The 144179-nt window shown below is 42.2% G+C and overlaps 4 protein-coding genes and 2 non-coding genes across 9 annotated transcripts; 3 read left to right on the top strand and 3 right to left on the bottom strand.

Annotated features, from left to right (window-relative positions):
* Nucleotides 1-2990: 2990 nt before the first annotated feature.
* On the top strand, nt 2991-17282 carry LOC100767061 (alcohol dehydrogenase 6). The gene is made up of 8 exons (XM_035450729.1): nt 2991-3008; nt 4675-4776; nt 6404-6545; nt 10297-10384; nt 10488-10704; nt 13277-13537; nt 14830-14965; nt 17140-17282. Exons 1-8 carry the CDS (start codon nt 2991-2993, stop codon nt 17280-17282), a joined length of 1107 nt encoding a protein of 368 aa, XP_035306620.1.
* A 20603-nt stretch (nt 17283-37885) lies between these two features.
* LOC100767633 (all-trans-retinol dehydrogenase [NAD(+)] ADH4) lies at nt 37886-51394 on the top strand. The gene is made up of 8 exons (XM_035450727.1): nt 37886-37903; nt 39203-39304; nt 40013-40151; nt 41609-41696; nt 43277-43508; nt 47380-47640; nt 50115-50244; nt 51192-51394. The coding sequence occupies exons 1-8, from the start codon at nt 37886-37888 to the stop codon at nt 51332-51334; spliced, it is 1113 nt and encodes a 370-aa protein (XP_035306618.1). The 3' UTR covers nt 51335-51394.
* A 15415-nt stretch (nt 51395-66809) lies between these two features.
* Adh5 (alcohol dehydrogenase 5 (class III), chi polypeptide) lies at nt 66810-82300 on the top strand. Its single transcript, XM_027395816.2, has 9 exons — nt 66810-66965; nt 69716-69817; nt 71598-71739; nt 72261-72348; nt 76602-76821; nt 76904-77164; nt 79802-79937; nt 81605-81743; nt 82045-82300. Exons 1-9 carry the CDS (start codon nt 66954-66956, stop codon nt 82067-82069), a joined length of 1125 nt encoding a protein of 374 aa, XP_027251617.1. The 5' UTR covers nt 66810-66953; the 3' UTR covers nt 82070-82300.
* Nucleotides 79682-121308, bottom strand: Metap1 (methionyl aminopeptidase 1). Of its 4 annotated transcripts, none has more exons than XM_027395818.2 (11): nt 121149-121307; nt 112588-112639; nt 109990-110099; nt 108849-108909; nt 104731-104822; nt 103034-103117; nt 101351-101489; nt 97993-98124; nt 94537-94680; nt 90864-90929; nt 87173-88728 (listed from the first exon to the last, which is right to left on the bottom strand). In XM_027395818.2, exons 1-11 carry the CDS (start codon nt 121260-121262, stop codon nt 88565-88567), a joined length of 1158 nt encoding a protein of 385 aa, XP_027251619.1. In that variant the 5' UTR covers nt 121263-121307; the 3' UTR covers nt 87173-88564. The 4 variants fall into 4 exon arrangements, with proteins under 4 accessions (XP_035307894.1, XP_027251619.1, XP_027251618.1 ...); XM_027395817.2 differs by having other exon boundaries at nt 109990-110102; nt 121149-121306; XM_035452003.1 differs by lacking the exons at nt 87173-88728; nt 90864-90929 and adding an exon at nt 79682-80134 and having other exon boundaries at nt 109990-110102; nt 121149-121308.
* LOC113831837 lies at nt 107019-107123 on the bottom strand. The gene has a single exon (XR_003481342.1). It is a non-coding gene; the product is annotated as a U6 spliceosomal RNA (small nuclear RNA).
* Nucleotides 114118-114248, bottom strand: LOC113831838. Its single transcript, XR_003481346.1, has one exon. It is a non-coding gene; the product is annotated as a small nucleolar RNA SNORA36 family (small nucleolar RNA).
* Nucleotides 121309-144179: the final 22871 nt, after the last annotated feature.

Here is a 144179-nt window from a genome sequence, read left to right as displayed (position 1 = left end):
AAAAAAAAAGATACTATGATTACCAGAGGGCTCAGTGGTACCAGGAAGTTTTATAGGTATAGCCACTTTGGTTTAGGCCATGTGGTTACATTAACCAAGATGGTAATGAAGTCACATAGCATTTGCCTTCTTATGGTAACATTAGCAAAGATGAGGTCAAGTTACATTGTTGCTTCTATCTGGATGAGGTCACCAGCCAAAATAGCAGCAAACAATGCTTGCTTTCTGATCAGATGACCTTTGAGTCTCTGGTATGAAGAACCCAACTCCCATCAGGCACAAGTCCCTGTGAGATCCACATATCTCACAAATGAACTGTGGGCTATGACTTTTCTTTTAAAAGGCATTTTAGTTAGGTTAGCATGGAAATGAGAAGAGATGGTACCTATGAGCTCCACAGTTAGACCCCAAATAGCAAAACAAAGAAATAGAGGATGGAATTGCATGGTCTCAGTGACTGGCAGCAGGGTCCTACATAGCTGCCAGAGTACATATAATCATATTAGATCTCTCTTATACAGTTACTAAAGACGGAGGCAAAGGAAATTTAACCATAATCTAGTATTAGTTCAAACAGTAGTTAGCAGGTCTCACAGTCGAGGCTGCAGAAGAGACAAGGATGGGAAATAAACCTGCTTTAAAAAGAAAAATTCTAGGCCCTATGTTAGTAGTGCAGTTTTAATATAAGTTCACAGGTCTCTGGTCACCAAACTGTTTAACTGGCTTCTTGGAGAACACAGAAACTAAGAGTCAAAAGACTGGAAGGGACACTTCTTGTTAGAGAGAAGGAGGTAAATTACCAGCCCCATTCCAGGATGGGGGGAAGGAACCAGCAACTAAACAGTCATACCTTCCTATCCTTTCAGGGTTTGGTCTGATTTATAATCACATTTATGAGTCAGTGGGTGTCCCAACCTGCAGGGTGTCAACCTGGGGCAAGAGAGTCAGGGATAGGGAATGGGGACAAGAGACGCAGAAAGAACGACCACAAGACAGGATTCTGATCAAGTGGCAAACTTTACTTTTCTCAGGCTAGCTTATATAGTCAGTAGAGCAGGATATGGGGAGGGGCAGAATGGGTTGTTTGTGTACCAGGTGTTACTGTAGGCAGGATATTAGAAAGCCACAAAGAGGATGTTTGGCAGGGTAAAGAATTCATGAGTAAGAGGTCCAGGAAGGGTTGGTTGCCTAGGTGACTGAGCCTGTGGGTGGAGGACTGGTTTGAGTTGTTTCTTTTCTTAAGCTGAGGTTCTAAGGAGCTGCTATGTAAAGTTTAATATACAACTATGTGGCCGGCCAAGAATGGCCTAGGATCTCATGCCAAGCCCTGAGATTTGACTCCCAACAAGTGGGCCTTAGGAAAAAAAGTCCCAGAAGAGCCTCCCAAAAAATGTTACTTTCTAGTGGTCTTGGATCAGGTATGTTGTGTCTGTCAGTTAAGAAAGACATCAATCAATTCTAGATTACAGTTTTTGTTTCAATGTTTAAAACTCAAGAGGTGGATATTAGCTATGTCCTCTTTTGTTTTTTCCCCATAGAATCAATATTACCAGGACACCAAAACCAAACACATAATAAAGCAAAAATGATAAAGACAAGCAACACAAGTATCTCTCATGACTGTAAACTCAAATCAAAAATGCTTAGCCAAATATGAGCAAAGTAGATTCAACAATATTATAGAGCTATTCATAGTCCTTTTTGTATAAAAGAAATTAATCCAAGTAGGTTTTGTTTTAAGCATGCAACAAATACAATTAAGTAATAATCAATATAACCTTCCGTATTAAAAACATAACTAAGGAAAATCATATAGTCACACAGTTAGGAGAGAAAAAAGACTGTGTAGCCTCTTATTGGCAATGTGTTCATCTCCAGGCTTCATGAAGATCCTTGGATCTCAATCAAAACTATCAGTGTACACAAAGATGTGCTTTTCACTACAAGACCCTAGTCTTTAGGCCCCTTACACAGGATGGTTTATTTCCTCTGAGGGTCCACCTAAAACTGCTAGAGAAACTGTCTAGTCATCCCAATACCCAACTGCAACTGTGTTCATAAATCCAAGGATGCTTGTCTTGAGGGAGGGTAACTGTCTCTACATTTGAAAACAAAAAGATGCAGAATTTCAAAACCTGAACATTTCAAAATGCAAGTTAAAAGCTCATCAGACTAGATACTAAAAAGAGACCATCCTTGTTAAGTGAGGGAGACTATTCAATTTCACCTTTTGTGCTCTTTGCCTGAGGGAACCTACCACATAGGTTCACAGGAATCTCCTTCAAGTAACAAGAAAGTACATATTTCCTGGGATTTGACAGGATATGGTTTAATAATTGAAAGATTTAAAAATTAGCAAGGAAACAGATTCGACTCTGCTACCTACCCACCTACCCCCCCCCCTTGCAGGAAGAATTGCTCCTGACCCAGAGACTTGCTGACCAAGGCCCCATGACTCAGTTCCTGGCATCTCCCTTACAAGGCCATAAGATAGCTAGAGCACCAAGAATTTCCAGATGGCTGCCCTCCCCAGAGGAGCCTATTAAGGGAACTAACCGACAATGAGTCAAAAAATGATAAATAAGTCCTTGAAAAACAAAGACCACTGTCTTAGGCATGGACCTGGAGAATCACAACCCCTCCCTAAAGCTTGTGGGTTTTGCCTTTAAAAAATGCCTGTGCCTGGGGAACGGGGCTTCTCTCTAGGCTGCATGCTGAGAGGGCCCATTTGTACAAATGCTTCCCGTTCATTAAAGCCTCTTGCTCATTGCATCAACTGGACTGGACATTGAGTTCTTGGGGGACCGGCTGGATTGGGGAGACTCCTCACCTCGAGGGTCTTTCAATAATTATCTGACTTGACTATACAGAAAGATCAGATCCCAGATCCTTTAGCTGCCACTCTCACTGTTTCCACAGTGAAAATATTGCCACTAGAACCTCCTGGCACCAGATAGTCCCATCTACAACCAGAACAGAGGAAAGCCACCATGAGCACTGCAGGCAAGGTAGGCGTCATCTCTCCCTGTGTGTCCTGCCATGGTTATGTCAGTTTCCTAGGTTCCTGCAGGACACGTGACCGTAACATCTTCCCCTTTCTCTTCCCTGTTGTCCCTTCTTGGTTTTTCATCACGACAGTAAGTAGCATACAAACTCTATTTCAGATTTTCCCATTCACAGACAGAGCCCTTCCTAAGGATTCCTCACAGGCACAGATAGTTGGCTAAAAGGGTTCAAGAAATGCAAAAGGAGATCTGGAAGATGGCAGCTCAAGAAAGTTCCAGCCCTACGCTGGCTTCCCAGAACAGGTGGCACTGGGGGAGAAATCTACCTGAGAAATAGAGACTCACCAGGTAATAGAGGACAAAACTTTGTCATCAAGTGAAACCATAGGGAAAGTATACAAGCTAAAAGACCTCCCATTTGATCCTCTCCAAGAAGACAGGCTTAGGCAGAAAGTGACAGGAAATAGCTCTGCAGAGAGACAGGAAGACTGATGTCAATGGATGCTGTAAGCAACTGGCAGAAGAATGACTTCTAAGGCATTAGCCTGGGAGATGATAGTGCAGTGATACGGAGGGTGCATCTGTGGATGATGACAGCAGCCAGTGGAGCAGAATGCTTTTCCAGTGGTTCCTATGAAAGGCAATGTCAGGGTCCAGACCACGCAGGGGTAGCAAGAAAGGAGGGGAGGGCACAGATTCCATTGTGGACAATAAAGGACAGAGAGAAATTAAGGCTACTTCCCAGATTTCTGTCTTAGATGAGTCGCTGGATTTCATGTTTGAAACAGGGAAAGCCAGTTGTGTACTCTGTCCTGTAGGGTACAGATGTGAGAAAGAATGGATTGTTTGTATATTAACCTGTTGTGTTTACAGTACATGGAAGACATTCAAACAGCATATAAATGATTGTCTAAATCTTTGGGAGAAATCTGCCCCATAGATACAGTTTGTACAAGTCGCCTACATCAGAGTAGTGGCTGAATACATAAAAATGGATAAGGATGATGGGCTAATAGCAGAACCCTTGGAACTGCCTTGGCATCGGCAATCTCTCCCAGCAATCTCCAATGATTACGTCACCATCTATTCACCACCACCACCAGATGGTCTCCACTCTTGCTCCAGAACTCACTGTTTCACTCCAAGATCCCCCGTGCCTGGGATCATAAGTAACTGTAATAGCATCACAAACCTGGGGTAACCAATGTGCAGTTTCACTCATAATAATTGCAAATGCATGGCATCTAACCAGGAGTGGTGGCATGTGCCTGTAATGGCAGCTCAGGGGGGTGGAGGCAGGAGGATCACAAGCTCAAGGACAGCCTGGGCCACATAGCAAGACTGTGTTTTAGAGAAATAGAGATAGATGATAGATAGATAGATAGATAGATAGATAGATAGATAGATAGATAGAACTATCCATCATTTTATGTGTGTGCCTTCCTATAAATGTGTGCTATTTGTTAGACAAACTTAAATATAGAGGCTAAAAGCATAAGAAAAACTATTTTTGTGTAAGAGCCACAATTTCAGTATATTTAGATTTTTCCCATTCTTCTTTTTTCTCGAGTATAGTCGAATTAAGTACTTTCTAGTGATGACTAATATAAGCATCTCCCACCTTTCAGACCTACTAAGTCCCCCTTTCTCCCCTCATCTGCTATACCAGGTGATCAGATGCAAAGCTGCTGTGCTCTGGAGGCCTGGGGCCCCAATGAACATTGAGGAGATAGAAGTGGCCCCACCAAAAGCAAAGGAAGTTCGAGTAAAGGTAAGACAAAATCCACATTTGTACATCAAAACCAAAGCTGTTCACTGCAGTTATATATCCTTTTCAGAATCTCCTACTCAAAAAGAATACATTTCCTTCTAGAAAAGATTAGGGAGGGTTAGTGTCTGTTCACCCTAAGTAGAATAAGAAAACTCATTCAATGGTGTTTTTCAGGCTTGGATACACGTTTGGAATTACTGAGGAGTTTGGAAAACACTAACTGCATCTCATTCCTGAGATTCTGAAGTTATGGACTGATGGCTTGGGTGGCACATATCCCCAGATGACTCTAACTGGCTCCCAGAGAGCTAGCATGCAGCTCATCTGACTTGTGGCTCAAGGTCATTAGATTAGTTCCATTAAGAGCATGTATTATTTATGGATGGGCTATGGAGAGATATTTCTAAGTTACCTTACCTACACAAACCATGCCCTCTTCTCAAGGAACCTTCTCTGGTATCTATTCTCTACTGAGTGAGGAGGGCGGTATTTACCAATCCCTACCGAGTATACTCCACCAAGGTTACAACTCATACAACTAGTTTTAGACTCAAGACACCCAACCATTGTCTGACAAGCTACAGTGTGACTCTCTCACCTGTGCATTTGAGTCAAAATATAGAGAAGGGAGGTGATGGCAAGCGGTGGAGGGGCTGAGTGGGGGTGGTGCTGCTAGCCATTATTATCCGGGTGATTATGATAAATAAATGGGAAAAACCTGTCTGCTGAAGATTAACAGGACAATGCCAGCTACGGTGTCAGAACCAGAACAAAACAATGAGCACAAAACCAGCTTGGTTGGTGCGGTTCTAGATCCATGAGATTTAAATGCACTTCCTACAGCTGAGTCACAAACACACGACAGTTGTGACTTACAAGAAAGTGGAATTGTTAACACAACTTTCAAGTGCGTTTTGCAAAATAAACTAAGATTATAGTTAAAATAGGTAACATTATTCTTTTCTGTCTTATGTCTCAACCTTTTAATTCTATGATTAGTTGTCGTCTCCCACACCTCCACCCTCAAGAAAGGGCCAGGCGGGATGTTCAGTATTGCACTGAGGTGATCTCAACTGGACTCCCGCCTTAGGCTCAAGTATGTGAATACTTGGCACTCAGTTGACAGTGCTGTTGGTGAAGGTTACAAAGAGAGGCAGCCTTGCCAGAGGAAGACACTGGGGACAGGTTTTGGGAGTTCATAGCCTTACCTTACATCTAGCATGCACTCTGATTCGTCTTTTGGTTAAAGATGTGTTTTTCCCAGTTTCCTGCTCTGACTGTGGGCTGCCATGTCTTCCCCCCACCACCTCCATTACTCGAATCTCCCTCTGGAGCCACAGCCCAGTATAAACTCTTCCTTTTGTAAGTTGTTTGGGCCATGATATTTTTTACTGCAGCAGTAATGCCCACAGTGTGCTTCCCAGCTTCTCTTCTGACTCCATTAAACTGTGACTCAGCATTTTATCTTGAAAATTAGTTAAAGAACACTGGTCCTTTACACAAATAATGGTTGACAGTTGTTAATGATGAGAGCTGAACAGAAGCGAAAGCACTGGAAACCTTCCCAGAGCAACAGATATGAGCTCCTTCAAGGCAGATATGCCTCAGTTCTCTGCTTTCCACACAGATGGTGGCCTCAGGAATCTGTGGTACGGATATAAAAAGTATGGAATCAGAAGAACTTGCCCAGTTTTGCCCCATCATTATGGGCCATGAGGGAACTGGAATAGTCGAGAGCGTGGGAGAAGGAGTAAGCACAGTGAAAGCCGGTAAGAAGCAGCAAAGAGCATGGAGAAATGGCTAGTTTTGGAACCGACAGCAGAAAACCAATTGAAGGGTGTCCCTTAAATGTTTCATAATAAAGCATACAAAAAGAAATGTGAGACCCTGCTCACTTCTGGGGGGGGATCATAACTGTCTCTAAATTACAGGACAGTTGTAACGAGGTTTCGTCTTCACATTTATATGTTGAAGTACAATGCACCAAATCTAGATTAATGAAGACACAAGCGAGGAGAAAAAATGACAAAAAAATGAGTAAACTGGGGTACACTACTGAATAATTATGTAAGTAACATGAGGACAATGGCCCATATTACATGGTTGGGTCTCTTGGATCCCCTGAACCAACAACTTGAAGGGAGGTATACATTCACTGGCATTGGGAGTTTGATAGTCTGTGGCTACTGGAGGGAGCACTGTCACCTGATGTTTGGAAACTCCATTTAAACTCATGTGTGCTCGAGTGTGTGTGTGTGTGTGTGTGTGTGTGTGTGTGTGTGTGTGTTTATATAGATATGTGTATATGTACATATAAATGTGTAGATATGAAAGTGTATGTAGATATACAGATGTGTATATAGTTATTATAAATTGTATATATGCATGTTCAGATGTGTGTATAGATATGCATACTTGTTCACATAGATATGCATTTGTATGTATATGCATATATATGTATGTATATATGTGCATATATACATATTTATTATACGTTTATTTTTAAGTTTATGAAATACTGTTTCACTGTGGCTTTTCAAATATTCCTAGTGTATTTATCTTTCCTCACTCTCCCTCTGTATTACCCTATTTTCCCCTCCCCAGTTTAGTCCTCACTCCTGTTTCTTCCCTTTCCTCCTTCATAGCATCTTTGTCCTGTGGCCTCCTCTCTAGAACTCCTCTCTGCCTTGCCCAGGGTTCCTTTTGCTTTCATGACTTCTGACGTTACTCCAGGACTTATATTCAAATACAAACTATAAATTCACAAGCATAAGAGAACATATGGCATTTGTCTCTCTGGGTTACCTTACCCAGGATATTCTCCAGCTCCATCCAGTGACCTGTAAATTTTATGAATTCATTTTCTTTGCAGCTGAAAACAATGCCATTGAGTATCAGGATGGTGACTTCATTATACTTTCATCACCTATAGAACATATAGACAGTTTCCATCTTGTCACTGTTTTCAATAAGTGGCAATGAATATGGCTGAACAAATATCAGTGGAGTAGAATATTGAGTCCTTGGGCTTATGATAAAGAAAAGATTAGCTGAGTCATACAGTAAATTTTGAGGGATAATATATATATATAAAATTCTGCGTTCGAACTTCAAGAATGTCTACAAATCCAGAGTAGATTCCAGTCTGCAATGCCAACAACAGTCACTAAGGGGTCCCCTCTCCCGACATCTTCACCAAAATTTGTTGCCAGTTGTTTTCTTGATTCTAAGGCATTCTGACTAGGATAAGATGAAATCTCAAAGTGGTTTTTAATTTGCATTTTCCTCATTTCTAAGATTGTTGAATAATCTTTTAGCTATTTCTTGGCAATTTTAACTTCTGAGAACTCTCTGTTCAGGTCATCCTGACAGGAATAAGATGGTATCCCAAGAGTGGTTTTGAGTTGCATTTCCCTGGTGGCTAAGGAAGTTGAGCACTTTCTCAAGTGTCTTTTAGCCATTTTTGGATTCCTCTATTGAGAATTGTCTATTTAGTTCTGCACTCCATCTTTTAATAGCGTTGTTTGGTGTTTTAGAGGCTAGCTTCTTGAGTTCTTTGTATATTTTGGTGATCATCCCTCTGTCAGATGTGGGGTTGGTGAATATCTTTTCCCATTCTGTGGGCTGGCATTTTGTCTTGTTGACTGTGTCCTTTGCCTTACAGAAGCATCTCAGTTTCAGGAGGCCCCATTTATTAATTGCCAATCTCAATGTTTGAGCTACTGGTGTTATGTTCAGAAAGCGGTCTCCTGCACCAATTTGTTCAAGGGTGCCACCTACCTTCTCTTCTAGGAGATTCAGTGAGGCTGAATTTATGTTGAGATCGTTTAAATCCATTTGGATTTAAGTTTAGTGCATGGCGATAGATATGGATCAATCTGCAATCTTCTACATTGAATCCAATTATGCCAGCATCATTTGTTGAAGATGTTTTCTTTTTTCCATTGTATAAATTTAGCTTCTTTGTCAAAAATCAGGTGTTCATAGGTGTGTGGGTTAATATCAGGGTTTTCTATTCAATTCCATTGGTATTTGTGCCAATACCAAGCTGGTTTTCAGGACGATGGCTCTATAATAGAGCTTGACGTCAGGGAAGGTGATGCCTCCGGAAGTTTCTCTATTGTTCAGAGTTGTTTTGACTATCCTGGGTTTTTTGTTTTTCCATATGAAGTTGAGTACTGTTCTTTCAAGCTCTGTGAAGAATTGTGTTGGGATTTTGATGGGAATTGCATTGAATCTGCAGATTACTTTAGGCAAGATTGCCATTTTTACTATGTTGATCCTATCTATCCAAGAGCATGGGAGATCTTTCCATTTTCTGGTATATCCTTTAATTTCTTTCTTTAAAGACTCAAAAGTTCTTACTATACAGGTCTTTCTCATTTTTGGTTAGTGTTACCCCAAGATATTTTATGTTGTTAGTTGCTATTGTAAAGGGTGATGTTTCTCTGATTTCTTTCTCAGCACATTTATCTTCTGTATATAATAGGTCTACTGATTTTTTTTTAGTTAATCTTGTATCCTGCCACATTGCTGAAGTTGTTTATCAGCTGTAGGAGTTCCCTGGTAGAGTTTTTTGGGTCACTTATGCGGACTATCATATCATCTGCAAATAAAAAGTTTGACTTCTTCCTTTCCAGTTTGTATCCCCTTGATCTCCTTTTGTTCTTATTGCTCTAGCTAGGACTTCAAGTACAATATTGAAGAGAGAGTGGACAGCCTTGCCTTGTTCCTGATTTTAGAGGAATCTCCTTGAGTTTCTCTCCATTTAGTTTGATGTTGGCTGTTGGTTTGGTGTATATTGGTTTTATCATGTTTAGGTATGGTCCTGTTATTCCTGATCTCTCCAAGACCTTTATCATGAAGGGATGTTGGATTTTGTCAAAGGCTTTTTCAGCATCTATCGAGATGATCATGTGGTTTTTCTTTTTCAGTTTGTTTATATGGTGGATTACATTGAAGGATTTTCATATGTTGAACCATCCCTGCATTCCTGGGATAACGCCAGCTTGATCATGGGGATTTCTCTGATGTGTTTTTGGATTCAATTTGCCAGTATTTTATTGAATATTTTTGTGTCAATGTTCATGAGGGATATTGGTCTGTTATTTTTTTTTCATTGTGTCTTTGTGTGGCTTAGGTACCAAGGTAATTGTAGCCTCATAAAAAAGAGCTTGGCAATGTCCCTTCTGCTGCTATTGTATGGAACAACTTACCTGGCTGGGGAGATACCGTGATCAAGTAGGTCATTTTCTTTCAAACCACCACAAAGCACACAACAAAACTTTTTGCCTAGGTATTCCAAAAGTACCTTACAAGGTGGGTTGATCTGTGGCCAAATTCTAGAGATTCAGCCATGGCCTGGGGCTGGACAGAGTGCTGAAAATATATTTGTGATCAAGCACAATTAAACATGGAAATAGCTCTTCATTATGACATCTTTTTGGTGCCTTGCTATGGACATCCTAAGAAATCAGACTTCTCAACACTAGCACCCCAATAAATTACTTTGCTTTTTAGGTGATAAAGTCATCATCTTATGCTTACCACAATGTGGAGAATGTAACACTTGCCTCAATTCCAAGAACAACATTTGTAAGGAAGTTAGGTAAGTCTTTATAACTATCTTTTTGAATGTCTAATTCAGTTTCACTTGGAGAAATTTAAGTTTTTTAATACAACATAAAGTTTGTTTCCTTTCATCTATAAAGACTGTCAGGGACACATCAGACATCTGAAGGCAACAGCAGAATTACCTGCAAAGGGAAGATAGTATATCAATATATTGCTACAGGCACCTTCTCTGAATACATAGTCATAAAGGAAATCTCAGTCGCCAAGATTGATGAAGGTGCCCTTCTGGAGAAGGTGTGCATAATCGGCTGTGGGTTTGCCACTGGCTTCGGGGCTGCAATCAACTCTGCCAAGGTGAGGGCCATTGACACCCATTTAAATAGAACTAGTGGGATAAGGAGGCGAAACACCTCTCACATTGGGTCATCCACCTGAAAAAGCAAACAAACTTACCTCTAAGCACTGCTAAGTTTATTAGATTATTTGATTGCCTCCCCATGTACCCCCTGCCATCTATGATTATAGGTATACCGACTTTAAATATACCACAATTATAATATGACTATATCTTTCCATATTCCAGTTTGTTTAGTTTAACAAGCACTGGTAAAAGTTTTCACTAACCTGCTGCTAAAAGCTCATCAAGTTTACATTCTAATAGTATATTACTTAGTAGTAAATGTTAAAAGAGAAAGGGGGAAAGACTGAAGATGTACTTCAAGGACAGAACATATACCTACCTAGTGTGCACAAGGCCCTGGATTCAATCTAAGTATACCAAATGTCTTAGTTATGGTTTCTATTGCTGTGAAGAGACACCATGACCGAGGCAACTCTTATATTTTTGGTTGTGAGCCTAGCTTTTAATGGCTGAGCCATCTTTCCAGCCCCCAAGGCAACTCTTATAAAGGAAATATTTAATTGGGATGGTTTGCTTATAGTTTAACAGGTTAGGTCCATTATCATCATGGTGGGAAGCAAGTCAGCATGCAGGAAGACATGGTGCTGAAGAAGAAGCTGAGAGTTCTTATATCTACACCCAAAAGCAACAGGAAATAGTCTGTCTCACTGGGCATGGCAGGAGCATATGTGAAACCTCAAAGCCTCGTAGCCCACCCCCGACAGTGACACACTTCCTCCAACAAGGCCATACCTCCTAATAGTGCCACTTCCTTTGGGAGTCATTTTCTTTCAAACCACTACTCCATGTAAAATTTTAATAGTATAAGAGAACCAATAGAGAAGTGATTACACTGACCAGGGAATTTCATTCTGAATGGGCTACTTTAATGGGAGATTCTTGGCCTAGCAGGCCCCGCCACCCTTGGGTCCCAAAGAAACACACAGATGCTATATTAATTATGAAACTGTTGGCTGATGACTAGGACTTCTTATTGACTAGTTCTGTCATAATTATTAACCCATTTATATTAATCTAAGTATTTACTTGTGGTCTTATCTTACCGAAGAAGGGTCTGGCATGTCCTACCTTCCTGGTCTCTCATGGCATCTGCTCTCTGCCTACACTTCCCAGAATTCTCTTCATCCCCTAGTCCCACCTATCCCTACCTCTATTGGCCACAGTGTTTGATTCATCAACCAATAAGAGAAACACAAAAGGACTTCCCCCATCAGTCTTTAGTTAAACTTCTCTTGGAATATCACGCTAACCATCCCATCTCAATTCTTTTGTTTTTGTTTTGCTTTTGTTTTTCGAGACAGGGTTTCACTGTGGCTTTGGAGCCTATTCTGGCACTCACTCTGTAGACCAGTCTGGCCTCGAACTCACAGAGATCTGCCTACCTCTGCCTCCTGAGTGCTAGGATTAAAGGTGTGCGCCACCAATGCCTGGCCCATCTCAATTCTTTAAGGGGCTTTTGATATTTAAGTCTTTGCATTGTCCACTGTTCTTTAGTCTCAGAGTTACACACAGAGATGGGATGTGTCTTAGTCAGCTTTGTGTTACTGTGACAAGATACCCATAATAATCACATTTCAAAGAAGGAAGGTTTGTTTTGGCTCACTACCTCAGATTTTGGTCTGTGAGGTGGTCTTGGGGGCTCCCTTGGGGCAGTAAGTCAGGTCAGGGAATTCAGAGTGGAACAAAACTTATCTCTTCATGGTACCCAGGATCAGAAAGATTATGAATGGGAGACAAAAAGAAAGGAGAGCTGGTGTCCTAAAATCCCTTAAGGCACAGATACGCCCATGATGTTTTCCCTCCACTGGGCCCCTTCTGCTACTTACTTACGATATCAAGGGCTGAGGAGTAGACCTTTGTCACATGTGTCTTTAGAGCATGTTCAATTCAAGATGCAAACTATATCAGGTTGGAAGGGGTTCAATTTAAAATGGTGTCACACTACATGCTGCAAGGAAGGGAGGGAAGGAGGGAGGGAGGGGGAGGGAGGGAGGGAGGAAGGGAGGGAGGGAGGGAGGAAGGAAAAATACCTCCATGAGCAGTGGCTCTGAAATGACTTGGAGTTTCCAGAGACCCCGAAGAAAGAGAAAGGGAAGTCTGCAAGAAGATGGAGGTATTTGAAAAAATTAAAAACTGTCTAGAACTAAAGAAATATTTTGTCCAAATGAATCTTAACATTCAGTGAAATTTCATTACATTACTTCCATTCATGCTAATTCCTTACTGGGATTTGAAACTCTGTCCTTGTAGGTAGGTTTTTGTTCCTGTGGTTAAACCTAGAAACAGCCTGAGAAACTAAAATTCTCTACAAGTATTTTACTTGAAAATGTCCTGTCCTTCTGTCTCATGAAAAGCAACTGTCTTGGCCTCCTCAAGCTAATGAGGACACAGAGGGCTGTGGAACAGCTCATTGGTAGAGGCTTTCTTGCTAGCATGAGACTTGGCATTGCTCTCTACCATAGAAGGGAAAGTTACTGTTCATGTTTCCTTTGCCTTTGTGTCCAGGTGACTCCTGGCTCCACCTGTGCTGTGTTTGGCCTTGGAGGTGTTGGCCTGTCTGTCATCATTGGTTGTAAAGCAGCAGGAGCAGCCAGGATCATTGCTGTGGACATCAACAAAGACAAGTTTGCAAAGGCCAAGACAGTGGGTGCAACTGAGTGCATAGACCCACGAGACTTTGAGAAACCCATTCAGAAAGTTTTATTTGATATGCTGAATGGTGGAGCAGACTTCTGCTTTGAGGTCACTGGAAACCCAGAAACAGTGGTACGTGATCTTTGGAAGTAAAAATTGACAGTATATTATACCATCTGTTGTTTAATATTTTAATTGAATGAACATCTTACAATTCCTTCTATTTAATTTTCCTTGTGGTTCACTACATACCCAGTAGAACATTCTGTCCATTTATTTCTCAACTGAATCTACAAGTCTGCTATTGAGTTTGTTTACCTCTCTGTTCCAAAATACTTTTCCTTCAATTAAGCATAAAGAACCTCCAATCAGAAATTACATAACCACAGGTAGCCTGTGATGACTATGATTTTCAAGCCAGAAAACATCAGTGAGATAAGGCTCCACTAAATTGTCCTATAAAACAATGAGATTTTTACTTTCAGTAAAATCTTTCGGGCTGGAGAGATGGCTCAGTGGTTAAGAGCACTGACTGTTCTTCCAGAGGTCCTGAGTTCAATTCCCAGAAACCACATGGTGGCTCACAACCGCCTTGAATGAGATCTGGTGCCCTCTGTTGGCACACAGGCAGAAGATATAATAAATAAATAAAATCTTAAAAAAGAAAAGTTAAAAATCTTTCATGTTAAGATGTGAGCTTCTGAACCAAGAAAAACATTTCCTCATTTTATTAAATGGGTCATTTCCAAAAAATGAAGAAAAAGAGTGGTGGTTTTTCTGCCTGACCATGGTTAACATATGGAGATAAACATGGAAGGCAGTCACACCAGACTCTGAGGAGAGCTTTCTTTGAAGGAATGATGCATTATTGCATTATTGCTGCATGGATCCATCTTCCAGGAAGTTACAGAGAAAGCCAAGAGGAGTCTCTTCCAACCTGGGTCTTTTTCCAAGAATTCAAAATTTCTTATAGACAGCAGAGCTTTTATCCCAGTCTTGTTCTGAGAAATAGCCTTTGAAAATGACTAGTGGGAAGATGGCAGTGGTCACTTTGTTAGCATGTCATAATTTACAAACATCTGACTGTCCATTTTGATATCTAAAAGAAAAACATCAACTCAAACCAACAGCCCACTTCACAGTCCTTATAAAAACTAATTCTATTTTTATTACCACAATGGTCTACAATGGTCTTCACCTTTACTCAATTTGTTGAATCCTAAAATAACAAGTACTATTCTAGGGAGAAACAATATCTTACCTATGCTGTAGAACATCTTCATAATATTGATGTTATTTCAAAAAGGACAGGGGAAATCAGAAAGGAAGCCACAGATCATGGAGCAGTCAAGCTGAATTAAGAGTGGGTCAAACTCTGAAGTAGGTGGTTTTATCTTTTTTTCTCTTACATTGCTTTACAACAGGCAACTGCCCTGGCCTCCTGCCACAAGGACCATGGGGTTTGCGTGATTGTTGGATCAATTGCATCTTGGGTTCAAATCAACATCAGTAGCCAGTTGTTCTTCTCAGGACGTATTCTGAAAGGGTCAGTTTTGGGAGGTATGTACAGAAGAAACTAAATACTAAAAATGAGGAGCTAGAAGGAAAAAATAGAAAAATGGCTCAGAGGTGCCTAAGAAAAGACATCAAAACTACCCAAACTTCAACAGTATAGAAACCAATAGCTGTACCCCAGCTTTAAGTCTTCTTAAGTCTTTATATTTTAAATAACGGAAAGTGAAGGACTCCATGAAGTGATTTATTTCTCTGGATAAAAGAATTTATATTTGCTTGTTACTAAAGCACCCCCTTTGGTAGTATTCCTTGAAAATTATGAATCCATCATTTTTCATACTTTCAAGTTGAAAACTCATTGGTCTGGGATAAGATATTATACTTCTTTGACAATGACTACTGATAGTTGAGCATACACCTGAAGAAATCCCAGTGGACATTTATATCATTTAGCTGGGGTACAGCTTTTTAATGGTCTCCCACTGAAATAATAAATTGCAATAAGTATTTTGACATACACACAAAAAATACTTCATTAGATCACCAATAAAAACAAAAATAAACAAGACTCATAGGATGCAACAAATAACAATAGTTAGAATTTGTGGTTACATATAGGATAATTAACTTCTAAAATAGATCAGCTGGAAGAGGTTGGCAGTTTTAAGAATAGGTAGAAAGGCTAGAGAACCCAACATTAGTTCCAATGAAGAAAAGCAAGCGCGTGGATTGCAAAGATGGCTCAGCAGATCTAAACATGTATGTTTTGCAAAGGACTCGAGTTCCTAGCATCCACATGATACAACACTAGCTTCAGGACATCCAGTATCTGTGGCCTCCTATGGCACCTGCATGAGCACACACACACACACACACACACACACACACACACACACACACACACACAAATAATAATGAAAATAATCTTTTTTTTCTCTTTTATAAGATAAGTTGTGCTATTGAGCACATCTTTAATTATTATTATTATGTGTGTGGGTGTTTTGCTGGCATATTTGTCTACACCACATATATGCCATGTGCCCATGGAGGCCAGAAGAGGGTGTCAGATATCCTGGAACTAGTTATAAACAGTTGTAAACTGTCATGTGGGTATAAGGAATGGCCCCCCATGTCCTCTGGAAGAGCATCCAGGATTCTTAACTACTGAGCCACCTCTAGTCATATCTTTTTTTTTCTTTAGGGAAAATCAAGCAGCTAGCAAAATCCCATCACAAAGTTATGAGCAGAGGGCACTAGGCAGGATACAGATCACACCCTGCAGCTACTCCATGCTTGCCTCTTCCATACAGGAGGCCAGAAAACTCTGGTTGTGACTCACTGACCAAGGTACTTAGCACAGTGTGAAATATATACACTCTTGCAAGCCCATGAGAATAGAGAAACTGCAATGTGAGGCTTATGTTGCTTTAGTTGACCCCATCTTTCTTTTGTCATCTTTACTCTCAGAGGGCACATTTTAGCAATTCATACAAATTAATTTCTGCTGCTCTGGGATTGCTGCCATGATGTTCTTCTCTTACTGTATATCATTTGACTTGTTTATGAAGCTGCATGTCAAAACACATTAATGCACGTGCACACACACACAGTGAGAGAGAGAGAGAGAGAGAGAGAGAGAGAGAGAGAGAGAATTCTTTGTTTTTAGAGAATGCAGTGCTAAAAATGAAAAGCAGAGCCTCCTGCACATAATCACGTGTTCTCCCAACTGAACTACTTCCCCAACCCCTATTTCTAGCTTTTCAATTCATTTATGCATCCCAAGACTGTGGCCTTTATTATACATTTGGTTGGAATTCACTAGTCTACAGAGATTAGAACCTAACACCAGGAACATTTCAAGATGTGATTTATTTTCTATTTGCTTTGATTATGTCCTCTATGTCGAAGGCACAGAGGTCCTCTGGAAGAGCACAACCCTGTATGTGGCCTATGTGGTTGGAAGAGCACTCGTCCTGATGGGACAAATTGATGGGGCAGCAAAACAACCAGCAGTTTAACATGGCCTTTCTTTCTTCCTGCCATTCTTCTACTTTCCTTCCTTCCCTTTTTCCTTAATCTCTTTTTTATGATTTGAGAATTTCAAATACGTGTTTATGGTATTGTCAAATCCACACCCCATCCCCATGTGGCCTTTCTTTTATACTGAAACCTCATGCGTAGAATCATTCATAAATCTGTGTTCTTTTGTGTATTCCCAGGCTGGAAAACCAAGGATGAAATCCCTAAGCTGGTTTCAGACTGTATGATGAAGAAGTTTAATCTAGATCCACTGATTACCCACACCCTGACTCTCGATAAGGTCAATGAAGCAATTCAGCTAATGAAAAATGGGCAATGGTAAAAGTCATTTTCAATCTGGTGTGGGTGTAGGGACAGAGGGCTGTCACTGCTACAGATGCTGCACAAAGGATCACTCAGGAACTCAAAGCCTCCCTTGCCCTCCGAATCTTGCTTTATTGCTGACTAATAAGATATGTGATCCTGAAAGTATTAAGGTAGTAAATATCTTTAGCATTATTTTTTAGACAACACACAACTAAAGACGCCATCCCATAGAGATGTGGTCCAAGTTTAGGAACACAGTTTATGGAGCTGAGAAATGGCTCTGCAGGCAAAAGCACATGTCACACGAGGAGCATCTAATCCTCAGTACCCAGTTAAAGATGGAAGGAGGGAACTGACCCCACAGCTGTCCTCTGACTTCCCTATGCTCACCTTAGCTCATGTCTATCCTCTACTCCCCCCCAGTGGAGACAGAATATGAAAAGAAATACTGAGCCCATTTTACAAAGAGGCCATTTTTGTCATTGCCACTGTTTTATTTCTGTGTGGGGACTGTCTATAAGATTCCTAATTCTGACTCCCCAGTAGAAACTAACCATAAATGACATCAGCATTTCTCACAGTTTAGAACTCCTCACCTGCTTTATTAGCCTGAGAACTGCATGTTATTTTGTTCAGTTTGCTCGGAGTTTGTTAATCTGGCCAATTTTTTGCCCAGTCTCAAGGAAAGAGACTCTAGCTTATAGATCTAAAATGTGAGAATTTGAATCCAAAGCATACATTGCTTCTGAAATTCACCAATGTTTTGTTTTTCTTCTTTTTCCTTTTTGTAGTATCCGCTGTGTCCTGTTACCTTAATTACAAGATCTGAGGTATTTCATCACTAACTTGTATTCTGCATTATTGTGATTTAGAAGAATCAACCACACAACGCTTTTCTACTTTCTTGCCTTTGACTGACTCAGCAACAATCTTGTGTTAGGCTTCTCACCTGACCATGCCCTCAAAATGATTCCCACCTGACCCAGTGCCATGCAGCACCGGCCTCCCTTTTACAGCTGTCAGGCTGATCTGAACCATCCAATAGCACATTCTGCAGATGAAGGCACACCAAGCTGCTCCACTGGCACAGCTGTCTCTATGTCTGGACCCACATTTCCTTCCTCACCCACTGGATCTTTCCCACACTGTATGGATCATACATGAAGCTCTGTGTATTGTCCACAAGAATCAGAATTCCCACCAGAGAAGCTGCTGGAACTGATAAACAACTGAGCAGACTTTTAGGTCACAAAACCAACACACAATAATCCATAGTGTGCTTATATGACAATAGCAAGTTGTCTGGTATGGAAATGAAGGAAGCAATCTCACAATCACTGAGAGATTGATCTCACAGATGAGTTAATAAGTAGGAACAAATTTAACCAAAGGTTAAAGATCTCTACAATAAAAACTATAAAATATTGCAGAGTATAGTGGTGTTCTTCTTTAATCCAAGCACCTTGGTGGCCAAGGAGGGCCAACCTATGTGAATTCAGGGCCAGACTGCTCACATAGCAAGTTCTATATAACTTGATCATGATAAGATCACGTCTCAAATATATGCATATTTAAACATATGCAAACAATGAAAACATTCTTTGTTCATGAATTCAGGAATTAGAAGAATATTGTTTAAATGTCTATACTACCCACAGGGGCCCATAAGAGTCATGGATGATGAAACCAGAGGGCCACACTGAACCAGTCCCACCCTTTGCTGGCCCTGGGAAAGCTGGCCCTGCCCCTCAATGGACACTGCAGCAAGAGAGCTGGCCCAGACCTTCACAGGAGAGCTGTTCCCCTTCCCCCCACACTGCACATGGGAGAAATGGTCCCACCCTCACCTCAGGCTAGGGAGAAGTGACCCTGATGGCATGGACCCAATGGAGCTGGTTCTGCTCCTCGCCTGAGGCAGGGTGGCCCCAGTGGCCTGGATTAACCAGTTCAACTATCACCCAGGCCCACAACCACCCCAGCCCACAGCTGGGCCTTGGGTTGGCCTACCTTAACATCTACCTCATCTGGGACCTGCTGGAGCTCGTGAAGGGACTGGTCCTGTGGAAAGATACCCACAGGATCTCCATGACTCGGGTGGCTTCAGGCTATCTGAGACAAGTTTAGGTGAGGATCCATCGATGATGCTGTACCAGAATCCAGAGGCCTTGAAATCAGTCATTTTGATGAACATTTGCAAGTAAAGCTGATTACACAAAAAGGTATATTGTGTACATACCACAGCTCCCAAAGTTACTAGGAGGAATGCAGAAGTGTTGGAGAGTCGGGAAAGACAGAGGAGTGAAGAGGGGATTGTTGTTTGTTTTTGGTTTTATTTTTGTTTTGGCTTGGTTTGGTTTGAATTTTTTTATTTTCATTTGTGGGGGACACTGCAGGAGTAAGAAGCAGATAAGTAGATACAAATCGGGTGCACAATGTGAAATTCCCAAGAATGAATAAAGAAATTATGTTAAATATTTTTTAATTTTTAAATATCCATACTACACAGAGATCTACAGATTCAATGCAATCTTGCCATAATTCCTATAATATTCCTCACAGTTAAAAATAGCCTTCACATCTGTATGAAACTCAGAAAAAACGTAAGTAGACAAAGTAGTCCTGAACAAAAAGTGTAAAACAGGAGCCATTATACTCCAAAATCCACTACTGAGTCCAAGTAACACAGCAGTATGGTTTGGCAGAAAAAAAAACCAGACCCACAGACCCACAGATCCAAACAGAGCACCCAGAAAAACAAAAGCACATGCAGTGAGCATGCTAAGAGGTGGCTGAGAAAGGAGGGTCCTTTCAACTGATGATCCTAGGGAGTTAAATGTCAAGTAAGTTATTTTACCCACAGGGAAAAAAATAAAGCTACACTGCCCCTTCTCTTGAGCCAGTTATGAAAATAAACTCTAAGCACACTGAAGTCTTCAATATCAGGACTAAAACTACTAAACTACTATAAGAAAACATAGGGCAACAGTTCTAGACCTTGAGATGCACAAGGCATTGTTGGACAACACCAGCCCCCCACCCCCAGACACAGGAAAGGAAAGCAATTAGACAAATGGGATTACAGCACAGCAAGGGAAGCTGTCCCCAAAGGGAAGAGCCAGTGTGCAGTTGCAGGATGGTTCTGGAGAACAGCACGGTGAGAAGTACTGGTGTGCCGTTAACAGCTGTAAGCTGAGGACAGATAACACATTGTGTGTCTCAAATAATACCAAAAGAAAGGGTTTTCGAGTGTTGTTCTCATAAAGAAACAACTTTTCAGGACAACGTTTACTGTGATGTAACATCCAAAAGTGTATACACATGCTGCTCCATAATTATGCATAACTTTATGCTGTTATGTATCATTTAAAAATCAATTGAAGATGCTTAAGAGATTGCTCAGTGGTTAGGAGCCACTGCTGCTCTTTCTGAGGACCAAGGTTCAGTTCCAAACACTTACATGACAGCTCACAACCATCTGTAACTCCAGTTCCAGGGGATCCAGTGCCCTCTTCTGGCCTCTGTGGACACTGAATGCACACAGTACTCAGACATACATGCAGGCAAAACACCCATGCACCAAAAACAAAACTAAATCTTTTTTTAAAATAATAGAAATAAAATACATTTATTTTAAAAATGAAATAAAGCTCCCTGTCTTAGTTACTTCTGTTGCTTTGGTAAGAAACCATGACCTTTGAGATGCTTGCTCCTTGCACATAGGGAGGGAGGTACCATCAGACCTATAGACTCTGAATGATGGACACATCTTCTCCATCTTCCCACGTATGAACTGGAAATCTATGCCCACTCTGCCCCTGCCTTCCATTTCAAACCAGCTTCCTGCCTACTCTGAACCTAAAACTAAGTAACAGTAAGAATTTGGAGGAACTTCATCATGTTGGAAAATCGGAATCTTCCAGAAAGGAGTTAATGAAGCCCGATTCTTCAAGCTACTTTAAATATCTCCTAACAACTTTCTCCTCCCCTTTTGAGTCAGACTTTCACTATGTAGCCCAGGCTGTCCTCAGCTTACAATTCTCCTGCCATAACCTTCACTGTACTGAAGTTACAGGTGTGAGCTATCCCACTGTTTCTTTATGCCTTCTTTAAGCACCTGTTCATGGTGGAGTTCACTGAAAACTTCTAAATTTATCACAAAAACAGCATCTCTGTATTCTTTCTGTTAACACCTGATCAAAAGTACTACACAAGTAATGGCTCTCTATGTCAGTACATAGCTATTCACCACTGTTGCTAGCTGAAGGCCACACTCAACTCCCAGGGTAGGGTCATATAAACCAGTGTCCTGCCTCTAAGCCCCAACACCTCAGCCACATTTAATGGCCTTGTCCCAACTACCAAGCAAAACATCTTTGCAATTTCTAGACACAGTTCTTCCCTGGACAGTGACTGCGTGGGGTCATTTATGAACCCTCCCAGGGCTTGCCTAGTCCCAGACCCTGGACAGTGACTGCATGGGGTGGTTTATGGCCTCTATCAAGGCTTACCTAATCCCAGACTTACACTATAAGCTGGTATCCAGGTTCTAGGTACATCTTGCCTAAATCATGCAAAGTTCTTAGTCTCTTCCACTTTTTTAATTTGAAAGAACAGATTAAATCCCTCAAATCATAATGAAGTATGTATAAAATATAGAGATCCTCCTCCGAAATACAGTGAGTAGGCAAATGCCGGGCTGTGGCATTGCATTTATGTTTTGGTAATGTTCCCTTATAACTTGGAAATGAAGCCATCAACCTCCTGCATATTCACAAGGAACCCTTTATATTGGTGTACTGCAAGCTGCTGGGAATACTATTTTCCTTTTATTGAATATAAATATATCCTGGCTATAGTTTCCCTCCCTCTACTCCTCCCAGTTCTTCCCCCACCTCCTCTCTCCTCTGGATCCCCAAAAGGGCTTCTAAGAGATAACAACCAAACATGATAAAATAAAACATAACACAATGAAAGAAAAATGATCACTTATCAGTTGGACATGGCAACCCAACAGGAGGAAAAGAGTCCCGAGAGCAGGCATGGGGTTGCAGACCCACACATTATCACATTCAGTTGTGCCATAAAAAGGCTGAGCTAATAGCTATAATGCATACACAAAGGACCTGAGGCAGACCTGTGCAAGCCCTGTGCTTGCTGCTTCAGTCTCTGTGAGCTCATATGAGCCTTGCTTAGTTTTCAGAGGGCCATGTTCTCCTGGTGTCCTCCATCCCCTCTGGCTCTTAAAATATTTCTGTCTCCTTTTCCGAAAATTCCCTGAGCTCAGAAGAAGGGATTTGATGGAGACCTAAAGTGGGAAATTACCAATATGGAGCCAAGTAGAAATACAAGGGTATTTAATAGGGAAAAGCCTTACTTACAGAGCGACCTAGCCAGCCAGCGTGGCAGCAGTCTGTACAGCAAGCCGAAAAGGAAACTGAAAGTGAAACCCAGCCACCTGAACCTCTCACTCTACGTCACCCTGACCACGCCCTCGCGTGGCTATAGCTTCCCCTACAATTCCCCTTTTAGTCTAAAAGAGAATTAAAACTTAACAGTGTAAAGCATCCAAAATTAACAATCATAAAGGTGAAATATAAGAAGATACAACAATCTGCTTATGTCACATCCTAACTATCTATTTTAACTAAACCCTAAAGTCATCTGAAAGAGGTGTCCAAGCCTGAACACCTCCTTCCAATCCCAACCATAAACAATAGGAAGCTATCCCTAACTAGGGATATACACTATCCTAAGTGACAACAATTGGGAAAGGGGGCATAGCATCCTCCAAGTTACTTCCTGCTGAAATGGGACATCGATAGCCTTGTGGGGTCCTGTAGGAAGAAAATATTATAGTGAAAGTCTTGAATGGATTGTATCCAGTCCATGTTATATGGGATTCACTTGATTGAAGATCTCGCTTGAAATCCTCAACTTGATTGAAGTCAGTACCCGAAGCTCTGGCGGGAGTGTCAGTTGAAATGGAGCAAGTTGGATCCAGTGCAGTCGAGGAGGTGTGGCCCATTTTCTTTCCGGGGTGTCCAGGGATTGCTGTCAGGAAGGTCTTCATTGGCTGTGTGGGACTCAAACATAAACAGTTAGCAGAGAAATGTTTGCTTGTGTATGTACACATGCTAGGGAATGTAACCATGGGAGCATAACAATTATGAGAGGATGCACACCTTGAAAGAAAGATCCAAAAAAAGACAAAGACAGTCCCCAAATTCTTCTTTTATTCTGTATTACATTAATTGGCTTCTTGATACAATACAGAAACTCTTAAGTTTAGTTAAACAACATGCTTGGATTTTTAGAAGAGGAAAGCCAAATCCACCTTTAAATCCAGCATTGGTTTAATTGAATAGGGACTAGGAAATAGGAAGAAATAGAGTTCTCTGAGAGACAGCTGTAAAGTTTACCATATGGCACGTTCCTTTTGTTTGATGATTATAGCTACCTTCTCTTCTAAAGCATCCACCCATTCAGTGTCCTTTGCCTTCTGGAGATGAGTTTTCCTGTGAAGATAAAAGCAAAACACTCCCTTTCCTTTGGGAGGTTTCTATTTAGTTTATAAGATATACCTTAGTAGAATACCTGCCATTTGTCCTCGTCGAGAGGTTCTTCCTTTTCAACGCGATCAACTTTGATCCAAAGTTTTTCTTCTCCTGTGGAAACCAATGCAAAACCCCTACCCCAACGTAACACATGTCCTGGTTTCCATACAGAGGTTAGTACATCTTTGAAGTATACAGGCTGATTCAGTTCAGCAGTTTTTTCCGTCGTCCAATGTCTTTCTGTAGCTGTTTGTCCTTTTTCATTGGCATTAAGAAAGTTTAGTGTTAATAAAGCATTATGCAACCTATGTTTGGGGTGTTTAGTCTTCCAAGCTTGTTTTTGAGCGTCTCCTTTAGTGCTCTATAAGATCTCTCAACCACTGCTTGTCCTGTAGGATTGTGTGGTATACCAGTGACATGCTTTATATTATAATATTTGAAAAACTGTTCCAATTTTGTGGAGACATATGCTGGAGCATTGTCAGTTTTTATTTGTGCAGGTATACCCATAACTGCCATTACCTCTAGCAGGTGTGTAATAACAGAATCAGCTTTTTCAGAGTTAAGAGCAGTAGCCCATTGGAACCCTGAGAATGTATCTATAGTATGATGTACATATTTCAAATTTCCAAATTCTGCAAAGTGAATCCATCTGCCAAACCTCATTTCTCTGAATGCCTTAGGATTACAGCCTGCTGGCAATGGAGTTTGGTTATAAAAGGAACAAGTAGGACAGTTTCTCACTATCTCCTTGGCTTGTTGCCAAGTGATAGAGAGGTTCTTTTTCAAACCTTTGTTATTTACATGATGTTTCTTATGAAATTCTGAGGCTTCTAGCACACTTCCAATTAATAAACGATCAATCTCATCATTGCCTTGTGCTAGTGGGACTGGCAGACCCGTATGGGATCTTATATGTGTAGGGGCTGGCTATAGCTTCCCCTACATAGACCTCCAACTTGGATTCTCTCCACACAATGCCTGGCTGCAGATCTCTGTATCCACTCCCTTCTGATGTCGAGGAAGCCTCTCTGGTGATGACTGGACAAGGCACTGGCCTATGAGTATAGCAGACTATCATTAGGAATCATTTTATTGTTCTTTCTTCCTTCCTATTTTTCAAGTAGTGTTTGTTTTTACCCTAGGTCTCTGGGCTATCTAGTCTCTGGTTCTTGGTTCCCATGCAGAGTTGGGTATGCGTTCCTTCTCACGGAGTGGGCCTTAGGTCAAATCAGACATTGGTTGTTTTACTCCCACAAATTCTGTGCCACCATTTCCCTAGCATATTTTGTAGGCAGAACATATTGTAGGTCAAAGTTTTGTGGCTGGGTTGGTGTCCACATTTCTCTTTCAGTAGCCTGCAGAGTACCTTCCTCACCAAAGAGTCTAGAATGTAGGGTAAGGGCTCCATTCAGGCAGCAGCTCAACTTCTCCAATGAGTTGTGTGGGTGTGCTGGACAATGGGGCCCCACTGCCAGTTTACAGAGAGCAACATTTCGTCTTGGCATACAGCCTGGGTTGTTTGGAGATTTCTATGGGAGCCCCTTGGCCAACAACTCAATTGAATGTAACCCAGTCCCTCTACTGGAAGCCTCTAAAAGAGGGGGGAAAGTCATTAAAAAATATTCAAAGTAGCTTGAAAATTTGGGCTTTATTAATGTCTTTCTGGGAAGTTCTGAATTTCCAACATGCTGAGATTCCTCTAAGTGTATGATGGTTTAATATTTTTGCCTTAACACATCCTCAATTTTCTATTAAATATTGTAAATTAATGCTAGGATTCCCTCTAGTGGTGGCATTTGTCATCAACCTACACTATAACTTCAAAACATGTTTACTATTCCCAACTATTTCTCTCTAACTTCCTCCAAAGGCCAGATAACCCACCGCCAGGTTCACTGACATGATGCTAAAGCAGTCCACTAGCTTTTCTTTGTCTTTTCCGTGAACTCTGATAGTTAACAATCACAGCACTACAATTGATTAGTCTATGTGCTATGAGAGACTGGGTCAGCCTGACAGCTAAGGAAAGACAGGCAAATAATTAAAGTTCAGTATAAAAAGCATTATATAGGGGGATACGCAGCCAGCAAGCCAGAAGTAAAATTCTTCCTGCCTATGAGATGACAGGAAACCCAGAGAAAAGTAGCAGAGCCTCAATGGATGTGATGCTTCTGCTAAGTGGGGAAACAGTTTGTGTGTCCAGTGACACTTCTCTATGATGCACCCTGGGTAGCAGCCCTGTGGAGAGAACCCAGTGAACCTGGAGCTGTGAGGGAACTTGGAAGCCAACTATGAAACTCTGGTCAGCATGTGTAAGCAGGGACCTCCTGACTGAAACTTGCGTGCTCCCAGACCTCCGAGCAACAGAAACTGAGAGCACATTTGTGTTTTAGTCTGTCAAGCAGTGAGTTGCTGCTACCGAGGCGTTAATGCAGGGGGTAGTAACCAGCCCAGCCCCCCAACACACACACATGCTGTTGTAGCACATTCCTGTAGAGTCCTCCTTGGGGTGACCTGAGATAGGGTATCGATCACAGGGTGTGGGTGTGCTGCCTTGTTCAATATCACTAACACTTAGGAGGTAAGACAGACAACCATGACAGCTACAAGGATGTGAGCTGAGGTAATTACCAGGTGTCTTGTGCTGAAGGCTTGAGGCAGCCACTCACTGGGAGCTCTCCTGGCGGAGCGCCATTATGACTCTGGCAGCACTTAAGCTCCCTTTATCTCCCACCATTGGGAGGAGATCTGGACTGACAATCAAGCTGAGGGTTTGGCCCTAAGACTATCCAAAGTGCACAGAAGTCTTAATCCATAGTCCCAGTAAATCTCTAAGACTAAAGTTAAAGCCTTAATGAAAAATACATGGCTCCTAAGACTGAAATGAGAATATCATGAGAACCTTGAACTCCAGATTGTCCTGAATCTTTCTAGCTTAAACTAGTGGCCCTTTGAGTACATGCCTAAAGGAGTCAGTATGCTATAGGGATCCCTGAGGCCCTTGTTTATTGCTGCATTGTCCTAGTTACTGTTCTACTGCTGAGAAAACACACCACGATTAAAGCAACTCTGACAAAGAAAGCATTTAATTGGGAGTTTGCTAAAAGTTTCAGGTTAGTCCATGATCATCATGGCAGGAAGCAGACAGGCATGGCGAAAAAGCATCAGCCTTACATCCTCATCTCCAGGCAGGAGACACGGAGAGCAACACTGGGCTGCTTGGGCTTTTGAAATTTCAAAGCCCACAATGACACACCTCCTCCAACAAGGCTACACCTCCTAATCCTTCCTAAACAGGTCCACTAACTGGTAACTAAGCAGTCAAATATACGAGGCTATGGAGGTCGTTACCATTCAAACCACCACCTGCACTATTCACAACTGAGCTACAGGATCAACCTATATATCCATCACTGGGTGGATGACTAAATAAAATATATACATATATCCAGTGACATTCATGGCAGCCATAAGAATGAAACTGTGTCATTTCAAGGAAAATGGATAAACTAGAAATCATCATACTAAGAAAAGTAAGCCTGGCACAGAAAAACCAATGCCATGTTTTCTCTCAAATGCAGATGACTTAAAAACATGATAGGGCTGGAGACATGGCTCAGATCTTGCAGAGAACCCAAGTTCTGTTCCCTGCATCCACAAAACATGGCTTATAACTGCCTGTAACTCCAGCTTCAGGGGATCAGCTGCCTCTGGCCTCTGTGGACAGATCTGCACACACCCACACAGAGATACACACATACACATAATTTACAATAATAAAAACAAACCTTTAAAAAGGACGTGAAAGTAGACTATTTGGGGGGGTGATCATCAGGAGACAGGGGACAAGAGACAGTGATGAGGGGAGGGAAATATGGTTAAGGTACTTTGCATACATGTGCATGAAAATGTCACAATAAAAGCATTATTTTGTGCAAACAATATATATCAATAAAAATATAATGAAATGGCTCATAGGACATGCTTGCTTTCCCTGTGAAATACCCCTGCATTCCCTCATGGTTCTAGGCCACTAAATAAAGACAAAGGTCAAGTCTTACGTCAAGGAAAAGAATTTGCAAAAGGAAATAACTACAGGCGTGGCTCATAAGACCTGGAAAAAATGAAGTCAGTGATGAGCACACTAGGCTAGGAGAGCAGAATATAAGGGGAGGTTGTTAAACTAGGAATGCTAACCTGTAACTGAGAACTTAATGCCCTAAGATCTATTGTCACTTCTGTCCTACTAAGATAGCTCCCTGAAGTTTGAGATAAAAACACAAGCCTGTGGGCAATGGGGCTGAAAGGTAGACACACTTTGACAGGACCAAGGAAGAGGTCAAGAAGCTCTGGGAAGCAGACATAGGGTAATAGTCTGTAAGAAGAACTAAAGCCTAGCACAAGTCTAAATTCCTTGGATGACTTGAATTGGAACAATAAGAAATATGTCATGACTTGAGGGCCACAAAGGCCACAAATGAGAGTACTGGCCTCACTGAGAAACTCACCTTTGTCTTTAGATTCCTAGACATGCTAGATTCCATGCTACAGTCTGAAATAACAGAGGCCAGGAAGCAACACTTCACCATCAGAAGCAAGATACGTCTATCTAAGTAGATAATGCAACTAGGGGAAAGGGTCTCCAGAAAAAGCATGTGTTGGAGGCTTGATCCCATGCCCATGACACTATCAGGAGGTGACAGAACATTCAAGAGATGAGACATGGGCTGGAGAGATGGCTCAGAGGTTAAGAGCACTGACTGCTCTTCCAGAGGTCCTGAGTTCAATTCCCAGCAACCACATGGTGGCTCACAACCATCTGTTATGAGATCTGGTTCCCTCTTCTGGTGTGCAGATATACATGGAAGCAACATGTTGTATACATAATAAATAAATAAAATCTTTAAAAAGAGAGAGATGAGAGAGATGAGACATACTGAAAGGGAGGGGTCTCAGGTCAGTAAGAGTATGGCCTTGAATGGACGGGAGTGTGTCTCACACTTCCTTTCTCTGAGTTTTTATTATGAAAGGTTTCTTCCACTGTTTACAACCATCATAGACCCAAAAGGATCAGAACAGTCAGCTTCCAATTATGAGCCAAATGAACCTTTCTGTCAACCCTCCCCACACCAAGGATATCATACACCACCAGGCAGCCTGGAATTCCCAGCCCTTCTTCCTCAACCTTCTGAGAACTTGCATTACTCACACCCTCTACCATGCCCACCAACCTTTCCTCGTTTTAAAAAGTTATTACCTTATCTGATTGTTATAGTTCTAATGGAAAACTGACTAGCAACTCACAAGCATAGTGAGTGAACAGCAACCAGCGCCCATGGAGCAAAGAGACCTCTAGTGAGGAGCAATCTCTAGGCATACAGTTATTTAGAAGGCATCTGACAGGCACAAAATGTCTACTTCACAAAACAGTAGGAGCTTCCCCAGTGGTAAATACAGTCACCAAAGCCACTGACTTTCAGCAGGTTTACTTTACATACCACACATGAGATCCCTCTTTTGGAGTAGGTGTCAGTCCAATCAGAAAGACTTGGCTACCTCATCACAGCCACTAATGCACACACAGGCACAGAAAGTAAGTAATGGAACACTCAGGGTCTCCCACTCAATATTGGAGATTTTTCTCCACCAGAGACATGTACAGCACTTCCAACATGAAAGCAAGTCAGCAAGGAAGAAACTTCCAGCCAAGTTCCAGCATGATTTTTCTGTGTCCTACAATCCAAGTGTATAGAGTCTTCAGCAATAAGGAAGAGACATTTTAAATACCATTCCCAGGCTTGCTACAGAGGCCAAATCTAGCCTCTCACTGAAGACAGTCCATCTGACCCCCCTCATTCAACATTCAGTAAACAAGTTCTACAAGTGAAGGCCAGGCCCTGTTGTTAGGCAGGCATGATGTACATGATATTAACAAAGCAGACATGTCCTTACCTTCATAAAGCTTTCGGTCTCATGAGAATAGCTGATAACAAATGCATACACACAAAAAGCAATAAACATTAGAAAAGCCAGAATTTAAAAGTGGACTTATTTTGGACTGAAAGACAGATTTTAAATATTGAAATGAATTTTGGATAACAATTAAGCACTGTATGGATGGAAGAGACTTGGACACAAGGCTCGCATCCACAGCCAGTCTTCTTTTTTTTTTTTTTTTCAGATGTTTTTATTTGAATTAGAAACAAGATTGTTTTACATGACAATCCCAGTTCCCTTCTCCTCCCTGCTCCCCTACCACCCCCCCCAACTAAAACCCTACCTATCACATATCCTTTCTGCTCCCCCTGGATGGGGAGGCCTTCCATAGGCACAGCCAGCCTTCTTATGCGTTCTGGGCTTTGTTCTTTAACATTCACAGCATGTAAAAAGTGTTCTAGATATCACTGCTTACTTTATATTTCATTGATGTTAACAACATGTGCATGATATTTAGTGCTTGTGTGTCTCTTTCTGTGGTCTCCCACACTACTATGGCTTTTTCCCTGGAAGAACAGCCCATGATGTTGGCCCTGCTTCCAGGCAACTCAGATGGGTCTGTTCATGTCTCTTGCTATGGCCTGCAATAAGCAAATAGTTTGTGTTGTTCGTCAGTGATACAGATTTCTTGTGGTTCCATATAAATGCTGCACACAACACAAGAGAAATCACTAGATAAAATAGGGGTACCACTGAGCATGTCAAATTTGAGACTGAGAGCTGAGGACTATGAAGGAAAGGCACAGGAGGCTTATAGCACAAAGAGCCTGGATCCAGCTTTCATTACCTCTTGAATTAGAAGAGATAATGAAAAATCTGAAATATGATTAGGAAAATTATATTTATTTGACATTTCAATATTAAAATAACTGTATATACTCATCTATAGATGATAAATTTTTCCATATTTTATTTAAATTAGAAACAAGATTGTTTTACATGTCAATCCCAGTTCTCTCTGCCTCCCCAATTTTTATTCCAGAGTTCTAAGCAACACCAGTATACTAACATCACCAGGCAATTATTAACTTAAATAATAAAAGTGACCTGAACAATGTCCCAGAGTTCAGAAATCATTTCACCAGTAATAAAAAAGAGGAAAATTACAGAGTCCAATTTTTATCAAATACCTAAAGCTGCCAAAGCAGTAGCTTGATAATAGATATGAACTTTGTAATCAAACAGACTTCAAATCTAGCCCTTGCTCCAATGAACAAACATGTCACCCTCATTGCTGAATTTTATATATGAAATGCCTCATACTCTAGAGAGATAGGTAAGTCTAACTAAACAAAAGCAAGCAACAATTTTATATCAGTTAATAATCTAAACAGAATAAAAACTTATAATAGGCACTAATCCCATTATAAAACTGACACATGAGAGAGATAGGCTTTTCTTTTCCCTTGAGACTGAGACAGGAGAAACCAAGGTCCACAGCTAGGCATTCTAAATAGAGTCCTTGCCAGAATGGGTACTTCAAAGACTATTTTCTGGAAATCAGAGACCTGCAACTGAAGAGTCCATAGTTCCATTTTCAACATTCTGGCACAAGGGAGAAAAATCATTTAAGCTGAATAGAATGGCTTATAGAATTATGGAAGCCACATAGTGGCTTCATGCTACTTACATAGCAAACTGACCTCTTTTCTTCCATGTAGTTTTATATCATACATTCTCTAAGAATTAATTACCCTTGTTAATCATTAAGTGCATATACATACTATGTATGTATGACAAGTGACAAAATTAGCCTATGGATAAAAACCAAAAGAGAGAGAGAGAGAATTAGTCTTCAAATTGGGAGAAATATTACCCATTACCCAGAGAACCAACATAGAAGACACAATCCTAGAACTTTTGTACCAAGACCATAGAGCTACCACTCCACAAACTGTACTGTGCTAGATAGATACTAGTTAAGTAGATGATAGATATAGATAGATAGATAGATAGATAGATAGATAGATAGATAGATTATAGATAGATGATAGATAGATAGATAAATAGATAGATGATAGGCTAATAGGTAGGATTTAATATTAGACTCATAATCTTACCCTGAAATTCTACTGCTGTTTTGGCTGGAGCTTTGGGGAAGTCACCAGAACTGCAAGCCAGGCAACATGGACTTAGAAGAATGATCTTTAAGGAACAGGTAGATCCAGTGAGTGACACTTCTAAGCTTGGGTTTCTCAAGGGCACCAGCAAATTGCTGCAAAGGATGACTGGGACCAGTACAGAAAAGTCAGATACAGATGTGTGACTTCAGAAAAGAAGGCAAGAACTAAAGCACATCCATGGAGACATTCTCTGAAGAGCTTGCCTATTGGCTCTTCAAAATGGTTTCCATCCCTTCACATTTTCTTAGCCCTTCTACACATCTATTGATTTAAGAAATGAAATAATATTGACAAGTAACAGAATCTTGATAAACCACAAAACTCATGTGTTGATAGTGTTTAAATGCAGCAAAGGGTTTGCTTTTCCCCTGGCCCCAGCCCTTCACAGAATTGCTCCTTTCCTTTTCCCCAGCGAAGCTCACTCAGGCCTATTCTAGAGTTTCCCTGTGCTCTTCTCTATGTCCTGCTACTACTGCTATGCACCGCTCCCAAGCCAGAGGCCAAATATTCACCCTTCTTTGTTATGAACAATGGTATCATTATTTTAATGCATGTGTGAATGTGTGTGTGTGTGTGTGTGTGTGTGTGTGTGTGTGTGTGTGTGTGTGTGCCTGGTGAGGGAAGTAGTGTGGGCACAAGTGTGTACAGCTGGAGAATAGAGGACAACCTCAAAGGTCATCTTCTGGAATACTATTCTCCTTGACCTTGAAACAGGGTCTCCCATTGGGATAGACTCACCAGGTAGACCAGGCAAGCTGGCCAGTGAACCCCAGGGATCCTTCTGGCTCTGCTGCTCCAGTGCTGAGATCACAAGCAAATGCTACCATGACCGGCATGGGTTCTAGGAGTCAAACCCTTGTCCTCACATTTGAAGACCCTATATCACACTAGTGGCTTTGTTCTGGGAACTTCAGTTTACACTTATTTTCACAGAAGCTGTTGAAAACCTGGCATAGCTGTGCATACCTTTAATCTCAGCATTCAGGAGGAAGAGACAGGCAAATAGAGCTCTGTGAGTTCAAGGAAATTCTAGTCTACATAGTGAGTTCCAGGACAGCCAGGGCTACATAGTGAGACCTGTCTCAAAATTAAGAAAAAGGGAGGAATGAAGAGAGGAGAGGGAGGGAGGGAGGGAGGAGGGAGGGAGGGAGGGAGGGAGGGAGAGGAAAAAAGAAGTCAAAGTCACTGGTGGAAATGTAGCTCAACTGCAAACACTCGGGAAGCTGCACTGATGCTCATCCATGTTACTACTGCTGTGAGCCCGAGGCAGACGCGTAACTTGACCAGCATTTACAGAATGGCTGCTGTTTTCCAGGACTCTGAAATTCTCTAGGAAGGACGTAACATGTAAATGAAATGCCTTCTGAATCCTAATGATATGTTGCTATACTCACAGATCATGCCTTCCTCACCCCACACCTGAGAAGCTGCTTCTTGTAGATGGGAATTTGGGTTACATATGCGTAGTGCCTCAACAGAAGATGAAATCGCTTGGGGCTCATGTGGCGATCTCAGTGTGCCTGAAGAGCAGGCCAGGATGGAGGGGGAAGACAAAGCCTATACGCCTGAAGGATAGCTCAGAGTTTAGTAGGAGAAGACAGCTGTGGGCAGCTCCACTCAGGACAGCACAGGAGCACGAGGGTCAGGGGAGGGCAGAGAACACTGGGGAGCACAACACAAATCAGGAGCCTGAAGGAACGGTCGATGTAGTTTAGTGTGTGGAGAAGTCCTCTTGATCACCTGAGTGAGCTTTGTCATTGGTTTGGGAAGATTTAGAGAGCTCTTGATGCTTTTCCACCAGAAAAGGTATCTGACTTTTTAAAAACTAGAAAAAGACAGAGAAAAGTTTTTTTTAAGAAAATAATAGGAATATGGATCTAGTGTTGAAACAGGACTGCAGACAGAGCTGCACCAACAGGAGACTCTGTATCAAGATTACTACAGCAGTGTAAACAAGAAATAACGAGAAGCCTATCTGCAGATTAGTAACGGTGGGAAGGAGGAAATGAAAGGGGTGCACAGAGCTTGTCAGTGCTGTAGAGTATAGCCAAGGGAGCTTTTTCCCTCAGGGGAAAAAATAATAGAGACACTCATGTCAAAGCGGAAGTAAAAGAGAGCCAGCTTCAAGTTTGAAAGAAGAGATGGTTTGCTTTGTGCACATAAACACTTAAAATAGAGTTGTCTACAAGCAATGAGCATGTCCAGCCTAAAGCACCAAGTAAGTTAGGAAAGAAAGAAGGAAGATGGAAGAAAGGGGGAGGGTGGAGGATTGGATAGAGAGGGAGGGAGGGAGGGAGGGAGGGAGGGAGGGAGGGAGGAGGGTGGTGATATAATGTTGATGATTTAATAAAGCTTGCCTGAGTATTCAGAAGGCAAAGTCAGCCACAAGTTACAAAGGTCAGGCAGTGGTAACACACACCTTTAATCCCAGCAGCCACAAAGCAAGGCAGTTGTGGCACACACTTTTAATCCCAGGTCTCAGGATTGAGAGATTGACAGATCTGTTAGTTCAAGGCCACACTGACTACACAAAATTGAACCAGTCCTAAAAGAAACAGATGAAACAAAGGTGACCGTAGCATCTGGGGTCACACACCTTTAACCAGCACTAAGGGAGGTGGAAACAGGCGTGGTATAGCTGGATTTAAAAAGGAATGTAAGGAGGAGGAGACAGGAACTGAGAGCTTTTTGCCTCTGGGGATTCGTGGAGACGGGACTGCCATTTCAGCTGGGTAGAGTAAGATCCACTGGCTTAGCTGCTTTGCTTCTCTGATCTTCACCTTGAAGCTTGAGCCTGATATCTGTCTCTGGGCCTTTTATTTATCGTGCTACAAAGAGAGGAAAAAAGGAAGGGCAGGAGGAAGGAAAGGAAGGAAGAAGAGAAAGAGGAAGTGAGGGAGGGGAGGAGAGAGGGGAGGAGGGAGAGAGGGAGGGGAGGAGGAGGAGAGAGAGAGGAGGAGGAGGAGGGAGGAGGAGGAGGGAGGGGAAGGGAGGGAGGAGGAGGGAGAGAGGGGAGGGAGGGGAGAGGAAGAGGTAGGAGAGGAGGAGGGAGGAGGAGAGGGAGGAGGGGGAGGGGAGGGGAGAGAGGGAGAGAGGGGAGGAGGAGGGAAGAGAGGAAGGGGAGAGAGGGGAGGAGAGAGGGAGAGAGGGGAGGGGAGGAGGGAGAGAGGGGAGGAGGGAGGGAGGACTGTAGTATAATGAACATGAAAACAGATGATTAAGACTAGAAAACCTGACTGCTACAAAGAAATTTATAAAAAGATAGGTGTTTGGAAGGTTTGGTTTGTTTGATTTTAAAGGAGACTTCGAATAACCCTTTTATAAAATGTTAAAAATAAAAAGATAAAGATGGGAAAAAAAGATAAAGATGGAACCCAGTGAATTACAAAATGAAGGATGGCTAGTGAAAAAGTAGAATAGGCCAGGCATGGTAGAATTCCAAATAAAACAGCACTTAGAAGGCAGAGGCAGGCAGATCTCTGAGTTTGAAACCAGCCTGGTCTACATAATGAATTCCGGGACAGTCATGGCTATGTAGAGAGACCCTGTCTCAAAAAAAAAAAAAAAAAAAAAAAAAAGCATGTGGACGAGAATACGTGCACTAGTGACTTGGGAAAGCTGAATACAACACATTTATTCAATATGGAACTACTGATGTCAAGAGGAGCTAATGAGTACTATGGGAACACGAAATAGATGGGTGTAGATAAGAGAACCAAGCCAACAAGGAAAGATGGCAAAATTATATGAAAGTTACAATACACACAATACAGAACTTGTCACGATCCCAGTGTAAATTTGTAAAGCAGGTCAGCAAGATGGTTCAGCAGACGAAGGCAAAGGCCTCCCAGCCCAGCCTCGGAGTGCAATTCCCAGAGCTCATTACAGATAAGGGAGAATTAAGACCTTCAGCTTCTCCTAACCTACGCACGTGCACACACACTGACACACACACTCAAACACACACATGTACACACGTACACACACACACTAAATATAATAAACCATTTTAAATATGTAAAGCAAAAGGTACTATGAGAAATGAAAATGGCATAACAATAATCTTTACAAATTTCTCATTAATTAATTAGTAAGCAATGTGAGCTGACTCCAGAACACCAGACTGCCTATCCTCAACAATCATACAGAATTACAAATCCTTATGTACCACCACAGTATCAAATTAAGTCTGCTGACTCTAAGCATGAGTTTCCACATCCTGTCACTCAAGGTCCAGTCAGTTGTAACATGAGTCTCTTTGACCATCACAGTTGCACATCCAAAAAAGCTGTCAATCAGGATGAAGTTAGAAGATGACAGCAAGACAACTACAGAGGGACAACTAGTCAGCTGTAGAGCAGAACTTCAAAGATGATACAGCAGGAGGCACTTGGGAGACAGTGAACTCTTCCACTCACCGTCTGGAGTGATGGATACATGATTTTTTTACATTGGTCTAAGGTTGTAAATTTAGACATAAAATATAATTTTTTTAAAATTTGAGTTGTTAGTCAGTTGGAGACATTCCTTTTCTCCAACAGCCATCATGTGTGGCTCTGGCCCATGGCACCGGTGGTCACAGCCCCAGGGCAGGTAGGCACTAGGCACTGGTCCTCAGCGGTTGCAACACTGCTGTGTGTGGAGGACACTGTGAGACCCACAGCCCTGGGACTGTTTGCCAGGCCCCTACATCCAGAAGGACAGTGAGGGTTGTTCCCCAGCAGTGACTACATGGCTCCCTGACTGCAGCAGTTGAAAGGGACTTCAGCAGCTTTTGAGCCAGTGGCTTCTTAGCACCCATGAGTGTTTCAGTGTTCCAACCATCAGTGTTGCCTTCTTAGTATGTCCTGGATATCCCTAAGGAAATTTGAGCACGTGTGCAGCAGGGCTCATGAAGAGAACTTTCATGTAGCCACTGACTCACCATGAGCAAAAAGAAAAAAGCAAAACAGCAGGAAAAAAGGAAGAATGCATAAAATATGGTGATACAGTGTAATATTCAACAGTAAGAAAAATAAACTACAACTAAGGACACTGTGAATGACTGCAAAGATTGCTCAGCAATTAAGAGCACTGGTCACTCTTCTAGAGGGCCTGGATTCAATTCCTAGAACCTAAGTGGCAGCTCACAACTGTCTATAACTCCAATCCTAGGAGCTCTGACAATCTCTCTGGCTTCCATGGACACCAAGCACACATGCGGAACACAGACACAAACACAGTCAAAATGTCCACACACATAAAATAAATAAATAAAGGCACTGTGAACAGTGAACAAACAAAATTAAAGGTGAAACAAATGTAAGGGTATACACTATGAGTCTATTCACACAAACGTATTAATAAACAAATCTAAACTATTAGGTAGGAAAACAAAATACTTGGTAAAATCACAAATCACAAGCAAATTATTATGAGGGTGTAAAAGAAAAGAATGGGTGAAAGGGAAGTTTCAGAGCAATTGAAATACCTCTACTTAGTAGTAATTTGTAACTCAGCCTTAGACAAGTAATGCACTTTCTCTATTTGATAAATTGTAATAAAAGATAAGAAAAGAGCTAATTAAAAAAAAAAAAAGTCTTGGGCTGGGCATTGGTGACACACACACCTTTAATCCCAGCACTCGGGAGGCAGAAGCAGGCGGATCTCTGTGAGTTCGAGACCACCCTGGTCTACAAGAGCTAGTTCCAGGACAGCCTCCAAAGCCACAGAGAAACCCTATCTCGGGGGGAAAAAAAGTCTTGGTGCAACTGGGAGCGATAGGTTTGTGGATGAACTATGACAGTACAAATGTCACAGGAGGAGTCAGGCAGGGCTGTGATAGGAGAGGCAGCCAGCAGGAATGCTATTTACTCAGAGTTCTCAGCACAGGACACAGAGCATCTGGGTAGACGTGAAAGGCCAGTCAGAAAGACACTTCCAAAGCAAGCTTCCCAAGGAAAATGGGCACCAAGGGGAAAGTAAGTAATTAGCCTACATCTGCATTTAGCTTCTGCTTCTCTTATGTCTTTGCACAGTTGCTGAAGATGCTTCCTTCCGGGTTACACTCAAAGCACAGTGATTTAAAGTCAGCTAAAGAGACTGACTGGAGCAGTGCATAAGCTAGAAATGTGTTCTAAGGAAAACACATTTGCTAAAGTGTCTTCTACGGTACTCACATGTTATTTAAATGGGGGGTGGGTGGCGGGGAGAAAATCAAGTTTCCTATGCTATAACCATCAGTGCAGAGAAATTTAAAGCATAGGAACAGATGGGACAAAGTAGATTGCAAAATGCTGTGTATATGGCCCCATGGAGGACACCCAGTGGCTTTTCAACATAAGGGGAAGGAAAGTGACAAAAGTATAGATGGATTTTTTCTTACTTGTATTTTGAAATTTCTTGTAATGAATATACATTGTGTTTGCAATTTAAGAAATAACAATTTAAATCATAATTAAATATTGCAAAGAACAATTGAGAAGCAGGTTTTCAAATGGTCAAAAATGTATGCCAACAGTACAGGTAGTAGTAAGAACAAAAGATGACAGACTTCACATTTTCTTTCATTTTTACATATATTTGAAATTAAAAATGAAATTTTAGACTAAAAAACTTAATGTAGGAATTAATTGTAAAACTTTAGGTGCTTTGTTTCTTTTCATGCACTTGAGCTCAATTCTCAGAAAGAGAACAATTTTTATTTAACTTACATTCTACTGATTGTGTAATTGACTGTGTAAGTCTCAGTTGCCAGGTTTTTTATCATCTGGAGACCCTAGTCAATTCCAAGTTAGTGGATTTAGAATGGGACTTTCTCCTCTAACAGTTCCAGAGTGACAGAAATACCTGTTTGTCCAATGACTACACTCTAGTAGCAAATCACACCTATGCTAATGAGCTGGACTCAGATACTTTAGAGCTGGCTACAAATGCCTATTGACAATCCACCAAAACTTTAAGCCTTATAATTACATCTTCTTTGCTTAGAGATAAATATGTAGGCATGGTATTAGAGTAAATTTTTATATATTTGTTTCCTCAAGATATAAAAATTACAATGGCTCTAACATAGAAATTAATTTATGTGAAGACATCTTCTCCTGAAAATAATGTAAGTATACATGCATCTAGTCACAAACTCCTTTTTCATGTAATTATACATGTCCATAAAAGGCATTGGCCTTTATGGACAAAAACCACCTTATTCTATCTTTCCCTCCCTTCTCTCACCACTATTCTGTCTCTCACCTCTCTCCTGTCCTTCCTCTCTCCTTCAGGTTATTACATGCAAGGCAGCCATTGCCTGGGAAACAGGCAGTCCCCTTTGCATTGAAGAAGTTGAAGTGTCTCCTCCTAGGGCTCATGAAGTTCGAATTCAGGTGAGTAGAGACTTTAGCTGGACAATACAGACATGGCCCTGAACTGAATGTTGACTTTCCCCTGTGGACAAATCTATTTTTAGAATCAGACTTAAAAAGAGGCATTGTCATGTGTCTTAGTTGGGGTACCTATTGCTATGAAGAGACACCATGACCACAGCAACTCTTATAAAGGAAAACATTTAATTGGGTGGCTTGCTTATAGTTCAGAGGTTTAGTCCATTATTGTCATGACAGGAAGCAAGGCAGCATGCAGATAGACATGATGCTAGAGAAGGAGCTGAGAGTTCTTACATCTTGACTCACAGGCAACAGGAAGTGATCTGAGACACTGTATGTGGCTTGAGCATATATGAGACTCAAACCCCACCTCTTCAGTGACATACTTCCTCCTAACAAGGCCATGTAGACCTATGTTGTTACAACTGCATGGTGTACATTCTCTCATCTCTTTTTCCTTTGATGTTTCCTCTCCTAGAAATAGTATCACTAACACAGTGTGTTTTTTTCAAGCAACAAAAAAATTTAGAAAATTAAACTGGATTCCAGGAATAAAAGAATATAGCATAGTAAATTATTTATGTCCCTTTTTTTCAAAATATAATTCTTTTACTAAATACTGGGATTGCTATAATGCTTCATGATACTGTTGGGCCTAAGAACATAGCTACAGAACCACAACTCAAGTCTGCCTTGCTTCCTTTGTAGGTAATCGCCATGTGTGTGTGCCCTACTGACATCAACGCTACCAATCCTAAGAAGAAAGCTCTCTTTCCTGTAGTCCTTGGCCATGAGTGTGCAGGAATTGTAGAAAGCGTTGGGCCAGGAGTGACCAACTTCAAACCAGGTATTTCACTTCTGATTTCAATGAACTAGGAATTCTCAGCCTTCCCTGTGATGGCTCCTCACAACTGCCTTTGCTTTTTGTGCTGCCTGGGCTTTGCTAAGAATTCATCTTTCCTAAAGGAAAACTGACACAAACAATCTGTCATGGCATAACAAGGAAACAGACTATTTGAAACCAGAGTAGCCTAATAAAATTCTGGAAATACAGTCATGTTATTTACATAAACAGAGAAGTTGTCCTATAAAGCAAAGCTATAGGGTTAGTGCAAACTGAAGCTTGTATGGTTCACAAATGCTTCCTCCATGTGAAATGGAAATTTACTTTATGGTTATGTAAAAAGTGACGGTTTGCTGAAGGCTTAAGGGAAAGGCATCATACACATATCAATTTTAGTTTAAGTGTCATTTTGGGAGTTCATAAGATAAAACACAATACTCTGAAGCAAGCCAGTGAGTGAACCACATCACCCCTCATCCAAACTCGAAAGCATATTAGTATTTTCCACTCCAAGTATGAGCACAGATTTGCTCCCTCAAACCCTGCATTGTTGAAGGTGTGACCAGTGTCTACCTTTAGTCCTGACTCTGCCATTTACTAGCTGTATGACTAGGCCAGTTACAACGATTTTTGTGATTAGACTTGGGTTTCTCTTTTCTAAAATGCGGCGGTGAGAAGTAAAACACGAGCAAACACACTAGCTGCTGATCTCATGTGCATTATCATCGAATCGGTCATCAAAGAACCAAACAGGAACTGGTTAAGGAGCTAATAAACGTGGGATTGGAAAATGAACAGAATGGTCGGGCGTTGGTGGCGCACGCCTTTAATCCCAGCACTCGGGAGGCAGAGGCAGGTGGATCTCTGCAAGTTCGAGGGCAGCCTGGTCTCCAGAGCAAGTGCCAGGATAGGCTCCAAAGCTACACAGAGAAACCCTGTCTCGAAAAAATAAAAAAAAAAAAAAACTGAACAGAATGGTACAACGTGGGCAGTAATACAAAGTCTATGCTCTACCTCTCGCCTACATGGCACACCTCCTCTGTCCCACAGGGCACAGGGACTTTCTATTCCATACAAGTGTTTGGGAAGGCAGTAAGCAACAGTCATACACAGAGACTTCGGTGAGCATATTCCCAGCCACAACCCTGCACCTCTTAATACCAGTGCAGGCTGTCACGTGGCTGACAAGCAGACTAAGAAAGACAAAAGTGCAGTGTGTGAAAGAACCCACGGTCTTGTACTCTTCTGAAGTACTATATTTCAGTTGAATATAAAATGTATACTACAAAAATGGTGTTTTCTACTGATTTATCTGAGAGAAAGTTTTTTTAGGGCTGGGAATCAAGTCTGAGACCTTGCATAAACAGGCAAGTTCTCTACCGACAGTTCACATCCTAGCCACACTTCAGAAACTGTAACTACATCTTAGGTACCATCTAACACATGGCCTTTCTTTCTAGGTGACAAAGTAATTCCATTCTTTGCACCTCAGTGTAAAAAGTGCAAGTTCTGTCTGAGTCCTCTTACAAACCTCTGTGGGAAACTCCGGTAAGCCCCATCACTGTTAATAAGAGTATAAGTAGTCTTGTAAGTCATGTGGCTAAGAAGAACAATAGGAAACCATAGGGGTGCCGCTCAATAAAAGAGTAAGAATAACAGGTTTATCCACTGCTACATAGTAACACAATGAACAACTATATAATGAAAATAGCTAGACTTAAAATATACATACTAACCTAATTTTACACACGTTAGCAAGATGCTAAAGGACATCCTATATGTGTGTCACAGAAAGACAGTACCAGAATTTATGGTTACATGTGTATATAACAAAAGTATAAACACATCACTGGAATGATAAATTCCAAGTTAAAATTGTATCTACTTCTAGGGGAGTGAGAATGAATTCATAGAGGTGCATTAATTTATTCCAGGGCTATACAGCTTCAGTACTGAACCCAGGTTTTTCACAGACACTGTAGCTCAACAGTTGTGACTCTTAGTCACCTCAAACTGATGTATTTGTCCTGAATGCTGATTGAAGCTTGTTATTTAGGAAATTAAAACTTGGGCTAGAGAATGGCTCAGCTGTTAAAAGTAGTCACTAGTATTGCACAGGACTTGAGTTCAGTTACCAGCATCTACATAGTGGCTCATTAACCACCTATAACTCCAGTTCCAGGAGATCCAATGCCCTCTCCTGGCCTCTGTGCCACCTACACACATGTGGCACATATACACTCACACACATACACACACATAATAAGCAAATAGTTTTAAAAGGTAACTTAAAACCCTATTACTCATATCCATGCCTCTGTTCCTCTATCTACAAGAAGATACTGTCAGTTTGCAAGGTTGAATTAAAACTATACTTTTTTGCTAACTGTTAATGAAATTATGGATTTAGACAATGGCCATGGATTCTAATATTATAAAAAGAGAAATAATAAGATGCAATGACCCCTCTAGGTGTATCACACTACCTTTGAAGTACCCCCCCAAAAAAAAAAACCATGAAATCTGAATCAGACATTTCAATAAAAACTTCTAATTAAGAGGCAATGCTGACACAGAGAGACATGTTAAACCAGCTTTCAGTAGAATGACCAGCAACACTGATAAGGAGGGAAACTCTATGGGACCAACAACTCTAGTTTTCCACAAGGAAATTACAATATGGGAGTTATAAATTTAAAAGACGTCTTAGTAAAATGCAATGTGCCAACTTAACAGAATCCTTTAGAAATATGAATATCTCAAAACAGATGAGACAATGTGATGCCGGAGAACAAGTGTGTACTTCGGAGGGTGATGGGTGAAACTTGACTGGACAGGACTTAGCAGTTAATTAAGCCAGAAGGTCATTGGAGTACATTGAGGGTCATTGTACTATTCTATTTTTAGTTTTGCTTCAATTTACTGGCAGGAAAAAAAAATGAGTTAACAGAGAAAGAACCCAATAAAAGTTTGTTGGTATTAACACTAAAATTGCTCAAAAATACTATGTGTGGATGTGAAAAGTAACAAATTATTTTCCCAGCTTTTCCATTCGATTCCACAAAGCATTCATGACAAACATATGATATTCAATATCTCTTCTTCACTGTGTCCATTTCTTTTTCTAGGAACTTTAAATGCCCCACAATTGATCAAGAGCTCATGGAAGACAGAACAAGTAGATTTACCTGCAAAGGAAAACCAATTTACCATTTCATGGGAGTCAGTTCGTTCTCTCAGTACACTGTAGTTTCAGAAGCCAATCTTGCCAGAGTCGATGACGAGGCAAACTTAGAGAGAGTTTGTCTGATTGGATGTGGGTTCTCATCAGGCTATGGGGCTGCTATCAACACTGCCAAGGTACATCATTAAATGTTATGCTGTCTGCAAACAAAGGTTACTGGGAGTCAATGTTGTATAAAGGAGTTAGGACTGTCTTCACAATCTGGTTATACTGCTTATTGCCACTGTAATTAGCTGTACCATTTACTGCCTCTGTAATTTTCTGTTTTCACAGCCTGGGGATTGAACCCAAGGCATTGCACCTGCTAGGAAAACGCTATACCAAAGAGCTACACCTCCAGTTCAGCCTCTGTGATTTTATGCAGGCTATTAGATGTCTCTAAATAATAGCATCAATCGTTGTGAGCACATTAAGTTATATTGCATATACAAAACATTGGTTTAGTAAGCTACATATGGATGTGCCCTGATTTAAATAAAGCTCATCTAAGTATGACCTCTAAATGGAGAAACCCCACCTATTTCCATTTAGCCACCAGTTTTCCCCCTGATTCTGTTGATTATTCTCCCTCAGTTAATAAGAATTTACCCATTTCCCATCCCTTTGTGGTTTCAAGAGATTATGTTCTTGAAAGATGTGTTCCTGAAATCCTATTAGAATTTGAACACTCTTGCAAGGCTTAACTGGGTTACAAAGAGACAAGATAGCTTTAAAAAAAGAAGAAGTCTGAGATGGCAGGAATGCCATCTCATTGATGCTTTGGGCATCCCTGAAGCAGTGCCGCAAAGAAGCCCCATCTGTCCCCACTGGCTCCACTAGACACATTAGATATAAGTCAGTCTACTGCTAACTATATAGTTGGATTTTTCTTTGGGCTGCCAGCTCACAAATTAATGACAGAGACTTATTATTAATTCTGAAAGCTTAGCCTTAGCTTAGGCTTGTCCCACTAGCTCTTATAACTTAAGTTAACCCATTTATTTTAATCTATGTTCTGCCGTGTGGCTCATTACCTCTTCTCTCCATACTGCCTATGCTGGTGGCGACTCCACCTTTCTTCTTCCCAGAGTCCTCTCTGTCCCCGGAAGTCCCACCTAACCTCTTTCTGCCTAGCTATTGGCCATTCAGCTCTTTATTAAAACAATCAGAAGGTGCCTTGGCAAAAAAAAAAAAAAAAAAGCATCTTCACAGTCTAAACAAATATTCCTTAACATTTCTTTCTTTCTTTCTTTCTATCAATCTACGTATACCTATCATCTATCTGTAGCTTACTCATTCACTACCACCACCACCACCACTATATCTACCAGGCTTCCCTCAAACCCATGGTCCTCCTGACTCTACCTTCCAAGTGCCAGAATTACAGGCATGAGCCACACCATGCTGGACTTCCACTTTGAATTTAGATTTTGATTGGTTGGGGTATTTTTTAATCTTTTATAAAATATATTTACTTTATGTGTTTGAGTGTTTTGCCTACATGTATATGTACATGAAATATATGTACCTGTGGAAGAGGGGATCCAATCCCCTGTAACTAGAGTTACAGATGGTTGTGAGCTCGCATATGAGGGCTGGGAATCAAACCTGGGTCCTCTGCTAGAACAGGTGCTCTTAACTGCTAAGCCCTCTCTTTCCTGTCCCTTGAAGCATTTTAATCAATTAAAATTATACATGGAGTACAATGTGATGTTTACATAGATAGATAGATAGATAGATAGATAGATAGATAGTGTGTTAAGTGATAAAATAATATACCTATTTCCACACAAAATTACCTTTTGTAATAAAAACCCTCAACTTGTATCCCCGGCAATATTTAAGTATAGATTAGCTGCTGGTGATAGTCACCATTCTGTGCAGATTTCCTCAGATGTTTTGGTATTAGCACTGGGTTGGATATATGGTTTGCAAATATATTCTCCCATTTCTTAGGTTTTATAAATTCTGTTGGCTGTCTCCTTGGTTATGCAGAAGATTTTAGACTAATATAATCCCATTCATGTATTTTTCTTTTGTTTGTATGCTTCATTTTTTGTTTGTTTTCTTCTGTTTTTGGAGACAGGGCCTCACTAGGCTTGTCCACAATGGCCTTGTTTGATCTTGTGATCTTTGCCCCAGCTCCTATGGTCTTTAGAATGAGACCCAGGAAATCACTGTGCAGATTGTGGTCATGAATACTTTCCATTATGTTTTGTCTAGTGGATTTATAGCTTTATCTGTTGCGTTTGTCTTTAACCCACTGTGAGCATTGCTTGTGAGCACTGTGAATTTGCATATGGTATGAGAGTCAATTTGGCATGGTGGCACACGTCTTTGATCACACTGGAAGGCAAAGGCAGTTGGATCTCTGTGGATTTGAGGCTACCTTGATCTAGAAAGTGAATTTCAAGACAGCCAGAACTACATACAGAGACCCTTGTCTCAGGAAGGAAGGAACAAGGAAGGAGGGAGGGAGGGAGGGAGGGAGGGAGGGAGGGAGGGAGGGAGGGAGTCAGTCAGTCAGTCAGTCAGTCAGTCAGTCAGTCAGTCAGTCTGTGTTTTCTGCATGTTGTTATCAGTTTTCTCAGCACAGTTTACTCAACAGCCTGACTTTCCCCATTGCATAAACTAATAGATGTGTAACACCTGTGCTCCTTACTAATTAAGTTTCCAAATTAGACGACATCAATATGTCTTTTGGACAGATTTTATCTTCTCTTTTTGCTTATTCTTTAATTTAAGAAGTTCCTAATACGCATCAGAAAATACTAATTAAGCTTTTCTATCTGTCGTATTTTCTGCCACTCTTCTAAGAATTTGTGCCAACTACATGATTTCTCTTACCATACTGTACATTGCTTCTAATTAAGTCTGTGTAAGACGCTCCTCATCAAAGACTTGGTAGACATGAGTCCTCAATAATGCAAGGGACGCAACAAGCCCTGCCTTTAAAATACTGGCCAGCATGATGGCTCATGCCTGGATCCCCAGCATTTGAGAGACTAAGGCCAGAGGATCCCCATGAGGCCAACATAAGCTATATAGTGAGTTCCAGGTCAGCCTGCTCTACAATGTGATACCCCATTTCAAAACCAAACTAAGAGAAAGAGGGGAGTATAAATTATTGTGCATGGTATAAGAAAAGCAAAACAGCACTGATTTCTGACTGAAGAATCAAGAACAGGTTCATGGAGATAATGCTGTGTAAGCCAGGGCTAGAAGGTTAGAATATAGTTTAATTTAAGGGAATTAGATGCAAAATACACTGGCTGGACCCAGGAAGAGGAGGTTAAGACACCAGAGAGAAAAGTGCCACCATATACAGCTGTTGTGGAAAATCATGGGAATGGAACAGAAAGGTAAAAAAGGAGTCATCAAAACTTCACCCAGTGTGGTACCACATGCCTGTCCTATAGAGCACTGTAGAGGCCGGAGCAAGATGATCTCAAGTTCAAGAGCACTGTGGCCTAATAGTGGGAACGTGTCTACAACCAGCAAATGAGCATCCTTCAGTTCCATTAGAAGATATTTGGTCATCATCCCACCTAAATAGTGACAATCTGGAATAATCAAGTGCATCCACTAACATTTATAGAAATGTCAATGGTCATTCAAAAACAACTGCACATCAAAATAAGGTCCATTAGAACCTTATTTACCTCTGACCCAGTCTCAATGGGAAAAAAAAAAAAAAACAAACAAACTCCTTTAGAATGTGTGAGCTTTTTATTTGTTTTCTGACATCACTGATAGGCAAGGTGAAAGAATTCTTTCCACTTGGGTTTGCTCCTTAAGAACTGGTACCTTAATGGCCCTTAAATAATTTGACAAATTTTGATAGGAATGCATTTGTCTTCACAGTGGTGGCGTCTTCACCACTGGATACGCCATAGCTTTATAGCAGGCATTTTTTAATTGGTGTGTCTGAGTCACCTCTCCCTCCCCTATGAAAGAAATGGCTGAGAGCAGCAGCTTTAAGTCACTCTGTACTTTACTTGCCTGCAGGTCACCCCTGGTTCCACCTGTGCTGTCTTTGGCCTGGGCTGTGTAGGTCTTTCTGCTGTGATGGGATGTAAAGCAGCAGGTGCTTCCAGAATCATAGCTATTGATGTCAACAGTGACAAGTTTCCAAAAGCCAAGGCCCTGGGAGCCACTGACTGCCTTAATCCCAAAGACCTAGATAAACCGGTCCAGGATGTCATCACTGAACTGACCAACGGAGGTGTGGATTTCTCCCTCGACTGTGCAGGCACAGCTCAGACCTTGGTATGTGGATTTCTCTCTCCATCCTCAGCCCACACATCTTACTTCCAAAATGCTCTTTAATCACCAAATAATAAGGGAAAGCGAGCCACATTTATAACAGTGGGTGGCTTTCATTATATTAATATTTTCAAAGGCCAGAAAGAAGAAAATTGTCAGCTATAACTCATCAACTACTTGTTCCCTTAGCCACACTTTGGGTCAAAGCTCACTGCTGTGGCTTCTCTGTTAGGACGTTTCATGTCACTATAATGAGCCACCTGTGGTTTGGTGCTTACTAAGATAAAGAGTTTATTTTGCTTATATTTTGGAAGCTGAAAAAATATAAACAGCACAGGGCCAACTCGAATGAGACTCTCCTCTTTGCATCACCCCACATGAACGGGATTATGGTGGGAGCACACGTGTCCATCAGGCCTATTAAAGATCAACCTTGCCACACAGAAGACCAATGCATGGATCCTTCAAGGACACGGTCAGACCAAGTCTAAGTTGGAGCACTCCCCAAATGCCAGTGTGGTTTCTGAGCTCAGGCCTCCAAGATGAGCAGCGTGGCACTTATTTCCACGTGTTTGTTCTTTTGAGATCTCAAGAAGAAAATAATATTTTCCAATTTTGTTTTCCACTATGATTCCAATTATTTCTCATCGGTAACTTGTGGTTTCCTTTATTTTTACTTAGCTAGGGAAGTTCCCCCACCCACCCCACCCCACCCCACCCCCATCTATCAAGTCAAATAAAAAAGGTGATGAGCCACCCATCACAGACAGTCATCTCTGTAGTTTTCAATTGTGGTAGTGCCCAGCTTTATTCTTCAGTAGGTAATCACTTAGTTTGTACTTCCTCAAGATACTAATTTTATTTTCATTTGTTCGGGGATGAAATGACCAAAGAACTTATCACCTAAGTTATTCATCTTTTCTCTTCCTGTTTCCCTTATGTGGGTAAAGCAGTTGTGATGTTTTTCCATGTGAGTGACACTGTCATGCAGCCTGGTTACTAAACCTCCTCTTAGAGGTGGTTAAAACACTGCCTGCCAGAATCTAGCAGGTGGTAAAAGCTGGTACACATTGACTCTACTGAGGATAGCACACACTCAGTGCTTCTTCCCTGTGCTGCGCCCTGCATCCTGCATGGCCAAGCCCACCGCCTGCAGTGCTCCACATCCATTCTGCACTTCCCACAGCTCAGCTCTTACGGCAAAGGCCGCCTACCCACCCCAGTTTTTTAATTTATTATGATAGCTAGCATTAGACTTTTTCATAGGGTTTCTATTGCTGTGATGAAACACTACAACCAAACACCATGGGGAGGAGAGGGTTTATCTGACTTACATTTCCACATTGTGGTCCATCATTGAACAAAGCCAGGAAAACCTCACACAAGGGCAGGAACCTGGAGGCAGGAGCTGATGCAGTGTTCAGTTACAAAGATTTTTGTAAAGTAGTATCACCCCAAAGGTTCAAAATCAAGTTGGCCACAAAGGATGTGAACAATTTTACACTTGTCTTCTATATGAGTCTCAAAAGATTTAAACTGTTTATCTGTTTGCCTATGGCTTCTACATGGAATGGCCTTCTACACTGAAACTTACATTTTCAATTCTTCGAATTTTTACATCAACCCCAGATTTACAATGTTCTCAGTCTCAACGATTAGCATATGTCTAAATCTCTTGGGCTGCTCCTCCATGTGGAGACTCGGCAATCAAGGAAGTTAAATCAATGGCCTCACAATCTCAACAAGACAGACACCATAGGCTAAAATGTAGAGAAACAAAGAGTTATTTTCTAGTATTTTTGCTCAGCATTTCTCCATATTTATCCTACTTTTAAATCTAAGTATTCAATGTGTTCTCAGGCTCTACAGAATCAGTTATTAGCTCTCTCCTCATACTTTTCAATATTTTGGTCCCAGGCCCCAGGAATTTCTCATGTTTTAGTAAATGTTTGTGGTAGATTACCTAACCATTACTGACTAAAGTCCATGTTCTGTGGATTCTTCATAGTTCTATGTTCATGTTTCTCAGTATACATGTTATACTTTGTAGGTTCAGCTAAACAGTGGTATTTGTACAGGGTAAAATATGTCCCATTTCCTTTTAATATCTTTTGGATGGTATTAAGATTACCTTTTTTTAGGCAGGTGTCATGGCATATGCCTTTAATCCCAGCACTTGGGAGACAGAGGCAGGTAGATCTCTGAGTTTGACACTAGTCTGGTTTACAGAGCAAGTTTCAGGACAACCAGGACTACACAGAGAAACAAAACAAAAATGAATTATTTTTGTAGGTTTTACATATAATAGAACACTAGAGTCCCAAATTTCAATCAGATACTGTGATGACTTCCTTAACTTGAGCCGATTATGTAAATGTAACATTGAACAAATTTTCCCTGGAGCATTGTACACAGCCATACTAGAGCTCATGTTGATTTCTCCACATGCCCAGGTAATCTTTTGTTTGACATTTCAGAAAGCAGCAGTGGACTGCACAATATTTGGCTGGGGATCGTGTACTGTGGTTGCAGCAAAGGTTGACGAAATGAATATAGCCACTGTGGACGTTATAATGGGCCGTTCTATAAATGGAACATTCTTTGGAGGTCAGTTTTTTTCTTCATAGTTTTTCATTTTCCTCGCTATTATATGAAATTATTAAGGATTATAGAATTTTACAAAGAAGAATAATTTGTATAAACATTAAGCATATAAAAACTACTCTAGTATTTGAAGTTTGCATGGAAATAGGACTACAATGTACGAACTGAAATTCGGTTTAAGCAGCTGGGTTTAGTGATACAAGCCTGTAATCCCAGCACTCAAGAGGATGAAGTAGATGGATCGTAAGTTTGAGGCAAGCTTTGATATACTGAGTTCAAGGCCTACCCAACCTTCATAACATGGACCTATCTCAAAAGAAAAGGGAAAAAATTCAAGTGGTATTGAAACAAAACAATCAGTTGAGAGGAGCAAAAGGGACATTTTGGTCTAAGTAAGATAACTATTAGCTAGAGTGGACAGCAATCTTGAATTTTTCTTATGAAGAAAAACTTTATTATTTATTTATTTACTTATTTTAGTTTGTCAAGACAGGGTTTCTCTTTGTAGCCCTGGCTGTCACTCTGTAGACCACAGGCTGGCCTTGTACTCTGAGATCTGCCTGCCTCTGCCACCCAAGTGCTGGGATTAAAGATGTGTGCCACCACTTCCTGGCAAAGAAGAACTTTTAAATATAATAAATGCATAAAATTAAAGATGGAGTAAAACTTAAGCTTAATGTATTTAAAGTGACCAAAATCTGACCTAGTGATTTCACCTCTTCAACAAACACACTTATCTAGATTTAAATAAAAAGATATTCAACTAGAAGGGAGCCAGCAGGAGGTGGGACAGGTAACAAGAGAGAAAGCTCAGGGAGAGGAGATATTAGCAAAGCGTATCATGTACATGTATGAATTCCATAGAGATGCCTTTAAAGGAGAAAACTTAAACTACTTCTGTACATCACGTGGCATGCCTTTCTTTATATGACATTGTGGCCAAATTACAGGTTGGAAAAGTGTAGATTCTGTCCCAAACCTGGTTACTGACTACAAGAATAAAAAATTCGATCTGGACATACTGGTGACCCACAGCCTACCTTTTGACAAAATAAATGAGGCAATCGACCTGATGAACCAAGGAAAAAGGTAAACTACCAAGTCTATGACTGAGTAGTTTAGAAATTCTTCATCATTTTTTATTTGTGATATTTTAGTGTGTGTGTGTGTGTGTGTGTGTGTGTGTGTGTGTGTGTGTGTGTGTGTGTGTGTGTGTGTGTGTGTGTGTGTGTGTGTGTGTGTGTGTGTGTGTGTGTGTGTGTGTGTGTGTGTGTGTGTGTGTGTGTGTGTGTGTGTGTGTGTGTGTGTGGTGTGTGTGTGTGTGTGTGTGTGTGTGTGTGTGTGTGTGTGTGTGTGTGTGTGTGTGTGTGTGTGTGTGTGTGTGTGTGTGTGTGTGTGTGTGTGTGTGTGTGTGTGTGTGTGTGTGTGTGTGTGTATGTGTGTAATGTGCATATGGGTGTCCAAGGAAGCCAAGATAGGATGTCAGATCCCCTGGACCTAGAATTACAGGTGTTTGTGAGCCATCTGATGTGGGTGCTGGGAATTGAACCTTGCTCCACTGCAAAAATAGCAAATGCTATTATATAGCAGTAAGCCATCTTTCTAACTCCAACCCTTATGGTTCTTATGTAACCTAACAACTAAACAGATGTCTCTTTGGACTCTCTACATCAAAATATGCTTACCAGATCAAATATCCGTTTGGAAGAAAAAGAAAGGGTTCTGTTTCTGCAATACACAGTGTTATATATGCTATGCAGCACACAATAGTGGCATAAACTGATAGGTATTTTCCATCTCACAAATAATTGTTAACTCAAGCCAGTTGTTCCCTAGAAGGAAGGACTTCTACAGTACAACAGTGTGTTCCTCTGGTCCAGTGGGCCTACGTCTAGAATTGTTTTCTGTGATTTGACAAGGGGCCTTCAGGGCCAGAGCCCTGTGCAACCAGTGAAATATGAGCAGAGGGTGGCAGGCTATCAGGTATATGCAGGGTTTCAGCTCGCTCTCTGCCTTGCCTTATCCTGGGGCTCCCATAAGATCCCTTTGCCCAACAATTTTAGCTGCACGGTGTCTCAGTATTGGTTCCAAGTATTAATCTATAGCAATGCTCCAAATGAGGGATTCCTAGAGGCTGGGGACTGTGTAAGACTGGGATTAATTATTTCAGTTAATTTTCAGCCTTCATTAATAGAAGCAAAGAGTGACCACCAAGAATAATGATATTTAGAAGACAAATAGGGCAAAGAACTTAAAAGACATAGCAAAGAAAAGGAGGGATAATTAAAATGGAGGGGCCTAAACTAAAGTGATGGGAGATGGAAGCAGAGAATAAACACTGCAGGAAGAGGAAATGGGTCCATGGGGTAAGGACCGAGGTTATTTCGTGGGAAAGAAACGGGAGAAAATATTCCACTGATATTACTTTCCCAATTTGCAAACGCATTAGCCACAGCATATCAAAAAGTTGAAGAAAAAGAGAAAAATTGGTTATTTTTAAAGCTACATTATATAAACATGGTAGACAAACCCTGCAATATCTTGTAAACCTCAACATGGCCACAGTATTTCTCTCAAGTTAGGAGATGGGCTGGGAGGCCTAAGAACCTGGGATTCATAGCTCCTGTACCACAACCTTTTCGCCTGAAGTTCTCAGTCACAGAATATATCCACAAGAAATGCTAAGTGGTGGTGGCCAAGCAAAAAATGTCACCTTGCACTGTTAGCAGATGGGCAAATCTCCCATATCCCACAAGGAATTCCTAAGCAGTTAGTGGTTGAGCAGAAGCTTATGGGCAGGTCTACCTGAGGTGAGTGTCATACTCCCTCACTCACCCTGAAGGAACCACCTAACTATCTACAGATGGACAAGTGGCCACCACCACACAAGTTCAGGAATCACATGAGAGGGAAAGTCTCCTGCCTTCCTAACCACATAGATGAAAAGGAGTGAAGGGAAAGCAAGGGGACATAATGTCTCACTCCACAGTACATGTAACTTCCATTGCCAGAGTACAGGACATTTTTAGGCATGGCACCTGCATACGCCAACATTCTTCAGCTCCTCCTGTGGGTGTCTGAGATAGGGTTTCTGTCCTTGTTTATACACATCGGGATGACTCAGGATTGCCATCGTTGGAGTTTTCAGAAAGCAGCATCGGAGCATATCAAGCTCTCTCTCCTTTGATGCTCTACTTTGCTAAGAGTGGTGACTTCCCAACACTAACACCTCATTTCCCCAGCTGGTATGCCTTAATTTTAGGCAGCGCCACCAGCAACAAGAGCCTCACTCTGTCATGTGCAGTCTATTAACCCTGTCACAAATATTATTAATGCCACGAATGGAGGAAGATGACAAAATAGAAGAAATGATTCTTAACGGTGTGGGCATCTACTGAAGGGACGAGTGAAACAAGAAAGGAGAATGAGGGTGAATATGATCAAAGACATGCCTTAAATGTCACAATGAACCCCATTATTCATATAAGTAGTATATGATAGCAGTACGTGTTTCTCTGAAGAAAGATTAGCTCAAACTCTGACGTGAAAAGAAAAACAACCTTGTGGACTTTGGATAAATGTTCATATAAATAGTATTTATTGTTGTTTATTATTATTATCAGCATCCGAATAATCCTGACCTTTTGAAGATGCATGACCTTTGGAATATGATGTGATTGGATCTGAGCCTGCCTGGTGGACTTATTACTTCATACAATGTAATGAGCCAAAGAAAGCTGCGAGTTTAAGCACAAGTTTACACTTTGTTTCTCGACATAAATTAACTACAAATTGTATATCCAGTGTGCCTATAAAATATGTCCAGATTTCCTATTTGAAATAACTGATGCTGGGTCTGTGGCTCAGGGGCACATCCCTTTCTCAGCACATGCAAAGAAATAAGTGGATGAAGAAATGAAAAGGACATCTGAAGTTTGTATAAATAGAATCATATGTTTAAGAATTGTTTAAAACTATTTTTCAGCAGTAGGGTGGGAAATAAAAAAAATAAATAAGACCAGCTGTTTTTGTAATTTAAGCTGGGGGATGAATACACAGAATTTCATTATACTGTTCTTTCCACTTTCATCTATGTTAACAGTTTTCCACAATAAAATGATTTTCTTTTACTGGAAAAACCTGTAATATATATTATATATGTGTGCATATAAAATATTATTATATGGTTTCTGTGTTCTAATAAACTATAAGCTATTCTTAATACAGATGCTAATTTATATTTATATGTGTTAATTTCTTTTCTCTTAGCCCCATTTTATAAGCATTCACTACAATCATAAGCAGTAGGATATCAAAATCTACATAAAAATGTTTTTAAAAACATCTATTCTCTGAATTTCTCTCTATAAAATAACTGTCCTTTTGTCTGAGAATTGTAATACACTGTGTTTTGTGCTTTGCTGGACAATAAACAGTAGCTGGCATGAACTGATGCTATATTCTAAAGTCAACTAAATGCAACAAAGAACAAGCAGGGCAGTGGTGGGCACACACTAATCCCAGCTCTCAGAAGGCAGAGGCAGGTGAACCTCTAAATTTGAGGCCAGCCTGTTCTACACAGCTAGTTCTAGGACAGTCAGGGCTACACAGAGAAATTCCTGTTTCAACAAAAGAGGAAAAAAGAACAAAGAACAATGTACCAATGTACTTATAATAAAGTAGATGGGTCTGAAGAGTTGGCTCAGCAGTTAAGAGCACTGGCTGCTCTTCCAGAAGACCCATGCTTAATTCCTAGCAACCACATGGTGGCTCACAAATGTGTAACTTCAGTGCCAGGGGATCCGATGCCCTCTTCTGGCCTCTGTAGGCACCAAGCAGACATGCAGTACCCTTACATACATGCAGGCAAAACATTCAAACACAGAAAATAAAAATAAATAAATCTTGCCAGGTATGCTAGTTCATACCCCTAAACCCAACACTTAAGACAGAGACTGGCTCTCACGTGGGCTTTTGAAATCTCAAAGCCCATTCCCAGGGACACACTTCCTCCAACAAGGTCATACCTACTTCAACAAGGCCACATCCCCTAATCCTTCTCAAAGTTTCACTCCCTGGTAACTAATCATTCAAATATGAGACTATGGGACCATTCTTATTTAAATAGTTACACCTGTAAACCATGTTTGAACTCTGAGAGAAAAACACCTCTGAAGCTTGACTGGGGAAAGGAGGGCTCATATTCCTGGTTGGTGGGTTTGAAACAGGGTTTACAGTCTGTAGCCCTCATTGGTCTCAAAACCACACATCAGGCTGGTCTCAAGTGAACAGATCATACTCCTCCCTGTGCCAAGCCCTGAGATCAGGCATGTGTCATCTGCCCCTGCTTCTGGAAGATCGTTTCTTAGAAACAGAAGAAAGTTGGTCTGGGAATGTTTCCTTTCTCATTGTTGTGAAGACCAATCATGCTATCCCCGTAGGTTTTGCCCTCTCCTTACTCCCTCTCCTCTCCTTTGCTTCCTTGACCCCTAGATTGCTTCATACCCATCTCGTTTAAGACCTACCCACCACAAAATGCATCATTTCCCATTGCCTTTGGCACTCAGTGACTTTACACCTGCTGCCACTGCTGTTTCTCAAATCTATGCTTGCAACATCTTTGAAGGAAGAACAATCTTTAAATTTATTAGACAGAAAACATGTTTGGTAGTAAGTTTGTTCTCATGTGCATCCAAATAATCTATATTCACTCTTTAGGTGCTGTGATTTGGGATTTGGTAGGACTTTTGTTTTGAGAATTTCATATATGAGTACCGTATTTACAGCGTTTCTATCTCACTGTCTTCCCTTCCCCTATTCCTTCTCAAATTCATGACCTCTTCTTCAACTGTGGCACATGCAATGTGTGTGTGCGCGCACACACACACACACACACACACACACACACACTCACACACACACACACACACTCACACACACACACTCACACACACACACACACACACTCACACACACACACACTCACACACACACACACACACACACTCACACACACACACACACACACACACACAGAACCTTCTGAGTCCATTTAGTATCACTAATATTCTATTGTGTTTAGGGCCAATCAATTGGGATTGGATAACCTATTGGGGAATCCCTTCCTGGAGAACACTGGTTCTTCCTCACCTAGTAGCCATTAGTTGCCTGTAGGTCTTTGTCTAGGGCTGTGCCTTGTAAAATAACCCCTGTCCACGTTGGAATCTCAACTAGCATTATCACTTGTGCAGGTCTTGTATAGGAGACCAAGTGATAAAGATTTCATGGGTGTAGCTCTCTGTCATATTAGAAGACACTATCTGGAAGCAGACTTCCTGTTTTGAATGGAATTTTTCAAAAACATTTTCTGCATTCCTCTTCTTTTCCCTAACCGAGGCCAACCTTGACAACAGATTGAGATCTTATTTAAAAAAAAAGAATCACAGACAAGGAATGCAGTTTGCAGTGAGTAGTATACATGAAAGTCTACATTCTGACAGCTGGCTCCTTTTCCAGCAAGCTCTCACTAACTAATGAGTGCCGTTTCTTGAAAGGCTACCTGCAACACATACTACAACATGTCTAGAGTGCCAGGCCACTGTAACAGACTGGAAATTGATTCCCTCCAAAGGGAAAAAAAAAATATTACAATAATGGCTTGCTGGGCAATGTACTTTCTGTTGTTGTAAAGAACTGTCCTGTTCTTTATTTGCCAGTGTTTCAGACTAAAGATTAAAATTTTAAGGAACATATATCACTGACCTTCTGTGGGATATTAAATCTGCATCTCAAAATGTGTTTTCCCCAACATAACAAGCACACGTCTATTTATGAAAGCTATTTTGTGGATCTAACATTATTGAAAATATTTATGTGTTCCTGTAATAGTGTACAACATTTTTGTTTAGAAGACAATCCAATCACACCCTATTATGTATTTGTCTGAAAAGGACAAAGGTTTTAACATAATCACCATGACTTTTGGCACCTTAGTTTTCAAAATGCTACCATAGCACCCTCTGGTGTTCCTTTTAATTTTCCATCTTCTAGATGCCATTTTCACTGAGAGAAACAAATCAGGAAGAATAGCAATTTCTATTGACATCAAAGCTATCATTTTAAAGGGTCACATCCTATGCATTATCTAATGTGATTCTCAAACACTTTCTGCTATAAGGCCCCTGAAGGTAGAGCCACATTCCTAACCCTGGTGCCTTACAGAACAGCTTCCAGCCACTCACCCCGTGCAGTGGGCAAGGCAGACTTTCTTGTCTGCAGCAAAGGAATCTATTACAGGAACACACACACTACTTTTCCAACTGGCTTATGAGAATGGTGTCTCTGCAAGCTAAACATTCTTTATTGGTTTTGGTTTGGTGATGATTGATGTTTGGTTGGTTTGGTTTGTTTGAGAGACCATGTCTCAAACGTATACAAGGCTAGTCTGGAACTCACTCAGAAACCCACCTGCCTCTGCCTCCTGAGTGCTACAATTAAATGCATGTGTTGCTAAACCCAGCCACGGTAAACACTTTCTTGAGGCTGGATGGGGAAACATGAATGTTCTTGTTCTTGTTCTTAGGTGACACTTGCTGAAGAAGAGAGAGGTGATTTCACAAGGTTTGGGAGTTCCGACGGAGGCAGAAAGTAAATGTGGCCAGAGTAGTCATTGGAACACCTAAGTGACACCTAGAGGTGTTCATTCTCTTCTTTTTCAAATTGTGAAACATTTCAAAATAAAAACTTGTGAAGACATTTTGAAGATAAAAATTTTGAAGATAAAAACTTGAGTGAAGGGCTGGAGAGATGGCCTAGAGGTTAAGAGCACTGACTGCTCTTCCAGAGGTCCTGAGTTCAATTCCCAGCAACCACATGGTGGCTCACAACCATCTGTTATGAAATCTGGTGCCCTCTTCTGGTGTGCAGATATACATGGAAGCAGAATGTTGTATACATAATAAATAAATAAAGTATTTAAAAAAAAACTTGAGTGAAGGCTCAAATATAATGAATAAATCACTTTTAAAAACACACCTCTCCAAGAAGTCAACAGCCTTGGGTTAAATACCTAGAAGGGCAATTTCCTCCTTCTGGCTGAAGCTGATGTCTGCCCGAAGCACAGCAGAGGATGCCCAGGGCCTTTCCTAGTGAAAAGGCTGACACGCCTTTCCTTCCACTGCATCCTCTAACACACCAGTGAATTTGGTCTGTATATGTGCGTTATTTTGTTGCTCTCTCTCTCTCTCTCTCTCTCTCTCTCTCTCTCTCTCTCTCTCTCTCTCTCTCTCTCTCTCTCTCTCTCTCACTACTGACAGATACTGGGCTCCGTAAAAGGCCCAAATGTGTCCTTTCTAAAGTGCTACTGAACCAGGTTGCTTTTATTCTAGACCACAAAGCCAAGGATAGATCATTTCTGTCACTGAAGTTTCAAGGTCTATTTTGGAAGGAAACTATAAACAAGACACTTAGCAGTATAGAAAGAAAACTACCTCTTTCTCTTGTGGCTATCAGGTTAAAAGTGATCCCTCTTGTGTAACTATTTCTTCGGGGCGTATCATGACCATTGCTGTTCATAAAGCCAGGAGCACTGTGTGACTTACAGAATGCCCTGGCCTCACAGTCACCGCAACAAAATAAGCAAGACACTACAGAGATAGCTAAGAGTGTATTAATTATACAGAGGTGAGGGAGGTCACTAGAACCTTACCTGCCATTCCTTCCTGCCTCCCAGCCAGCCGCATGTGGTCCTGAAGATGCCGAAGTACAGAGGAAGTGGAAAATTGACACTCTTCTGATGTCATCATCTGTTCTAGCTTGCTTCTGTGTCGCTTTGATAAACACTATGACTAAAAGCAATGCATGTGGGAGAGGGTATTCCAGCTTATACTACCAGAGAACATCAGAACTGAGGCAAGTCAGGACAGCAACTCAAGGCAGGTAATGAAGCAGAAACCCTGGAGGAACACTGCTTATTGGTTTGGTTCAGGCTCATACTAAGCTACCTTTCTTATACCACCCAAAACCACCTGCCCAAAAGTAGCACTGCCCACGGTAGGCTGGCTCCTCCTACATCAATCAAGAAAATGCCCACAGCGGCTGGAGGGATGGTTCAGCAGGTACAGAGCACCTGCTGCTCTCGCACAGGAGCTGGGTCTGGTCTCCAGCACCCACATCAGGAGGCACAACTGCCCGTTACTCTAGGTCCAGGGAATATAACGGCCTCTTCTGACTTCTGCAGGCGCCACTCACATGGTACACTTACATACAGGCAGGCAAAATATTCATACATATACAATAAAAATACATAAATCTTTTAAAAAAGAAAATATCACACAGACATGCCCAAAATCCAATCTGATGGAGGCATTTCCCCAACTGAGGCTCCCTATTCCCAAGTATGCCAAGTTGACAACCAAGATCAGCGATCATATTATCCATCCTGAGATGGGGTTTTCTATGACACAGCTGCCTTTGAGTCAACCATGTACCTGTAACAGACTCCTGTACGTAACCCCAATAAACACACTGGTTCATCTCATTGCCACTTGGGCTAACTCATTTATTTGGTCTGTTAATGTTCTATCTGGGGTAAATTTGTATTGCTCAGGAAAAGTCATGCAGCAATCCCTCTGTGCATTTCTGTCCATCAAAAGCAATCTACAGATTCAATGCAAGAATTCCAACATATTCTTTCTTTTTTAAGAGTTGCTTTGGAGGCGGGTGTTGGTGGTACACGCCTTTAATCCCAGCACTTGGGAAGCAGAGGCAAGCAGATCTCTGTGAGTTCGAGGCCAGCCTGTTCTCCCAGAGCGAGTGCCAGGATAGGCTCCAAAGCTACACAGAGAAACCCTGTCTCAAAAAAAAAAAAAAAAAAAAAAAAAAAAAAAAAAAAAAAAAGAGTTGCTTTGGTCATGGAGCCCCTCCATAGCAATAGAACAGTGACTAACCACCATGCTTGTCAAAGAAGAAATCAGAGGTCCTACTGGGTTTTTGGATGTTGTTGGTTGTTGGTTTAAGAAGAGAAGTTGAAACAAAAATACAAAGTTTAAATAATAAAGCTGTAATAGGGGAAGAAAAAAACACTCTCACCAAAATTTGAATTTTATCCCTATCTTTGCCCTTAAATATTTTTTGTGTAACAATATTAGATTGCTACCCATCTGGCTCAAAAAACAAAACTCTAAGAGGAGGAAAGGAAATGCATTGATCAATACATGTTTTAGGAAGACTACAAAGCAGGGGCATTCATTTAGAAATGTGCTAGGGATTTGGGTATCTGGCATCAAGGAAATCAGGTAAAAGGCTTTCTAAAGAGTGAAAACCATTGAGAGCCTGAACTGGAAGAGCAGCAGCAAGGAGAAAAGAGCTACAAGATGTGAGAGAGATTCAAGGGTTGGTGACAATGAGTGCAGAGGTCGAGAGAAAGGGAGACGCTGTGTGGAGGGATCAGGGCCAGTTTTTTTTTTTTTTTTTTTTTTTTTAAGGGGCCAGTTTGCTAAGACATCTGCCCCACATTACCCTACAATCCTATGTTGACTCAAGTGTGACCTCAACTAGACCCTCAGGAAGTATGCCCAGCCAATTAGGGTCCTACCCAACCACAGCTGTTGTTGCTATCTACAATCAAATAGATGATCCCTGACACAATCACCACAGTTGCTGACCAGATGTCATGAGCCAATCACTAAGTGACTCCTGTACCACTCAGGGTCTATACCCAATCCCTTCAAGGAACACCTAACCACAGCTGGAATTCCCCTAAGCAAGCTTAAAAGGGACTCCCTGACTCTTCGCCAGGGTCAACACCATTTTTTTGGTGGACCCCAGCATGCTGCTTTTTCTGTCCCAAGAATAAAGCTGCTTTCTGCAATTACATATTGAGTGTGTTCTGGTCATTTGGGATGATCCCAAATAATCACTCAGAAGCTTAATATTACTTAGAAATGCTTGGCCAATAGCCCACTCTTCTTACTAGCTAGCTCTTATACTTAAATTAACCAACCCATGACATTTAATCTATGCTTAGTCACGTGGCCTGGGACCATTTCTCAGTATGGCATTCTCATGTTGCTTCCCTGCATTTCTTTGACTCCACCCTTCCTCATCCCATCATTCTCAGTTTGGCTTTCCTGCCTAACTGTATCCTGTTCATCTATTGGACAGTCAGCTTGTTTATTAAACCAACCACAGTCCTCATAGGACTGAGGAGTCCTTCCTCTGGACTGAGACCTAAGAAGGGGCCTTTAGAATCATAAAAGAAGCTCTACTAAAGGCCTCTGCCCTAGCTTTACCAGACATAAACCAGTGCTTTCAATTGTTCCTACATGAAAGGGGGAAGTAGCTAAAGGGATCCTAACTCAAAATCTTGGACCCTGGAAGCAGCTGGCTGGATCCTAAGGCCTCTGGATAGCCTGGCTATCTCCATATTATCACAGCCACAGCCCTCGTGGCCAAGGATACTAACAAATTAACTCTGGGTCAGCCTCCTATCATAACCATCCCCTACTCGATAGAGGGGGTTCTCAAAAATCCCCGATCAGTGGATGACCAATGCCCAATTGACACACTACTAGGCCTTGCTCCTCAGTCACCCTCATGTTAGGTTCTTCTAAGGACCTTTCTCAACCCAGCATCCTTGCTGCCTAGTCCAGATTCAGACATCATCCATGACTATACAGAGATCCTGCAGCAAGTGCATGGGATCTGACCAGACTTAAATGGCATCCCTTGGACAGACCCAGACCTCATATACTCCATAGATGGCAGCAGTTCCATGCTAGGAACTAGGTATGCAGAGGTGGTATCATTACCCCCTCAGAGACTGTCCCGGCCACCACCTTGCCCTCTGGGACCTCAGCACAAACGGCTGAACTAACTGCCCTGACCAAACCCTACAAGTAGGGGGGAGAAAAGACTATCAGTGTTTATACAGACAGCCATTATGCTTTTGCAATGGTACATGTTCATGGGGCCATCTACAGGAAAGGGGGCTTACTAACTGCTGAAGGAAAACTATTAAAAATAAACAAGAAGTCTTAGATTTACTGTCTGCCCTACGGCTTCCAAAGAGACTGGCCATCATCCATTGCTCAGGACATCAAAAAGGAAATTCTTATGAAGCCCAGGGCAATAGAAAAGCAGATTAGGCAGCCAAGGAGGCTGCCTGGCCGCCACCGACTTACTTGTAACAATACTAGCCCCTATGTTGCATGAGATGCCAGATTATTCTAAGATGATAAAGACTTTGCCTCTTTACCTAACCCCTGAGTTAAAAACAAATGGAGGTATGCTTCAGATGGAAGACTCATCCTACCAAGTGAGCTGGCCCAGCCACCAGTTAGTCCTTGAGCTAACAAATCCACAGGGGAACATATTTAGGCCAAAGAAAATTAAAGGAACTCCTGGGGCACTCAAGGTTCAAAGTTTCCAACATAAATCAATTGGTGGAGGACTGTGTGACTCAATGCCCCCCTTGCCAGGTTACTAACCCACATAAGAAGGTGCTCTAAGTAGGAGGAAACTCAGAGGGGGACTACACTGAGGTAAGACCTGGCAAATATGGGTATAAATACAGCCTAGTTTTGTAGACACTTTCTCAGGTTGCATAGAAGCCTTTCCCATTAAAAAAGAGACAGCATCCATAGTGATCAAGAAAATCATTGACAAACTCATCCCAAGGGATGGACTTCCTTCCATAATAGGGTCAGACAATGGGCCAGCTTTCATCTTAAGTAACATAAGACTTAATTAAAATATTGGGAACTAACTGGAAATTACATTGTGCATACCACCCCCAGAATCAGACCCTAAGAGACCTTAGCTAAATTAACCCTAGAAACTAGTGATGACTGGACACCCCTCCTATCCTTTGCCCTTTTCCATGTATGGAACACTCCCTACTATGTGGGTTAACACCCTGTGAAATCATGTTTGGCTGATGCCCTCCCTTGGTTCCCAGGCTCCCCTCGGAGGCCATGGCTAAAATATCTAAATATAAGTTTCTTAACTCCAGGCTTTCCAGACAGTCCAGGACAAGATTTTCCTGCTCCTGACACACATCTACAAGCTGCCACCTGCCAAGCCACATAACTCTAAACCATTAGACCTCATCTGGGTCCAGAGCCATCACAAGGAGGCCCTTGAACTGCACTAGAAGGGACCATACACAATCCTCCTAATAACCCCAACTGCTATTAAAGTCAACAGGATCAAGATCTGAATTCACCACTCTCATGTGAAGCCTGTCCCTGACATCGAATGGAAAATCTCCTGACACTCAACAGACCCCTTAAAGCTATGACTAAAAGGGATCCAGGACTTACTTTGATTTGCTTCTGGCTTGCTTTTCCACTGGCAAAATTAATTCCCAACCCCCACCAACCAGACTATTAGCTGGGTTCTTTCTGATACTGGGGATGGATGTATCATCTCCAACCCTATACCCCATGCATCTCTGGGCACTTATTTCCCCACATTCTCAGGAGATCTCTGTGATCTTGCCAGGACAGCCTGGGACACTGGTCTAGACAGAAAGACCCTATCTTATGATGACTGCTCTACAGGCTACGGATGTCACAGATAACGCCTGAAGGCCCACTTAAAGGCTACCAAATTCTGTGTTTGTCCTGGTCTGGCCACCTCGAGATTCCAGGGGACCAGGATAATTCTTTAGTGCCACTTCAGGATGCAAAACTAGAACTTCTTGGTATACCAACAAGCCAGACCTTATTTCAGCTACTAGGAATTCTAATCCCCACCCTTGGTAAAAAGACCTCTAAGACTGTGGAACCCCATTCTGATCTCTATTACAGTGGCTGGGAGACAAGCTAACTGGGTAACTGGAAAAACTTGGGGGCTAAGACTATGATTTAATGGTTATAATGAAGGAGTCTTATTTACCATACAACAATTCATAGTCCCTTTACATGGGCCCATCCCAGTTGGCTCAAATCCAGTTATGAACTCCTTGGTTCAACTCACAGGACCACCCCTTCCCAGGACAATCATCCCCCTTAATAATGTCAGTCCCACTAGAAAACTCTCCCAGCCCCAAGGACCAATAAATCATGCTTTTCTCTCCTACTGGCTATAGATGTTTACTATAAATAATTATAAATAATTCTCAGTCAAACTGGACCAGACCTGTTGGTTATGTTTAGACCCCTCTCCTCCCTACTATGAGGGCATAACAGTCATTTCTTCATACAAAGAAAATTCTTCCCGCATAACCTGCCCATAGGGAACCCACCCCAAGCTTACATTAGGATCAGCCCACTGGCCTTTGTATCCTGCCATCTAACAAACCCATTCTGGAGGCTTATCTGCCCCTCTGAGATTCCACCTACTTATTACAGCACTTGCACCGCCTGTTACCTCACAGCACCTGAAGGCACCTAGTGGGCATGCTCCATGTGTACACACCCAGATACTACAACAAAACTCAGAATTCTGTGTCTTCATTCAGATTTTCCCCCAAGTCCTTTATTATTTTGATGAGACCATGACAACCCACCTAGCCACCTTCCCTCCACTTGACAAAGGTAGTCTCCGGCACTCCACGTTCCAACTTTGGCAGGTCTGGGAATAGTTGGGGTTACCCGAATAGGCACTACTGCCCTTGTGTTACAATATGAAAATTACAAGACGTTAGGTGCCTTGAGTGATCAAGATCCGGCCAAGTTAGAAAAAAATCTATTTCCCACCTAGAATCATCCCTTAGTTCTTTAGCATCCTCAGTGCTACAGCACCACCCAGGATTAGACCTCCTCTTCCAACAGGGAAAACATGCCTGGAGCTGGGAGCACAATATCGCTTCTAATCACTCAGGGGTGATAAAAGAATCTGTGCCTGGTATGTAAAAGGTTACAATATCGAGAAAAACAATGGAGGAACAGTTCTGATTGGCACGAACCCTTGTTCTCATGGTCATCATGGGCCACGACCTTAATAACCGCACTGGTAGGACCCCTATTGATCCTGTTGCTAGTTCTGATTTGGAGCGATGTATAGTCAACACTCTCCTCCTTATTATAAAAGAATTCACTGGAGCAATTAAATGAATGGTCCTTTGCAGCCAATATAGGCCTCTGCCTACAAATGACACAGAACTCACATTAAGTTCAAACATTTGACTTTTGTTTTAACTCAAGGGGGGAATGAAGGAACTAGGGCCAGTTGTTTTTTAAGGGGCCAGTTTGCTAAGACCTCTGCCCCATATTACCCCATAATCCTATGACTCATGTCGGACTTCAATCAGACCCTCAGGAAGTATGCCGGGCCCGGTGGCCAATCGGGTCCTACCTGACCACACGTAGGAACTGTTCTTGCTATCTTCAAACAGAATCTTGGCACAGCAGACTGAACCCTGACACAGCCACCACAGCTGCTGACCAGATGTCATTGGCCAATCACTAAAGTCTCTCCTGACCAGTCAGGGTCTCCACCCAAATCACTTCATGCCTAACCACAGCTGGAATTGCCCTAAGCAAGCTTAAAAGGGACCACCTCACTCCTCCCTGTAGTTGGTGCCACTTTGGGTGGACCCCAGCATGCGAATTTTTCTGTCTTGAGAACAAAGCTGCTTTCTGCAATTGCATGTCTGTGGTCTTCTGGTCATTAGGGGCGACCTAAGGGCCCTACACTGTGATTCTCGGGTTTCTGGCTGGAGCAAGTAGATGGACACACCTGCCATCAACACGGAGATGTAAAGAAAGGTCCCTTTAAGAAGAAAATACAAGACTGGTTTTAAGTGAGTTGAGTTTTAAGCACTATGAGCTACCCTAACACACACGGGTATCTAGCAGGCACTTTGCACTTCAAGCCTGGAGTTTAGGAAAGCCACCCTGACTGGAGACAGAATCCGGTAGTCACCCTATAATCATTTTATAAGTTAAAAGTCGGAGTGTGAGTTAGTGTGAAAAGAGGGAAGGACTTCAAAGAGTTTTGTGGAAAACGTCAACCCTTAAGGTCTTGTGTTGAAGAAATAAGCCTTGGAAAATACAAAGAGAATGCGGTGTCTTTGCAGGCACATTTCAACAAAACCTCCGTGTGTCCTGGCAGCGTTTAGGATTACGTAAGAACGCAGCATCCTCCGGCTATACACAGACGCTCTACTCTGAAAACGCACCCATTCTGTCCCTCGTTCCGTGTCCTATGGCCCCGGGAAGCTGCTGGACCCGGAGCCAGGGCAGGTGCTTCTAGGACGGCCCCTCTCGCCCCAGAGTCCCGCGTTACCACGACTCGCCGCTGGGGGCAGTGTTGACGCATCCCGTACCCGGAAGCGCCAAGCGGGGGGAGGGGGAGGCACGGAAGGCGGGGCTAGTTCCTCACGTGCTTCAGGGGCACTGGGTTTCCTCGCGTTGTTCCTCTCTCACGTCTAAGCCTTACGTGCGAGGGCTCACCAAAGTTAGGCAGGGAAATACCACAGAGACGCTTTGCAGCGACTCCGTCAGACCAGCCCCGAATAAAAAGCGTCACCGACTCTGGATAAAATCCCCGCCCTCGCCAGCAGGGGAGCGCGGGAGCCAAAACCCAGGCTCCGCCCTTCCGGCGTTAGCCCCGCCTCCCTCTCAAGCTCCGTCCCTCTGCACGCGGCCTGAGCATCAAGGTCCCGCCTCCCGCGCTCGGCCCCGCCCCTCGCGCACGGCCCGCCCATTCCCGGGATCCGCTAGGCTTGTTGCGGACGTTTTGCTCGCGAACCACAGCTTGCGGACATGGCGAACCAGGTATTGAAACGCGGCATGGGCCCGAGCGGAGGAAGGGAGCGCCCGTGGGGTATGCCGCCGCCAGCGGGGGAGGCGACGGCAGGGAGGCTTTGTTTCGGCCCTGCGCTTGGGAGCAGCCCGCGGGAAGAGGCGGGATGGAGTAGCTTGCCCGGATCGCACTTGCAGGATGGCGATGGCGTAGCTGAGCACTGGCCGCGCTCAAAACTGCCAAGCAAAGTCAGGCTCTTCCTTGGGCCTTCGCTTTCCGTGTGCACCACCGTGTACATGTTTCTTTAAATCACGTCTTAAGTGTTTATTGACTTTCAAGCCCATCTCCTGTAAACCCGGTGGCTTGCAACCTTTATTCTGTCGACATATTTCGTAAGCATCAAGTGAACTAACAAAACCCAACATTCCTCATTAGGTTCGCTTCTGGGGTAAGGAAGAGCTAGCTCATTGCTTTAGATGCACGATAAAAAAACTGTATATGGAGTTTTAAACTTTCCAAGAACCACATTTGAGAAAGAATAGATAAAAGTAATTCTAATGCTATGTTTACCCAACTTAATAGTCACAGTATTGTTTCAAATTGTTAGCTGGGATATTTTTACTCTTCTAAGCTTTCAAAATTTACATCCATAGCCAATCTCGGGTCACCCTGACTTTTTTCTACTGTTCAGTAGCCACACATGGCAAATGGTTAATGCATTAGCTAGCACAGTTACTGTGGGGAAAAGGGGCCAGCCAAAGAAACGCACCCTGAGCAGAACCACAGAAACACACTTTGGCCCTAGAATCAGCCAAATTTGACTCGAAACCTGGCAGAAAACCATCCAATCCCTGAGCACAAGATCTAGCCAGTCTGAGCTTAGTGATTGAAATCTGACCAATCCCCACCCTATAAATCTCCCTGGGAAAACTCCACCCCTAAGAATCCTTATATAAACCCTGTACCTGTTCAGCTTGTGGCTAGAGGGCAGCCACTCTCCTGGATTCTTTCTTTCCAATAAATCTCTTGAATGAGGTTTGGGTGAGACCTTCCTTCACCACTGGAATGGAGCAAGCAAGGGGAGCAGGGCTGTAACACTTTTGCTGGGGAAACCTTCCCCTAGCAAAGTGAAGTTGTTAAACTCTGGGGACCAGAGCCTAACTATAACAATTTCACCTGGGAAGCCCTCCCCTGCTGGAGCAGAGCTGTTACACTAGGGAAGTCTTCCCCCTGGAGCAGGGCTGTAAGCTACTACACTTGTTGTGACTTGTGGTATTCCTTGGCTCCCGATTGCCAGAATACTTTTCCACCCGAGCTGTAACACTCAGTATCCTGTGGCTCCCGAGTGCCAAAATTCCATCCAATCCACCACAATGCTTAAAGCTACGAGAGATGGTTATGGTATTTTTACATATCCCCCATTTGGATTTTTTTAGGATCCTTTCCACTATGTAGTTTTGCACTACAGTGGTGTTTTGTAAGCTATCCCAAGGGAAAGAGTGTTAGGATACATGATAATAAACTTGTGGACCCTTCAATTACTTACCAAACCTACTGACAGGACCTGGGTGGGATTTTGTTGTTTCTCTTACCTGGCTTGTCTTTTGCTGTGTTGGGGATCGAATCCAGGGCCTTGTGCATTAGAGGCAAGTGCTCTGCCACTAAGCTAAGCAACATCCCTAGCTTTTTGGACAATGTCTCACTATATGACTCTTGCTGGTCCAGAACTTTATGTGGGCCTCAAACAGAGATCCTCCTGCCTCTGCCTCCCAAGTGCTGAGATTAAAAATGTGTACCTCCACACCCAGCAGGACCTGTATCTAATCTGTTCTTTTCCATACATTGTACAGTGTCATGAGCATTTCAATTAGATCTTTTTTTTAAAATAGTGTTTACTGTGTGTGTGTGTGTGTGTGTGTGTGTGTGTGTGTGTGTGTGTACCACGTGCATGCAGAAGCTTGTGGAAGATACAAGAAGGCATGGGTCCTCTGGAACTGGAGTTACAAGTAGTCTTGGGCATGTAGATACTGAGCACTGAACTGAGATACTGAGTCCTCTGCAGAGTGACATCTCTTCAGCCTTTCGAATAGTGTGTGGGGGCGGGGGTTGTAGTAGTGGTTTCTCCAGGGAGGGTTTGAGATAGGCTCTCTCTATGTAGCCCTGTCCTGCAACTTGAAATGTAGACCAGGCTGGCCTCAAACTCACAGAGATCCACCTGCCTCTCAAGTACTGGAACTGAAGGTTTGCGTCACTATCCCTGACCCTCCAAATATATGTTTTTAGTATATGAATTATATGAAACCTAAAAAACAGTTCTCCATTTCACACAGAGGTATACGTTTTTCTGTGAATGTGCTGTTCACTTTAGTTGTGTGTGTCTGAGTTTGTAATGTGTGTGAGAGTGTGTTTGTGTATGGTCACGTGGAGGTCTGAGGCTGACATCAGGTGTCTTCTTCAATCACTCTGCACCATCTGTATTGAATCAGGGTCTTTCACTTGAACCCAGAGCTCAACAGTACAGTTAGTCTAGCCAGCCAGCTTGCTCTGAGGACCCCCGTCTGCAGTCTGAGTCTGCCATCTGTAATTACAGACAGGCCGCTACATCAGGTGTGCTGTGGAGTTGCGCTCTGGTCCTCATGCTGGCACAGCAGGGCCTCTACCCACTGAGCCGTCTCCCCAGCCCTGGTACACGCTGACATTAGCATCATCGTTATCTGAACTGACCATGAAATAGTTATTAATTTAGGAGGATAAACTGTTCACTTCCTTCCCCCCACTCTAGGTGATCAGATGCAAGGCTGCAGTCGCCTGGGAGGCCGGAAAGCCTCTCTCCATAGAGGAAGTAGAAGTGGCCCCTCCAAAGGCTCATGAAGTTCGAATTAAGGTAATGTCACAGCAAGGCACTGTGGGAAGAAGCTTACAGTTAGGTCTTCGGAGAGAAGAGTGGACCTGAGGGCCACAGAGGATTAACCCAAAGGGTTGAGTCGAGGAGAAAGCACTGGAAGCCTTCCAACTGCAGAGTCACAGAGCCCTCTCACCTGCCCCCCCCCCTTCATTCTGTATTGCTCTGGGGCTGAGAAGAAGCCAAGCCCCCGGATTAGTGTACTATCACGACATAACTTTTTATGGTTTGGGTTTACGGTGGCTTTATATGATCCTCTCCCTTCTGCTGATCCCATAACTCACAGTGTGGTGGATTAGAGTCAGTAAGAATAGACACAAGCTTCAGTTTTGCTTCCAGAAAACTGCAAAAGGGTTTTGATTGATTAGAACAATGAACAAAGTTGCCTTGCCTAGAGAGCTCTAAAATGCCCTGCCCCTGGCGGACAAGGCCAGGGTCAGTGGATTCATTAGTCCCCTGCTTCTTACCCTCTGCTGTGACTAAGAAGAGAAGTTACCCCTAGAGAAAGGCAGAAGGCAGCATTCCCGAGAGACCTTTGACACCTTAACATTTATGTAATGTGGTTTTACCCTCTGCTCTAGTTTGGCTTTTTGGTTTTATTGTTTTTGTTTTTGTTTATTAATGTAAAACATTAATGCTTTAAATTCGTAACCATTCCATGTGTTTTGTTCCTTAACATTCTGGAAAAATGTTCCTCTTCATGGAAGAGTCACTGGTCTCTTGCATCATCGTGCCACCAGACACACTGTGCACACACTAGCCTGTGTCCCAAGGTTCACCAGTATCTGATTGAGAAGCACAAAACCCAATGCTTTTAAGGTCCTTTTCAGCCAGGATCTAAGAATCTGAAATCTTATAATACTTTGTGTATTTCTGTTCATGTGCAAAAGTTAAGCTGATTGGTGCTGACAGTTTGTCCAAGATAAACTGAGATGAGTAGTGTGGGCACAGTGACAGCTTTCTTCCCCAGGAAACTAGTGGCTTTCAGCAGAGAGCAGGTACATAGGACGGAAGCAGAAAGCATAAATACAAGATTTTGCCTTTAATTGCTTTTTTCGTTAATGGATATGTCTGTGTGCCTCTATGAGTCTGTATGTGCCAGGTGCATGCAGGAGCCTGAGGAGACGAGAGGGTGTTGAGCCCAGAGGAGTTGCAGGTAGTTATGAGCTGCCTGAAGTGGGTGCTGAGAACCAAAACCCGCATCATCTCAAGAGCAGCAAGCACTCTTAATCACTGAGCCGTCTTTCCAGCCCCAAATATGATTATTAGAAGCCAGGGAGAGTCCAGTGAAATTGTGTATATCAGCAAAAAGACTCCATTCCACTAAAAGCTCTGAGCTTTGGCAGAGACCAGACAGACAGGCACCTCTCAGAAATAATGTCTTCTTAGGCATCACATTCCCCAGGTTAGGGAGCCAGCAGTGAGATGGCCCCGTTTTGGTCCTTCTTGCAACTGAAGGCACGGCACTGGTGAAGCCATCCACTTTACCTCTCCTTGTTCATGTACACCAAAAAGGAAAATAGCTATGCCACGCCTCCTTGCATATTAATGAGGCACCATTCATAGGAAAATAGCTATGCCACGCCTCTTTGCATATTAATGAGGCACCATTCATTCTCATTACTGCCAAGAAGTCTCTCAGGTCTAAGAATTGTAAGCATGCTAATTTTAGAGGAGTAAAATTATAAAAGAAATGTATCTAAAAGTCTCCAAAATGTGGTGTGTGTATGCTTAGTTGCTCTTTCTCTTGACATCCTGGTAGATCATTGCCACTGCCGTCTGCCACACCGATGCCTATACCCTGAGTGGAGCTGATCCTGAGGGGTGTTTCCCGGTGATCTTGGGACATGAAGGTGCTGGAATTGTGGAAAGTGTTGGTGAAGGGGTGACTAGGGTGAAGGCAGGTAAGGAAAGCATTTAATTCACTCATAATGATTTTGGCTTGTTTCGGTAGGGACAGTACTACTGGTTAACTATGCAGAAATTTATTTATGAGCAAGTCATCACCTACGAAAGTTGTCACAGTTAATTTTACTGATCTTGGAACACAAATATTTGGATTAATTTCTTCCTCTTTGATTTGCAGGCTGCTTTTTGTTTGAAACTGTCTTAAGTACATTACCAAAAGCAATTTTGGCAAGTTACGCAGGAGTATTTAGAGATGCATCAATGAATTGGTGTTTTTGAAACATACCGACCTCTTTATCCTCCAATTATCTAGAGTTTCATTTAGATCAAAAACTTTGAAACCTATCTTTTTGTGCATGGTTGGCTAGTGTCTGGACCATGCTCTTTAGATAACGTTTCTAAGCTTTGAGGCTTTGTCTTTGGGGAGTTGCATCAGCTGGTGAAATTAAGAGGACTACTGTGTTCACTTAGAGCCAGCTGCGTCATTCGGGATAATAAGGTCACATTTGTTTCCCAGGTGATACTGTCATCCCGCTTTACGTCCCACAATGTGGAGAATGCAAATTTTGTCTGAATCCTAAAACAAACCTTTGCCAGAAGATAAGGTTAGTATCTCTTTTTTAAAAAAAATATATGTTTACTCTGTGTGTGTCTGTTGCACATGCAGGGGCCACACACAGCATGACATCAGAGAAGCTCACCCCCCACCTTCATCTTTCCCCCTGTTGCATGACAAAACTCCTGGGGAGATATAACACATATGTCTACTTACCCCACATAAGGAGCCTACCACAGACCAAGGTAGATACCCACCGAAGTCCAGGTTGGTGAAACGAACCATGAGTTTTATGGGGGTCACTTACAGGAATATGGGTAAGGGATTACTTACAGGAGCAGAAATACTGAAAGACATTTGCATCACCAAAGCCCACCCCAGCGTGGGTGACAGCTCACAAAAGCTGGGAACCTGGAGCTCCATGCACAGCCTGCAGGCAACTCAACAAGTTACAGAGTGTCCTTTCCAAGTGACTCAGTTGCTCTAGACCTCTTCCAGGCAGCTGCTCTGCCCTGAGAGTCTTTGCAACTTGGCTCTCTTATCTCAAGGGGACTCTTAGCTTTTATTGCTTACTCTGGCAAGAAGGGGCCTAGTGAATCTGGCCAGTTTCAGGGACTTCCTGAAGCTGTTTTCAGTTGTTTGCCTTCCTGCTTTAAGCCTTGCAGAATGAAATGTTTCAATTTCAGAGAAAACTGTTGCACAGCTTGCCCAGGCCATTCCTTTGAGACAGGGTCTCTTAAATGGAAGCTGTCCATTTCGGCTGTAATGGCTGGCCACAGCTCCTGGGTCTGCCTGACTCCATTCTTCCTCTCCTCCTGCCCCTCCCCCAGTAGTAGGGTTATAAGCATATGGGATCAATCCTGGTATTTTACACGGATTCTGCAGTTTTGAACTCAAGCCTCCATGCTTGCACAGTAAGTGCTTTTAACTGCTGAGTCATCTCCCCAGCCCTCTTTTAATACAGTCTTAGAATAAGAGATCTTATTAACAGTAAGTACGGTGTTAGAGCGATGGCTCTGCAGTTAAAAGCACTTGTTGAACTAGCTGCTCTTCCAGAGGACCCACGTTTGAATCCTAACACCCACATGGTGGCTCACAACCATCTGTAACTCCAGTTTCAGGGTAACTGACACCCTCTCTGGCCTGCAGCAGCAGGCACAGTTATGGTGCGCATAAATACATACATCCAGGCAAAACACCTACACACACAAAAAAAAATAACAATCACAGCAAGTAACCGTGTAGTGATTGATACGGCGCCTTTTACAAGAGTTAATTAATTCTGTCTTTAAAGAGGCCTTGCTGTCAGTGTTACTAAGCTCTGTCTGTTCAAGGAAGAAAAAAATCAAGACTCGGAAGTCATCAAGTTTGCCTAGTTTCACCAGATCTAAGACGGGAGCTTGTAACCAGGAATGGTGGTCCACACCTGTAATCCCAACACTTAGGAAATGGAGGCAAGAGGTTCGAAGCCCAGACTGTAGATGTATGGCCTTGTTTCAAAGAGCCAAAGAAGGGTGGTATAAGGGGGTCAGAGTTTTCTGAATACATTCTCTTCCTGTAATAGCTAAATTTACGAGGGAAGACTTTTTCCTTTAATGAAATGAAGTCCTTTTTATGAGCTCTTTTATTGTGCATTAAATCAAAGTAATAAAAGTTACCACAGGAGCGTTGTGTGAAGCCTACAGGATGTAACAAACCCCTTGACACAGAAAGGGCTGTTCGTTGTGAGGTGTGGCATACCACTTAAGGATCCTTTGAGACCATTTAGACCTTGTTGGCTGCTTTTTTTTATTGTGGTAGAACATATATCCATACAGTATTCATGGTACACAAATTGTAAATGTGCAGCCCAGTGAGTGTTTTCTTGTATACACCTGCTGGCTAGACCCTTCTCCCAGGTACAGGTGGAGATCTTCACCGGCACCCCTCTGTGTTCCTCATGTCCCTTCCAGACCCAGACCTGATTCCTGCAGAGGTCACCACTGTCCTGGTAGCTTTCATGTAGACCTTTGTGTGGTTGAATCACGAGGCATGTGCTGTCAGGTTTCTTCCATTTGTGTCTCTGAGCAGTGTCCAAGTTCCTGTGTACATGTCTACTTTTGTGTTGTTTTGACATATTCCACTCCAGCTACCAGGGTTTGTTCATTTGCCTGTTGGTTGATACCAGGTCATACCAAGGGGGGACTGTTAAAATTAGTGCTACATCCTTACCTGTTTTATGGTAGGTATGTACGCTGCTGTCTCTAGAAGGAGTCCTGTGATTTGATTGGATAAGGTGTGAGAAGTACACACACAGCTGTCCAGTAGCTGTCTACTCCTAAAGCAATGTATTGATGGGGGAGGTCCTTCTGTGTATGTGTTTGTCTTATTGGTTGATAAATAAAGCACTGTCAGCCAATAGAGAAGCAAGTTAGGTAGGACTAGTAGAGGAGGATTCTGGGAAATGTAGTAGAGAGGGTTACCATGTGATCCCGGGGCACTGGCGTCCTCTATAAGATAAGTCTTTATAAAACATATAGATTAGTGATTATGGTTGATACTTAAGACAGAGCTAGCAAATGAGAAATCCTAGTCATTGGCCAGAAGCATTATAACCAATATTAATCTCTGTGTGTTATTTGGGGGCCCTAACATGGCAGTGGAACTCAGGCGGCTGTCGGAAAGAGTTATCCTTACAATGTATAGACATGTTTCCTCCTCTTTTGTGTATTTATTTGTGTATATATTTCAAAATATTTGTCTGAATGTGTCAGGTTATTGTGTTTATTAGAAATGGTAATGGTTGGACCTGAGAAGATGGCTCAGTTGGGAAAATTCAGATCCCCAGAAACCACATCAGAGCCAGCTGCAGTAGCACAAGCGTCCCAGCCTGCCCTTAGGGAGGTGGAAGGAGACTCGACAATCAGTAGATAATTCACCCAGCTGACTGACCAACACAGTAGCCAAGAGCCCCTGTCTCAGAGAGGGTGGGGAGACTCAGAGCAACACACACACACACACACACACACACACACACACACACACACAGTGAGCCCTCACACCATTGGACACAGTGCTAATGCTTTTCTAGCCAGGCAGTCAGATTTTTGTAGCAATAATCTACAAGGAAGACGCTGCTGCTTCTCCACACTGTAGTGAGACACCAGAAGCAGTAAGCACTTCATCGAGTAGCTCAGGGCTACCCACATCTGGCTAAGCCTGCACTCCTAAGCAAATGCCAGTTCCCCGTCTCTTGTAAGGTAATTGAGTTTGGGAGTTGTTTTGGGGGGCATTTTGCTAGTTTGCTTTCCCCCTAGTGGTAATCAGCCACAGTGGAGGATGATACTGACACTGATGATGCACACCTTTAGTCTCAGCACTCGAGGTAGAGGCGGCTGGATCCCTGTGAGTTTGAGACCATCCTGGTCACATATCACCCTCAAGTTGTCACCCATGGCTCCGTGGTGAAGCCCTGTCTCAAAAAGAGGTGGGGTGGAACTCAGAGCCTTGAGAATATTACCCCATAGAGTGTCTTTGTTTTTCACTAGATGAGTTGGACAATCGTTTGGGATCACTTCTTACATAAATTCTAGTTTGAGCTTCATCATTTATGAAGCTTTATTGGCTTGTAAATTTTTATGGAATTTTAAAATAATGTCATAGGAGTTGAACCTGTTGGAATCCATTCAGTTCTGATAGCACAACTTAACTGAGGTAGAAAATAGTGGATGCGCTGCTTATGGTATACAGATCCCAGACTGACGACAAAGCTGAGGAAGATCCCAGTCTTCATATATCGAGAAAGGTGTTTTTGGAATGTGGAAAGTTGTTAATGAATGCATTAGAATGGTGGTTCTCAATCTGTGGGTCATGACCCCTTCAGGGGTCAGACAACAGATACCCTGAATATTAGATATTTACATTACCTTTCCTAACAGTAGCAAAATTATAATTATGAAGTAGCATCAAAGTAATTTTATGGTTGAGGTCACCACAGCATTAGGAACATTGAGAACCACTGCATTAAAGGTTAGGGGGTTTTTGTCTTAGCATACTTTGCTCGTCGTTGTTTGTTTGTTTGTTTGTTTGTTTTTGTTTTTCAAGACAGGGTTTCTCTGTGTAGCTTTGGAGCCTATCCTGGCACTCGCTCTGGAGACCAGGCTGGCCTCGAACTCAGAGATCTGCCTGCCTCTGCCTCCCGAGTGCTGGGATTAAAGGTGTGCGCCACCAACGCCCGACACTGGTCGTTGTTTTTAAAACTAATTTTTTTTTCTATAGTTAAGGAATGAGTCTCCCTTCTATTTTCCTTTTTCTTGTCTCTAGAGTGACTCAGGGGAAAGGGTTAATGCCCGATGGCACGACCAGATTCACCTGCAAAGGAAAGCCTCTTTTCCATTTCATGGGAACCAGCACATTTTCTGAGTACACAGTTGTGGCTGACATCTCTGTTGCTAAAATTGACCCTTCGGCACCTTTGGATAAAGTCTGCCTTCTCGGTTGTGGCGTTTCAACCGGCTATGGTGCTGCTGTGAACACTGCCAAGGTAAGAGACACTGCTGGAACCCTGGCTGTCCTGTGAGGCTGTGAGTCTTGGCATGCCACTTACAGAATGTCTTTGATGATAGGTGGAGCCTGGTTCTACCTGTGCTGTCTTTGGCTTGGGAGGAGTTGGATTGGCAGTGATCATGGGCTGTAAAGTGGCTGGTGCATCCCGGATCATTGGCATCGACATCAATAAAGATAAATTCGCAAAGGCCAAAGAATTTGGAGCCACTGAATGTATTAACCCCCAAGAGTTCAATAAGCCCATCCAGGAAGTACTCATTGAGATGACAGATGGGGGAGTAGACTTCTCCTTCGAGTGTATTGGCAATGTGAAGGTCATGGTGAGTATGTGTACCTCCCTTTCTGTGCCTGTAATACTTTTCTAAAATGAAGTTTCCTTGTGATTAAAGGTTGTTTCGTTTTGGAAGGAACAACTTCGATAGAAATTTATTCTAAGAAAGGGGAGAATAGTAATAGCTTTTTGAACTACTTGGAACTATTTGAGAGGGAAATGATAGAAGGGATGAGGGAATGATGAACAAAAAAAATGTTTCTTTGCTTTTGGGTGCATGTTAACTGCTTATCTCGTGAAACGGAAAGCTCAATGGTGTGGAGAACATGAACTTTGGAATTGGATATGCACACACATCCTGACACAGTGACCTGAGCAAAGGATTCGGATTCTAACCGACATGGGTGACATTAAATAGTGACTGCCTTACACTCACTTTTGACAGCTTCTTGCACTAAACTTTTCTGTTTATATTTTATGTGTATGAATGTTTCGCCTGTGAATGTGTGTGTATATGACATGTGTGCTTGGTGCTCACAAAGTCAGAAGGGGGCATCGGATCCTCAAGAACTGAAGTTAGGGATGGTTGTGAGCCACCTTGTAGGTGCTGGGATCTGAAACCTGGTCCTCTGTAAGAGCAGAAAGTGCTCTTAACTGCTGAGCTCTCTCTCCAGCCCTAAAATCTTTCATTTTAATTTGAGTTAGGGTTTACTTCTATTTTTAAACTGATACTTAAAAGCATAAAGTATGCACATTGATGGATTGCCAGGTAATGGTCAGTCCTTTGTGTACTGTTTACATCTGCCTGAATGGGGGAAACTAAAGACTGTCTGGCTTTGTTAAGTAGAAATAGCAGCTAGCAGACACTTAGGCTGTACTGCAGTAAACATAGGGCTGCTGCATTCTTGTTTGGGTCAGGGTTCCCCAGTTTTACCTGATCCATTTCATCGTTCTCTTCCTTCCTCTCAGGAAGGAATTTTTCTGGCAAAGAAATTTTATGAGGAGAGAGGAAGTCATTCCTAGGAAGCCTAGCCTTAACTTGATGAGGCCTCTGTGTATGGTGTTGGCAGGGTTTGTGGTGTGTTGACATTCCTTTAGCTCACCTTCTGTCTGCTCGGTGCCTGTCAGTCAGTCGGTCTTGGATGGGGTGATGAGTGTGACATGGTTGTGAAGAGTGGGTTTTGGCTTTTGGAAGCTGTGTTGGTGGTGCACTTAAAAAGTCTTCTCATCTAGTGAAAAGTAAAAGTAGAGTGGTCCTTCTAATCTAACAATACCTCGGGCACCAATCCAAGATGAACTTCTAGAATCTGCCCTTGAACCATCTTTCTTCCATTGCAGCTCAATCTGTCTTTGGGCCAATCTTTCCCTCATGACCCTGCCCTCTGTGCACACCAGCTGACGTAGCCCAGCCCTTCCCTGTCCCAGCTTTGGAGGGTTCATTTGCATCCCAGGGCCTGGGCACGTGAGACTACACTCTGAACAGCTCCTTTCTTCCTCCGTGGCCTTCACATTGTCACAGAGGCTTACAGAGCTGTTTTCTTTTGCTCCTTCTCCAAGGTTACTGAGCTGATGTGCATTTCCATCTCTCCTTTCTCTCTCTCTCCTCTTCCTCCAGAAGCCATCATCCATATCAGAACAGTCCCCACCTGCACCATCCTTAATTACCTGCCCCCTCCCTTGTCATGTTGGAATCAATCTCAGAAGCTTGAGAAATCTGTGTAAGCCTTTCTTCCTCTTTTGGATTCTCTCCTGGGTGGCATTCTTCTTCCTAGGTGGCATTGGGTTTGACTGCCCTGCCCACCCAAAGAAAAAACCATCACAGTAAATGGTTTCCTTAACCATTTTCTACAGCTAATGAGAGCTGAAGCAAGAGGGGTGGACAGCTCAGACGGCTCCTGCTCCTCCTTTCCTGGATAATTCTACAATGTTCCTTTGTAATCTTTCTGATTGTTGCCATTCTTACTGGAGTGAGGTGATGTGGTTTTGAGTCTCTGTGACTAGTGGTGTTTAACATCTTTTCATGTATCTACTTGTCATTTGTGTCTGCATAGGAGAAATGTCCCTTTATATCCCTTGCCCAGGTTGTTTGGCATTTTGTTGTTGGGATTTCAGGGGTTTCTTGCAATTTTACAAATGATCTGTGTGCTGCATCCGCACTCTGCTCTCTGCTGTGCAGAAGTCTTTATTTGCTGTGTTCAATCTGTTTATTTCTGCTTTCACTTCCTATGTTGTTTGAGATATTATCCAAAAAAAAAAAAAGTTCCCTGTTCACTGTCTGTAAGTACTTCATGTTGTCTTTCAGTAGTGTGAAAGTCTCGGGTCTTAAAATTTTAAGTCTATTTGCAGTTTTTTGGTTTTGTTTTGTTTTTTAATGACTCATGAGAGAGAAGCAGTCTGGATTCATTAATTTTCATTGTGGATATAGGGTATAAAATCAAAAAAGCAAGCAAGTAAAAAGCCTTGTTCAATTCTTTTAATATTCAGGTTAATTTTTAAAGATGCTTGTTAAAATATAATTGCTCAGTAAAATTAAAATTACTAAAGATTAAGTTTGGGAGTTTGTTGCTTTTTTTTTTTTTTTAATGGCTCTGTGTCAACTTCCCTCCACTAGAGGTTTCTGGGGAAGAGGGTATGCTCAGTGCAGTTCATGGGCATCTGTGACTGCATCTGATCTCTGTGCTTGCAGAGAGCAGCCCTTGAGGCGGCCCACAAAGGCTGGGGAGTCAGTGTGGTGGTTGGTGTAGCTGCTTCGGGTGAAGAAATCTCCACTCGTCCATTCCAGCTGGTGACAGGACGCACATGGAAAGGCACTGCCTTTGGAGGTAACACCATGGATAAGTAGATTTTCTCTACTCTGTTTCCACTGGCATAATTTACATCCTAGTCTCATTGTCTTGGATTAACACAAATCATCACAAGTTGTATTTCTGTCATGAATTGTTTCATGGGAGACTTGAAGAGAAGGCTTTCAGAATTCGTCAGTGTTGGCTGCTGGTGCTGGGAAGGCATTCTGTTTCTCCTGGAGTTAACAGACCAATGATACAGGTTTCAAAAGAAGAGCAAGAAAGCCGGGCGTTGGCGGCGCACGCCTTTAATCCCAGCACTCGGGAGGCAGAGGCAGGCGGATCTCTGTGAGTTCGAGGCCAGCCTGGTCTCCAGAGCGACTGCCAGGATAGGCTCCAAAGCTACACAGAGAAACCCTTATCTCGGGGGAAAAGAAAAAAAAAGAAGAAGAAGAGCCAGGTGTTGTGCTGCAGCATTTAATCCCAACACTTGGGAGGCAGAGGCAGGTGCAAGGCCAGCCTGGTGTACACAGTGAGTTCCAGGACAGTCAGAAACCCTGGCTCAAAAGAGAGAGAGAGAGAGAGAGAGAGAGAGAGAGAGAGAGAGAAGGAGAAGGAAGGAGGGGGGAGGGGGGAGGAGGGAGACAAGAATTAATGAGCAGAAGGTGGAGGCAGGATGAGTGAACTGCCCAGGGTTTCTTGTGTGGACTTAGTTGTCATGATTGCTCCTTCCTTAGAGAATGCAGCCATCACTTGGTGTGATCAGACTTCTTTCTAAATAACACTGGTACAGTAGTAACCAGTGCTGAGTCCTAAACTAAATATTGACAAAAGTTTTTAAACAAAATTAAAAGCTATCAAACTGATCATTTTCACACTTAGGTGTGATCCTAAGAGGGGTTAGTCGTTTGGGAAGTCTTTGTGGTGCTCAGCTGGGGAGAAGATACCAAACATGTCTCACAGCCCAACTATTGTGAAGAATAACCTCCATCGTTCTTACAGTCTTTCAAAACTAAACAAACCTATCCTGCCATCCTTGGGGGGGGGGGGCTGTAAATAATCCCAGGCACTTTAAATGATCTGTTTAAGAGAAGGTGTGTCAAGATCCCATACCTTATATTGTTTTGGCTTTTTTGAAACCCACCATAAAAGCCTTCAAAAGAATGCTAAAATGGGGGCATAACCCAAATTTTCTTTATGATTATACTGTTTACAAGATGTCAGTCTGATTAAATGGTTTCTAGTATCTTGGAACTATTTAACTGGCACATGCTCCTGGAGGCACCATACTCCTGGAACTGGTTTTGAAGGGCCTTTGAAGCCAGAGTTCCATGTACTAGCTAGGCAAGTGCTCTCCAGCAGAATTATAATCTGTTTGTTTTTGAGGCAGAGTTGACCAGACTGGCCTTGAACTTGTAATCCTTCCCGCCTCAGCCTCCACAGTAGAAGGCTTTTCAAGTCTGTTTCATCAGGCCCAGTGTTTAGTAGCCCTAATAGAGGAAAAGATCAACTCTGAAGTGTTTACTTTTTCACAGCCCAGGGTGTGTCCGACTCTTCCTGCATATCATACCAGTTCTAGCCTGTTTCATCCCTTGAATTCCAATTAACCTCTGAACTGTCTCAGTGTCGCCCAGGAAAGGAACGTGACTAATCACACTGTAGAAACATGTTGCATAAATTATCCTTAAGAATGTGATTTCCTTTAGGATGGAAGAGTGTGGAGAGTGTCCCAAAGCTTGTGTCTGAATATATGTCCAAAAAGATAAAAGTTGATGAATTTGTTACTGACAATCTGTCCTTCGACCAAATTAACAAAGCCTTGGACCTGATGCACTCGGGGAAAAGGTGAGCTTTCAATTCAGCTGTACAATACAGAATTAGTAATGGCCTGTTCCAAGAGGGAGGGGGATCAAAACAAATAGAATGTCAGTAGTCTAAAAGTTCACCATTCAGGGCTCAGAGGGACAAGTGTCTGCGGCTAAGCCCAATGACTTGATTTCAATCCCTGGGTCCCACGTGTTGGAAGAAGAGAACTGACCTACACATACATACATACATACATACATACATACACACACACACACACACACTAAATAAATGTAATTTTTTGTTCATCTTTAAATTTCCTTCTTGCTCTGTCTCACAGCATTCGAACTGTTCTAAAGCTGTAAGTTCAGAAGAGAACATCCTGTACGTTCTCCTGTGATTGGATAAGAACGGACTGACAGATCTGCAAGCCTCTGAGACTTCAGAGACTACTAAAACAATGTGTGTAATCATGGCTCTAATCAAGGACAAGGCAAATAGTCACAAATCAGTTTTTTGAACGTCCCACATAAATAATTTCGGCTCATCAAGAAATATTTTAGCCTAATAAAAGTGCTTTCTACCTTTGCATGTAAGTTTAATATCTTGTCGTGTCTAGACCTTTAGGCTGCCCTGTATGCCATCTAGAAACAGTGCTGACCCAAAAGAAAGGCTGGCTTTTAATTCATCCACATGGGTTTAGTTAACAAGCCAAGAATAGAATATTTTTTGACAGCAAATACCTTTTAGAAAGGTATACTACCAAGCATTCAATAAACTTTTGTTAGGTTTATTCGGGCAGCCATTTTGATAATAAATGTATGTAGCACTGTCTTGACAACAACCAAGTTGCCAGGTAGACTACTCGGCCCTGCTGGCTCCACGGGGCTTCTTTTGGTAGAATTTTGAGAAAACAGTGTATTCAGTCAACTGGACCCTGACAGTTCCACATGTGTGACCGGTAAAGGGCATGCAGAATGCACCATGGATTTGCTCCCACTTCTATGTATCCGTGAATACTCAACTACTCCAAAGATCCCCAAATGAGGCCATGCTGTGATGACTGCACAACAGTGCCCAGTAGCATCTCCGTCATCTTCTCACATGGCTCATTTTAAGTCAAACAGCCTGAACTACCTGGCGACCTACCCAGCTACTGATAGTGCAAATTTACTTCACAGTCACACTGCCATTTAAGCTGTTGCTAAACTGTGATGTCAGTGTACAAAGGTGCAATTTGTCCCCTTAGCCACACAGTTAAAATTAGATCCCTGGTGTCTTGGTCATGTGCTTCTCTCAAGACACCACAGTACAACTGTGCTTACAAGTTCATATTACAAAGATGCAAACAATTAACTTCGGTTTGTTTGCTGCTGGGAGTTGGGTGGGGAGGGTGGAAAAATAGTAACAAGGCCAAGAATCTCATTACTCCAGAAAAAAAGTTTGACCAGTAAAAGCTGTGCATAGGGATTTCTTAACCCTCTTCACAAGTTTCTTTCAGTAGATGGTAATTAAATAGATCCTCAACCAGTCAACATGCAGAGAGTAAGACTGTTCAGCCCTAAATGACATGAATACTCCATCCCTCCTCCAACGCTGTGAGATTTTGTGGATGATGGGGTAGAAAGACTTGAAAAACTAAGGCCGATGGCTTATTTCAAGCAAACTTCCCCAGATACAATCTAGAAATTGCACATATGACTCAGCAGTTTATGACAACATGCACAAGACCTGCACATGATCAAGCCAGAGTCCCAACATGAAGACAGGAAAGTAAGCACAAAACCCATGACTAGCTAAGGAGTTCTTATGGCATGATCCCTGTGGTCACATCCTAGGGCAGGCCTCCACTCTGAGCATTAGGCAACACAAATTGGACTCAATGAGTTTTAAGTGGAAGAAAACAAAAGTTGGGTGGGCAGTAAGATGAAGGTGAATCTGGGAGGAGGTGAGAGAGGGGAGGGGTGTGGTCCAAAATACATTGTATCAAACTCTCAATAAGAAATGTTATTTAAATAAGAATACAGCCTGGCAGTGGTGGCATGATGGGGGAGGTCCTTCTGTGTGTATGTTTGTCTTATTGGTTGATAAAGTACTGTTGGCCAATAGGAAAGCAAGACAGGTGGGACTGGGAGTCAAGGAGGATTCTGGGAAAGGTAAGAGAAAGCCCAAGAGACACAGGACGCTTGCCACTGGCATCCCATAAGTCTTATAAAATATATAGATTTATGATAATTAAGACTGAGCTAGCAGATGAGAAATCCTAGTCATTGGCCATGCAGCATTTGTACCTAATATAAGTCTCTGTATGTTACCTGGGACCTTAACATGGCGGCGGGCAGAACTTGGGCCACCTGGCGGAAAGCGCCCATGTGGCAGCAGGGCTCGGGCAGCTTGGCGGAAAGACTTTGTTACAGTGGCATGCACCTTTAACCCCAGCAGAGAAAGGCAGATCTCTTGTGAGTCAGAGCAAGTCCAGGGCAGGCAAGGCTACACAGAAAGCGTATTTCCAACCTGCCCCCCACCCTGACCCAAAGAATCTATGAGCTAAAAGTGATATTCAAGTTGGAATTGAGAGGCTTACTAAGGGAGGAGCAGTGGACTGTCAGCTAATAAATGTAGAGGGATGATACATTTGAGAGATGCTTCTAAGTAAAATATCAATGTAAATGGAATACTAGATTTGGGAACTCCAACTTGTAGGACAAATGCAAGGAAATAGTGGATTCAGGCAAGGATATCAATGAATGCTAAAATTATATTGTGAACATGGCATCCATATTGCCTCCAAGTAGCTTTCAATCCACTTGTTTAAAAAAAAAAAAAAAAAAGTAACAGGGGAAAGTAGGGATGGGTACAGAAGACACAAAGTGATCAAGCACATTGGAATACTTGACAACTCATGTGGGCCATAATGAATGCAACGTGACATCTATTAAGTCTTTTGTCAAACTATTTCTCCTCAGCATATCCTCATGAGAATTAAGACTTACATGCAACTGACACAATCTTTCAAGTGTTAATTTCCTTAAACACTAAAAGGGCAGGGGAGTTATTCTAGAACAAAGACAACTACTGCTCCGAGACAGGCAGGGTAGGGTGGGGTGCTCAGAAGAAACTTGGGGGAAACTGAGTCTGCATATACATTTATTATGCACCAATGTTAAAACTTTGTTGGTGAAATGATTATGTTATGACCAAGTGTCTACTTGGGGTTTGGGTACTTACTGGAAATTCAACTAGAAAGCCTCATGTGCTAGACAAGCACTCTATCAATGACTTATACTCCTGGCCCAAACACCCTTAAATACAGGCTCAAGCAGTAACAGGCAAAGTATAAAACCCTTTTCTTGTGCACAAAGCCCTGGGTTCAATCCCAGGACCAAGTCAGAACAAAGTACATGATGGGGAATATCCTTCTGTAGGCTTTGAATATGTTTCTCTTATTGGTTGATGAATAAAGCTGTTTTGGCCAATGAACAGGCAGGATTTAGCCAGGCGGGAAATCAAACAGGGTAGGGAAGGTAGTAGGGAGTCAACACCATATAGCTGCTGGGCAGGCAGGGTGCCCGGGGAATCTCCTATAAGCCAAGGCCACGTGGAGACACACAGATTAATAGAAATGGATTAACAATTAGGAGACAGCTAGCCAGCCAATAAGAAGCCTGAGCCATCTGCCAAACAGTTTATAATTAATATAAGCATCTGTGTGTTTATTTGGGATTAAACAGCTGCAGGACAGACACTTCTGTCTGCAAGTACACACATAGGTAAATGAAGCAAAGGTGGCAAAATTTTTACAGCTGGATATAGGTAATGAATATTTCATTCCACTATACTTTCAACTTTCCTATACCATTTTCAAAACATGAGGATAAAATTTTATTTTCTGTAAGGTATGATGTGTAAAAGGTCACACCTGCACTGAGACTAAAGAAAGTAGGAGTCCCTCCCTACCACTCTACCTTGTTCTTCGAAGCAGCTTCTCACTGAGTGTGGAGCCCCTGTTTTTCAGCAATGCTGGCAGTCAGCAAACCCCAGCAATCTCCCTACTACTGGGATTGCAGACGTGTGGGGACACAGCTGACTTTGACATGGGTGCTGGGATCACAACTCCGGTGCTGATGACTGTGCATCAAGCAAGCACTCTTTAACTACTAAGCCATCTCCCCAGTCCAAGAATACAAATTTTAAGGACAGAAATCATTTACATATACCATGAGTGTGTATCCACTTTTGCAGAGGATAGTTTTCTGTTGCCAATTTCAACAAAGCCAGAAGTGATTTAGAAGACAATAATTAAGGAAGAATAGCACACCCCAAGCCTTGTCTATAATTTAAAACACATGGGAGACAAGTATTATTATAAATGCTGGTGAAGAGGTTCTAAACTACTTACCCACAAAAAAACATAAAACAAAGGTAAGGAATGTGAGTTTATTTTCACTGTCACTGTAACTGGATTTGGAGTCACCTAGGAGACAAATTTATGGGACTGTCTGAAATGCTTCCACAGTTTTACCTGAAAAGAGAAGACCCACGCTGAATGTAAATGGCAACATCCCATGGGCTAAGGTCCTGGACTGAATAGAGGGAAAGGAGGAAGCCAGCTAAGCGCCAGCATAATCTCATCGGCTTCCCAAGGACACAAGGTGACCTTCAGGTTGATGATGCTCTATCACAGTGCCTTTCTTCCAAGACGCACCATGTCCCTTCTAAACTAGAAGCCCAAATAAGTCTTGCCTTAGTTGTTTTGTTGGGTACTGTCAGCAACAAAAAAAGCACTAATACCAAGGGCAGACAAGTTTTCTTGGTATTGGTGACCATATATTGTCAATGTAACTGGATTTGGAGTCACCTAGGAGACACACTTACAGTAAGTGCAAATGGACAAGAGGAAAAAGAACGATCATCTCACCAGTTAGCCTGTGTATTCTGCAGCAGAGTTTAGCACTGCCTACTATACACAAGGCCACCGGTTCAATCCCAGCACTGACAAAAAAGTTAATACATTAACTGTGGTTGTACACTGATGAAAGTAGATGTTTTGTAAACTAAATATATTTTTAATTGGAGGTATGTAATGAAACTAGAGCCCACATTGTTTTGTTTTGTTTTTTAAATCCAAACCAAGGAAAGCATCCCCACCAGCATGTCTCATCTTTTCACAAAACCACACCAAGATTTTGCTGCTGAAGCTTTCTTTTCTAATGATATAACCTGAACACCACCCCACTTACTAATCTGTCAGAACACAAACTGTTCCCCCAAATACTTAGAAGCTCTCACAATACAGCTACCTCTCAAACGGCACTGGCACGCTGCTGGATTAAACACCATGCAATTATGGTACAATATTACACCTGAAAAGGTGTGTATGCTCCAATGGTCTTGAGTTTAGTTTATGAAGTTATTAGCCTTATTCCCCTCAATTCCCCTGAAATGCCAACAAATGCAACTACAGTAAGTGGGATAGTCATTCAAACTTTAATCTCCCTTTACATATTATATTAACATTCATATTACAAGGCATTCCATCCACAAATATTACAGTTTGATAAAAACTTTAAACACGCATACACACCCAGAAGTCTACACCAGACTCAATCACTTTACTAAATTATTAATATAAAGTCATGAAAACATTATCATTCTCTTAAAGCAGTAAGGTCGGAGGCACTCTGGAAAAGATGATGTCTTAAAGTATGTGTCACTGGTATATCAAGTATATTCTCACAGCAACTTTATGATCTGCTGTGTCTCCACTGCATACACTTGTATTTGGACAACCATGAAGAGCAGATGCTGGCACCAGAGCCATCTTTTGATGATGCTCTCAACTACAAGACGTGAGGTACACTTGCAATACGGACAGCAGCCCCCACACACACACACACTGAGCACTTACAGTACTGCAACAAGTTCCTTTCTCACTGTTGTTTACTGAAGGGTGAAACTCACAGCCACCCGTGAGTTTGGAATTCTTTTCCCCCATTATCTGCCTGCCACAGGACAACTGCCACTCTTCGGGGGTACGTATACCTTAGAACAGAAGGGTTCTGACCTCACACTTTTTTCTGGCCAGAGTCTGAAATAACAATGTATTGTGAGGTGATTCTGCAGTTGCCAGCCACCGTCTACAGCACAGCTACTTTACCACACCAGACCTCACAAAGTCTGACAACCTCCCAAGTGGACCTTACCATTCCTTCACCAACACGGTCCACAGTGCACACTGCAGAAGTCTTCCCTACACACATACAAGGGTAAGTAATTAGCATTAGGGCGAGAAGAGGCCAATTCCCAACTAGGAATTAATCACTAACAAATTATAGATCCACTTATGACAGCAGATATCCTGTCAAAGCAGAATCAACCCAGACCAAAGGTCATATAGTGTTCAGTAATTATGTATATGGAATTTAAAATGTATATATTTCTCCACATATATATCAATATATAATAAAAATCTGGAACAACTGTGTTGCTAAGGTTTCAAGATTTTTTATCTTCAGCATTCCCCTGGAAAGCGGCTGGCCCTTGGCGGCTGGTCTGTGGCAGTGATAAAGCAATGAGAAGTGGATTTAGGGTCAAAGTGCTCAAGGGACAAGAAAGAAAACCCAGTACAGCGAACTGAGGGGGTGAGGCCAGGGACTGAAGGAAGTAAGCAATGTTTCATTTATTCTTCTCAGCTTTTCAGACCCCAAAAGAAGCTCTCGAGGACACACACCAAGTGCTGGAGTCTTTTCTTATCCACAGCCAAAACAAAAGGAGTGACTTTTAAAAAGCTCTTCATGTCTGTACTTTCAATAAAATGCACAGTACAAGATGGTGTTCAGACATTAGGCATCTCGGGAAAATTAAAACTGGGACATGAAATGAGGCCGAGAGCTATCGAGTCTCCGGGTGAGAATTTCACAGCCAGTGTCCGTGACCAGCAGGGTGTGCTCAAACTGAGCCGATCGCTTCCCGTCCCTTGTTACTGCAGTCCAACCATCTGGCCAGGTTTCATCCTGCCATCCACCTTAAACAAGCAAAAACAGTTGCTTAGTTTTGTCGTCCACAATTCTAAATAGTCTCAGGTAAGTATGTAACAAGAAAGGAAATAGCCTATTGGTGGCGTATGCCTTTAATCCCAGCACGTGGGAGGCAGAGGCAGGTGGGTGGGTCTCTGTGCCAGCCTGGTCTGACACCGTGAGTTCCAGGACAGCCAGGGCTGTTACACAGAAAAACCCTGTCTGCAAAAACAAACAGAGAAACCAGGCAGTCAAATGTACTATCAAGACCCTCCTAATGGCTGGTTTTAGGTCAAGCCTGTCATTCCCATCGGCAGAACTAATGAAGTAACCATGTCCAGTTTTCCTCATGTGTAGCAATTTAACAATTTTTATATTTCTTGGTATCAAATCAAGGTGGCATTCCCAAAATAAAGGCATCAGACTTCCTTTCAGCAAACACATAGAAACAACTTCCCACAGAACTGATCAGAAACTTGAACTGGCAACCAACCTTCCAGAGTAACCAACTATCTCAGTGTACAAAGTGAACATTAGCTCCTGCACTGTTACAGCGTGTGACTCCTGATGCAATTGTAAATGGCTGATAACAGATTGTAATATGAAATCCTTATGACCAGAAAAAGAGGAGCAAAGAGAGGGTTTGTTTTATTTCTCTGTGTAATCCTGGCTGTCCTGGAACTAGCTCTGTAGACCAGACTGCACTTGAACTCAAGAGATCCATCTGCCTCTGCCTCCAGAATGCTGTGATTAAAGGTGTGTGCCACCACCATCCAGTTTGAGAAATAGGTTGTTTTGTTGTTGTTGTTGTCTTGGTTTTTTAATGATTTTTTTTATTTACATTGGTATTTGCCTACACATGCATGTGTGTAAGGATGCTGGATTCCCTGGAAATGGAATTACAGATAGTTGTGAGCTGCCATGTGCATGCTGGAAACTGAACCCAGGTCCTCTGGAAGAGTAGCCAGTGCTCTTAATCACTGAACCATCTCTCCAGCCCAGAGAAATAGGTTTTTTTGAGGGCTAAGAAAAATGTGAGAGCTTAGGAGATGGCCCCATTGGCAAAGCACTAGCCTTAAAAACACTCAGCCCTGAGTTTCATGCCAAGCACCCATGAAAAAGCTAGGCTCCAGAGAGTTAGACAGCTCTCCGGGGGCTTGACAGCAGCCAGCCTAGCCTAATTGGTTTCAAAAACAAAGTGGATGGCTCCAGAGAAACAGAACATGGGGTGACCTCTGGTCACTGAAGCACACTGAGTATTCATACCTGGAAAGCCTGGAAAGGTGAGCTTCCATGGAGGGCTCAGAGACACCAGTCAACAGCAGTGGCATGCTGCACTGCTTAAACCCAATGAAGAACTGGCAGAAGTACTTCCCAGTTATAATCTGAGAACTGCTCATGACAAACAAGGAGCCGTCATTACAGCCTGTGCTGCCAGAGGACCAGGAAGAATGCCAGCAGACATCAGTGTCTATGATGTGCTTCCTTGTGATGCTGCATGAAACCACAGGTGTGGATGTTGACTTGAAGGACCGGATGGATGCCCATCATAAGCAGCTATGTGTCCTGAGCAAGTTAAGACTCTTCAAGGATCTCTTTACCCTTTCAATGCCTTCTTTTCTAGCTGGAATTAACTTGTATAACAACTGTGTCTGTCTCCTCTTCCTCCTCCAAATCACACAAGAGCTTCTAAAGAGGCTTGATGTAGGATCTTATTATTGTAACTCACCCTTTGATAAGATCTTTATGAATAGGGACCACAGTCAATGACTTTACACTTACTGACAGAAGAAGAATCAGGTAGAAAGTATCTTCTTCTTAGGAACCCTTAGATGTTCAATTCTCTACACACTACCAATCAAGCTGCAATTGGGAGAGCGAAGCAAAAGGAAGCAAACAGAAGCAGCTACTGACTTGATGGGTAAGAAAAATAAAATCCAACAAATGTTACAAAGTCTGGCATTTCAGCAGAAAAGGATGCTTGTCACCAGCCTGACAACCTACATTTGTTTCCCAGGCCACACATGGTAGAGAACCAATCCCTACTCATTATCCTCTACATATGTGTGCACTTGCAAAAATTACAGACAAAAAATAAGAAAAAAAGAAATGTTACACATAGAGTACAGGAACACACACTCACCTTCACAAATCATTGGCTCAATTGTAAACACATGGCCCGACTTCATCACACCAACTGCCTTATTTTCTGAAATCAAAAGAAAGTCTCAGGAGACACCAAAACCCAACAGCATTGAACTGAACAGCTCTCAGGAGCACAGGGCTGACATTCCCAGCAACTGCCCTTCACTACTCTCCCAATTCTCCCAGCCTGTCATTCAGCATCAGTAACCATCTGTCTGTGGGCAGATTTTATTCTAGGCTTATGCTTTCTACGATAAAATATAGGGATATCCACAGACTCAGCTTCAGATACAATCACCATGTGGGAAAGCAGTCTTTATGTTAATACAGATTAGAAAAGGCAAAGACTGATGGGTGTGGTGGAGCACATGAAATTCCCAGAACTCCACAAGCATGTGGGAGAGAGTAGTTGTCCAACAGAGTGCCATTACCCATCACCCACCCACTTATGGAAGTTGACTGACATATGTCATATGCCAGAAGTCTCTCATTTCTTTGAGGAAGTGGAGTATGTTTATATAATGGAACACACTAATGCACACCTTTCAGAAAGGTTTGTAAGTAATCTCTTTGAGATTTGGAAATAAAACTGTGCATAGTAGGCAATTTGTTTAAATAATGAGGAGACATTTATTTCTGTCTGAAAACAAATGGCATTTCACACTAAATACTTCCTTTGGCCCTTTGGCAAGTTCACAAATAATATTTTTCAGGACTACCAAGAGACATGATTAAGAATGCCCAGTCTTGTTTGGCTTCCAAAGCCAGAGTTTAAAACTAGGAATAGTCTTGTCAGAGGATCCTGACCAATATATGGAGCACTGTTTTAAATTTAAAAACTTAGAGCTTAAAGGGGACAAATCAGCTAAACGAGTGCGACATTTACTCAGGCTGGCCACCAGAGGGCACACACGTCAGCTACTCCAAGGTTCTCTTCCTGTGAAGGCATCCATCCCAGCGGGATTGCTACTGTACAAACACCACCTGTATCTACTCCAGCTGGGTGGGCAAGCTACTGTTTAGGTGTGATGGAGCCTCACCCACACAATTCCATTCCAGCCCCTCCTGGTATACAGCCAGCCACACTACTTGGCTTCCCAAAGTGCACTCACAGCAAATCGTGTTCTTAAACTCATGGGAACCCTTGGAAGCAGAAATAAACTAAGAACTGAATGAATTAGGTTTTTCATTTCTAATATTGTGAACTTTCTCCCAAAATGGCCTGCAACTTCTGATTTTGAGGGAGTCAGTACCCCTGGGTCTATCAAAGAGAAAATGCTTAAAAAAAAATCCTTGCATGAAGGGCTGTGCCACCTGACGCTGCCACAGCAATAGAGATGTTAAAAGCAAGGGTGTGGGGGTGGGGGTGGGCAAAATACCACCAAACTAAAAACTGAAACAGAGATACTATGTATCTCTGACTCTTACACTGATTAAACATTGGGACATCTGAAGTATAATGGATTCACAGGGGAGAGGATTAAATCCCACTGATGAGTGTTATAAACACTCTGCAACACAGACAGATGACTTGCTACTAGATGTGGCCAACACAGAAAATCTTACCTTCCAGACCTGCTTCTGTCCCTCGTACATTGTTCATTTGAAAGAACTGTAACTCCTACTACACATGCCATAAAATGTTTTCGTTTCACTAACAACTCACTCGACAGACAGGTTATCTGAGGGCAATATTACTGTATCAAACCCTGAGCTGGGTACAGAGGGCAGGGGCAGGTGGATCTCAGAATTCAGGGCCACCCTGATCTACACAGTAAGTCCCACACAGCCAGGGCTACACAGTGAGACCCTGTCTCCAAAAAATAAAATAAAATAAAAACTTGTGCCTAACTCAAGTGTACATGTAAAAGTAGAGGACTGCCACCATGACTTCCATCACAAATGACTTAGAAACATACCAAATGTGGAAAATGACTTGCCTTCTGTTTCAGTTTTCTTTCTTAATTTTTTGTATAATTTTCTTTTTCTTTTTGGTTTTTCGAGACAGGGTTTCTCTATAGCTTTGGAGCCTGTCCTGGAACTCAATTTGTAGACCAGGCTGGTCTCAAACTCACTGAGAGCTGCCTGCCTCTGCCTCCTGAGTGCTGGGATTAAAGAAAGGCATGCGCAACGCACTACCTGAGTTTTTTTTTTTTTTTTTAATTTTCATTTTTAGTTTATGTATATATACAGGTATTTTGCCTATGTCTATGCACCATATATGTATTTGATGCTTGCAGAAGCCAGAAGACAGCGTCAAATTCCCTGGACCTAGAATTATAGAGTTAATAAACTGTCATGTGGGTACAGGGAATCCAGCCCTGGTCCTCTGGAAGAATAGCCAGTATTCTTAACCATTGAGCCATGTCTCCAGCCATGTTTTCTTCTTATTTAAGAATGCTTTAATGTGAAACTTAGGGTCTCTGGTAAACCACACTAATGACTCACATCTCCTCCTCCCCACAAATGTCACTGTCTTCAGCATCACTAATGCATACTTAAGCCAGCTTGTTACCTCTGCACTTGGAAAGAATTTCACTCCCTCTCTGCAGTATCTAATACACATGGCCCTGGTGCTGAGAGCAGCACGTCAGTTCTCGGGTTACTTGAGGCTTTAACACGTACAAATAAAACTGCTACATGTTTTCTACTGCTAGAGTCTTTTCTTCTTTCTTCCTCTCCCTTTTCTCCTAACATCGCACTCAAAGAACGACATGGTCTGCAAGGGAGTGCTCACTGGTAGACGCCCTGGACGCTGCAGCCCTGCACCACTCTAGCTTCCCCGTCACTCTAAAATATCAGCTCACTTTTTACGTAGGAATGTCAGGCATCTCTAAGTGCCCCAGGTATCAACAACTCCTGAATGTCATCATTCCCTACTACTGTAGGACAAGAAAAACTAACACACAGACATTACTGAGTGTTTACATAAAAGCTCAGAAACAGAGAGAGAGGAAGAGATGTGTCTAAGTGCCTACAGTCATGTGCATTAAATTCCTCCTGTTGCTCACTTTCATGGACAGCTTTCACTTCTAACCCTAAATAACAAATGCAACTCCTGCTAATGGTTAATCTTCCAGAGAAAATATCTCTGGAATACAATGTCTTAGACTTCCTTTGTTTTCAGTAAGTACCTTATTCTCCTTTATTAAACCTACATATAATGCACAAAGAACTCACTCCACATGAAGACGAAATGATTTCACCTAAGGAACCAGAAGGATGACAGTAAGACTATGCACTGATTGCCACAATCCATTTATGTTTCTCCAAGAGGACTTACTAGATTACACTTCCTGTTTCCCTTGCCATTAGACATAATTGCAACACTGAACTCCTGCAAGTTGAAAAAAACAATATAGGTGATTTATGCCAAGCTCCGGCTGGTGGACTAAAACTCCCAAGCATGTCCTTCCAAGCATCTCCCCTGACACATTATCTGCTGACTAGGAAGCAGTCTCAAGGTGACCTGAAAAGATGGGTTGAAGACAACAGAGCCTAGATCACCTCTTCACGGCCACACCTTACAGACTATCATGTGAAAGACTTCAATCTGACTTGTGTTTGAACACGTAAAACATTACTTCAGTGAATACAATATAGGAAGCCCTGACTCATACTTGAGTATTTGTTCATAAATAGAAATATCCAAATATTTGGATAGTACTCACTGGCATAGTGTGGTACATTGGGAGCTGTATGGAAAAGTTTGTGGATTCCATGTCCACAATAGCTTCGAACAACTGAGAATCCATTTGCTTGGGCATGTTTCTGAATGATGTTTCCCAGTTCTCTGTATCGAACACCAGGCTTCACTGAAAGAGAAAAAAACAATGAGAAGAATTGTACTTAACTAGCAGTTGGTTTCCATATAGCAAGGACCTCCGTAAACACTGTGCCTTCATGCCTAGATCATACATGTGAGGAAATGAAGGCACAGAGAAATCCAGATAGCTAGTAAATGGCAAAGCTGATTCAAACACAGGAGCACCTCCTTTAATGCAGAAAGGGGGAGAACACCATGCAGAATACAAAGGGGTCAAAGAAATGCACCATTTGTATTCCCTAAGAACAAACACCAAACAACAGAATGGAAAACACATTTTTTTAAACCCTCTTTCCCTAAGGGTTCTCTACAGGAACAGAACTTATGGAATGGAAAAAATAATGCATTTTTTTGAAATATGAATGTATAATCATATATATATGGGAGGGTCTTATTAGAACAGTTAACAAGTTGTGCTCCAGCTAGTCCAACAATGACTGTCTACCACCAAAGGGTCCAAGAACCCATTAGTCATTCAGTTCATGAGGCTGGATGTCTCAGCTGGGCTTCAGAATACACCAGAATCACAAGGTAGTGAAGGAATGGCCTTGCCAGAGAGAATGAGAACAAGTAGGCAGAGAGCAAGCCCCGCTCGTCCATGTTCATACAGGCTACCAGATTAAAGGTGGCTCTTCCCACCCAAAGATCTTCCTTCCCACTTCCAATTGTTTACTTGAGAAAGAAAATCCCTCACAGGTGTGTGAGCTCAGCCATTTGGGTTTTAGATAGTTCCAGATGTATGCAAGTTAACAAACAAGAATAGCCATCACACTAAGAGTCAAACAACAGTTTCAGATGTATTCAAGTTAACAAACAATAAGAATAGCCATCACACTAAGAGTCAAACGTTTCCTTCCACATTCCATTCCAATGGCAGAAGACATGAGAGTGTACAGCATTGAGATGATTCAGCCAGTAAAAGTGTTTGCCACCAAGCCTGAAAACCTGAGTTCAATCCCCAGGAGACACATGTTGGAGAGTACTGAGCCTAGCATGTACAGGTGCACACAATAAATACCAAACAAATGTAAAGCATTGAAAGAGAGAGAACATGAAATACAACAGGAGAAAGGAAATGTCCAAATAGTAACTTGCCTTCCCCAGGTTTCAGTCAAATTATTTGCCTGGATTCCTCATTCCCATTACTGGTTCTCAGACTGCACAGCTGTCTCTGCAAAAAAGCCCAGGTCTAGAAAGGCACTCTGCATGCTATTCTTACCATTCTGCTTTATACTGCATTTCGGCACTGTTCCCATGAAATCAAAGGACTTATTGTCACTGCTATTCCAGTGGTGTGGCACTAAGACTCCTGGAGAATCCCGCATGTGTCTGAAGGTCCTGACGCCCTCCAGTCTCTCTTCTTCAGGTCACTGAGCTACCCCATCCAGGTTTCAGAAAAACTTCCCCTAAAGGATTCATTTCCTCCCGTATAATTAAATGTCTGAGTAACCAGTCGAAGGGATATTTTAATCAACATTTCTGAGTTTTTGAGGAACCACCACAATAACTTTTCCTGTGGTGATATTTTGTTTATAATCTAACAAATAAAGCTTGCCTGAAGATCAGACACAGTCCAAAGCTAGCCACACTAGACAGCCACAGAAGTCAGGCAGTAGTGACACGCACCTTTAATCCCAGCACTAGACAGGAATATAAGGTGGGGGAGACAGGAGTCAGTCAGTCTACAATCACTCTGAGGACAGGCTCACCCCTTTTGGTCTGAGCACTGGTAGAGGTGAGAACTCTCCAGTGGCTGGCTGCTTTGCTTTTCTAATCTTCAGCTTGAACCCCAATACCGGTCTCTGGGTTTTTATTATTTGTGCTACATTTTCCAGTAATTTCTTTTTCCAATCCCACCCAGAGCTTATCATTTTTGAGGAGGTGGTGGACATACAACAAAATTGCAAGCCACAGTGCAAATTACATAATGAAAGAAATCCTCATTCAACAGTAATGGCAGAGGAAGCAAGGATTCTTCCCCAAATATAAACCTGGGGACAACCTTGATCCTAAGGGTATTCTCTGGAGACACTATTAGTCACATAAGGGAAGAGGTTGGTAGCTGGCATCCAGTGGATAGACACCAGAGATACATCTTAAAATGAAATAAAGTATTACCAGACTCAAAGTGCCATTAATAGACACACCCAAAACTTCTACTTTAGAAAGTAATTTTAATAACCTTTCAAGCTTTCTATACTCCACACTAGGGAGGGAAGTTGATTTTTAACTGTTACAAACATTGGATTTTTCTTTAAAATATGGAACATTTCCTAAATTTGTGTGTTAACATCTTGTCTATCTTCTCTAGCATTCCAGCTTGTGCTGCCAGGGCAAGCAGTAACGTTGTGTTTTTACAGGTGTAGCAGCCACCTACAGAGTCAACACCTTGTATTCTTTCCTGACTACTGCTAGGAGGGTCAGTTTCTGGTCACTTCTTGCCAAATATCGCTGTACAGCACTCCAAATGTCTGTCATGTCAGACATGTTACAGAGGCAAACGACAGATACAGTACACAAATTATTTGGGTAAAAATCTTAAAAATAATTGAAAATTGAAGCTCACAAAAATAAGAACACTAAAGTTATTATGTTATTGTAATAATGACCAAAATTTTGAAGATTTTTATTTAACAGTAACTAAACTTGGGGAGAGAAGACTTCCCACACTAATAAGTTATCATTTTCACTTTAACCCATGCAGCCTTTATGTAAATCAATAAAAGCTTTCTCAAACAGAACAGTGAAAAAAAAAATAAAAATAAATCAGTGTTGTTAGACTTAACCATGCATTTGTTAAAGAATTCCACTCTGGCTGGGTGGTGGTGGCTCACATCTTTAATCCCAACAGAGGCAGGATAATCTCTGAGTTCAAGGCCAGCCTGGTCTACAGAGCAAGTGCCAGGACAGGCTCTAAAGCTACACAGAGAAACCCTGTCTCGAAGAAAAAAAATAAAGAAAAAAAGAAAGAAAGAGAGAAAAAATGAAAGAAAGAAACAAACAAACAAAAAGAGTCAGGCAGTGGTGGCGCACGCCTTTAATCCCAGCACTCCAGAGGCAGAGGCAGGTGGGTCTCTGAAAGTTCAAGGCCAGCCTGTCTACAGTGCAAGTTCCAGAACAGCCAGGTCTGTTACACAGTAAAGCCTACCTCAAGATAGATAGATAGATAGATAGATAGATAGATAGATAGATAGATAGATAGATAGATAGACAGACAGACAGACAGACAGACAGACAGACAGACAGACAGAAGTGAACGCTGGTGGTACATAGTGGAAGTAGGTGCATGGCTGAGGCTGACCTGCATCAATGGCTTGCATCAGGCATTCATATGTAGTCTGAACAAGTTTCCGAGCTCCTTCATCCACATCTCCAACAAAAAAGGTCTCATTTAGATCCCCGTGATAACCATTTCGATAAAGAGTGATATCCACTGGAAGGAAAAACAAGGGCAAATGTAAGCAAATGAAAACGACACTGTCTGCATCCTCAAGAGAGTGTAGTGTTGACTAAGAGAAACCGTCAAGAGAAATTCAACTGAACTCACTGCAGAGACAGGAGCATGGCTGTGCAGAACGAGAGAGACAGACTCGGGCTTTTATGCTAGTAATGAGATCCTTTGTAACAGCAGAGACATTAGTTACAAGACAGCTAGCTGTGAAGGATAGCTAAGTAACCATGTTGGCAACACGGAACTAAGTTCTGAAATTAAACAGACAACATTTCCAGTTGTCTTTAGCTCACTCTTCCTGGGACAAGAGCAAAGCCTATCTAGTTCTAGGTTTTTAAAGAAAATCCCACTGGTCTTTCATCCATCTTTAAGTATTCGCCCATCTTTATCCAAGTTTAAAATAAAGATTACTATGGTGTCACTACAATAAGCTACATCTCTCTCTAGAGAACACACAAAATGAGTATCTTTACACTATGGATTTTGAGTAGCTATCAACACTGTAGAGTAGACAATTCGTTCCTCAAAATGCCATATGCTGTGCATATAACAAAAAGAAAAAGGTTTAGCCAGGTGTGGTAGTACATACCTTTAATATGTACCACTGGGGAGGCAGAGTCAGGAGGAACTCTTTGAGTTCAAGGTCAGTGATAGCTAACATAATGAGACCCTGTTGCAAATAATAATAACAATAATTAAATATTATATGACTAGCAGAGCTGAACTCAGAACTTATGTTTATAAACAACCTTAAGTAAGTCAGTAACAACTACAATAAAGACAATATTATATTTAGTCTCTTCTATCTGTAGTCCATAAATTGGATTTTGCTTCTTTGGATACTAGAAAGGCTGATTTCATTAATAATAAAAATGCCCTGTAGGGGCCTTTAGAGATGCCTCAATGGATAAAGTGCTCCCTGGGCAATAACGAGGACCTGAGTTCCTATCCCCAGCATCCATGTAAATAAAGTTGGGTGTGGAACGCATGCCTGTGACCTCAGCCTTGGACAGCAGACACTGAGGATCCTGGGGCTGCAATGGCTAGCTGTCTAGTTAAAACCACAAGATCCACGTTAGTGAGAGCCTTCAAAAGTAAGGTAGAGGGCTGGAGAGATGGCTCAGAGATTAAGAGCACTGGCTACTCTTCCAGAGGTCCTGAGTTCAATTCCCAGCACCCACATGATGACTCACAACCATCTGTAATGAGATCTGGTGCCCTCTTCTGGCCTGCAGGCAGACATGTAGGAGGAATGATGTATACATTATAAATAAATCTTAAAAAAAAAGTAAGGTGGAGAGAGTGATAGAGGAAAACACCCAGTGTTAACCTCTGGTGTCCCCACAAGTGTGCACAGGTGAGCACTCACACATACAAGAACACACTCATACAAGCGCAAGCTTTGCATTATAGACATTTCAACGCATAAGATGAACTATATACATATATAATACAGCATGGGACGTCTAGGGAAGCCTATCATTTTTAATTGTTTTAATCATTTGAGAACTTAATACATGAATATAATGGGTTGTGACCAAATCCACCCCCTATTAGTCCTTCCAATCCCAACTTCATGTGTTGGTTTTAAACACTCCCAAGTCCTCTTAGTGCTACTTACAGGTACATAGGTGTAGGACATTTGAGTCACACCAGGCCTGACTCTCCCTCCCTCGGAAGCCATTGTTCTTTCTCAACTAAGGAGAGGACTTCATGAACCCTCTGCACTCCCCTCAATTCTGGAATTTTGGTGGCATGGTCTTGTAAAGGTCTGTGTGTTCAGTCACAGGTGCTGTGAATTCATGTGTCCAAGGCCGTAATGCCCAGCAAACACTGTTTCACTGCAGCTGTCTACAGCCTTGACTCTTAGGATCTTTCTTCCCCCTCTTCTAAAATGGCTCCTGAGCCTTGGCAGGGGGTGGGGTGAGGGGATGACGGTGTGAGAGAGCTGTTCCGCTTGGAGCTAAGCACAAGTCTCATCTGTTTCTCTGCACACTGCCTACTTATGATCTCTGCATTAATCGCCATCCACTGCAAAAAGAAGGTTCTCTGATGAAAGCTGAGAGCTGTACTCATCTGTGGGTGTGAAGAGAAGAACCTAGGGTGTCCTGTAATGCTGTGTCCATTTAGCAGAAAGGTAGTATCACGTTCGCTGATCATAGCTTGGCCCATGGATTTCTTAAATCAAAAAGTAGCTGTTTATCCCCATAACTTCCATGTTATGATTACACCAGGGATCATCTTTTGCCAAGCCAGTTGTCACTGTAGCTCACAGGGTTCACAGCTGGGTAAGGCTGCTGATTACTTTTCTCTAGGGAACTTACTTCATGGATACTTTCAATCCCAAAGGGAAAGGTTACTGTAGCTCAACACACACAGTGTTTCCAAGACAGCAGAGTACAGGAGTCCAAAGCCACTCCATTTTAAAAAGCTACTTCTTGGGCTGGAGAGATGGCTCAGAGGTTAGGAGCACTGACTGCTCTTCCAGAGATTGTGAGTTCAATTCCCAGCAACCACACGGTGGCTCACAACCATCTGTAATGAGATCTGGTGCCCTCTTCTGGTGTGCAGATATACATGGAAGCAGAATACATAATAAATAAAAATTTTTTAAAAAGGTACTTCTTCTGCCTTTTCTTAAGGTCTTTATAAATTACAACTAAGGGTTTCTCTGAAATCTCTCCTGAAAACCTACCCTGATCTCTTCATAACCGTTAGTAAATTTTGGTAAGGAAACTATACAATGGGCACAGTATTATTGCTTCCCTGATCTCTTCATAACTGTTAGTAAATTTTGGTAAAGGAAACTATACAATGGGCACAGTATTATTGCTTCTGCACTGGTGTCTCTTGCCTACAACCCTGTGGAAAAAATACATGTTGTACAGAACACATCATACTAGATAAATGCTGAAGGCAACACACACACAACAACACACTCAACAAAAACAGGTTTCCTGCCATGTGTGGGGAGCAGAGACAGGCAGAATTTTGTGAGTTCAAGGCCAGCCTGATCTACATAATGAGTTCTAGAACAGAGAGGGCTCTGTAAAGAGATCTTGTCTCAAAATAGAAACAGCAAAGTGGGGTTCCTTCATTTTTGAGTGATGCTGAGTTTTAAATAGAGGAAAAATTAAGTCAAGAAAACAGAAACAACCTAACAGACTCCCAAAACTTGTTTCTTTGCTCATAATGAAATGTTTCTTACCATTAACAATATCACCTTCTTGCAAAGGCCGTCTGTCTGGAATCCCATGGCAGATGACTTCATTCACTGAGGTACAACAAGACTTTGGGAAATTATAGTAATTCAGGGGAGAAGGATAGCAATTTCTTGCAATGCATGCCTATAGTAAATTAAAATATAGAGAAAATCATCTGGAGTGAACAAAAGAAAAAAAAATCTGTATACAATTAATCAGATCATAACGGTTCTGAACGTAGAGACATTTGCCACCAACCTGACAGCCTGAGCTCCATCCTCATGACCCACATGGTAAAAAAAAAAAAAAAACAAACTGATTTTCACAAGCTTTTCTCACACTCTCACACACAAACACACACACACACACACACACACACACACACACACACACACACACACACACACACACACACCACCCCACATTTTTAAAACTCAAGACATACAGTCAATTCTTTCAGGAAGGTTGTCACAATAACAACATGACTGTAGCAGTATGGAGTGTCAGTTTCATTCCCACCTCATAAGTAATGGATAGATAGACAGAAATCATTAGAACCCATTGTCCATGTGTTTGAACTGCTTAACAACTTAGGACATACAGATGTGTAACTACTCTACATCTAAAAGAGTCTAACAAGCAATCTTTATTTTAAAACAAAAAGATTTACCACACAAGTCATATATACTACAAGTTTTATCTATCTGTTTATTGCCTTGTTAATGAGGTTTTTTGTTTGTTTTCAATGCTTAGTCACCAGGGACTGGAACTCTGGTAGAAGGTTTGACCTTGTTAGAGAAAGTGCCACTGGAGGCAGGCTCTCTCCCCTCCCCTATCTACTTATCTCTCTCCCTCTCTCCCTACCCCCACCTACCTGCCTGCTGCCATGCCCTCTGCCATGATGGTAATGGACTTACCCTCTGCAACTGTGAGCAGGGCCAAATTAAATGCTTTCTTTGTAAGAGCTACTGTGGTAATGGCAACTCATCACAGCAATACAACACTGACTAAGACAGGATCCTCCTAGCTCATCTGTATATTTCCTTTTTCCTGTGTGTATGAAAGGAAACTGATTTCTAGTCTAGTTTCTGCAGTTTATTCTGTATTTCAGAACAGCTGGCATACACAATGGTATGATTTATTGGAAACACTGGGTAATCAATTCTATAAAAGCTGATAAAAGGCTGAGGTTTCAGAATAACATGTCTGAAGCGCCCTTCAATTGATTTCAGCATCACAGGCACAGTCATGCCTAAGTATCTGGAGAACTGGTACTGTAACACCTGGCTGGCTATCAAAAGCTGCAGACTACAGTGTACAGTGTACAGTGTAGTATCTGCATGTATGCTACCCACATTCTCCCCTATACTTTAAACCATCACTCTGTCACTCACATTACACCACAAACACTCCATATTTAGATAACAGTAGCAACAAAGAAAAGAACACAAACATGTCCATTCATTCAAATCTAACTTATTTTTCCCAAATATTTTCAATTACTGCTGCCCAAATGCCTGGATGTCCAAGATCTGCAGGCAGTGTGATAGCTAGGAATGCTTCCCATATTTGGAACAATGCAAAAGTAAGCTTTCAAATTCACTTAATAAAGTTATTTTGGACATTATAAAACAAAGTAAAAAAATGTAATAATTTAAAACTTCTAAAATAAAAAGTAAAGCTCTTACTAAGTGTACAGCGTGATCAATTTCTTCAGTAGTTACACCTGCTTTAATCATCCCAGCAGCAATATCCAAGACTTCTCTAGCAAGCTGAAAAATAAGTACAATTAAGAAGAAATAAAACAGAACCTATACTCTGCACTCTTTGATTTTATGCTATCCCCGGTCTACAAGAGTTAGTTCCAGGACAGGCTCCAAAGCCACAGAGAAACCCTGTCTCAGAAAACAAACAAACAAAAAAAACCACACAAATATTTGGTAACATTTTATATGAAACATTTAAATGTCAGAAACATAATATAAAAGTTATGAAAAAATAAATTGATATATAAGTTGAGATAAACAGATTTACTAATAACTTTTTTTTTTCAAGGGGGGGTTGTCCTCTGTGTAGCTCTGGCTGTCCTGAAACTCACTTTATGGACCAGGCTGGCCTTGAGTTCACAGAGATCCTCTGCCTTTGCCTCTGAGTGCTCGGATTAAAGGCATTCACCACCACCATCTGGCTCTAATGAAAATGTATATCCTAAGTTAGATAAACAATCAACTGATAATCTTACATTTCTAAAATGGGGGACTATGAAGAGAAACAAAAGATTAAAGAACTTAAAAAAAAAAAAATCACACCCAGGCAGTGGTTGTGCACGCCTATAATCCCAGCACTCGGGAGGCAAAGGCAGACAGATTTCTGTGAGTTTGAGACCAGCCTGGTCTACAAAGCGAGTTCCAGGATAGGCTCCAAAGCTACAGAGAAACGCTGTCTTGAAGAAAAAAAAAAAAAAAAAATTACAGTAAGTGGAACAAATATAAAATTCTCCAAATAAAAAAATAGCATCAAATCACTTTTTAAATGTTGCACAAAAGCCTTAACATCTACGGGAACAAAGCCAATTGCTTTTCTTTAGTAAAATCTTAGTATGTGACTTCATCTAATGCCACCCATACTCCATATCTCATAAGACTTGAACTTTGTCCTGTGCTATAACATTTTGTAAACACAGAATGACAAAGTACCATAAAAATTTCACTCTTTAAAAATAATGCTTCAATGGGCTGGAGAGATGGCTCAGAGGTTAAGAGCACCGACTGCTCTTCCAGAGGTCCTGAGTTCAATTCCCAGCATCTACATGGTGGCTCACAACCATCTGTAATGAGATCTGGTGCCCTCTTCTGGCCTGCAGGCTGACATGCAGGCAGAACACTGTATACATAATAAACCTTTAAAAAAATAAATAATAATAATGCAAAAAAAAAACAAAAAACAAAAAACAAAAGCTAGGTGTGGTGGTCAAGTCTTAAATCCCAGCACTCAGTAGGCAGAGGCAGGTGGTCTACATATTGAATTCCAGGACAGCCAGGGATACAGAGACCCTGTCTCAAAAAAAAAGAAAAGAAAAGAAAAAAGAATAATGCTGCAAGCTCAAGCAAAGTCATGTTCATCTTTAAGTCTCCGAAATTCAGTAAATATGTTTATGCAAATAAACAAACAATACAAAGCTGATCACAGAAAATGGCAACTACAGATGACTCTTAGTTTTATTCTAAAAGAGATTATATAAATATAAAAAAGTGTTTTGAAAGTAGGTTAAGGGATGGCTGTTAAGAGTTCACACTGTAACATTCTTACAGCTTTAGACCACCAATCACAGGTGTCCTGTCTGTACTCCTAGTAGAGTTCTACCCACAAGGAGACAACAACTTACCCTACACACAAGTCGCATCCCTTCTATATCTTCAGTTGAGAGTAGTTTAATTTGGGAAGTACCTTTAAGAGCCTGTTCCGATTCAGACATTCCTGGAATGGAAAGTGAGTGAGTAAAACCCCAACAAACAGAAAGACAGAGCTCAGCACAGCTGATTCTCCTTAAGTACCATACAACACCACTTCACATCAAGAGGGGCCAAGCTAGTTTATTGTTTTAGTATTTCCAACACAAAAGTGGCAATAAAGGAAACTTTAAAGAAAACCAGTAAACATTAGCCAGGCAGTGTACTCAGATTCACTAAACTACGGGCTTTGACAAGTGCAGCATAACTTTTAAACAGCTTTGACGGCCATGTCATGATGCACCTACACACCAGCAACTAACCATCAACTGCCTTACTGTTCTAAACCAGAACCTAAGTCATTGTTACTCAAACTACAGCTTATGACCTTTTCTTGGGTTGAATCTTTTTTTGTTTTGTTTTTGTTTGGTTGGGTTTCGTTTTTAAAGTTTCCCATGTATAGATATTCTGCCTGTACGCCTTGTGGCCTTGGAGGCCAGAAAAGGGCATCTGGTCCCCCGGAACTGAAGTTACAGGAGGATGTGAGCCATCAGGAGGGTGCTAAGAATTGAACCTGGGTCCTCTGGAAGAGCAGCCAGTGCTCTTAATGGCTGAGCCATCTCTCCAGAGTGGTTTATGATGAATTTTAGTAGGCTTTATTTTAACTAACTTCAGAAAAGTAGAAAAGGAGTAAAAAGTGCCATATGCTATATTATAAAGTCCCAGATTAATACTGCTGGGAAATTAATACTGCTGATTATTATTTGTATGCACACAGATCATGTCACAAACCCATTTCTCAGGGTCATAACTAAAAGTTTGGGAAATACTACCCAAATAACCCCCATTAAAGAGATTAGTCTAATTTACATATACTTAAAAGTCAAAAGAGCAATTTCAAAATCTTGGGGGAAAATGTAACAAATTATCAATCAACCCTGTTTTCAGTCTCTGAAATGAAAAATGCCCAAACTGTTTCATAACTATTTTATGTATATGCCATGTATATGCTGGTAAGTGGAGGTCACAGTAATGGATACCCTGGAACAGGAGTTATAGGCAGAAAGTGCTGTTAACCACTGAGCTCTCTCCAGTCCCCTAAATATTTCTTTCATGAAATTATCCATAATTAAGAAAAGAGTCATATCTAGAAATGACTATCCAGAAAGCATGGGCAGCTACCACCGTAAGATAGAAAACTCAATCAAACAATGAACATCACAGAATGAGTACTAACTGGAACAAACTATCCCATCAATGATAGCAGACACAAGTGAAAGAAAAAAATATAAAATGTAAAGAAAGGATAAAAGCTTAATCAATTTCAGTTTTACATAGCCACAGAATAAACAAATCATCTGACGAATGGATGAAAATAAGAAGTTAGCAAGTTAGCAGCTAAGATGTCAAAATCAACAACTCTACTTACCATAGTACAAACAAGCTAAACTACTAAATAATAGATTACTCAGAACAAATGTTAACAGTAAAAGATCTTCAAATAAAACACCTGAAAAACCTCAAGATATAGGAGAATAATAGAACAGAAAACATACCCTATTTTGGGATAGAAGATTTAGTACTATCAAGGTATTAATTCTTCCAAATTAATCTGTAAATTGATTTTTATCTCAATGAACAATACCAACAAGACATTTTGGGAATCAAGACAAACTCATTATAAACTTAGTACAGAAAAATGAATATGCAAGAATACCCAGGGGGGTTCTGAAAAAGAGCAAAGGTGACAACAACGAGGCTGACAATACAGAAACATTTTCAACAGCCGAGCTTGGCAATGGCATGTGATTAGACAAATGGGCCAATCACACACTGAACCAAAGGTGTGAGATTCAAATACAATAATACAAGACACAAATGCTGAAAGTCTGTCATAATATAATGACAAAAGATTAGTGTTCACCTGAGGAAAAAACATAACTCAGAATGTTAGTGTACAAAGAACATTTCAGAAATCAATTTTGGAAAAAAATCTAATAGTCTAATGGGGAAAGAGGTTAAGAATATGAACAGACATTCAAAATGAAAGAAAATACAATTTGTAATACATGACAAGATGTTAAACTTTATAATTTAAAAGTGCAAACTAAAATAAAATATACAATTTCTCAACCTTTAAGATGTATAAAGACCATACAAACAATATTGATAACAAACAATGCTGCTGACAAGAAGAAGAGAAGCAAAATTCTGTTTTTTCTTTTAAAATCTGGACCACTCCATGAAGTTGTGTGTCATCCTTGCATAACTATCATGCTAGTCTTCACTATAGCGTTCAAATTTTAGTATATAATCTGTCAGAGCAAGCACGCTCATGTTTCTCCTATTTTTTGCTTATTGTTTGTTTTGTTTTGGAGGTTTTACTTTTGTTTTTCAAGACAGGGTTTCTCTGTGTAGCTTTTGAGCCTGTCCTGGAACTGGCTCTGGAGACCAGGCTGGCCTCAAACTCACAGAGATTCGCCTGCCTCTGCCTCCCGAGTGCTGGGACTAAAGGCGTGTGCCACCCAGAGGCCATCTCACACTCATGTTTTTTAAGAGAGCAATAATTGGTAAAAGGCTCTAAAATTTCTAATATCACAAAATAAAAATGTATATACCCTTTGATCCAAACCATTACTTTACACAATTACCCTAAAAAAAAAGACTCTTAACTGGGGACAAAGATGAAAATATAAGAATAGAAACTACAATCAAAGTCACAGACACAAAACCCTATAAATAATCTAATCTAACCATTTATTAGTCAAGGCCTGGTTGATAATATGATACAGCCACACGATGAAATTAAAATTATAGAACTGGAGCACTTACATGAACTCACATGGAATATTTCCAAGATAATATATTGACATACTAAGAGAAAACAAAAGGGTGGAAAGGTGTATGTAGTATGTTCGTCTGCATGTAAACCAGCACTGGGTCGAATATGTACTCACAGAGTATCTTGGGAATGATCTTAAACCACTACACTGTAGGGCTTCTTTCTATTCTATTAAAACTTATGTTTATTTCTTAAAATACAAGTTAATACTACCTTCAAAAGAGAGTAATAGAATTACATACCTCAAAGGTATCAATCACTCATACTGTGTTTTCCTTAAATTTATTCACAATGGATTTAGCTAAATTTTAAAACTACATATAGAAAATGACACTATGATTCCGGGCATCTTAAGAGAAAAACAGCCATATCAGCTTACATTCAACTGTGCAACTGTCCACACAGGCAGCAGACATGGAATTCCATACTCAGAGGGCTGAGACAGAATGACTGTACAGGAGGCCAGCTTGGACTACGTAATCAGATCATGTCAACACCAAAACATTTTAAATGTTTTAAATTTAAAAATAAACACATAAATAATATGAAAAAATCTCTGGTATTCACCATTTCTCATTTCTGACATGAAAAACCAGTCAACACCAGTCCAACCTAAATACTATACAAGTTCAAAGGTCAGAGACTAAGCCCACTGACCTGTGTAGCAAATTACTCATCTTGTCTGCATGTCTCACTATTATCTATAAAACAGAGAAGACAACAGAACCTACCTCAGAAGTGTTCAAAGTATTAAATGGAGTAACACGTGCAAAGAACTTAGCACAGTGCCTGACACATAGTTAAGCAAAAACAAACATCAATTACTATTAAAGAATCACCAGGGTCATGCTCATCAAACCACCACTAGCACTACTGCTAAGTGGCCTTCTACTAAGGCCACAGCCAGTCTCCAGTGAGCACTCACTCAGGCCTCTCCCTCCCATCTGGCAGTTCATTTCTAACACAAAACACAGTATTCTTCTGAATGCAGTCTTCAATAGCCACATAAGCAGTTTTCAGAACTGGACAGATGCTTAATGGAGGAAAAAAAAAAATCTTCATCTATTTTAAATGCTCTAATGTGGCTTTTAAAAAAGAAGTTTATAATACGTGTCCAGCACTGAAAACTCTATTAAAAAAAGCATCCCTTCCTTTGCAGTGATAACCAAGCCCACAAAGGGAACAATGCAGAACCAGGCAAGCAGGACTTACCTAGGGGGTGGTCAGCGTAGTCTGGCCTCTGAATGTAACTGGGCACTGGCCGTGTGGGCATCTGAAAACAGTAAGGAGATCAGTTCAACATCTATTAACCAGTAATAAAGACAAGCCCGGGAAGAAAGCTGAAGTGTGAAGTCCAAGACACCGCTTTTCGTAAGTTAATCTTAGTTGACATGTTAATATTTTAAGATTCCCATTTCAGTCACTAAGGCTAAGCTTACTTTCCTCTGTGTGGTGCCACATCCATGTTTGAGAAAGGAGGAGAGCAGCTAAAGGTACCCGTGCGTGCAGATTGGATGTGAAATGGAGTGAGGCATTAGATAAGAGAGCAAGCTGTGGCCGAGTCTGACCAAAGACACTATACTCATGCATGAAAGTCCCTTCAGGAAGGGGCTGCAGTGGTTCTTAAGCCACTGTCATTAGGTGATAATGTGTCACATTAAAAATTCATAGAATAGTAGTATCATACACTACTCTCTCATGACAGCCATAAGAATATTTATCCCAACAGGTGGTGGTGGCGCACACCTTTAATCCCAGCATTTGGGAGGCAGAGTCAGATCTCTTTGAGTTCAAGGACAGCCTAGTCCTTAGAGAGTTCCAAGACAGCTAGAGCTACACAGGGAAAACCCTGTCTGTCTTGAAAAAGAGGGAGAGAAGGAGGAAGGGAGAGAGGGAGGGAGGAGGGAGGGAAGAAGGAAGGAAGGAAGGAAGGAAGGAAGGAAGGAAAGAAGGAAGGAAGGAAGGTTGGTTCATCCCATTCTTCTTTAAAGTGCATGAAATTTTTTTTTTTTTTTTTTTTTTTGGTTTTTCGAGACATGGTCTCTCTGTGTAGCTTTGGAGCCTATCCTGGCACTCGCTCTGGAGACCAGGCTGGCCTCGAACTCACAGAGATCCACCTACCTCTGCCTCCCAAGTGCTGGCATTAAAGGCGTGTGCCACCAACACCCGGTGAAGTTTTAGTGTTTATATCTGAAATCTGCTCCACTTCCCCAACTGGCCTTGTCCTACTAGTTCCTAAATAATATCCCCCAAGATCTAAAATGTCTGCTGCTCCTTTCTGAAGGCAACCCTGCTCATCAGTCATTACTGAGCACTGCTTTGAGACAATGTTACATTCTGATTACAAACTCACCAGTGGATAGTGTGGTCTCAGTTTACCCGTGTACCGGTACCCTGCCCACGGGTCAGTGTTCACATCACCTTCTACAGTCCAGGAACATACTTCTCGTTTTGCCTTTTCATCTTCTGGGAGAGAGAGATGGACAAATGTGAAAGGGAGGAGAGAAGAAAGAGATGCTTCAGTCATCAGGCTACTGAGCAGTATACTTTCTCTCTTAGCTAACTACAGAACGAAGAGCCCAGGCACAAAACTCCAACCTAACCTGACAAAGCAGCTGCCTTACTGCTCTGCTCACAAACCTTCCGACCCTCTCAATCTCAGTGCCTGGGGCTATACTCAATCTCAAACAGAAGAACAGCAGCCAATGGTAAACATATGCTCTCTACAATGTCAATTCATACAAACTTTAAAATATCAAATATGATATATCAAACCTTCCCATCTGAATTCAGACTTCACAGCTGAATTCTATGCTCTTATTTAAAAGTAGTAATCTTATATCACCCCACAGCAAACTTACATAAAAATAATTTTTCAATGTTTTTTTAACACACACACACCCCCAAAGATTTATTTTTACATGCACTGGTGTTTTGCCTACACGAATGTCTGTGTTAGGGTACCATATCCCCTGGAACTGGAATTACAGACAGTTAGCTGAGCTGCCAGGTAGGTGCTGGGGATTGAACCTGGGTCTTCTAGAAGAGCAGTCACTGCTCTTAACCACTGAGCTATCTCCCCAGTTCCCCGATACAAAACTATTTCTGAACCCGAAACACAAATGGACTCCATTCACTGTCACTGGATTCAAGTATGATTGAAAAAGTTTCAAAATGACAACTGATGCTTGCTTCAAGTAAGGCCAGCATGTTTGTCTTAAACAGGATAAGAGCAATCAAGATTGAGGTTTTGTTGGCAGTGGGAGACTACGGTAGGACAATCATTAAGTTCAGGTCATACAGAGAGCTGCATCGTAGACTCCAGGGCTGTCCAGATGGCTCAGTGAATCAAGGAGGCAACCATATCCCCCCAAAACTCTTGACTTCCTTCCACACTTGTAGCATGTATTCACGCATATGTATGTACAAACACACATAAAATGGTAAATGCAAATTAAAGAACCATTTAGATTCTGTCTCAAAACAAATTCAAAAAGGCTTTGCTTTACCATACTCCTAGGGAGTAAGGAAGGAAAAGGAAAGGAAAAGGAAAAGGAAAAGGAAAAGGAAAGGAAAGGAAAGGAAAGGAAGCCTTTCAAATCTCCCTGCTGATCAGCACCCCTGCCCTTCTACAAACTATTTTCAAAGGAGAACTGAAAGCAGACCTCAAACAAACACACCAAAGCTACCAGGACACACAAGGCTGAAACACAGCAAGTTCTTGTCTAATCTCTACACAAAACTCACTAGAAATTTACACCTGAAAATTTAAGTAAGCTAACATTCCAGGATCCACTTAATCCAAGTCCCAAATGCTAGACAAGTGCTAGATTTCTAATAACCCTGAGATGAACTGAGGCTGGCACCAAAACTTTTTAAACAACTGTAAAAAGCAAAGGACATTGTACGTTCTTTTTCCAAAACCACAGTGCAATAGGTCCAGATAAGATACAGGCAGTGAGTGAGCCCAAGAGCATCAGACTTCATGCCATTGAAGTAAGACCCAAAATACACGACCTCCAAGCTGCTCTTCCTTTATGGTTGGTAAATTTTCACCTACATTATTTCCTACTCACAGGCTACACACACCCCCACCCCCACCCCACCCCCACCCCACCCCCCCCCCCGGGGGATAACCCAGCATTCCCATTAAGCACAGATATGACTTTATACCACCACAAATATAGATATATATATCTTTTTAAAATTTTATTTCTTTTTCCTTCAAAGATGATTTGGCTAACATCAGATGCTTTGGTAAAGCAATCTAACAAACTTCATTAGACCAAGGAACTCCTAGAAAACAGAGGCAGATGAGTACAGGTACCAAAATCATTAAGACAGAAAGTTTACAGCAACTAATGAACTACCACACTACCCGCCAAAACTGTTTGCATCAGATGGCAATACTTTATGCACAGCAGGTCCTTGTCAATTCCCAGGGAGCCATGCAGGCCATCTCAAATCAACCACACTAGTAACTACATTTACAGGATGAGGAGCCAAAGAAATAGTTAACAGTCTGTGGGGTCATACAAGACACCTCAGAATCAACAGGGTGTGGTGACACTTGCCTATAATCTAGCACCTGGGAGGTAGAAACAGGGAGGTCAGAGACTTAAAACCATTATCAGCTACAGAACAATAGCGATCTGGCCAAATAAAATCCAACAGACCCTGTATCCTCAGCCTACAATATGCAGACACCCTAGGAAAGACGAGAGGGTGCCAAAAGGCACTGTCAGGTACTATCGAAGCTAGACCCATCTACCCATAGTAAACCCATGGAACAAGATTAACCAGACGTAATTAGACATATTTTACTACATACTGCCCAAGAATAATCCCAGATGTCAGAATTACAGTTTCAGAACTAAGAGGAGTCCTCACCCTGGCACCAAAGCTGCATCCAAGGCAAAGGGCAAGCATGAGGACAAGCAATGTCACTTACTTGCTTTCTTATGCAGTAACTTGTGAGTAGCCCAGCTTCCTTTAAAGCATTCCTAAAAGAGCAAACAGGGAAATCAGTTTCAGGCCTTCATTAATCAGAAACATTTTTTTTTTCTTTTTCATTCACACATAAGCCAAGGAAAGACTGGACACCAGGCTGGTTCTGACTTCAAACTTCTAATGATTCAAATTTGCAGACTAAGACAGGACTACCAACCGAGATAAGCAAGCCAACATTAGTTAGCGCACAAGTTAACATTTTCACCTCAGAGTGTAACAGAATAGTGAGTCAACAAACGGCTCTAGAGCAACCCAATAGCCACAGAAAAGGTGCAAAATATCCTACATGAAAATTAACTCAAAATGGCAGACAGACTCCAAAGAAAATCTTCAAAATCTAGGATCAGGCAAAGATTACTTTGACTTGATACCAAAAACATGAGTTCACAAAGACAGATCAATAAAATGGAGTACGTCAAAATGTTAACCGTTTGCTGTAGGTGAAGGAGATGAAAAGACAAACAGGCTAGGGTTGTAGCTTAGCTGGTTGTTTACATGCATAACATGCATGAGACCATGGGTTCATCCCCAGCTCTGCATAATCCAGGGTGGTGGTGCCCATCTGTAATCCCAAGACTCGGTGATAAAGACAGAAGCAAGAGTTCAAGGCTATTCTGGGCTACTGAGAGAGTTTGAGGTCAGCCTGGGCTATATGAGACCCTGTCTTTTTTTGTTTTTAAATAAAAAAACTGGGAGAAAATAAATGCAAGTCACACATGTAGGTTTAGTGCTTAGATTATAAATAGAACTCTCAAAAGTGAAAAATATATACTGTAGAGTCAAAAAATAAGCAAAAACTACGGACAGTTCATTTTAAAGGTGGTAAGTGGAAAATAAACACACAAAATGATGCTCAACATCAGTTGTCACTAGGGAAATAGAAACTAAAATTATGAGATATAATAATTTCTGAATGCTAAATGAATAAATAAATGACTAAACAAATAAATTGACAAACCAGGGACAACCCAAAATGTTATAAGACTGTGAACCAACTTGATTACTCCCATTGGTGTAACCACTGTGAAAACAGTTCAGCATTTTCTCTGGAAGCTAAACAAGAATGTCCACACGGGCCGGGCGGTGGTGGCGCACGCCTTCAATCCCAGCAAGCGGGAGGCAGAGGCAGGCGGATCTCTGTGAGTTCGAGGCCAGCCTGGTCTCCAGAGCGAGTGCCAAGATAGCCTCCAAAGCTATACAGAGAAACCCTGTCTCAAGAAACCAAAAAAGAATGTCCACACGGCCCAGCAACTGCGTATTTGGTCCTTCATCCAGAGACCCTCACTCCTGAACAGGAACATTTACAGCAGCTTTATCCATAATAGTCAACACCTGGAACCAGCCAAGCTATCCTTCCCCAAGCAAGCAGTTAAACAAACTATAGAAACAGACATTCCAGAGACTATCATGCAACAATCAAAAGACAAAAGTTACAAAACATTGATAACTTTTTAAAAGCTTTTTTATTTATTTGTGTAGACTGGAGGTCTATGAATAGATTAATACACTCTATTCAGTCAGTCCCCTCAGCCAACTTCAATGTCCCAAAGTTAAATTAACAGAACAGGGAAGCTGCCCTGAACTGAACTCAACACTTTGGAGAATCACAAACATTTTTAAGGACTGTTACACAAAAGAAACAGTTATTGGCCGGGCATGGTGGCACATGCCATTAAACCCACCCCTCTGGAGGCAAGGGCCTGCAGGTAGGTTCCAGGCCAGCCAGGACTACACACTGAACGACTACCTCAAATAATAAAATATAAATAAAAAGACTAAACCACAAGGGTTTGCAGCAAGATATTTATGAAAAGCCTAAGAAATGGCATCAGTCAGGCAGTGGTGGTGCACTCAGGAGGCAGAGGCAGGCAGATCTCTGAGTTCAAGACCAGCCAGGTCTACAGAGCTAGTTCTAGGACAGCTAAGGCTGTTACAGAGAAACACTATCTTGAAACCCCGCCCCCCCAAAAAAAAACAAGACAGAGGGGGGAGGGAGGGAACAGAAGGAAGGGAGGAAAGAGAGGAAGGAAGGCCATCAACACAAGTACCGGTTTGGAAAGGGATCTAGGGTAGAGTTATAATTCAGCTGTACAGCATTCGCCTGAGCGTGTAGTGTCTTCTGTAACAATCCTAAGGCAGCCCTGCCCAAGTCCACCCTGCACTGTGCTTGAACAGGACTCCCTAGCTGGTCGAATTATCTGGGACAGCTGCAGAGCCTTAAGAAGGAGCCCAGCTGGAACATGAGGCTCACTGGAGCTAACTTGAGATCTGGTGTCTTCTGGCCGGCTTCCTGACAGCAGACACAATGGGGCCCGCTGCCTCATGCTTGGCCCACCAGCATTCCTCACAGCCTCGGACTTATCTCCCTCCTTAAACTGTAAGTCAAAACAGCCATTACTCCTCTGAGTTTCCTCTCGGGAAGTTGGCCAGAGTGATGAAAACTAATACAGTAACCAACAGTTAAAGAGTTTTCAATGTTTTAACCAAAAAACAACAAACAAACAAAACAAAGGTTTTCCTATTAGCTGTAGAGAATATTTTGCATAGAATCAGCTCCCTTTTTTTTTTTTAATGGTTCCACCCTAACATGTAAAGCAAAGCAAGGACTGTCTGTATTAAAAGCCAGTTCTATATAGTGCTTCAGGACCTCGTTAATCATTATGAGTGTGACCAAGAGAGATAGCTTGAACAGACACCAAGTTCTGTTCCTAGCACCCAGGGGATCCAATGCCCTCTTCTGTTCTCTGTGGGTACTACACACACATGCACAAGGGTATATATCTGAAGACCAACACTGTCCCGTGCTCAAGTATGTATGGTTGTTCCCCAGTCTGAAGCCTTTCTGGTGGGCACTATTGCTAGAACAGGCTCATCCTTAACATTATCTGACCTCCTTTATCTCTCCCTTTGCCCAGCTCTGTGCATTTTTATTAGGCTTTATAACTTAAATTGTGGTTAGTCATGTAATACTTGTCTCAAATGGTAAGAAACCATCCTACAGTTACTGCTGAGCGCCTAGCGGCTAACCCACTTTGTACTTTACTTACAACATGAACTGGTGCCACTTCCCCTAAGATGACAGACTGCCAACACTCATGTCAAAAAGTGGATACACACCACCCTCGTTTCCTCTGGCTACATAGCTAGGCTTTTTAGAAAGCTTGCAATGTTAACAATCCCATGTCACCAGCATGTCTTTTTTTCTAAGATATGTGTGTGTGTGTGTGTGTGTGTGTGTGTGTGTGTGTGTGTGTGTGTGTGTGTTTTGCAGGCACATGCAGTAGTGTAAACAAAGCCCACCAGAGAACATTTGTAAGCCACCCCCATATGAGTTCTGGAAACTGAACTCTAGTCCTCTGTGGGAAGAGCAAATGCTCTCTCTCAATGCTGCACCATCTATCTAACTTGCCCCAAATATGCCTTTACAGCTATGGATTTGGTTTGAATTTTATGTCCAATGTTACCATTTATAATTTCCATCATATATTCATTTTGGTTGGTCAATTCTTTCTATTTTTGTAAAATAATCACATGACATTTTGGATGAGAAACACCCACTGCTGTCTACATGTGAGCTGCAAATGACAGAATTACTGGTGGACAGGGACAGAAGCAGAGACCCATTAGTGATGGACATGCACATCTAGTAATCTATGGACTGAAGAGTTAGTATTCTGTCACCGATGCTCAGGAAGAACTGGTTGGCTGGTTGCAATAACTTGTCCAAAATATAAGTTGGGCATAGCGCTGCATATGCCTATAATCCCAGCATAAAAAAAGCTAAGCTAGGATTGCCACAAGTCCTTAGGGAGGACCCAGCTTGGACAACATAATGAGAATTTGTCTCAAAAAATAACAATAATAATTCACCCAAATGTTATTAAACAATACTTATTCTCAAATATATTTTTAAACCTTCTATCAATATATGAGGTTGGGACCACAGCAATTCTTCAGCAGTTAAGAGCACTTGTTCTTGCAGAGGACCTGAGTTCAGTTCCCAGCACCCACAAGGTGGCTCACAGCCATCCTTAACTCCAGTTCCAGGGGATCTGATGGCTGCTTCTGACCTCCAAGAATACCAGACACATGGTACACACACATGCCTGCAGACACAACACTCTCACACATGATAAATAAATCTAAATGATAAATATGGTAATAAGAGTCTTGAAATCACTTACCAAACATTAGGCTAGGCATTTTATATGATCTTACTCACCTTCTTCCTCACTCTAAGAATAGTACCATCATCAGTAATCTTAAAAGTTACAAGATGAGGCCGGGTAGTGGTGGCGCACGCCTTCAATCCCAGCACTCAGGAGGCAGAGGCAGGCAGATCTCTCTGAGTTCAAGACCAGCCTGGTCTACAAGACTGTCTCCAGGACAGTCTCCAAAGCCACAGAGAAACCCTGTCTAGAGAAATCAAAAAAAAAAAAAAAAAAGAAAAAGTTACAAGATGAGTTAGTTATCCAAGGATACTGGAGCAAAGACTAAAAGCCAGGTCTGACTGCACAATTCAGCCTCCTCTCACTTAGCTACAGCCACTGACTTTTTAAATTCTGAAATCCAGAAACAGTAATGCTCCATTTAGTTCCTCCTCAGCTAATCATCTACCTCAGGGCAAGACAATGGACAACATAGAACCTGTTACATCACAGTAGTTAAGAAACTGAAATTTTAACTTCCGCCATAATTAATAAATGACAACAACTAAAAGACACCTTTGTCCAGTGTTACCCACTCTTTTAAAAGATAATGTGCGGGTAGAATCCCACCGCAGGCCCATTCCCTCAACTTTCATTTGATGAACTGGGAGCACACTGATACCACAAGGAACTTCAGAAAAACACCAAAGGAGTAAACCTCAGTCCCATCTCAAAAAACAAAACTCTCACAGGTGAAGAAAATAGGGCACATACAACTACTATTCATTCAGTAAGAAGGGATACCTATCAAGACAAACATCACACCCTTTTGAGAGATCAATTTTAATAATGGGTCTTATTCCATTAAAGGAGGAACTTAAAATGAAACAACTCAGATAAAAATATTTGTTTTTAAACATAAAATACAGCATTTTTAACAATAAAATAAGCCGTTATTTATGTAGTTTACCTCTCTGGTCAGTGCCTTACCTACTCATTTCACCTACCAAAATCTTTTGGTAGAAACAACTAGTGCCCCCATTTCTGAAAAAAGAAAATGAAAGCCAGAAGCTTTGTGCACAAAGTTACACAGAAGAGGGGCCTCTTTCTGACTTTCCAGACATTTACTCACTCACTCAAAAGTGTTGACCACTTGCTGCATACAAAGTACAGTACAAGGAAACGAGCATTCAGCCATGAAAATGATACCTCTCCTTATGATTAAAGACATTGCCTTCTGTCTTCTAACAAGTAAGGTAGCTGCAGGTCATTAAAATGTTATTAAAAAAAAAGTTATGGTGTTATAAATAGGTGTCTTTGTAGTTTGGTTTGGTTCCAAAGACAAGCTGGCCAGTATTAGGGAAGGGGGGGGAGACAAAAAAAACAAAAGCACCTCTGAAAAGAACAATGCTCAATAGCAAGGTAAAACCTTAGTCTCAACACTGATGTAAATGTTTTAGAAAAAGTTACAGTGGCTTGCTAAGGGCTCTACTGGGGCTGAAAGGACAGCTGTGACTTCAGAGAGCAAGTGACATTCTGGGTAAGTTAAGAGTATAAGCACAGCCCATGAGTATAGCAAGATAATCAGCTAGCCTGAGAAGAGCTACCTAATCTTGGAATCAGAACACCAAAAGCAGTAAGAGTCTCATTACTGAAATAAGTATGATCCAAGTGTGGGGGAAATGACTTTTATAGGCAAGATCTTGTCTGGGTTGGTTTGAGTGGTTTGTTTACAAAGTGAAGAATTACAGTGGAGAAATGAGTGAACCGCTACATCTGGCTCCGTGACAGATTGCACAAAGCAGCCATAGGAGATAGTAACAGGAATGAGGAGAGACTGCATAAGCCACTCTGAATGTTTGATGACAGGCCAAGCAGCAATACTAGTACAGTGATGACGAGGGATGTCCTTCTGTAGGCTGTGAATGTTTCTCTTATTAGTTGATGAATAAAGCTAGTTTTGGCCAATGGACAGGCAGGATGTAGCCAGGCAGGAAGAATAGGCAGGGCTACCAGTCTAGAAGGCTGGGAAGAGGAAAGCAGAGAGTAAACTGCCATCAAGACACCACGGAGCTGCCCAGGGAACAAGAGGTCCGGGCATCACTGGTAAGCCAAGACCATGTGGAGATACACAAATTAAGAGAGAGCTAGCCAGTAAGAAGCCTGAGCCATCAGCCAGTTTATGATTAATATAAGCCTCAGTGTGTTTATTTGGGTCTAAATGGCTGTGAGACCAGGCAGGACAGAACCGTCTGTCTATAATATACCTACAGACTCCAGCAGAGGCTACATTCTTTCTACCATAAATAAGTCTTGGATGTTCTAACAAATGTCTGACATTTCTCCAAACTACACCGATTCAACATTCTTCATAACAGAATGCCACCTATACTTTATGAACAGTTTTCCAAAACCTTAAACATTTATATATATTTTAATTAATTTATAACTGCATCATTTCCCCCTTCTTTTTCCTTCCTCCAACCCTTCCCATAAACCCTCTTGCTCTTAAATCCATGGCCTCTATTACTTTGTAATTAAATGTGTGTTAAACTCTTAAAAAGAGAGGGAAGGAGGGAGGGAGGGAGGGAGGGGGAGGGAGGGAGGGAGGGAAGAAGAGAAGGAGGGAGGAAGACAAAATAGTGGCCGTGCTGGAGACGGCTCAATAATTAAGAGCACTGGTTGCTCTTCCATAGGCCCCAGGTTCAATTCCCAGCCCATGGGCTGGCCTTGAACTCACTACCTTAACCAGGTTAGCCTAGTAGAGATCTACCAGTCTCTGCCACCCAAGTGCTGGAATTAAATGTGTGTGCTATTTAAACACTGTATAGACTACATTAATCTACTCAGGTGGTTCACAAATTTTTGTTTTAAGTCCAGGTCCCACACAGAACTCAGTAAGTTAGAATTGGAAAATGATAAAGCCACACAAGAGGCCCTGTACTGGGTTGATAGCCCTAATGCTATTTTTAGATCAGGCAACATTTCTCCATGTGCATTGTTTTGAAAAAAGGATAGCAAAGGTTAAGACTCACTCACTAAAAACAAGACCCATACAACAATGAGATCTCTTGCAATGGCTTGTCTGCAATTGTTAAGGCTTTTAATGATAGGTTTTAATTTCACATTTCTCTTTGCATGTACTTTATATTAGAAAATAGTTTTTGTTGTTTTCACGTAACTATCGCTGCCCTACAGAGCGCACTTCGCTAACAGGGTTTCTCTGTGTAGCCCTGGCTTTCCTGGAACTCGAGAGATCCTCCTGCCTCTGCCTCCCAGATTACAGGCTTGCCACCACCGCTTGGCCACATAACTGCTTTTATTCAACTTTATGTAGATGTCAGTATTAAATTGAGCTGGAATTTAAAAAAAAAAAAGTCTTACATTGTAGGGCTACATGGCCTTACCTTAATTTCAGTGCAACCTTGTGAAATACAGAAGGAAAACTATCCTCATTCTGTCTGTACAGGGTAACACTGGAACTCGGGAAGTTAAGTCACTTCACTTATTCAAGATCTCACAAGAATTACCAAGGCCTTCGGACTATTGATTAACTCACCTCTCCCAGGAACCTATCAGTTTATTGTCAAAATGGCCCCTCGCCATCACACAGTAACTAAGAGTCTAATAACTACCTATTGCTGCCTTGCCATCATTCTTAGTCTCGAAACGCAACGGAACACAAATACTGTTCAGAAAGCACACGCTTCTGTCAGGGCCCATTCAATACTGGGTTTGCTCAGGTGCACAAAACTTCCTAAATACGTGAGAGCCTTAAAGCCTAACCACTGAGGGAACTGTCCTTTCCACTCCATGGGAACTTCAGGAACACAAGTGACTCATCTCTTTAACTCAATTAATAACCCGAGATGCCAACGGAAAAGAATGAATTACACACGCACGCACACCCCCTCCACCCCCACACCCAAAGTTGCTTAAATGTCAAGGCACGGTAGTAAAACACCAGGGGAATGAGGCTGAAACTGCCTTCCCGGCTTCAGGAGGCTGCGGCCACCCCGAGGCCCGCGCGGATCGCTTCCGTCCCCGTCCCGGATTGCACAGGCACCCGAGTGAAAGCCCCGGAGCGCGGCCGCGGCGCCCAGACCGGACCCCGGCTCGGGCGGGCGGAGGTCGCGGGCTACCGGTTCCCGCGCGTCCCCACGCGTCCCCCACCTGCCCACACACCTGGCCGCCCTCCCCGCCGCGGATGCGCAGCCCGAACCCGCCGCAGCTCAGCTTCCGCTCCCGCGAGCGCCGGCGGCCGGCCGCCGAGGCCCGGGCCGCTCCGAGGCCCGAGGGGGAGGCGGCGGGGCCCGGAGGCGGAGGCCCGCAGCGGCGCGGGCTGGGCGGCTACCTGCGAGCAGAAGTACGAGCCCTGGATGCCCAGCTTGATGCAGGTGGGGCACTGGAGCTTGGCCTCGCTGCTGCAGCCCTCCGTCTCGCACACCCGCGTCTCCACCGCCGCCATGCTGCCTGCCTGCCTGCTGCCTGCCTGCCAGCCTGCGGGGAGGAGGAGGAGGAGGAGGAGGCGGAGAGGAGGAGGAGGAGGAGGAGGGAGGAACGGCCGGGGGAGGGGACGGGCCCGGCCGGGGAGGAGCTCCGCCCGTGAGCCTGGGCGCCGGACGGGGACGAGTAGGGCCCGCCCCCTACGCCGCGCGCCCCCGCCCCTACGCCGCGCACGCGCGGCCAGCGCCCCGCCCCCCGGGGGGGCGCGCTCCCCCGCCGCCCCGCCCCGCCCCGCCCCGCCCCCCCGCGCGTCCTGCGGGCGCCCGACAGCCCCGCCCACTCCGCGCACGCGTCCTGGCGCCCCGCCCAGCCGCTCGCCCCGCCTCCGGTTGCTCGCCTAACCTAGCTGCGCCGCCCGCACCACGTGGGGTCCGCGGAGCCCTAGCACCACACTTCCGGTGTCTGGTCGCCTTCTTGCCTCCTGCGTGACTTCGGGACGCCCACCGTGAAATTCCCACACTCGCGGGCGGTTGGGAAGGGCGTGGCTCTTCGGCTCGGTTCACCTGGCGCTTCCTCTTGGGAAGTGGTAGTTCCCTTTTCTGAGTTGAGCTCTCTGGCAGTGCCGGCCTCAAACCGGATCCTCAAAAAAAAAAAAAAAAAAAAAGCAGCTCATTCTCAAAAAATATCAATGGAGCCCACAAAGGACTGAAATCAGCCCTTCCTCAGCCTTTCTTTCACACCCCGCCATTGAAATAAATAGTGCTAGTAACTGTCAGATTGTCCAATACCAACGATGGGCATATATATATATCTATATCTATATATATCTATATATCTATATATATATATATATATGTTAAGTTTTAGAGCTTATCAGATACAAACCTGTCGCCTTCATCTTTCAATTACACATAATCAGAATGTTCAAGAACGTACTAACTTGTGTTTGTCACTAGAAGAAAAGAAGCAAGTTGATATTTATTTGATTATCAACTAAATGCTGTGGATTTTGTTATTTATCTTTTCTACCTTAACAGACCAGAAAAGTTCATGTTCTTAATAACTCTTGCTGTATAACCACTGTATAGCTTCTAATAAAAATGTATACATTTAAGCAAAATATACCAGTGACTGCATACGTGTTTGTTTGTATATGACACATGACTACAAACCCCAGCTTCCTAAGCTATGGCTCGCGACTTCTAATGTGGGGGTCGCAAAATATTTGGCAATAGTCAGGTTTTTGAAAGCCTATCAACCAAAAGTTAATTCAAAATTAAACGCAAAATGCATCTCAGGTATTTCCGGAACCCAGTGTGTACACAGTCTGCATTGCTGGTGGGTGCTGACACACAGGCAGCCAACAAATGCTTCCTCTGGAGACTTCAGTGTGTTGTGAATTACAGTGTTTTGGTTTTTGTTTGTTTGTTTGTTTCACCATACTTGGTGTTTTGCTCTTAAGCATAATGGTCTCATTACAGAAAACAAAAGACTTGTATTTTCCCACCATCATTCTTCATCATGGATCAAATCAGTGTATCTTTAGGTTGAATTGCCTTTGAGTAGCAGTGAACTTATAGTGGTTAGAACCCAGCATAGTGAATTGAATGTTTGTTTCTATATATTGCTGTTGGAGTTGTTGACTTGAATTTCATTTTTTAAAATTATTCAGTAGATTTTGGCTTGGACTAGAAAGGATTTCCAATAATTTCTAAAATGGAACAGAATATACTTCTGCCATTTTGTACTATGTATTTATTATACAAAGCAGCATTCTCAGCATTGACAATTTTAAATCAAGATATTAATCAACTATGAAAAACATGAAATATACTCTATGACCTATAGTGTCAAATATTCAACCAAGATCTCTTTCTTTCTTTCTTCCTTCCTTTTTTTGTTTTTGCTTGTTTGGTTTTTCTAGACAAGGTTTCTCTGTGTAGTCCTTGTCCTGCCTGTCCTGGAACTTGCTCTGTAGACCAGGCTGGTCTCAGCCTTTCAAGTTTTGGAGCCGCAACACCCTGCTCAAGATTTCTTTATATAGAAAGAATAAGCATGTATGTCTCATTAGTAATGCAGATTTGCTTTGGTTTTCAATAAAAAGCATTATGTTATAATTATTCTAGAGAGATGGCTCTGCAGCTAAGAGAGCTTTCTGGGTAGGAGGGAGAACTGTGGTTGGAATGTAAAACAAAATCAGAAATTTTTTAAAAGTGGAAAAAATCTTCATCGACTAGATCACCCACTTTTAGGTATTGATTCAAGAAAAATAAAAACATATGTCCATGAAAAGAGAGAGAGATTACTGATCTTGCTGCAGAGGACCTGAATTCAGTTTTTAGCACCCAGGTCAGGTAGCTCACAACCACCTGTAACTCTAGTCCCTGGGAATCCCAGTTCCTCTTCTAACTGCTATGGTGGTGTTGGTTGTTTTTTTTACTGTTTTGTCTCTTTGCTCTTTTGGTGGTGAGGGGGTGCTGCCACCCAGCTCCCAAATAAATCACACACACACACACACACACACACACACACACACACACACACACACACACGGAGACTATTGCTTATAAATGTCCATTGTTAGCTTATCTTATTTCAAGCCAGCTTTTCTTTACTTAAATTATCCCCGTATACCTTTTGCCTCTGGGCTTTTACCTTTCTCTATGTCTGTTTACTTTTACTGCTTATTCTGTGTCTTGCTGTAACTGGGTGGCTGGCCCCTCAAGTCCTCCTTTCCTCCTTTTCTTGTTCCTTGATCCTCTTCTTTCTGTTGCTCCTTCTATTTAGTCTCTCTGCCTGCCAGCCCTGCCTGTCCTTTTTCCTGCCTTGTTATTGGCCATTCAGCTCTTTATTAGACCAATCAAGTGTTTTAGACAGGCAAAGTAACACAGCTTCACAGAGCTAAACAAATGCAACATAAAGGAATACAACACATCTTTGCGTCATTAAACAAATATTCCACAGCATAAACAACTATAACACATCTTAATATTCTACAACACCATGGTCATCTGTACACATGGTATATACTCACAAGACACATACATATAAATATAAAATATATTTTAGGTATTTTTTAAATGTTATTCCATACCAAAGAATTGTTTTCTTTATTACATTTAGCGTGTGTGTGTGTGTGTGTGTGTGTGTGTGTGTGTGTGTGTGTGTGTGTGGCCCATGCACACTGTAGCAGGCATTTGCAGGTCAGAGGACAAGTTGCAGAGTCTCTCTCTCTACCATGTGAGTCCCAGGGAGGGAACACACACTGGATGACTTGACATCAAGTGCCTTTACCAGCTGAGCCATCTCACTGGCTCCAAAGAATGTAAAAAAATTTCCTTGTGATTTGCTATCAGAGAATGTCTGATTTGCATGCCATTGTATGTACCTCTGTACTTAGGGTTGTGAAAATGTTTCTCAGGCAGAAAGGGTCCCAACTTGGGAAAGATTTGTTAAGTCCTGGTATGTGTAGTTATATTGAGAGGACTGGCCAAATGGATCAGTGGTAAAGTGCTAACCCCTCAAACATAAGGAGTGAGTTTAATTCCCAGAACAGATGTAAGAGTGGAAGAAAAATAACTGCACAAATGTAGGCAGACTTTTCTTTCCTGCCCACCAAACACCTACATAGAGACTCAATGTTAATTATAAACTCTCAGCCAATAGCTTAGACTTATTAATAACTAACTCTTAGAACTTGAATTAACCCTTTATATTAATCTGCATTCTGCTATGTAGCATTACCTCTCTTTCATCTTGCACCTCCTGTTTCCTCTTCATGGCTCACCCGACCCCTCCCTTGGTCTCAGCATTCTCTCTGCCCCTAAAATCAGCATTTTATTAACAATGAGAGCAACACATTTTCACATCATACAGAAGGGTTACTCCACAGCACACAAAACTGTCCTCTGATTCCCAATGTGCATCCCATGGCACAAATGCACACATATACCACAATAATAAATAAACCATATATATTGGTTTTTCGAGACAGGGTTTCTCTGTGGCTTTGGAAGCTGTCCTGAAACTAGCTCTTGTAGACCAGGCTGGTCTCGAACTCACAGAGATCCACCTGCCTCTGCCTCCCAAGTGCTGGGATCAAAGGCGTGTGCCACCAACGCCCGGCTTTAAAATATATCTTAACTGCACCATATAATACAATATAGCTACTTGTTTTCTATACTATATTGTAAACTTATTTACTGTTACTAATACATTTGTCTGATAGTTTAGTGACTACATGTATTGTATTATATGAATAATTTACTAAACCAAATCCACTAATAATAGAAATACGGGCTATTTCTAATTGCTATTTGCTATAAAGATATCAATAAACATTCTTTTAGCTAGAACTTTCAGAGTGCATGTCCTCTTTCATTTGCAAATCAAAGGGTTTTCTGCAGTTCACCATATCTTTATATAGTTCATTATATAACTCTCTACAGAATATTTAAAAGGTAAGATAGTAATCTACAGTGGAGAAACATGTTGTCAAAGTGAAAATCACCGGTAGAGTACAAATCAATTTTGTGCATTTTCTCTTATGAGCCATGAAGAAGTTGGGGTATCTTTTCTGGTTTTCCTACCCAAAAAATGCATAGACAATCCTAATCAGAAGAAAATATCAGACAAACCCAAACTGGAGAGTTTATAAGGTGTAACTGACCTGTACTCTTCAAAATTCTCATATTTCAGGCTGGAAGATGCCTCAGAGGTTAAGAGGACCGGCTGCTCTTCTAGAGGTCCAGAGTTCAATTCCCAGCAACCACATGGTGGCTCACCACCATCTATAATGAGATCTGGCGCCCTCTGCTGGCATTCTGCCAGAACACTGTATACATAATAAATAAATTCATCTTTAAAAAGAAGAACAAAATTCTCACATTTCACAAAACAGAAAGCTATTAGAGATCATGACCTGCAATATGCAGTTCAAAACATGTTGTTTGTGTACAGCTCTGCCTCCATTTATGAGTCTCTTCTCACAATTTGTTATGTTAGCCTTGGCCCTTCTGCAATAATTGTCTCCCGATCACATTGCTATTCTATTCTTGCAGTTTTTTATCATTGCCCCACCCCACACACTCACACATGAAGCGCCTTTCCCCATTATATTATTTTGGTTTTTCGAGACAGGGCTTCTCTGTGGCTTTGGAGGCTGTCCTGGAACTAGCTCTTGTAGACCAGGCTGGTCTCGAACTCACAGAGATCCACCTGCCTCTGCCTCCCAAGTGCTGGGATTAAAGGTGTGCACCACCACCACCGGCTATATTATTATTATTATTATTATTATTATTATTATTGGTTTCTCGAGACAGGGTTTCTCTGTGTAGCTTTGGAGCCTATCCTGGCATTTGCTCTGGAGACCAGGCTGGCCTCGAACTCACAGAGATCCGCCTGCCTCTGCCTCCCGAATGCTGGGATTAAAGGCATGCGCCACCAACGCCTGGCTTTTTTTGTTTGTTTGTTTTTTGTTTTGTTTTGTTTTTTTCTTATTATTATTTTAAATGGCAAGTCAGGGTTTACTTTTGTGAAATATGTTGCTTCTTTCAAGCAGCAAGCACATAGCAGGAAATGTGGTAGGTTTTATTCTTACTCCAGAGTACTGTGCCTTTTCCCCCACTGGGTGGAGTCTGATCACACGTGCTTTGGGGTTGCCTAATTTTCAAAAAACTCAGAGGAAAGGAAATGAAGAAATAGGGAACCAGGTCAGATGCTCCAGGCCACCAAGTTTCAGGAATGCAACAAGGCCTTTGTGGAAATACCAGTTTTGTTTTGTTTTGTTTTGTTTTGTTTTGTTTTGTTTTGTTTCCCAAGGTGGTGAAGGTTACAAAGTAGCCTTCCAAAGGTTAAGTTCCTCTAATCATTCTTTTGGTAGAAAATATCTAGATTACTTTCACTGCCCTCAGTGGTATCTTAGTGTCCCTAATAAAAGAATTTAGAAATGGATTCAAAAGGAAACTTGAGAACTTTATTAGAGGTCAGAGAAAAGCAATGCAGCAAAGCTGTGAATGCCGGAAAAGGGAGAGAGACAGCCACACCATCAGCACCTGAAGATGCTAGGTCAGTAAAGGGTGTGGAGGGGGGACGAGGGGGGCATAAAGAAATGTAACATAAAAGTTACATTCTTCTGAGTTAGCGCTCAGGAAAGCTGACGTAGTGATCTCTGCAGGCAGCTGCCCCATTTGATGGTTTTAGGAAATGATAGATAGATGATAGATAGATAGATAGATAGATAGATAGATAGATGATAGATAGATAGATAGATAGATAGATAGATAGATAGATAGATAGGTTGATTTTTTTTTTTTTTTACTCTAGCCCAGGCTGGCCTTGAATTGTAACCGTCCTACCTCGGCCTCCCAAATGTTGGTATTCAGATATGAGCCACCACACCTGTCTCTATTTCTTCACCATTGAGCCTCAACATCAGTTAGCCCACTAGGATTTTGCTGACCTCCTAGGTTCTAGTCAATATCTAACAGTGTCTACTCTGCTACTTCTAAACCTAGCACCAAGTGCTATTGTTACAATTAACAACAAAGTTTAGGTAACATTTATTAAAAACTGATGGGGCCAGGGAAAGGACAACAGGTCTAAGAATGCTTAATATTCTTTCAGAAGACAGAAGTTCAGTTCCCCACACCCTTATGAGGTGACTCACAATTGCCTGTAACTCGAGTTCTAGGGGTTCCTGATTCAGGGGAAATCAAGGTCCCTCTCAGGGGCTCTCAGTCTTATTATTAATATTTTTTTAAAAAAGAAGTTAACAATGGACTCAAATAGAAGCTCAAGGGCAATTTTATTAGAGTTTAAAGGAGGAAAAAAAAAACCTCAGCAATCAAGATACAAACTTCAACAGCTGTACCCTATAGGTGATACAGCCAGCTGCCCATAACAGATAGGAGAAGGGGAAAGCCATGCCATTTAAACTGGTTGGCGGTGCCACTTTAGAGACCGCATAAGGAAGCCCAAAACGCAGGGAAATCCAAAATCTTAGGGAAAGTAGGTTTCCAAAAGATGTAGAAGAAAAGAAATTACACTTTTGTAGAAAATTCTTTTACTCATTGGTTGAGTCGAATTATTCAGAAAATGGCACAGTTATAAAGCTAAATAGCTGTAGCCAATAAGCTAGCGGCAGGATCCTGGGAAGGAAAAGTACCAAATCCCATCTATCTGTTCCAGATTTCTTCTTGGAACTCTTCTACTTTGGTCACACAGGTTTTTGTGGTACTTTGCTTGGAAGTCGCTTTCAGCTGATCCCACCCATCCCTCGAGAGATCTGCCTGCCTCTGCCTTCCAAATGCTGGGATTAAAGGCACCATCAACCTCCACCTGCCTCTCTGGTTTGTTACAATCTTTCTGCTTCCTTCCCAAGTTTTTGAGGGAGGGGTTTTATATAGACATCCTATTTAGGGCTGAGAACTCCAAAGTGTCTCACTTTCTGCACCTTGTCCAGTTGTAAGGTCTCTGTGTGCTGTGGTTTGAATGAGATTGTCCCCCACAGGCTCATAGATTTTCATGCTTCGTTTCCAGGTAGGGAACTGTTTGGAAGAATTATGAGGTATCACCTTGTTGGAATAGATGTATCTTTGTTGAAGGTGTGTCACTAGGGGTGGCTTTGAGGTTTCAAAAGACCTCACCAGGCCCAGAGTCTGTGTGTGTGTGTGTATGTGTGTGTGTGTGTCTGTGTCTGTGTGTGTGTGTGTCTGTGTCTGTGTGTGTGTGTATGTGTGTGTGTGTGTCTGTGTCTGTGTGTGTGTGTATGTGTGTGTGTGTGTCTGTGTCTGTGTGTGTGTGTGTGTGTGTGTGTGTGTCTGTGTGTCTGTGCCTGCCTGCCTGCCTTCATACAGCCATGCTTCCCACCATGATGATAATGGACTAAGCCTCTGAAACTGTAAGCCAGCCCCCAATTAAATGTTTTCCTGGGTTACAACTTAGCTTCCAAGTTGCCTTGGTCATATTTTCCTTTCACAGCAATAGGACATTGACTAAGACACTGTGTTAATTACCATCTCCTGCAAGAAGCTTCTGTGATGAGGGGTCACCAATTCACTATTAGGATAGCAATATGTTGTTAGGAGTCATTCTATTCCATTTAGCAGTATTAATTGTAGTAGGTTTTCTCCCTGGAGTCCATGACCTATCCAGTGTTAGGCTCGTGTTCTCATTACCAGTGTCAGGTATGAGCTCTGTTTCATGGAGTAGGCCTTGAATCTAATCAAAAAGCAGTTCCTTACTCTCATAGCATTTGTGCCACTATTGCCCAGTAGGTATATATTGCAGGCAGGTGGTTGTAGTAGCTGGGTGAGACCTATGATTACTTTTTCCTCTAGTTGCATGTAAGTACTTCCAGCACCTGACCACGAGTCAGTAGGGTGAAGCTTCAAATGGAGCTCAACTTTTCCACATTTAAGGACTTATATTTATGTGGTGTCTTCAGCAACAGGGTCTTACTGTCAGATGGTAGAGGATAGCACTGACATTAGCCTGTAATGTTTCAGGGGTCTAATGGGATACCTTTGGCCATCAACTCAAATATATATATATATATATATATATATAATATATATATCCAAGCTTAATGGTGTTGGTACACACCTTTAATACCAGCACTAGGGAGGTGAAGGCAGGAGCATCTCTGTGAGTTTGAGACCAGCCTGGTCTATAAAACAAGTTTCAGGATAGCCAGAGCTATTACACAGCAAAAGCCTGTGTCAGGAAAAAAAAAAAATGTCTAAAAGAGAGTTCTGGACTCACAAGCCAAATAAGCTCCTACAACAGTTGCCTCTACATTTCCCAAAAAACAGGCTTCTTTCTACAATTCAACCTTAAAAATTAACTGACTCAAATTTTGTGTTAAATGCAACTCTATCATCAGAAATGCAACACTGAAGATAAACATCAGCCAAGCACAGCACAGTTTAATTGGAAATATACGCATGCATCTGGTTTCCCTCAATACCATCAAGCAAATTAAAATGACAAGTTAGCATCATCTGGCCCCCTATGAGGATAACAAGAGGCCCCCAGGACTTGCTCCCTCTCCACTGACACAGTCTACAAGGTATTGCAACACGATTCTAAGAGTGATTACAGACAAGTTAAACTAATAGTAATTTTTCAAGTGCGTTTGTAGCTGAGGTATGAAATCAGCCCTGCTCTGGTTTTCTGTCTTGAGGGTTTGTGATAAAGATGAGAAATTCTTGAGTCACTGGGATTAGGCAAGGATGTATAAAATGTAGAATATTTGACATGCACATTCACAACGCAAAATTCAAACTTTCTCATTTTAAATCTGAACAACAACTATAGGAGGAGAAGCGCTGCTAAGAGGTGGACCTCACTACCCAGAAACCATTTGTGTATATTCATAACAGCCTTTTCACAAAGAGAGGCCCGGGCAAGAGGAGAGAGGAAACACAACACCCTTTCGTACTTCCGACATGGCTACAAACCGCATTAAGGATTTGTTATGTCTTCCAAGTAGACAGGATATATAACAACACAATATTGAGTCAGTTTGGAAATGAAAGGCAAGCATCTATTTGGTTTATACACTTACTGGCTTCCCACAGATCCCTGGGGCACAGCCCCACACGGTGTGGTGGTGCTGGGCTTGCTGACTTCTGATGCTTCCTTCCCATCTATCTTCACTTTCTGGTTAGTGTTTGCATAGCTTTACACCCCTTCACATCTTTCCAAAGAGCTCACACCACATAGCATGTAAATTAGGAATTTTATAGTAGGCATTCATAGGCATTGATTTATGGCAGGATTCCATTTCAGCTTTATTCTGGGCATGTCTGAAAGCAGTGCACGAGTTGAGATCCACAGGGGTGGGTGGGCTGGCAAAGAGGGCTGGGAGGAGAGGTCAAGCGTGCGACCAGGGTCAGGATGCCTTTGTGAGAACACAACTCTATCCAGCTGCTCTGGTGAGAATGGCCGTGGTGGTGGAAGTGGAATGATACTTAATCAAATGCTCTTGGTATTTCAAAAGCTAGCAACATGCAACCTCGGATTGCACAAGCCATCTATTTGGCTTTGTTTTAGCCTAGCCTCATCAACATCACAAGGAGTAATTCAAGTAGAGTTCCTTCTCTATCTTACAGTAAAATTATTTCTGTTCAAAATGCTTGCTACATTTAAGCAAGTTCCTTTTCAATAACAGTCTTTGTAACAGGAATATCGGTGATGCATCTCCGGGGACTTCCAAGTGATTCTGTATTCATTTCTGTTGATTTCATGCATTCTGATTTTTATGAAGATGAGCAGGATTGGATTCTAAGTCCTAGCATCATTTTTTATTTAAATCATTGGCATTATTTATAAGTACTTGATCCTGTATTTCTATCAAATAAATAGAACAAGAAGACAAAATGCTTTTGCAAAACTCTGAGAAGTCCAATATTAATGAAACAGCCTTCTTAAGGCTTTCATGCTACTTGAAAAGAAATAAAAAGAGATGTCCCTGAACAGAATGGTGACATGCTTTTGACAGTCTGGTATGGTGAGTAACAGTGAATGAAAATATTTATAAAAATCAAATCACCATCTCCTCTTTCTCTCGGGAAGAAGGCGTTTGATGAATTTATGGCTTGTTAGCAGAGCCTTCCTGTTAACACTGTCGGCAACAGGCAAGACTGAAACAGTCAACAGGCTCAGTGGGGAGACTCCTGCTTAACTGACAAGGTCGATATCTGTCTCAGCTCAGAAAATCAAGCAGCAATGTCTACCGGAAATGGATTCCTGGGAGGCAAACAGAGACTGCTTGCCTGAGGATTTAACAAAACAGAATGTCTGTATTCCCAATTTTGAGAATGGTTAGGATACCAAAACCCTGCCATCGTCTGTGCTATGCCAGTGACAGCTGTGATGGCTTAGAAGGTTGAACTACTCAGGGTGTTGACACTGAAGGACTGAGTGTGTATTCATTTGCTAACAAAATGCTACTGACTGGGGTGCTTAAACAGCACAAGTTTTTTTTTTTTTTTTTTTTTTTTTTTTTTTCTCATAGACTTAAGACGCTAGGAATCCACAATTACGGTGTTGGCAGGTTTGGTTTCTTCTGAGGCCCTCCCTTTTTGATTGCCTTCTGTCTGGGTCCTTGCATAGGCATTCCCTAGTCTGCACTGGCTACGTTTAGATCTCTTTATAAGGGCACCAGACATATGAGATGAAGTCCTGTTTCTAGGACCTTGTCTTACCTTCCCATACTTCTTTGAAAGCCATGTATTTATTTAAAGATTTACTTATTTGTTATGTATACAGTGTTCTGTCTGCATGTATGCCTGCAGGCCAGAAGAGGGCACTAAATCTCCTTACAGATGGTCATGAGCCACCATGTGATTGCTGGGAATTGAACTCAGTACCTTTGGAAGAGCAGGCAGTGCTCTTAACCGCTGAGCCATCTCTCCATGTATTTAAATGCAGCCATACTGTGAGGTGCTGGAGATTAAGGATTGAGTGTATGCATTTCAGTGCAACACAATTCAGCCTACACCACTGGAAGACACTCGAGCTAAATCTACCAGAATCTGGACCCAGCAAATGTGGAAGTTGTTCTCATCTTCCAACGGACAAACCTTATTATTCAGACAATGTACTGGAAGATCCAAGGAAAGATTCTCTAGCATGTTTTCCAGTATACAACATACTCATATAGCTGCACATATGGAACAGAAAGAGCCCATTACTGATGCAATCTATTCATCTTTAGTAGAGACCCATGAGCATTTACAGTATTTCCTTCCCAGAGTTTTTGTCAAAGTTGTTGAAGGCATTTCAGTTTCGATAACATTTATGTAATTAGAACATCTCTATTTGTCAACAAAGGAAGTGTTTTCATCTTATATTTGTTGGTTTATACTAACTGCTATAGCAGTCTTCTGTGGTGATATGTTATTTATGATCTAATAAAGCCACTGGAGATCAGTTTGCAAAGCCAGCCATACTAGTTAGCTATAGAAATTATGCAGTGCCAGCACACACCTTTAATCCTGGGACTCAGGATTACAAGGTAAACACTCTCTGTTTTGATCGGCTGTTTTGCTTTTCAGATCTTCAGCTTGAAACTTGAACTCCAATATCTGTCTCTGGTTTTTTTTTTTTTTTTTTTTTTTTTTATGTTGCAGTCTTCAAATCTCAGTGCTTTAAATTTTGTGCCAGACATGGAAAGCAGAGACAGGTGGAACTCTACGAGTTCAAGGCCAGCTTGGTCTATATAATGAGTTTCAGGGCTACATAGTAAAGAGGCCCTGCCTCAAAAAATAATACAATTTTTTAAGAATTAATTTCTTCCTTACTTAAAGACTAGTAGATATTCCTGCTTGGGCAGTTCTTCTGGGCAGATCTTTAGAGTAGTCATTTAAAAAAGCAGACACTTTGAATTTTATGGAGTTGAAAACTTTTTTTCATGACAGGATTTCTCCAGCAGGGAGATGGTGGCACACGCCTTTAATCCCAGCACTTGAGAGGCAGAGGCAGGCAGATCTCTCGGAGTTTGAGGCCAGTCTGGTCTACAAAGACAGTTCCAGGCAAGCCAGGGCTGTTATACAAAGAAACCCTATCTCGAAAACAAACAAACAAACAAAGGCTGGTTTTCTTTGTGTAGCCCTGGCTGTCCTCAAACTAACTCTGTAGACCAGGCTGACCTTGAACTCACAGAGATCTGCCTGCCTCTGCCCCCCAAGTGCTGGTGTTAAAGGCATGTGCTCCCTCAGCCTGGTTTGGAATTTCAGCCTTAAATCTTATGGGTTATAAGGTTTCTGTGTAAGAATAGAGCATACATAAGCAAATCACACCCTTGGCTGGAAGGTGAAGCACACCAGTCTTGTTTCCATGGATTAGAACCAATATTTCTCCTACTTAGACCCTAAGAGAAACTGGTGATGAGTCTCTCAGGTCTCAGTTTTTCTCTTTAAAAGAAAGAAAAATGAGAAGAGTCTGGACGTAGCTCAGTGGCAGGGTGTTCCCCCAGCATACATGAGGCCCTGGATTTTGTTCCCAGTATCAGAATAAAAAAGAAAACCGAAAATGATAATGCTAACCTTACAGGGAGAAAATTCAGTAGAAGAACTAATGTAAAGCACCAAGCACTTAATCTGACATATAGTAAGTGCTCAATAAATACTCATTTGCCCTCTGAGCTATGTTGTTAGCAGTAGTGGTAGGTAGCAGACAGGCCTATCTACCCACCCCACACTCCTTGCAGGGGAGTAAAAGCCCTTGGCCTCCTCTGGGACAGTCCCCAGCTGGGAAAACACTCCCCAGTTTCAACTGGACACAGCCAACATAGACTTGGAGTCTGGTGTTCTCCTACCCCCCATTCTCTGCCACACACAAAAGCTCCAACAGAGATTTCTTGAAGTTCACTTGCATCAGAAATGCAGTGGTTAAAAGCTAAGTTAACGGACTAAAATCCTGAGGTTTCAAGACGGTATAACATGATCCTGGGAACATTGTCCCATGCTAATCACTTTACCCTCCTTGTCTTTGAAATGGGAATATCATTTACAAGTTTGAAGAGACTACTGATAAAGTACTTGAAACAATTCTGGCCCACGGTTACCATTCTGTAGAAGCTGTTATTTTCATAATTATCATTATCATGTCCACAGAGTCAACTACAAAAACAGCCCCTTGTGAGACGGGCTTGAGAAAATTTGAAAGCCCCAACCCTAGCCACAATTTAGTTTAGCGACAAATGTATGATCTGGGGTACTGGCTCTGCTTATTAGAGGTGGCCAGAGTGAAGCAAACACACCAGTATTCTCTTTTACAAAGCTGAGTAGGTAACACAAAGGAAGCCAGCAGTTTGCTGAATAGAGTTCATAAAGTGCAAAGAACAAAGCCAGAGGGAAGGCAATGATCAGAACCTTTGTGACAATGAAAGTCACGAGTAGTCAGAAACTGTGAATGGCCAGAGTTAAGAAAGACAATGGACAGAAGCCAGTCAGCTCCCTGCACGACAGCAGGAACAGCAGCTATAGAGAGTAGCTGAGTTACCAGAATGGTATAGGATGGCCTCAGGGACTCACAACAGCAAGATTCCACATGGCAAAGACTGGTAACGATTCCAATGATCTTCGGGATTGGCCCAGTCAGGGAAGAGATGGGATCTAATACAGATACTTGTCTTCTTTATTCTGGACAAATAAGATTCTCCTATCATGTCTCTAAGATTTGATTTAAAAGATCCTGCCACTGCAGCCCCTGTGATTCATTTGAAGCTCAGAAGTGAGCTTGGCTTTTTTGTTTTTGTTTTTGGCAACATGAAAGCAGAGTATCTGACCCTCAGTGCTCAGACACAAAGATGTTCTCCACCTCAATGTACCTTTGAGTCTGTCCATCCTCTGAGTCTACCAGATATGTGGAAATTTAACGTGGCTCATTCTCAAGAGTTTGAAATCTCTCCGGGATCACTCATTATGCTGGCCTCATGCATTACCTCAATGAGATGGGCAACAAAAAGCCCCGCTGGTCACTGGTCATCTTTTCATAGCCCTGCTCATGCCCTGTCCATGTCATTCTTTCAGGACTAGTGACTCTTAACTGTGTCTGTACCAGCTTTGCAACATAGATATTTTTGTCATGGTTGAGGATTCCATGCTTGGGATTTCATTACCTTCGGCCATCCCTTGTTGAGTCTGTGCCCCCACTTCTAGGACTGCAGATAATGCCCTGAGCTTCCTGCGTGTAAGACAAGAGCTCTACCGCTGAGCTCTGCCTGCAGACTTTGCAATCCGTCTCACTCATGCTCACTAGAAACACTGTGCCAAAGCATCATGAGAGTCTCAAAGCCCCAAACGAAAGTCTCGATGGCCCATGTTGGCTTTTGTAGTGTCTTATTTTTTTTTTCATTGAGCTGACTTCTTTGACTGCAGCTTTCTCTGAGTCACTTGTTTCTACATGACCTGTCTCTCCTTTGCTGAAGTTTGCCCTTTTTAAGAAGAGCCAGAAGTTTTTCTGTGGGATCTCTGCAAAATCGGGCCTCAGAGTAATGACCCACATGGGGCAAGAAGGAAGTCTGGTTTAACACGACCCAGTAGCCAGTGTTGGTTCAAACTGTGAGTCTGATACTGGCAGTTTATTTTTGACATATTTAAGTACAGTACAATTGTGGAAAAAAGTTTCCTGGTGACAATTATCACAATAATGTTTAAGGTATGACTACATCAAAACTCTTTTGCAAAGTACATTGACCTCTTCCGTAAGAATAGGTTATAAGACTTAAGGGCCCAGGGGAGGATCTGTCTTCATAGAGGTCTGTTATGGGAACTCGATCAGTTTAGCCAATGACTTTTGGGGTGACTAGCCCTATGCACGTGGTTTACTCTAAATACATGACCGGATAAATCTGAGGAGGGGGTCGTGCTCCCCTCTGTCTTGGTGTGGTTGGAGCCGGAGCAAGCAGCAGAGAAGTGGTTGGTCCTCTTCACCCTTGGGCAGAAAGACTGGACAATGGCAACTGGATCAGTGGCAGCTTCTGCTTTGTTCTGTATTCATGAGTTTGTTTTTCCATTACACCCCTTAATATATCATTAAATAGACCTTTGCGGGTCCACACTACAGAGGTCATCAGGCTACAAAGCACATGTGACATCTTCCCTAAGAATGGGTTCTTTGGGTTTTTTGTTTGTTTGATACAGGGTTTTACTGTGTAATCCTGGCTGTATCGGAACTTCGCTCTGTAGACCAGGCTGGACTTGAACTCACAGAGACCCACCTGCTTCTGACTCTCAAGAGCTGGGATTAAAGGTGTGCACCACGACCACCACCTGGCTCCTATTTTCTCGTGTCCAGGTCGGGGTGGGGTTTGGGGTGGGGTGGAGTATGGGTGGGGTGAGGTGGGGTGGGGTGGGGGTGGGGGGTGGGGTGGGTGGGGGGTGGGGTGGGGTGCTGACAACAGTTACCGTCAGATATGAAAGGACTGGAAATTGAGTGGGGTTGGGGTGCATGATGTGAAATTCCCAAGAAATCTATAAAAAATTATTTCTCTTTAAGAAAGATAAGTTAGCAGTAGTTACTCAGATTCTGGATTCTGAGCATAGAAATTGAATCTGATGCTGGGACGTGGACGTGGTAAGCAGAGGCAGGCAAATCTCTGAGTTTGAGGCCAGCATGATCTACAGAGTGAGTTCCAGCCAGGGCTACACAGAGAAACCCTGTCTTGAAAAGGTACCAGGAGAAGAAGAAGAAGAAGGAGAAGGAGGAGGAGAAGGAGAAGAAGAAGAAGAAGAAGAAGAAGAAGAAGAAGAAGAAGAAGAAGAAGAAGAAGAAGAAGAAGAAGAAGAAGGAGAAGAAGAAGAAGAAGAAAGTCCTCTCAAGGGGTTAAAGCGAGAGTAACAAATGGTGGTAACTTGGGGGTTGAGAGTCCAAAAGCCAACTGTAGCCAGCCTCATTGCAGGGCTTAGGGGATGTGACATGGGAAATTTGGGATGTTGTCCTTTTATTCCTGCTTCAGCCTCCCAAGGGCAAGGTATACATCTCCATAGCTAGCCACGTAAAGTTATTAAAGACTGGAGGAGCCAGGCATGGTGGCACCTAAACAGTTCCAGCCCTCAGGAAGAAAGAAAGAAAGAAAAAAAGAAAGGAAGGAAGGAAGGAAGGAAGGAAGGTAGACAAAAATAGTTAAAATTAAATAAAAAATCATTTTGCCTATCCTGCTGGGCAACACCCTTCTCCTCCACCTTCTCTTGTACCAGTCCCAGCTACCACACCTCCGGTTCACTCCACTCCTCCGTCTTTCCCACCTCTCTGTCACACATTCGTTTGTCGTAGTGGCATTGGAAACTTCCGTGTGTCACACAGTGTACCCTTTTATCCAAACAGCTTTACTTGCAAATGCTCATTGCAGTGAGTGGTTGGTCAGGTTCAGGCCTCTGACTTTGGCTACACCATCCACACTGGACCCTCTTTGAGATTCCTCAAGGATATCCTGCCCTTGCCTCGGGTCATGGGGATCCTGCCACTATGACTCCACAGGACTGGGTCCTTCATGTGCTGTAGCTATGGATGTTGTTTGGGGCCAACTCAAGACCATGGATCTGGGCCTGGGTAGTAGTTGATCAGGGCAGTCTCCACTAGACCTCTCCTCCCCCTGAGTAGAGGTGTGCGACCAGTTGTCCCTTGTCCATGCCATGAGGGGCGGAGCCATCCAAGTCCCATACTTCGACATCAACATGGCTTCAGGTGGCAGCCCAAACCACGGACCTCTGCATGGCCTCTTTGGTGCTCACAAGAGCCACAGGCATCAACATAGACCCTAGCTGTAGTAGGACCATGGACCCAGATATGACCCTCAGGGGCGGCCTGGCAGACATCACCATGGCCATAGGTGGCAGTACAGGCCACCTAGGCCTGGAGGAGCAGGTGCTTGGGTCTAGTTTCTCTTTCTTAAAGCTTGATCTCTGATTACAGTATTATTTTAGCAACCTTATTGCTAATGTCTTGTGAACAAATGTTTCAAACCACTACTGATTTTTTAACAAATCTCCCATTTAAGCCAGTATCGATTTAAAAACCTGATACAGTTCATGCACACAACGTGGGAGTAGTGTTCAATAAATTATAGGGACACCTTTAAGCTCCAAGAGCTCAAGGAGGTAAAGCATAGTTTGAGAAACAGAATTTCTTTGTGTCCAACAGTTCTCATAGCTGAGTAGCTTCCAGTGGCTTTGTGGCATGCCTTTTTGTAATGAAGACACAACTGTTTTCTGTGTCTGATCATAGATGCTAGCAAACACAAGATTCTCTCTCTCTCTCTCTCTCTCTCTCTCTCTCTCTCTCTCGTTAACATAATGTGTTTGCTGTTTTAACTTCCCCTGCTTGTAGGCCGCATCATTACATTTACTCAACATTTGTCTGTCAGTTTTGCCTGTGCTCTCAAATGAATGCCTCCCAAAGAAAGACGATACTCATCACTCTTACTAGATAGAATGGTACCTGCTGTACAGCATCATAATGAAAGAGTAACTGAGTTGGATAGTGGTGGTGCACGCCTTTAGTCCCAGCACTCTGGAGAGAGAGGCAGGTGGATCTCTGTGAGTTCTAGGCCAGCCTGGTATATAGAGCAAGTTCCAGGACAGGCTCCAAAGCTATAGAGAAACCCTGTCTCAGGGAGAAAAAAAGTAACTGATAGGTTATTGATTGAATGATGTTGTCTTTGCTTGGATCCGATAATGACCCTTGTTAATATTAACTTTTAGGAAAAGAGACCAGGTGGCTTCATGCAAGAAGAGAAATGTATGTGTGATACTCTGAAGAGCTGAGGTGTTATGAGGGTCTATGGGCAGATAGGCATCTTGAGGCTTAGCTTAGTCACTGTTGCAATCGAAAGTAGAGGAACAGAAGATGGCTCAGCCAGTAATTAGAACCCAAGCTTCTACATAAGAAGGTAGATAGAGTGGCACTCACTCAGAATCCCAGAGCTGGGAGGCAGAGAAAGGAGGATCCCTGATGCTTCCTGGTCAGACTGTCTGGCCCAATCTATGAGGTCCAAGTCTCTGAGAGACACTGTCTCCAACAGTAAGGTGGAGAGCAGTTAAGGAAGACACGGAACATACTGACCTTTAGCATGCATGTGCGTGTGTATGTATACACAAACACACACATACAGAGAGAGACAGAGAGAGAGAGAGAGAGAGAGAGAGAGAGAGAGAGAGAGAGAGAGTTTGGTAGTAAAATTCCACGCTGATTGACAAAATCCAATGGCCACAATGGGTGGATTTTCCAAACTCTGGACTAGTCTTCAATAAGAACATATGCAACATTGAAAGCTGTAAATACAAAGTAAGATCATACTTCCCACCTATATCTAATTATGACAGGAGCTTCCAGGTGGCCCCATAAATCTTCCAATATTCCAAAGATGAGCTTGGATCTCATGTAGAGGTCAAAGGACAATGTGGTGGAGTCAGTTCTCTACTTCTACCATGTGGGTTCTGGGGATAGGATTCAGGTTGTCAGGCCTGGCAGCCAAGTGCCTTTACCTGATATGCCATCTTGCCACCCTCGAAAATTTTTGAAAAAAAAAAAAAAACCTCTTAAGTGTAGAAAATGTCACGCATAGTGAAGAGAAAAAGATACCCAGAGATAGGAACTGAAAATGAGAGAGTTCTGAGATTGGGGGGGGGGGGCATGCATGTGGCAAAACATGATACTGACAGGCCAGGCACAAAGTTGAAACGACTAAAGAAATCCTAAACCAAATGCTACCATTAGACACATCACAGGCCTTCCTCCCCTCCTCCCCCTCCTCCCCCTCCTCCCCTCCTCCCCTCCTCCCCCTTCTCCCCCTCCTCCCCCTCCACCAGCAGCAGCAGCATTACCGTTATCATCATTGTTGTTATAATTATTATTACTGGGTGATTGTTTCCACTTTTTTTTTTCGGTTTTTTGCGACAGGGTTTCTCTGTGGCTTTGGAGATGATTCCACTTCTTACGTTGAAAACACACCCTTGAGATGCCCACACCACATCCTTTGTGCCCGATGGTTATCATGAAGGTGAGGCGCAGACATGCACAAGTTACAGCCTTCCTCTCCTGTGGCTTTTCTGTCAGCGTCTTGTGTGCTCTGGCATCAAACACATCTCTACTAGTCTTGAGAGCATTCCCTCATGAGTACTCTTATTAACTGTCACCTCTTGTACCTGTGTTTGTGTGTCAATGTCTTTTGAGGGCTGGAGAGATGGCTCAGCGATTAAGAGTACTTGTTACTCTTATAGAGGTCCCTCCCTGGTTTGGTTCACAGCACCCACATGGTGGCTCACAACCATCTGTCACCCCCTCTTTTGAATCCATGGGTACCAGCACACAGGTAGTGCACATACATACATGCAGACAAAACACTCATATACATAATTTTAAATAAAGAAGTCTAAAAAGAAAATTTAAAAATATGACATGGAGTTTCTTCTTGGCCAATTCCAGTGCAGGAGGGATGGCTATAGTTTTGTTGTTTTTTGGGAGGGTTGTATATGTGGGTTTTTTTTTTTAGATAGAGTCTTTTTACATAGCCCTGCTGTCCCTAGATCAGGCTGGCCTTGAACTCATAGATATCCACCTGCCTCAGCCTCCCAAGTGCAGAGATCAAAGGCATGTGCCACCACACCTGGCACGAGGTAACAGTTTTCATGACCTCTTTTGGGAACAGAAATTCTAAGGTCTTATGCAGTCAAGGTATTCCTACTCACAGTGGATGATGTCCCAGGAGGAGTTGCCCACCAGATGACCAGTCTATGTCAGTGAGTTATTTTGGATGTAGGGACTGCTCAGCAGATGCCGGGCACACCCTTTCCCTAAGATGTAACAACTGAGGGAATCTCCAGCTGCTGCTGCTTATTTTTGTCCTCTAGTGAAGACAAAAAATCAAAGAGAAGCAAACAAAAAAACGCAAAAACAAAACCCACCCCAGGTTGAAAGCTACCCATCCCATCATCCGGTGCTTTGGGTAATCTTCCTACTGTTGAGGTGATTTTAAGACTGAGCAGGCCCAACTGTCCTTAAGGGAATGTCCACTAGAGGGCCACTGGGAAGGGTCCCTGACTGAATGGGTGGAACTGGGGCAAGGCGCCTTTTGCCTACCAGCCATTGTCGATGGATGTAACTACTTAACTGTCAAGGCTGTCATGTTGCAGAATTATACTGTGTAAAGATGAGTCGCTGTGATTGGTTTAGAGCTGAATGGACAGTATCTAGGAAGCAAGAGGTTAGGTGGGACTTCTGGGGACTTCTGAGGTCACAGGGAAGAAGAAAGGTGGAGTGGCCAGCTGGGCAGTATAGAATAAAGGTAACTGAGTCACATAATAGAACATGTATTAAAAGATATGGGTTAATTTAAGTTAAAAGGAGTGGTTAGAAGAAGCCTACACTAAAGCTGAGCATTCGTAATTAGTAAGAAGTCCCCATGTGGTTACTTGGGACAGAGAATGACTGGTTACGCCGTCACAGGAAGGAACAAGCTCAGGGTGAGAGTGTGGAGGGAGTAATGGAAGACGCACAGAATGTGAAGTGAGAAATACAGGAATTTGTCTTCTTTACACACTGAACTGATGGCCTCGCCTTCATCTACAGCAGCTGGTACTGGTGTGTGTGTGTGTGTGTGTGTGTGTGTGTGTGTGTGTGTGTGTGTGTGTGTGTGTGTGCACCCAATATATACATGCACTCAAATGTGAAATACTGTACACATTGTAAGTTGTACTGCTTTTTGCATATTATCTGCAATATCTAACAAAGTACTGAGAGCTGCTCACTTAAATTTTTTATGTATTCATTTTACATCTTCACTTTATTTATTGTGTGTGTGTGTGTGTGTGTGTGTGTGTGTCTGTGTGTCTGTGTGTGTATTTGTTTAGTATGTAGACATCACACAACAACTTGTGAGAGTCAGTTCTCTCCTTCCACCCAAGGATCTAAGTCAGATATTAGACTTGGTAGCAATTGCCTTCATACACGGAGCCATCTTACCAGCTGAGAGCTATCTCACTGTTTGTATTGGCAACAAATAATTCTGTTTTGTAGATGAAGAGGAATTTATGACCAGTACCTTGGAGTCTTTGATGTGTTTAAGAAACCATTTTTAAGTTGGGCAGTGGTGGTGTACACCTTTCATCCCAGCACTTGGAAGGCAGAGCAGGCAGATCTCTGTGTGTTGGAGGCCAACCTGGTCTTCAGAGTGAGTTCCAGGGCTACACTGAAGAAAAGAAAGAGAAGAAAAGAAAAGAAGAAGGAATGAACAGAGAAAGAAAGAAGGAAAGAAAGAAAGAAAGAAAGAAAGAAAGAAAGAAAGGAAGGAAGGAAGAAATGAAAACATTTTAACAGGTAGACTGGCTCAATACATGTGTTGTCTTACACGTGAGTCTGTTGGAAGATCCAAAAGAAGCATTGTTAGGTGAAAGTGTTGGGCGTTTGGTGGCGCACGCCTTTAAACCCAGCACTTGGGAGGCAGAGGCAGGCGAATCTCTGTGAGTTCGAGGCCAGCATGGTTTACAGAGAGAGTTCCAGGACAGCCTCCAAAACAATACAGAGAAACCCTGTCTTAAAAAAAACAAAAACAAAAAACAAACAAACAAACAAAAAAACAGAAAAGAAAGTGTCTGTGTGCATGTAATTTTCACAGAGGCTAAAACATCCAGGGCAGACATCTTTATTTTTAAAACATTGATTGATTGATTGATTGATTGATTGATTGATTTTATGTATGAGTGTTCTGTTCACATGTACACATTTATTCCAGAAGAGGGCATCAGATCCCATTATAGATGGTTGTGAGCCACCGTATGGTTGCTGGGAATTGAACTCAGGACCTCTGGAAGAGCAGCCAGTGCTCTTCATCCCTGAGCCATCTCTGCAGCGCAGGGCAGACATCTTACTCATTAGCACACTCCCTATTGCTCCATACTCTGTCAAAGGAAGTAGATTGTCAACCTCTTTGCACTTCATGAATTTCAAGAAATATAATGTCATCTTCCCTTTTGTATTATCTGATGAATGAGGTTCAGTCCTTCTTGTGTTTCAGAGTTTGTAATCCCCCCTCCCTCTCCTCCTCATTTTCCTTTTCTCTCCATGTCTCGGTCTATTTTAAAAATTATATTTATTTATTTTCTACATGTGAATTGTGGTCCCACAGTGTCCAGTGGAGGTCATTGAGTAACTTTCAGGAGTTGGCTCTTTCCTTATGTCAGGTGGGTCCTCAGAGATCAAACTCAGGTTGTCAAGACTGGCAGCAAGCACCTTTCCCCACAGAGCCCTCTTGCCAGCTCAATGCTTTGGCCTGTTTACTTTTGGGTATTTCATTTCTTTGCCCATTTTTTCTATAACTAATGGTCATTTTTAGAAACTTGTTGTATGTTAAGAAGATTTTTTTCTATGGTATTGACTCTAATTTTTTTTTTTTTTACAATTAATTAATTGTTAAGTGGCTGTCAAAGGAACC

This window comes from Cricetulus griseus, assembly GCF_003668045.3.
Source record: "Cricetulus griseus strain 17A/GY chromosome 1 unlocalized genomic scaffold, alternate assembly CriGri-PICRH-1.0 chr1_0, whole genome shotgun sequence".
Lineage (NCBI taxonomy): Eukaryota > Metazoa > Chordata > Mammalia > Rodentia > Cricetidae > Cricetulus > Cricetulus griseus.
Note: the sequence above shows the minus strand (reverse complement) of the source record. Positions and strands in the feature narration are given on the sequence as shown.

Coding starts and splice junctions, on each gene's coding strand:
- Adh5 (XM_027395816.2), top strand. Junction 69,818..71,597: donor CTCATGAAGTTCGAATTAAG/GTAATGTCACAG, acceptor ACATCCTGGTAG/ATCATTGCCACTGCCGTCTG. Junction 76,822..76,903: donor CTGCTGTGAACACTGCCAAG/GTAAGAGACACT, acceptor CTTTGATGATAG/GTGGAGCCTGGTTCTACCTG.
- LOC100767061 (XM_035450729.1), top strand. Junction 4,777..6,403: donor CAAAGGAAGTTCGAGTAAAG/GTAAGACAAAAT, acceptor CTTTCCACACAG/ATGGTGGCCTCAGGAATCTG. Junction 13,538..14,829: donor CTGGAAACCCAGAAACAGTG/GTACGTGATCTT, acceptor GCTTTACAACAG/GCAACTGCCCTGGCCTCCTG.
- LOC100767633 (XM_035450727.1), top strand. Junction 41,697..43,276: donor AACCTCTGTGGGAAACTCCG/GTAAGCCCCATC, acceptor TTCTTTTTCTAG/GAACTTTAAATGCCCCACAA. Junction 50,245..51,191: donor AAATGGAACATTCTTTGGAG/GTCAGTTTTTTT, acceptor GCCAAATTACAG/GTTGGAAAAGTGTAGATTCT.
- Metap1 (XM_027395817.2), bottom strand. CDS start 121,262: ATGGCGGCGGTGGAGACGCGGGTGTGCGAGACGGAGGGCTGCAGCAGC. Junction 112,640..121,148: donor GCTCGTACTTCTGCTCGCAG/GTAGCCGCCCAG, acceptor TTGCTCTTTTAG/GAATGCTTTAAAGGAAGCTG. Junction 94,681..97,992: donor GATGCAAGCCATTGATGCAG/GTCAGCCTCAGC, acceptor TTTCTCTTTCAG/TGAAGCCTGGTGTTCGATAC.